Source organism: Callorhinus ursinus, unplaced genomic scaffold (assembly GCF_003265705.2).
Source record: "Callorhinus ursinus isolate GAN/ISIS: 27379988/994484 unplaced genomic scaffold, GSC_fseal_2.0 scaffold46, whole genome shotgun sequence".
Classification (NCBI taxonomy): Eukaryota; Metazoa; Chordata; class Mammalia; order Carnivora; family Otariidae; genus Callorhinus; species Callorhinus ursinus.
Window position 1 is genome coordinate 4,978,147 of NW_027397108.1, and position 142,399 is coordinate 5,120,545.

Here is a 142,399-nt window from a genome sequence, read left to right on the forward strand (position 1 = left end):
GCATATGTATGTTTAATTTGGAGTCACAAGCTCTGGTGGGATTTTCTAGTATTTTCTTTCTTTGAGTACATCCACTGTGTTCCAGGAAGGCTGTGGGTGGCTGGTCTTCCTAGAGATCCTAGCCCACCCCAGGAGGAAGGAGAGCTGGTGGGTGGCTTTGGGGCTAGTGAAAAGCATGAGTTCCCTGATTTTGTCTTCAGTCTGCCATTTGGGTTAAATAAGCTAGAGACTTTAGCCTAGTTCAGGGTTTTTTATTTTTTTATTTTTTTAATGTTATTATGTTATGTTAGTCACCATACAATACATCATTAGTATCTGATGTGGTGATCCACGATCCATTGTTTTCATATAACACCCAGTGCTCCATGCAGTACATGCACTTCTTAATGCCCATCAGCAGGCTAACCAATCCCCCCTCCCTCCTCCCCTCTAAAACCCTGTTTGTTTCTCAGAGTCCATAGTCTCTCATGGTTCATCTCCTCCTCCAATCCCCCTCACTTCATTTTTCCCTTCCTCCTCCAAATGTCCTCCATACTATTCCTTATGTTCCACAAATAAGTGAAACCATATGATAATTGACTTTCTCTGCTTGACTTATTTCACTTAGCATAATCTCCTCTAGTCCCATCCATGTTCATCCTTTCTGATGGTTGAGTAATATTCCATTGTATATATGGACCACATCTTCTTTATCCATTCACATGTTGAAGGGCATCTTGGCTCTTTCCACAGTTTGGCTATTGCGGACATTGCTGCTATGAACATTGGGGTGCATATGGCCCTTCTTTTCACTACATCTGTGTCTTTGGGATAAATACCCAGGAGTGCAATTGCTGCGTCATAGGGTAGCTCTATTTTTAAATTTTTGAGGAACCTCCACACTGTTTTCCAAAGTGGCTGTACCAACTTGCATTCCCACTAACAGTGTAAGAGGGTTCCCCTTTCTCCACAACCTCTCCAACATTTGTTGTTTCTTTCCCTGTCCATTTTTGCCATTCTAACTGATATAAGGTGGTATCTCAATGTGGTTTTGATTTGAATTTCTCTGATGGCTAATGATGATGAACATTTTTTCTTGTGTCTGTTAACCATTTGTATGTCTTCTTCAGAGAAGTGTCTTTTCATATCTTCTGCCCATTTTTTGACTTGATTATCTGTTTTTTGGGTGTTGAGTTTGAGAAGTTCTTTATAGATCTTGGATACCAGCCCTTTATCTGTAGTGTCATTTGCAAATATCTTCTCCCATTCTGTGGGTTGCCTCTTTGTTCAGGGTTGTTTAAATTACCATGGGAATGAACATGGGAGGAACAGTGATGTCTTCATCATTTGTGGATCTTCTCTGTTAAGGGCAGGAACTGAGCCTTCTTATTCTGACAACAGTATAACAAGAGCAAATATGTATTGACAACTCATGCTCCGCCAAGCGCTGTGCTTAAGGACTTCATGTGCTGGTTCTTAGATAATCCTCAGAATGCCCTGAGGTAGATCCTGGGACCATTCCCATTTTATCGATGAGAAAACTGAGTCTCAGAACAGTTAACTGACTTGACCAAGCTCACATAGATGGTTCCTGAGACTCCAAAGTCCAACTTCTTAATCACTACTTTTATTGCCTGAATCTTACTTGTCCACCTTTGGTGCTTAGTACAGTGCCTGGGGCAAAGCGGATCATTTATTTAACTTCTCTGTGCCTCTGTTTCCTCATCTGTAGAATGAGGGTAGTAACAGAATGTACCTCACAGGGCTACAGTGAGGATTAAATGAATCAGTGTTCTTAAAGTCTCAGTCCTAATCTGAGTTAGCTGAGGTTATGTGGGCAATTCAGGCAGAGGATGCTACTTGTAAACCCTTGAGTGAAGGCTGGTCTTCCTCTCTCTGAGCAAGGCCTTCTTCCTGCTGCGGTGAAAGGGGAAAGGTCAGCCTCCCAGGCACCCAGAGTGGTCCAGTCCATCCCAATGGCCGAGTGGCATCAGAAATGACAAGCAGATTGTTGGCACACCCCAAATAGCCACTGCACAACAAATAGTCTAATCAGGTATGGGCAGAACATGGTTGCAAGGGTTAGAGAGCAGGGCCTCTGGGTTACTAGGTTTCAGTTCAAATAGCAGCCATCTCCTGGGGTTGATATGACAACTAAAGAGGATACTATGTTACCAAAGGCACAGGCCAATGCCCAGCACAGGACGAGTGGTCAAGAATGGGAAGTTCACAGGGCAGGGATTTTCATCAGTTTGGTTCATCACCATATCCTTGTCTGAAATAGCACTCTTTTCTATGGCTGCTGGAACAAATCACCACAGACATGGTGGTGTAAGCAACCCAGATTTATTCTTACGGTTCTGGAGGTCAGAAGTCCAAAATGAGTCTTGTAGGAATAAAATCAAGGTGCAGAAGGGCAGCTTCCCTCTGGAGGCTGCAGGGGAGAGTCTGTTTCCTTGCCTCTTCCACCTTCCTCATCCCATGGCTCCAGGTCTCACACCACCTCCCCCATTGTCTCCCTGCTCAGCATCCCAACACTTTCCTCCTTCTGCAGTCAAAATCTCCTACCTCTCTCTTAATAGGACCCTTGTGATTATATTTAGGGCATACCAGATAACCCAGATTACCCTTCCTATCTAAAATTCTTAACTTTATGCCATCTGCAAAGTCCCTTTGCCATCTAGGTGACATTCAGAGGTTCCAGGAATTAGGACTTTGGTATCTTTGGGGACCATTATCCAGCCTACCCCAAGCACCTAGATCTTAATGCACTCAGTAAATACCTGCTGCGTGAATGCGCAAATGCCAGACATTGAGCAGTGCCACTGGCACCACCTTGGCTTGGCCCTCACAAGAGTGACCACAGCAGCACACATGGCGTCTTTGCCTTCAGGTCCTGCTCAAAGTTCACCTTCAGTGTGGATTTCCTGACCCCAATTTAACACTGCAACTTAACTCTGCCATCACACACACTCCTGATCCCCTACCTCCCTTTCAAGATCATTTTCCCTGAAGCACTTTTGGCCTTCTAGCACACTGTAAAATTTACGTGTTTATTATGGCTATTGGTATTTATCCATCTTCCTCACTGGAAACTCAAGGATTACTTTCGGGGCAAGGACTTTTCTGTTTTAGTCTCACATGTCTCCTAGGGGTCTAGAGCAGTGTTGGGCACATAGTCAGGGTTCAATACATGAGTGTCAAATAAACATAGGACCTGCATGGCCTCACCAAGTTTCTCTCAGCTGTGAGTCTGGTTCTTTATCTTTTGTGCTTGATCATGGCTTTCATAACCATGAAGGCATTGCCTGTGGTGAGGCCAATCGATTCTAGGCAATCTATGTATTATCCTGTTCAAGGTCTCCACCCCTTTCCATTAACACACTGGCAATTTTGATCTCTAAAATACACATAACCTCAATTCTTATCTCCACCAAGACTTGCGAAAGTCTGGGAGGGCAATGGATGATTTGGTTTTGGATATTTACTGAAGGATAAACTTTTGAGAATTGAGATGATACAGAGATGGGAGGGTAAGTGATCCCTGGCTGAAGTTGCTGGGGTTTGTTACATTGAGTTATACTGTTTCTAACTAGTCTGCCTGGAGGTAATGAGTTTGTGGTTTCTGTAGTTGGTCAGGCTTAAGAGGTTGGCTGTAGAGGGGTCTTGAGCACCGGAGGGGGCATGGTGGAGGAGCTTCAGGGTGCCTGTGAGCTTCCTGAAACGGCATATGAACTCGTGTATATATGTATGTATGTATATGTATACATATAAGGAGAGTGCAGTCCATTGCTTGAATCAGCTTCTCAACAGGAGAAGTGGAGAACTTCTGCACTGCCCCAGCTGTGAGGATTCTATGAGTCTGTGACTCATGACATATAGCTCAAATGAACAGGCTGCACACAGCTCAGGGAGGGAAGGCATGGCCCCTTCTCACCACTCACCCCCCCTAACAAGTCCCCAAGCTATTGAGTTAAAGAGGCTGAACCAGGCACTGGTTCAAATCTCAAGTTGACCAATCTCAGTTTTCACAAGACTCTGGGCATTTCTTGAGGTCCCAGTTGTTCTCATAGGTAGAATTGGGATTGCTCTACTTCATTTGATTTTTGTGAGAACATGACAATTCTTCAAGGGTACAAAATGCTGTAGAATCGCAAAGTATTAATGATAAAGAAAATTGCTTTTTTTTTTTTTGCTATGTGTCAACAGACTGCCATCCATCCATCTACCCATCCATCCCATAAATATTTGCTTCCTCACAACATGCATAAAAGCTACTGTGTATGTGACAAAAGCTTTATATAAAACACTAACCCTCATTTTAAAAAATCATGAAAAAACTGAGGTTCAGAGAACTCAGGTTACTCACTCAAAACCTAGAAAGTGATAGAGCAGAGCCTGATTGAAAACCTAATTCTGACTGCTGCAATGGCAATGTTCATCGTCATCACCCACCAAAACACTCCTGAAGGCAGAAGGGAGGGGAGCTACCTCCCAAAAGGAAGGCGGGAGGACAGGTCTACCAAAGAGAGTACCTTGAAATCTGTGTTTTACCTTACAATGCATGCTCATGTTATAGTGCACTCCATATTATGCCCGTGCTCGTTTGAATATCAAAGAGTTTCCCAGCAATCTTTAAGTCCAAGTAATGCTCTGGGAAGGGGGTCTCCCCCGGTGTAGCTCTGCTACAATCCACACCCCAAACACCATTTTCCATGTCAGATGTTGGTTGTTCGTGTTTGAGACTTATCTCCTGCATTGGGCTAGAAGTTCCTGGGGGGCAAGAGCTGAATCTGATTCCTCCTTTCTCCCTCTTGAGACCGAGTCTAGCATCCAGCCTGAAGCAAGCACACAGATCATGAATTTGGCAAATACTTATTGCATGCTTGCCTAACCAAGTTCAGGTCCCACCGGAGAGTCAGATGGGTTGCTGCTCTCAAAACATTTACAACTGAGCTGGAGAGGCCAGGCTTCCAGAACCTGCCTGGAAAGGATCTTTCCAAGACTCTTGGCACTACATTTTAAAAGCTTGGGACTGTAATGCAGCATAGAAGAAATGGTAATTAGGTAATTAGACACCAAACAAAATGTGTCATTAAATAGGACAAATTTTGTGAAAAGTGACAACCTGTTCCTCTGGAAAGGCAGCATTGTGTCAGAGAGCACACCTTGCAGTCACAAAGTACAAATTATTGATGATGAAATGAGTCTTTCCCAAGAGCGAAAAGTTGAAAGCACAGTCACCTGCTCTTGATGCTATCTATTTTGCCAGAAGGGTCTCAGTCTCTGATTGCTTGGCCTTTGAGGGCCACATTCCGAACTTCAGCGGCACAGAGAAACCCGTGTCCCTTTCTAACAAACATGGGTAGGTTCTGGGCTTATTAGATTGAACTTGATTCATTATATATTTCCTGAGCTCACTGTGTCTGTGCAGGCCATGCAGCGAGAGGCAGGTATACATGATGAAGGGCTTGGCAATGAAACAAACTTGGCAATGAAACAGGGAGTCAAAATCCTGGCTTCTCCGTGAATCAGCTGAGAACAGGGTTCTCAGAACAGGGTTTTTAGCTCTCTGAGCCTTGGTGTTTTAAACCACAGCATGGAGATCCTAATTCTTATCTTGTAGGTTGTTGTAAAGGTTCATTGGGGTGATAGACAAAAAGCTCTCCGCACAGGGAATTGCACACAGATGGACACAAGAAGGGGCAATTGTGGAAAAATTAAGGAAGTGATCTCTAATTTCAAGAAACCTCAGGTCTAGTGAAAAGACCAGGATGTTAACAGGTAAATGTCATTAGTATGATGGGTGCGACTATTTTTTAAAGTGAACATTTATTGAGCGCTTACTGTGGGCCAGATACTGTGCTAAACGATTGTAGCTGGATAAGCTCATTTATTTCGCACCAAACTGTGTATAGCAGGAACCACAACTGTTTCCAGTGGGGCACATGAGGCTTAGAGGCAGTTTAAGTAACATGCCCAGGGGCACAGAGCTGGAAAGTGATAAGAAGCAGGGTTTGAACCCAGCAATCAGACTCCAGAGGAAGATTTCAAGGCACAACAAAAGAGAAAGAAGTCAGGAGAGGCTTCACAGAGCTGATACTAGAACGGTGAGCAGTTTTTCAGGCACCAGCCATGAGAGAAGGAGCCCAGTCAGGAGGAAAAAGCAGCTGCAAACAGCTGGTGGGATGAATAGCTTGTTCTGTTTGGGAATTCAGGTGGGTGTGTGCAGAGGGTTTGGGATGAGGGTGGTGAGGATCTAGAAGATGAATTGGGGGACACCTCAGATGCCAGGCATAGGGACTTGGACTTTAACCTGAAAGAAATGCAGGACCAATAATGGATGAGAAAGACGGGGTCACTGGCATGTAGGGAATGCGCCTGTCTGCTAGGTTCAAAGATGAAATGACTCTGGGTACTCTATTGGGATAATCAGGCCATATCAAATTTTCCAACTAAATTACGACTTTCTAGATATTGTGTATGTGCAAGTCCCCCCTTTCCCCTACTGGCCAATAAGTTCCTTAAATGGGTGCTTGAAGAATCAGGTGAATGAGTGATGGCAAGCATGAACGAGTAAATGAGAACTAAAGCTGTGAACTGAGTTGTGAGCTGGATTTAAGAAAATGCATGTAGCTGGGGTGGGTCATGAACTTAAATGTGAAAGGGAAACAGAAAAACTTCTAGAAGAGAGCATAGGAAAATAGAATTGTGGTTGCAAAGATTTTCAAACAGAATATGAACAGCACTAGCCATAAAAGGAAAGAGTAATAAACTCAACTTCAATAAAATTAAGAATGTCTGTTCATCAAAGACGCTATTTAGAGAGTGAAAGGCAAGCCCCAAATAGAAGAAATGTGTGTTCCCATATATATGATAAAGAACTCCTAGGGCGCCTGGGTGGCTCAGTCGTTAAGTGTCTGCCTTCGGCTCAGGTCATGATCCTAGGATCCTGGGATCGACCCCCACATCGGGCTCCCTGCTTAGCGGGAAGCCTGGTTCTCCCTCTCCCACTCCCCCTGCTTGTGTTCCCTCTCTTGCTGTGTCTCTCTCTCTGTCAAATAAATACATAAAATCTTAAAAAAAATAAAAAAGAACTATCACTTTGAAGAACCAATTTTTAAAAATGAGGGACAACTCAAACAAGCACTTAAATACATGTATTTAATATATATACACACACACTTCATAAATATATACACACACACACATATACATATTAAAATACATACATATGTACATATACCACCACACACCCACCAGAATGGGTGTAATTAAAAGAGCAACACCACCAATTACAGAAGGATGCGGAGCAAATGGAACTCCCGTGCATGACTCCTGGTGGGAGTATAATTTGGTACAACCACTTTGGAAAACTGTCTGGCAATGTTTGCTGAAGCTGAACATATGCCCACACTATGACCAAGCAATTCAACTCTTGGGCACATCGACGCAAGAAAAAAGTGCCAATAGCCCACCCAAAGACTTGTTCATAACAGCTCCATTATAATAGCCCCGAACGGGAAACAATCCAAACATCTTATCAGCAGGAAAATGGATAAACATAGAGTGGCACAGTCACACAATGGTATAGTCACACTTACAAAAAAACTGACTATGGCCACAAGCAACCAAATGGAAGAATTTCAAAGACATTATAGAGTGAAAAATGCTGAATGCAAAGGTTCAAGAACAGGAGAAACCAATCAATAGTGACAGAAGTCAAACAGTGGGTTCCTCTGGGAGGTACTGCCTGGACATGTGTCTGCGGGAGCCTCTGGATTCCTGGAAATGGTCTTTATCTTCATCCGGCTGGTGATTCCACAGGCATGCTCATACGGAACAATTCACTGAGCCATACACTTAAGATTAGTGCACTCTACTGTACATTATACCTCAATAAAGACGTTTTGATAGATAATATTTTATAGTGTTAGTTTTGAAACTTGCTGAAGAAGAGGTCTGACATATTTTAGAAAACATTAAGAATGAATTTAAATGTTAAAACAATAAAATTAAAGGCATGGAGCATGAAATAAAAGGACTAGAATGGGGTGTTTCAAGAGCTGGAGCAGGAAAAGGGAGTATTAGGGGAGTCAGAACACAGACTACGGCCACCTAGAGCCCAGCACCAGGGAGAAAGCCTCAGAGAGGTCGTCAACCCAGACCTGCAGGGGACCTGGCCGGAGGGGAAGGGACTAGATTTTGCCGTGGAAGTCAACTAGAAGCGAATCATTCCTGGGGCTCCTTGGTGGCTCAGTCCGTTGAACATCTGACTCTTGATTTCGGCTCAGGTCATGATCTCGGGGTCATGAGACTGAGCCCTGTGTTGGACTCAGTGCTGAATGTGGAGCCTGCTAGGGATTCTCTCTCTCCCTCTGCCTTCCTCCCACTCATGCTCTAAGTAATTAAATCAAATCTTAAAAGAAGAAAAAGAAAAAAGAGAAGGAGAAGCAGCAGCAGCTAATCATTCCTGAGCTGGGCAAGGATGACAGTGAGAACCAAGATGAGGACTGGTGGTAACAGCAACAACCAACAGAACACTTAGCATTTACTGAGCACCTACTACATGCCAGGCCCTGTTGTCAGCACTTCACTGGAGTCATCTCCTTTAATCCTCCCAACCACTCTGTGAAGTTACTCTGGTTACCCCAAGTTTACAGAGTGCAGTAACTTCCCCGGGGGTCTCGTCTCCAAGGGCCAGAGAAAGAGACCCAGGGCAGGCAGGTAGGAAATCCAGTGAATTAAAGGATTTCAAATGACTTCAGACATTTGAACAGGTCTTAGGAGCAGACGGATTACTTACATGGTACAAATTCTGCAGGATAGACCTGCTCATTGTACACCCAGCAGTGTAGTGACCAGAATCCTAGGAAAAGAGCAGAAATGGGGTATTTTTTTTATGCTTTCAGGTATATAAACATATAATACCCAAACTAAATTTAAAGGGTACAGTGTGCAAAAGGGTGTGGCTTGAAAGGGGTAAAGTAAATGTTCTTGCACTGAACTTGGTTTGAAAGTAGATATTGGGGGGGGCACCTGGGTGGCTTAGTCATTAAGCGTCTGCCTTTGGCTCGGGTCATGATCCGGGGTCCTGGGATCGAGCCCTGCATCGGGCTCCCTGCTTCATGGGAAGCCTACTTCCCCCTCTCCCACTCCCCCTGCTTGCGTTCCCTCTCTCGCTGTGTCTCTGTATGTCAAATAAATAAATAAAATCTTTAAAATAAAATAAAAAATAGATATTGGGGCAACCTACGCCAAGAGCTGTTATATTGTGACCCCCTATGATCTGGGAGTTTCATTTTGTGTCCTTCGAGTCACTCTTGATGATTCGTCTTCCTCCACGTTGGCAATGTCAGGTTAGGCAGCAAGGGATGAAAAAATCCAGGAAGCTTCCTCCCCTCCCCCTACCTTCCTTCCTTCTGTTTCTTTCTTTTGATAAGTATATATTTATTACACACATATTATATTCCATGCATTGTTTTAGAGGCTGAGGATACAGTGATGAATAAAATAGGAAGTTCCTGCCAGGCCTCATGAAACCTGTATTAAAGTTAGAGGAAACACACAATTCACAAACAAACATAGAATTTCAGGTAGTGATTGAATGCACTGAGGAAAAATGAAGTTAGTTAAGTGGGGGCCTTTCTGAGGAGTTATGGTTAAGCTCTGACCTAGGTAAAATGAAAGAGCAAGCTATGACAACATGAGGAAAGAGACTTCCAGGATCCGAAATCAGCCAGTGCAAAGGCCCTGAGGTGGGCATATATGAGGCCTGGTTGGAGAAGAGCAAAAAGGCCAGTTTGGTTAGTGCACACTGAGGGAGAGGACAGTAGTAGGAAATGAGGTCACAGAGAAAGTAAAAGCTCACATAGGGCTTTGTAAGCCACAGGGAAGCCATTGGAAGATTTTGCATTGGGAAGCAATCTGATCTGATTAGCTTATGGGGAGAAAGAACTCACAAGGGGGCAAGAGAAAAAGCAAGGAGGGCAACTAGGAGGCCATTGCTGGAGTCTAGGGGGGAGTTGACTGGTGGCTCTATCGGGTGGTACTGGCAGAGGCTGTGGGATGAGGCTGGATTCAGGAGACTGTCTACAGGAAGAGCTGCAAGGTTTGCTGGTGAGAACAGTATGAGAGACAGAGGTCAAGGATGTCCCTAAGTTTCTGTCCTTCAGTCCTTAAATGAATGATGCTGCCACAGATTTGAGGAATGATTAGGTTTAAGGGGTAAACCAAGAGTTTAATTTCTGACATGTTGAGTTGCAGATGCCCATTAGATATTAACTTGGAGTTGTTAGCAGGCTGTTGCTTGGTGTTCGGTGGGGGAATCGTAGAAATCATCTGAAGTAATCCCTTACGGACAGAAAAATCTCAGTTCTCCCTAGTTGTTAACATTTATTCATTCAAGTAAATATTTCTTGAGTACCTACTGTGTGTCCTGCACTGTACCGTGTGCTAGGGAGTACAGCACGGATTTGGTCAGAAACAGTCACTATCTTCGTTACAACTTAATTAGTTCACTCGCTTCTGAGACACTTTTCTGAATATTGTGTAAATACATGGAATCAACTCTCAAGAGTTATAAATACTGAGATGCTCTCTGACTCAGCAGTTTGGAAGAGCTTAGATTTTCCGAAAGAAAGGAGCTATAAATAGATTTGGACAAATGACAGATTTACCCATAAAATATGCAAAGACCGCCTTAAAATGAATCAGAAGAGACTGTCTCAACCAAATTAATGTTTACGAAGAGTCAACTTGGTGTAATGGAAAAGCTTACAGGGCTAGAAGGCAGAGGCTCTGGGCCTGTGTGTTCCCCTTCGACCAGGTCACATGTATGACCTTGACTGAGTCCTTGACTCATCTTGCGTCAGTTTTCTCTTCAATAAATTGAATCTGAAAGTCAGTGTTTTCTAAAGAGCCTCCAAACTATTAAGTTCTTTCTTTGCATTATTTCTTTTACTGGATTCTCATTCCTCTTTCCAACATTTATTAAAAAAAACCCCAAACTCCAAGGTGATTCTTCTCTTCTATGAGGGCTCATTTTTCAAAGCAAAATAAAGCTGTTTTTTTTTTCCTTTTTGCAACTGGAAAATTCTGATTGTAAAAATGATTCATGATCAGAAAAGCACAGAGTAAAAAGTCTCTACAATGATACCAGTGAGGTAACTATGTTTGTTTTCACCATGGTTGTATCTGCTACATATCATATGGCAGGTGCTGAATAAATATTTGTTGAGTGAATGACCACTGCTAACATCTTGTGAATTTTAGTCAAAAAATAAAAAAAAAAAAGGGAGAAAAAGAAAATCCTTTCTCTGGGGGTTGTTTAGCCACTAAAGCAGAAGGGGTCAGTTACAGTCACCAGGGACTAAAATGGCTGGGAGCCTACCGGATCTCAAATTACTGGTTTCACAACAGCTGAGGTCTGAAATCTATGGAATGTGGGGAAACAATAACACCAAATATACCATTCTGATGGCTGTAAACAGTATCAAGGGTGGCTCAGTTTGAGCAATAACAAGACAGGCTACAAAACCGTCCAAGGGCTGACCAGGAGTGGCTCTTGCAGCTGATGGGAGGGCAGGCTCTGCCCCACAGATCCTTCCTCCCACGCTTGGGCCCTCTTCCTTCCCTACAGCACCAGGATGTTTTCTTGGGGCACCTGAGCTGACCTCAACACTTTATTGAAAACCTAGCATCTTTTTGATTGTTAACTCTCCTCTCTATAAACCAAGGTGATTTTCTGATTACCTCTGGAAGTGAATTAAAGCCAGAACCTGTCTGTAGACACATGCTCCATCTTTTTCTCCCAAATGAAAGGAAGAGCTAATGTTGAAAAACTGGGACATCTGACATGTGGATCTGAATTTTCAGATCTCTTGAAAATTCACTGGTTTTCGCCCCACTGGGCCCTAATCCCATGGAGCAATCATCTAGAGCTGAGGGGCAGCCTCCTGCTCTGGACGGGGTGTTGCTCAGCTCCCTGCCATCCCCCTGACCCCACTGTGTTAGTTACATCCTGCCTCCTGTGCTCATTTTCCCCACTTGCTACCTCTAATTATGCAAAAGCACTCGAGCGGCATCTATTAAGTACCAGGCACTATGCAAGTCCTTTGGAACAGGAGTGAATACAACACAGCTCCTATCTTGAAGGAGCTCACAAACCAACTTAGAAACTGGTTAATTACAGTGCAGTTAAGTCCACAGAAAGCAGGAACATGGCATAGCACAGGGACTCTGACCTGAGAGGCTGCTTGGAGACCTCCCTTGAAGGTCATGTTTGAGCTTGGTTTTGAAAGATGAATGAGTTACTCAGGCAGGTGGGCTGTTGGGAAATACTGCCAACAGCGGGGCTGTTTCTGAAAGCACATATAAGGTCTTCTGTTGATCAGCTGCCTGTTGCACAGGTTACGCTCTCAAGCCAGCAACTACCTTTTCCCTGGTTAATGCAGGTCTGTCTACAGTCTGTCTACAGCCCTCTGCCCGGATGTCCCCTGGTAATCAGAAAATCACCTTGGGTTTACTGAGATGGGAGTTAACAATCAAAAGGATCCTAGGTTTTCAATAAAGCGTTGAGGTCAGCTCAGGTGCCCCAAGAAAACTCATCCTGGTGCTGTAGGAAGGAAGAGGGCCCAAGGGTGGGAGGAAGGCTTTGTGGGGCAGAGCCTACCCCTTCCTTCTCTTTTGTCAAAATGCCAGAGAAGGTTCACCAGAAGAGCCTACCTGACTAATCCCCAGTCACCTCCAGTTATTTCAACTAAGGCAATACTCCCATTCCAGGGAAACTGGTTACCTGAGGGTAATTCTGTTATTTGAACCTTGTTTTGTTTTGGAACCTCCTGATAGTTGAAGAGTAGACCAGCATTCCATGCAATTAATAAGTATTTATCAAATATCTATATTGTACAGAGAACTGTCATATACATCATCTTTGACCCCAACAACCCAGTTGAGAATGAAGACAAAGACAAATCAACTAAAAACAGAAGATAAAATTCAGAAAACATTTATTAAGGGCTTGGTATTCACAATTTTGTTAATCCCTCCATCCACCCAACATTCAGTGAGCATTACTAGGGCCCGGCACTGTGCTTAGCACCTGGAAATCGAGCCACTTAAATATACAAGCTAGCTGGTGACATGGATAAATAAGCCCATTTATAATAAGTTACCTGCCAGAGCAATGTACAAAGTACAGCGACAATTTGGAGAAAGGAGTTTTGACTGCTTCCAGGAATACTGGGCAGGTACCATGGAGAAGATGAGTTTGAGCTGCTTATCTCGTTTTTTTTTTTTTTTTTACTTTTATTGTGACATTTTACAACATACACAAAATACAGAGACTAGTACAATGAAACTCCGCGTACCCACAACCCGCTTTAACCATTACTGACTCATAGACACTTTTGATTCATCTACATCCTCACCCGTTTCCCTCCATCCCTTCATTTTGTTTTGAAGCCAATCTGAGACATCCTTACCATTTCATCCATAAATGCTGAGCTGAGTTTGAAGAAGGAACTTAGAAATGTCTAGACCTTCCACTATTAACTTCCTTTTCCCCATCCATTCTGCCAGTGACTCTGCCAGTTATATACTCTGATTCCTGCGGTGACTCCACGGCCTGAGCTGGTTCAGGGTAAAGACTCAAGGCTGTATTGGACCCTTCCAGTTGGTTGAAGAAAAAGATTGAACTGATCCAGTGAAAACCCCCTCCTGCCTTATCTGAAATGCTGACCATTCTTCAGGTCCTTGGTCCTAATTGCTAATTCTTCAGAAAAATGGCTAATTCTTTAGTATATGTGCTGCCGAAGCGAGCACGGAAAAATTGCTAGTTCTTTAGAAGCTTCTTGAGGGTTGTACAAACGAACTAATGTTCGCACAATCAGGTTGTACAAACAACCTAGTGTTTGAACAAAATGGTGGCTACATTCCACGCTCCCATGAGCCCTTTACCTCCAGGGAAACCTCGACCCAAGGGGCTTGCCCTGACTGAGACCACCCAAAGTTGCTTCCTGTCACAACTCTGATCTTCACCGGGTTGGGAATCTAGTCACATCTTAACATCAGGTTCTCTACACACACCCTCAACCCCTCTGGCACTTCCTATCTGTCTGAAAAGTCCCAACATCCACGCAGTTACTCAACCAGAACACTGTCCTGGACGCCCTCTCCCTCGGAATTCTGTCTGTTCCTTTAATGCCGCCCCTTATTATCCACGTCCATCACATCCTTCGATTTAGGTCCCCGAGCCCTTCCTTCAAGTACTGCAACATTTAAGCATCTTTCCGCCTTTAGCACCCCCTCCTCATTCTCCCCGCAGCTGGGTGATCTTTATAAAACACCCTGTTCAAAACCCTCTCAGAGCTCCTAACCCCTGCAGGATCAAGACCAGCCTCTTTACCACAGACAAGGCGGTTCTGCAAAATATAAGGCCTGTCAGTTACTTCTCCAGCTTCATCTGCTACGTCTCCTCCGTAGCCGGCAACCAGATGCTCTTTCTGAGGGCCCGCTTCCTCGGGGCTCTGTGCTCTTACCCGGGAAGCGCCTCTTCTCTCATCAGTAAGAAAAGCTACACCCACCGCGCCCTTGCTTACACGCGTGAGCTCACAAGAGTCCACAACAATACGAAGAAGTCATCACCTTCATTTTCCACATGGAGAAATTGAGGATGGGCACCTTACCCATGGCCACACAGCTACTGAGTGGAAGAGCCAAGGCTCGGATTCAGACTCGCGGCGCCAGAGGCCCCGGGCTGAACCACTGAGTCCCAGGTACCTGCACATCTTCCACCACCGCAGCAACGGTTCCTGGCGGCGGACAGACGCTGGCTGCGCCGGGACCACGACCAGCTGATCCCGCAGAGGAACGAGGCTTCTGATTGGCTGCCTCCGGCGACCACTGGCGAGGGGGAGGGCCCGAGGGCGCGGGGGCGTCGCGGAGAAATGACGCAATGCCGCGGCTCCTTAAAGGCGCAAGCCCCTTGCGCCGCCGATGGCGCAGGCGCGTTCCGGGCACTCTCGCTTCTCCTCCGAGCGCCGAGAGCCGGGCCGGACAGGCGCGCGCGCGCGCTGTGCAGACAGGGCGCGCGCCGGACGCGGGCAGCTCGAGGGGTCTGGCGGGGCGGCTGGGGCAGCTGGGGCAGCTGGACCAGAGGGCTGACGAGCCGGCGCCGAGATGGCCGAAGGTAGCGCTGTGTCCGACCCACAGCATGCCGCGCGTCTGCTGCGAGCGCTCAGCTCTTTCCGCGAGGAGTCCCGCTTTTGCGACGCGCACCTGGTCCTCGACGGGGAGGAGATCCCCGTGCAGAAGAACATCCTGGCGGCGGCCAGCCCATACATCAGGTGAGGAGGGGGCCGCGGCGGGTCGGGCGGGGCCGCGCTGCCGGGAGCCCGGGGGCGGGCCGGGCCGGGCGTGTCCCGGGAGCTCCTGATCTCCCCTCCCCCAGCCGCCCCACTCCTCCCCGGTCACTGCTCGGCGCGGGGTCCCTCCGGGCGGACCCCCTGCCGGGCCCCGGGACAGCCCCTTAGCTTCGGTTACCCTCGGGCCAGACCCGTGCCCCCTGGGGACCCCCGGCCCTCTCGGAGCCCGAGCCGCAGCCCTCCCGTCCTCCCAGCTCCGGTGCTCACCGCCTGGCGTTCGCCCGGGCCTCCGAGCCGCCGAGGCCCCCCGGACGCCGTCCTGAGGCGGCCCGGGACCCGCACCCGCGAGCAGGGCGGGGCCTCGCCCGGGCCCGGCCCGCGGAGCCCGGCTGAAGTTTGCCGGCCGCTCGCCTCCAAATCGCGCAGTGGGCCGGGCCCGCGCGGCGAACTGAGCCGGGCGCGCCCCTCCCGCGGAGAAGCCAAACAAACACTTCCTCGCCGGCTGTGGGCAGAAGGAAAAGCTCGTGGGATCTTCTCCCTGGGATCGGCGATCCGACCCCCAAGGCCGAAGTTCCTGTCAGGCGTGTCTTTTTCCACTGCCGGTGGGAGCTCTCTTTAAAAGCAGGGCTGTGCCTTATAGACACGTTAAAGTAAGCTGTAGCTAATTTTAGAGCACTTACTGTAATTCTCAGTATGCGGTTACAAGCGAGGATCATGAGATTTTAGAGACTCGGAGGGCATTTTAAAATAACTAAAACAAAGCTTAACCTGATATGCTAAGTCAACTAACCAGGTTAATTAAGGTTGATTAGATGGTGCTTAACCGAGTGTATCAGATCTTGCAAGGGGCTGTATTTTCTTATAGCAACTTTCTGCAAACTGGGTTCCTCTTTTAATAAAAGAAAAAAATACTAAAAGGTGGAGAAACTGTTCAGTAAGCGGGTTAAATATAGACTAATAGTAGAGAATGCCACTAGAATTGACAGGTCAGAAAAAGCAAAATGATGTGCATGGTATTCTTAGTGCTTTGTCCTAGCACAACCCAGCACCCAAACTCCATTTTAACCTTTGCATTAGGAGATATCTATGCCAACTCAGAAGCAGTTCAGGTGCCCTTGTAACTTCTCCTGGCTGCGCTCTGTAAAGCTACTTGGACTCTTTGTAGATCTAAAGGTGGGGTGCAGGGAGTCTTTGTTAATATGGAATTTGGATTGCCGGTATGACAGACAGATCCTAGCTGGCAGTTCCGAGGTTTGAGCAATAAATATCAAATTGGAATCGGTGGATCAGAGTCTTTCCTGTATCCAAAGTATTCCCTGTTTGGGGAAATACTTAGGATAACTACTTTAGATGCATTATTGTTGCAGTTCTGTAAGTGGCATCCAGCAGACTTAAAAGAAAATTACAAATCGCTGAACACATGCTCTCTATCCCCTTTCCATGCTTCAATTTTCTCCATACCACTTACCGCTATAATATACTCTGTATTTCACACATTTACTTGGCCCATCTTCCTCAACCACAGTGTAAGCTCTGTGAGGTCAGGGATTTTTCTTTTGTCCATTACTCTATCCCTGGCAGCCAGAAAGGACAGTGCCTAGTGGTTCAGCATATGTGTTGAATGAGTGACTGCCTGCCATTCTTCCCCAGCAGGTTGGACAGTAGATGATTGGCTCTGTTATATTTCATTTCAGATGCTCAGTTATCCCTGATTGAGAAGAGCACTGGGCCTGCTTTCTCCTTCCAGCTTTTACTCTTATAGCTGTGAGCTGTTGGCAGGTGACTTACTCTTGACTTAAGCTCGCTAGTCTGATAAACGAGAGAGAAAAATGTGTCTTTGTCTCATTTAATCTTTGACCTGTGCAGAAATGTGAAATAGTGCTTTGAACTCTTCCAGGTCGGCACACAAGTCTACAAAGGTGGTGGTATTCACTGCTATATCTGCTGCATGAGGAGAGGTGTGGTATCCACTTGTGACGTGGTGGCAAATAATGATAATATTTAGTAGTGTCAAATGTTACTTATTTATAATAGCAGTAATTTAGGTGTTATTAATCAAGGTGTTATTAATCAAGGTGGCCAAGCTGAAAGGAACTTCACATCTTTTCTGGTCTAACTCTGTTACTCTTCAAATAAGGAAATGGGACTCAGTGGGCCTCAATGATTTTATTATGAGGAAGTTACTAGTACTTAGTGGTTGAACTAAGATTAGACTCCAAGTTAATGACAGTTCATCTCCTACTCTAACCATACCAAGTTACAACATTAACTCATACTTAACTATTCTTTGTGTAAGCTCTACTACTTATCGATTCACAATATGTTATAGTTTAAATGCTTATCAAGTACTTTTACATACCGTCTCATTTTGATTTTCACTTCCATCTTGTTTAGTAGGTAGGACAGATGTTTTTGACATTTTATAGATAAACATGAATCAGACTATGTGTTTTTGTCAGTGACTGATTATTTTATTTGTTGAAGTGCTAGAATGTTTTTGGTTGTCTTTTAAAATGGTCAATCTCAAGACTACTTCAAAGTAATTTGACTAATCTGTATTACTACTTCGAAATAAACTAGTTACTTTTGACACCTATGATTTTGGGCTTTTATAATGTGTCTTTTTTGTTTGAAAGGAACTTTAAAGAATTATGTTGAAACAAAATGAATTTGCATGTTCTAGCACTTGATGTTTCTTACTTTCCCTTTTGAAGCTAAGCATTTAGGTCTGTGATGTCATTAATATGTGAATTGGGTGTTCAAAAGTCTGGTAGTCTCTGACATTTTATAAGAATTTGAGTTTTGTTTATTATCTTTGGTTAGCCTAGTTTAAGTAACTATCCTAAGCAATGTATAGTTGTGTGGTTTAGAAACAATGTTATATATTGCTTCTGAGTGCCCAACAGAGGGAAACAATTCAGCTTTGTCAGAGTAGGAATTTGGCATACTTTCTACTTAATATAGAAAAGTCTTTTAACCTAACTTATTGATTTAATCATTTCCTGTGCTTTATCTCTGGTTTAGCATTTATTTTTCCTCCTGCTACTCTTAGCTGTCATACACTAGGAAGACTTTCAGTATAAAAGGAAAAAAAAAAGAAAGCTCGGCTTTAGCAGTATAACCCTAATGATAACCTGAGAAAAGGTTGTGTAGAGTATGTGTCAAGCAGCGTTAGGATACAGATGCTACTGGAAGGCAGGCAGGACCTTCCACAGTCCATCATTAAGCCCAGTAAGTGGGATTCTGCTTTCCCAGTAGGCCCTCTTTGCAGCTTTTCCCCATCCTGATCCCTGAGGGACGTTTTTTCCTTCAGTTTGTTGGGAAAACTAAATCTGAATGTGGCTGACAGGGACGCCTGGGTGGCTCAGTTGGTTAAGCGGCTGCCTTCGGCCTGGGTCATGATCCCGGCCGGGGTCCTGGGATCAAGTCCCACATCAAGCTCCTTGCTCAGCAGGGAGCCTGCTTCTCCCTCTCTCTCCCTCTGCTTGTGCTCTCTCTGTCAAATAAATAAAATCTTAAAAAAAAAAAAATGTGGCTGACGACCTTTAAGGATGGCAAAATTGAATTCGTTGGTGTAACGACCCACAGAATCTTTCCTTTCTCAGCAGCCCTGAGACCTTCTGGGAAAGGTTCCCTGAGGCTTATAGGAAATTTCCCTTTCTCTTGAATATTGCAAAGTTTGCTTTGCTTCATGTCTGAGGCTCTTCTGATTCTGGCACAATCCCATTGATCTGATAGAGAGTTCAGACTCTTTTCTCTTATGAGCTGTGTTTCTTTGGGAGTAATGTAGGTGAAAAGGATTTGAAAATGAACCACTGTATGATTCTGCAGGGACAGGTGTAGGTTCCTATCTTCTATTTACTTTTTTTTGGTGGGGAGGGTGCTATTTATTTATGACAGATATTCCACATCCATGATCCTCTCCAGTCAGAAGTTCTTTAAAATGATGCCATTGGCCTTGGCCAGTCAGAGGATAAAGTCCTCTGACTCACCCAACCTGCAAATGGCCCCACAGATAGCATTGGTTTTAAACTGGCTGTTGAGCCTGCCATTCACTTTGTCAGCCTCAGCTACAGTCACCTGAACGGGTGCATGGTCCTTGGTGCCGATGATGCAGAGGAGTATTTCCACAGCACGTACAGGTGCACAAGCTTGCCCGTGTCCTTCTGCATGTCGAGGGCACGTCTGCTGCCACCTCCATGATCATGGGCCCAGAAAAGCCTCTGTTCACTTTTGAGAATTTCGTTTTTTGGGGGGTATCTGTTGGAACGTTAATTTGTTTAGCTTTTCGTCCTGGAGAGTAAAGGGAAGAAAGATCCTCAAGATTTTTAGATCCCTTGAGTCAGCCAACAGTACGAATGGCAGTTTCTCCCCCTTGTTTTTCAGGGAAAGCTGGTCCTGTGAGGGTGGAGTGGAGACATTGGGCCCAGAAGCCAGTCTAGAGCATCTTGTACTGCTTTTCTGGGACTTGGTTTCCTCATCTGCGAAGTGAGGTTGGCCTGGCCACATGAACGGCAAATCTCCTTTAAGTGTGAATTGTGTGGCTCCGTGCTATTTTTGTTTTGCTTTGTGTGTATATGTTGTGGAGAAGGGGTCTGTTTCTGTTCTTACAGCTTTATTGTATCCTTTAAAGTTTTGTTGCGCATTGACAATAAAGCATTTCCTTTGCCCTGTCATACAGGATTTGGTTGGGTATTCTGCTATATAAACCCAGCCCCATAGAGCTGTTTTGTAACAAGCATTTATTTTATGCTGTTACTCTGGATATATTCCAAGGCCTAATTATCGATGAGCCTGTTTTGCCATTTAAATCTAAACTTTGACTCATAGATGATGCTGATGAACTACTTAAGGAGACTAATATGATCTTTGTAGGAAGTCCAAGTTTCAGAGCAGCATAGAAATTGTCGTCATCCTTTCTTTGGGCCCCTGAAACCTGTCCTGTTAGTATTTGATAGGCACTAATGTCCGTTAGTTTTGTCTCCTGTGCGCACAGCATGCTGTTGGTACCCAAGTCCCTTTTCTTTCACTTGTGCTTTGAGTTTATGGTCCCCTGCATGCGTCTGCTCCTGTCACGGGATTTTGAATGACAACTGTAGCCTGGTAAGTTCCTTAGTGCCCAAGGGTTCAGCTAGAAGCTCCCGGTTCTGAGACTCTTGCTGAGTCTTGAACATTCTTAAAATTCAAATGATGAGACCTGCCCCTTGCTGTTCCTTCATGGTGCTGGGAAATAAGTTGGGCCTGAATATCTTTCAGTGGATCTGGGCCTTGTTTTTGTCCAGCCACTGTAAGGCATCCCGAACAACTGCTTCACGAGATGAAATCTGTCCTGAAGGGCTTACAGTCATATAATGCAAAATGGTTTTTTTTCTTCTTCTCCTCTCCCTCTTCCTCCCCTTTCACCTCCCCCTCCTTTTTAGTGTTTGCAATCATTTGATTAAGCCCTTTTCTTATGTGAGGTTTTCAAAACTGATATTAAAGTATGTTCTGTTTCAGAAGACCGAAGCAGTATTTTCTCTGGCTTCTAAGGAAACTAAGCACTTGCAAATTGGAGCTCTAAGTTTAGCATAGATTACTCAATTCAGCTTAAAGGTATTTGTTTATTTATCCGAGACAGTGGTTGCCTGCTAGTAGCAGTGAATGCTCGAGTTCTGGAGAGGTTTTTGGAAGATTTCAAGTGATGAAACAAATGAGTAAAATTCTTGTTAGACTAGAGAATCTGACATAAAGTGAAATGTTAAGTGTTTAGATTTGCTGTAGAACTTTCCTGAGGACTGGCATTTTGAGTAATAGTATATGTGATAGAAGTAAAACATCTCTCATGAGCACTGATGGATAAGTTGTCATTTTTTAATCTATGCCCTTTGACTTCTGCCTCTTCTTACAGTTTGTATTTTCCCCTGTAAGTCCTCTTCAGTGTTTTTAAAGTAATTTCTCTTATGTAATTCAGAGAATCAAGCAAAGTGCTTTTCCATAAACTCTGGTTCTGGCAATGTAGATTTGGACAATATAGCCTAAGCGTCCAGATTACAAAGCCACTCTATCCATTGTTTAAACTGTTAATCAGTTTGTCTCATGATATCAAAGTGAGGCTTAAAATCTATTTATAATCCATAAAGAAAACATAATTAGGACAAATAAGGAGTCATTTGGCTTATGAGTACTGTGAGGTTAGTCCTTCAGGGAGCCGCATGATCCTTCAGCAGGAGACAAGTCTATCATTTTGTGTACTGAAGCTATAATATAAATGAATAATTTGTAAGTTAGAATTCTAGGTTAAGGGTGGAGACGCAGAGGTGTGGGGTGTGACAAGTGGCAGACTGGTTGCAACCTGGAATTCAAGTGTTTCCCGTGGGTTCTCCATCCCCTAAGACACGCTGAGTCCAAAGAAGGAAGGAAATCAAGGGCTGAGGTAAAGGTGGCATCTGTAGTTCTTCAGAGGGTAAAGGTCATGTCTAAATGCCCTCTAGTGCTCAGCTGGAGCTCTTGACCCCTGTGCTCAGAAGAGCAGAGAGTGAAGTCTTCTTTCTTGGTGTTTAGTGCCAAAAAGTGACTTAGCTATAAGATGATGGTCTAATGTTTGCTGATTCCGTTCCTCTGTGGGAATAAATTATAATATTTTCCCCTCTATTCAGAGATCTTAGGAAAATAGAATACTTAAAGAAAATAAGATCTTGTTAAAATTTTGTTAGATGAAATAACCTTTAAGCAATAAAGCTTTGAGAGGTAGATGTATGAAAAATGGAAGATGGAAGGACTGGTTTTAAAAAAAGAGACTGTTGAGTAATGGGATGTAGACAAATGTCTTTCGTTTTCCTTTGTAGAGTTAATGTGCTGATGGGTAGAGAACCTTAAATGTATATTTTTTCCCACAGGTATTTTGTGATTCTTTTCAACTACTGAATGTTTCCCTATCTTTTTAGGAATAAAAGACATTTGATGCTTGTGATTTTCATATTAGCATGGTTAGATGAGTAGAAATATTGTGGTTTTGTAGTCACATGAGCATCATTGGCCTGTTGCCTGTGCCTCTGAATAATTGTAAATTGTTTAGTATTCTTGAGCTCAAAATATTTTTATACTTTTGTCACTTAAATTGTACCTCTCAGTCCTTGAATTGGAGGAAACCTCCCATTTAGGAATGTGGGGTTGGTACGAGTCTCTTCTGACACGTGGAGCACGTTCACTGGGAGTAGCGGGAAGTTTGAGCAGAGTGGCACTTTGAGAGCTGAGGGGATCCTTGGTTTCCCTTTTCTCCTTGCCCACTTCTTCAGGATGGAGTTGGAGGCCAGTAGGCCCCAGGTCTTCCTGTATAGTCTTCCATTTGGTTAGCAAGAGGAAGCGTTTCCCAGCAATGCCCAGTTTTCTTCCTACACCAAAGCTGGCATGCAAAGTTTAGACCTACTCCAGCAGGTGCGGGACATTTTGGGTGTGGTCGGTTGGTCGGTTTGCTTGTTTTCCTGCCTGGCTCCTTTCAGGTACTAGTGCTGCCTTGTGTGACCGGAACTACTACGTCTATCCCCTGCCTGAAAATGATAATCCCTGTGGTTGGCAGGAAGGGAATAAAATTTATTTTTTTTACCTCCTGCAGTTGGGGGCATAGGGACAGGAACGAAGTAGTCGTTTTACTTCCTTTCCCTACCGTCTCCTTTGCTGTTGATAGGAAAGTGAATTATGAAAATATGCACCACTGTCACAGCTGTTGGTACATTCTTTAGAAATGACATCACTGCCTTAGCCCGCGTGCTTGTGGGATTGTGCTCACGAATAATACACTACAGTTCAAGAATTAACTTTGCCCTTTTTTCCAAAGAAGACACAGATGGCCAACAGACACATCAAAAGATGCTCAGCATCACTCATCATCAGGGAAATGCAAATCAAAGCCACAATGAGATATCGCTGTATACCTGTTAGAAGGGCTAAAATCAAAAAGACAAGAAATCACAGGTGTTGGCAAGGATGTAGAGAAGGAACCCTCGTCCACCGTTGCTGGGAACGTATACTGGTGTAGTCACTGCAGAAAACAGTATAGAGTTTCCTCAAAAAATGAAAACTAGAAATACCGTATGATCCAATAATTCCACTATTGAGTGTTTATCTAAAGAAAATGAAAACACTCTTCAAAAGATACAGGTACCCCTACCTACATTTATTGCAGCATTATTTACACTCACCAAGATATGTAAGCAACCCAAGTGTCCGTCAGTAGATGAATGGATAAGGAAGATGTGGTATATGTACACAGGGGACTATTACACAGCCATAAAAAAGGATGAGCCCATGCCATTCAAGACAGCATGGATGGACAGAGAGGGTTTTATGCTAAGTGAAATAAGTTAGACTGAGACAAATACCGTATGATTTCACGCATAAGTAAAACCTAAAAAAATAAAAGCAACAAATGAACAAACAACGAAAAGCAAAAAATCAGACCTAGAATTACAGAGAACAAACTTATGGTTGCCAGAGGGGAGGGGGAAGGGGTTGGGCATAATGGGTTAAAAGGAGAGGGAGATACGGGTTTCCAGTGATGGAATGAGTAAGTCATGGGAATGCAAGGCACAGCATAAGGAATATGGTCGATAATATTGTAATCCCGTGTATGGAGACAGATGGCGGCCACACTTGTGGTGAGCGCAGCATAACGTATGAACTGGTTGAGTTACTGTGTTGTCCACCTGAAACTGAGGTAACATTGGATGTCAGCTATACTCAAATAAAAAAGAAAAGAAAATCCATTGTAAAAAAGTTGGCATTGTCTTGAAGTATGACGTGTACTGTGTTAACCCATCAACAGCTAGAGGTGGCAGTAAAGGGACCTTACGTCATTAGTGTTAACTGTCTAGGGGCTTGATTATAGGTTTAGCCGTTTGTCCATCAGGTACACAAGAAGCCACTTGGTGACAGCTGGGTGCCGCAGAGACCATGGTGACAGGTGACAGGTGAGGAGTTCACACCGCACTAGTCACGGGGTCTTGCACGTTGCGAGGCTTGGTGGTGTTTGTGCACTGACTGCTGTCTGACTGCATCTCCCACAGACAGTGTCGGGCCTGAGCCTGCGTACGTGGGGGCCTAAATCACTTAGTTATCTTTTCTACCTCGTTGGGGCTAGAAAAGGAAATAAACATAGGACCAAAGACTTTTCAACATACTTTTGATGATTCACTTAGTTTTTCAGTACTGTATATCCTGATGTTGTGTGGTGCTGTCTATTTCAAGAATGGGGAAGGAATAGGTTGACTTTATTTTTGGAGTAGATCATTCTGAAAGTCTGCTCTAAAAGTCTATTTAAATGACTCATCTGATCATGGACTACTTCATTAGTGACTCCAGTTAATCACCTTTACAGAAATAACGGTCTTTGAGAACATGGATCTTTGGTCAAGTTTCCCTAATATGCTCGTTCATTCACTAAACTTTTCTTGAGCACTTTTGTGCAGCACAGCCGTGCCCTGGGCACCCAGGGCTCCGGCATCCATAGAGTCCATCTCAGGAGGCAGACAGTGAAGATGTCTGCCACAGAGAGATGTAAGGGATGGACGTGGCTGCTGCTGCGGTCCGGGTGGAAGGAGCACCACTCTGAGGGTCTGAAGGTGGAGGAGGATTGACGAGAGCAGGTGGGGGGGGCCTGGTAGGGGGGTAGCGCAGGGGGGCACAGGAAACCAAAGTGCGCTGGTCCAGAGACCAGAACAGACAGGCACACCAGATGGAGCGGGGGGGGGGGGGGGGGGCAGAAGAACACCAGCATCAGATGGTGAGCAGTGGGTAGGATGGCATGAAACAAAATTAGAGGGGTGGGCAGGACCCTGTTGTCCTGGGTTGGTACTCACACTGCTCTCCAGTAAGATTCAACTTTTCACTGTAGCGTTTCCCGGAGCTGCTGGATGTGTATTGGGAACCGACTGGGGATGTGGTGGGGTATGGGAAAGGGACCCAATATAATCTTCCAACATAGTTTAGTCTGTGCACGAGTTTAGGTTTTATTTTAAGGGTTATGGATAGACATTGAGGGGTTATAAGAAGAAGATGTAGTCTTATTTGGGAGGGTGCTGCAGTTGTTGGGACAGGAAATAAGGAGGCCCTGGACTGGGGTTTGTCAATGAGTTGGAATAAACTGTCTCAATTAGAGGTAGTGGCGATAGGACTTGTTGGTGAGAAGACCAAAAAGAATCTAGGTTCACGTCCTCATGATCACCAGTAAACAGTGCTTGTCGCTTTGAGTATTCAATTAGGGACAGCTTTAAAAGATTCTGTAAAGCACAGAATCTGTTTTCAAAGTTTACAGCTTAGTTGTGCAAAGACACGGTATAGGACAGTATTTTAATTGTATAGATGCTTGTGGTTCTAGGAGTTGTGCAGAGGAAGAAGTACTTGGATGACGACATAAGGTTCCATGCAGGAAACAGAATTTGGGCAAAGCCTTGAAGAGGAGGACTAGCGGGTGGATTGAGGGGGGAGCGTAAAGAGAGGCAAGGATCATTCAGGTAGGAGAGAGGTGTAAGCACAGGATCAGAAGGTGTGCACTCAGGTAGTCAGTAGACCGATGGCACTGGACTGGAGGCTGGAATAGGAATGGGGGCAAGTGTAGATGGACAGGTAGGTAAGAACGGATTCTAGGGTGCCAGCTAATTCGTTTAGATTTTTGTTCACTCATTAAATACTAGTACTATGAATGGAGGTCCACTTTAGGAAGGTGACTTGGTGGTTGTATGGCCATAGGCCTGGGAGGGCCTTGGAGTTGCTGGCTGATGTGGACAGCCCGCCATGGCAGTGTTCCGCACGCCAGGTAGAGGCCAGTATCCAGGATTAGGGAAGAAAGCAGCCTGCTGTTTGCTCAATGTGGGGACTAAGGATGAGGAAGAAGGAGGGGGTAGCAGGTTTTGAGCCTGCCTAAGGAAAGTGGGAAACTGAACATTCTGGTTTTGTGTTGAATTTGGGATAACATTGCTGAATGAACATCTTCATTATACTCTTCTGGTTCTTGAAAATGCTGCGACTGCTTCACAGGTCTGTGAATACATATGTTTATTTTTGCACGTGTTTCTTGTCTCTGCCTTTCTTGACCTCTTTTCTGACAGATACATGTGTACTCCTCCTTCAGGCCCTGATTCCGATACCCCTTCCTAACATTTTCCCAGTTCCGCCAAATAATCACTCCCTCCTACAGGCTCCTTTGGCATATCGCGTGTGCCTTCAGCGCTGCCTGTCTGTCTTTCATGCCGTGGGGAGAACTAGAACAGACAGGTGCACTGGGTGCTTTCAGAGCCCTTGTCTTTATCTCTAGGGCCAGAGGCACTAAGCCCATTACTGGAAACCCCGTCCATGAGAGAATTGAGTTGACTGCTGTCTGTATGTACTGACAGAGACGTGGAAGATCAGAGTCCAGGATGCTGGACACGCTGCTGCCAGACAAGGTGACACTTTTTCCTGTAACCTCTGCTGAGTAGCTGACCATGTGCTGGGGATGGGAGAGAGAAACAGAACAAACCGTCCTACGACAGAAGTTACTACAAGGGAGTCTTTAATTTGCCCTGTTTTAGATGCACAGTCAACCCAACAGGCTGTTTCTGGTGCCAAGAAACCTGGAGAGGAAGGGACCAAATTCTTTATTCAGAAGGAGCAGCTCCAGTGAGAGAGCTTTTGTGACGATATGACTAAAGAATTGAGAAGCATTCATTCCCTTGACAACATTTTGGAAGGTGCTTTGAGCTTCAAGTTGTTTGGAGAAGTTTGTAACAGTAGATTGCATATTGCAGAGGCGCCAGAAGCAAGGAGGCGGCTTGAAGCTGCTGGAGAGGTGCTCAGCCCACCCTTTCTGAAAGGGGATGCTCGGGGCCGTGTTCGAGGCTGTGTTTTTGCTTCTGTTTTCCTCTACCCCACTCACTGTCTCCTTCCTCAAAAAGGGAAAAACAACAACAACCCTGTTTCATAACCTTCACTTCATGCTTTGGTTTGAACTGCTTTGAAAGGATGCATACAAACACAATAATAAAGTCATAGAAATTCTTACTCTTCCTGTGAGCTGATTCAGGAGCACGAATCCTCCTTCTCACTCTTTACGTTGGCAAAGAGGGAATGGGAGGTGAGTAGGAATGCAGAAGTTCTGTAACACTTCATTTCCTGCCGTGAAACAGAATGAGAGGAGCCAGTTTTCCACTAGAGAACCCTTGTGAGAAGTGCCCCCAAATCAAAGGACCAGCGCTTGAGAGGACCGTGTGCATGGGGTCTTCAAAGGGTACAGAAGGAGCCTCTTTTAAATAGCATCTGAAAATGCATCCTGAGTAGAAAATCTGGAACTGTCTTGACAGGTTGTGGCATGAATGTCTTTCTTTTATGTGCTTTTCCAGAAGGTCAGGGTGTGACTGAAGCGAGGGGTCAGGCTTGTTTCATTCTAGAGGAGTTTTTTGCTTCACAAGTTTGCTGCATCATGATTCTGCCTTTGAACTCATCTTAAAATTTTAACGTGCATTTTCAAACCTTGTCTTCTAAGAGGTAAATTTTATGGACTGCTTTACTCGCAAAATTACAAGAACCAGATTTAAATTTTAAGAATTTTTTTTTTTTACACAAAAAAAAATCACGGAAGATCACACAAGAGTTATTTATGTCACCCTTTTTTCTGGTTCTGAACACTGTACTTAATTGTTGTCATCACCCAAATAGACCTGTCACTTACGGTTCATCTTTCCCTCTCCTTACAGCTTAATATCACGTCCTGATCATCCTTTTTAATAGCCAGTTCTTACTACATCATGTTACTGTATGATGCAACTTGCTGCATCGTTCCCCTTTGACATTTTAATTTCCAGTTCTTTTTTCTTCTGAATAGCGACTCTATAAGCAAATTAGGAAAAACAAAAACAAAAAACAAAAAAACAGGAGGTTCTTTTTTCTTTGTATTTTTTGTTGGTACAGGTAAACGCACTTTGGGGGCTATGTGCCCGGTATATCTATTTCTGAAGATAGAAACAGATCCGTTCTTGGAGAATAAAACCAGATTACTGTCCAGGAAGACTGGATTATCATGTAGAAACCCTGGTAGTGTATCTGATGTTTTTCCCACAGGCCTGTCACTATGGCCTTGTCGCTTTTCCAAGTGTTTTCTCAAAGTTATTGCTGTTTTGCCTATCTTTTAGACCGGATCTTTAAATTTATGCTTGCTACTGTAAAAATATTTAGAGGAGGGTTTGGCAGAGTTTTTCTGTAAAGAGTCCAGTGTTTTAGGCTTTTGAGGCCACAGGTGGCCTCTTTCACCTAGTCTTCTTTGTTGTTTTAACAACCTTTTAAAAATATAAAAACCATTTTTAGCTCAGAGGCCCTACAGAAACAGGCTGTAGGTTGTAGTTTGTTGACCGTTGACCCTAGATTATTAAATTTTTTAAAAATTTGGACATAGAAACTGTAACTCTGTAAGATCATCTTTAAAGCTGTTTAAATCATGTAATGATGACTTGCAGGCCAGCCTTGGGTGGAGCACAGGTCCACAGTCAAGGCTGATTCCCTCTGGCCCACCCTCCCATCTTCTCTTTCTTCTAGGTGGTTGTTCTGTTGCATATCTTCTTCTTTCTACATTTTTTCTTTTTTTCCCCTCCCTTCTAGCTCTTTCCCCCGGCACAGAAGCATGCTTGGGCCCCTTTTATGGCCTGATATGTGGGAGACATACAAATGTCCAGCAGATGCATCTCTGCGACCTCTGCTAGGGAGTGCATGATTTTTTAAAATTTATTTGTTTGTTTATTTATTTATTTTAAGTAGGCTTCATGCCCAGCATGGAGCCCAACATGGGGCTTGAACTCAAAACCCTGAGATCCAAACCTGAGCTGAGATCAAGAGTCAGACACTTAACCAGCTGAGCCACCCAGGCGCCCCACAAGCACATAATTCTTCAAACAAGAGTCTCTAAATTTTGTCTTGTCCACGGTCTCACCACCTTTTTTTTCTTCCCTCTGCTCCTATCCTATTATTCCATTAAACCTGCTTTTAAAAATTGCTAAATATAATTGCCAAATCTAGTGAAAACTTGGAAGTGTTTATCCGACTTGACCCATCTGCTGTATTTATCACTCTTGGTCGTTTTCTTGACACTTGGTCTCTCCAGGCTTCTGTGACCCTTCTTGTCCCATTTCCCCTACTGCCGGCTTTTCTGGCTCTCCTCCCTGTCTGTCCCTATGCGTGATGTGGCCCAAGTTCCTGTCCTCCCCCCCACTCTCTCAACGACTTCATCTACTCCCCTGATGCCACTGCCTCGGCCTCTCTGCTGAGCACCAGGCCTGATATACCTGACAGCCTGCTGCAGGGCTGCCCTGCCCCCCCAGGCCAGCTCCCCTCCCCTGGCTGGGTGGCCCGCCCTTCACCATGCTGGTCAGTGTGCTGCCAGACTCCCTGGGAGAAATTCGGAGACCTTGGGGATGCACCTCTCTCTCCCTCTGCACCTTCGTGACGCCACAGCCCATCATTTCGGCCTCTCCAGTCTCTGCCACCTGTCTCCTCTTCAGCATCACTGCTGCTCACATTCCAGTTCCTGGTTCTGAAAGGTGCCGGAACTGGTCCGTCTGCCCCCGGGCTCTGTCCCCATCAGTCCACACTGCTGCTACCCCAGTGCTTCTTCTGGAATGTCATTAGATAATGCCTAGAACTGATGCCTTCCGAGACAAGGTTGGTGCCGGTACTGGAGAAGGAAAAATACACCATGAGCCCAGAGTACTTGTGCCAGAAAGTCAGGAGATGCCCAAAAGATGGGAGAGCCGACGTGAAAGAACTCTCAGTGGCCATAGCTGTGGCAGTTTGAGCAAGGAAATGAGTATCAGTAACATTGGATTATAAACCCTAGAATAGAATACGTAGCCACATGTGTAGGCGTGAGTAAATGAATGAGTGGGTGAATAAAGGGAGAAGAGACAGCTTTTATTTTTCAGTTTTACAAAAAACAAACAACTGTTTTTGAGAGAGAACCTGCATGCACGAGCCGGGGCAGGAAGGGGCAGAGGAGAGGGAGAGAGAGAATGGTAAGCAGACTCCATGCCCAGCGCAGAGCCCTACGCGGGACTTGATCTCAAGACCCCGAGATCATGACCTGAGCTGAAACCAAGAGTCAGATGCTTAACCGACCGAGCCACTGAGGCGCCCCAGATAGCTCCTCCTTATAGAAGAATTTCCATTAATAAATGTAGATGGAATAAAATAATCGAAAACCATCATTTGAGCACCATAATAATAATAATTGTTACAGGCAAGATATGCCAGTGGATACTGAAATTAGTGGGCAAGAGTTTGAAGAGAAAAAGGATATTTGGGGGCGTCTGGGTGGCTCAGTCGGTTGAGCATCTGCCTTTGGCTCAGGTCATTATCTCAGGGTCCTAGGATCGAGTCCCGCATCGGGCTCCCTGCTCAGTGGGGAGCCTGCTTCTCCCTCTTCCTCTCCCTCTGTGATCGCTCTTGTTCTCTCTTGAATAAATAAAATCTTTCTTAAAAAAGGATATTTGTATATTCTAAATTATCTTCTCCAATAGACTTAATAATAACAAAGGGATAAATAGTGACTTTTAACTTCTTAGTGGAGAAACCAGCAGATGCCATCATAGCCAAATGACCAAGGTTAACCTCCTACACATCAGCATCCTGATACGCTGCACAGAAGGACATGACATCACTTCTGTAGGGTTCCTGCCAAAAGTACATAACCTCAGTCTGATTATAAGAAATAAAACCCAACTTGAGGAACATTGTACAAAATCATTGACCACTACTCACCAAAGAGTCAAGGCTTTGAAAGGTGAAGATCTGAAGGACTGTCACAAGTTAGAGACACAATCATGAACTGAAGTTTAGAACCCTAGATTGGACCCCAGAACAGAGAGAAGACATTAGGGGGGAAACTGGTGAAATCTGAATAAAGTCCATAATTTACTTAATAGTATTATACCAGTCTTTAGTTCTTAGTGTTGATAGTTGTACTAAGATTATTTAAGATATTAACATTAGTGGAAGCCACGTGAGGGGGGTATAGGAACTCTCCAATTAAAAACTTCTGTAAGTCTAAAATTATTTCAAATTAAAAAGATTTTTAGGGGCGCCTAGGTGGCTCAGTCATTAAGCGTCTGGCTTCAGCTCAGGTCATGCGTGGGATCGAGCCCCACATCGGGCTCCCTGCTCAGTGGGAAGCCTGCTTCTCCCTCTCCCGCTCCCCCTGCTTGTGTTCCCTCTCTCGCTGTGTCTCTCTCTGTCAAATAAATAAATAAAATCTGTAAAAAAAGAAAAAAAAGATTTTAAAAAAATTCCTCATGTACAACTCCATTTCCCTTGAGGTGAAGTCCAAATGTGCTCACCCCTGTTGTTGCTTGGACGTACAATACTTACTTCACTGCCTTTGCTGTCCCTCCTCGGTGTAAAACCCTCAGCTGAGGCCCGATTCAGGTGCCACCTCCATGAAGCCTTTTCTGACCTCTCTCCCTAGAGAGCTGACTTTTTGCCTCCCTTGTACTTAGCACAGCACCTGCTCCACAGTATTTAGAGTGATTCACTTGTCTTACCCCTTGGTCTCCTCTGTCACTCCTGTGACAGTTCCAAAGTCTTCCCTTATCTTTCTTGGCCTTGGCCCGTATGGGTGGGTACTGATCAGTTATTCAGTAGACTGTTGAGGAATTTGGGTTTGATTTCTTACAGTTAGACTGAGGTTCTGCATTTGTGGCAAGAATAGCTCTGGAGTGACATCGCATCGTCCTCCGTGTACCTGTCCGGGCCCCATGATATTTTGTCCCAACGTTAGATAACATTGATCACGTGGTTAAAGATGGCGTCCACCGGTTTAATCCACTGTATTTCTCTTTGTGATTAATAATTATGGGGCAATACTTTGAGATTATGAAAGTATTCCATGCCTCATCAACTTTCACTCACTAGTGTTAGTGTCCACTTGGCTCTGTAACTCAGTCACTCCTTCTGTTTTTAGACTCCTGTCAGGCTTACGCAGCTGGGTAGAGAATAGCACCTCGTCCTAAGATGGGGACAACCTGGGGAGGAACAGGCTTCCAGCAGGCTGGGGTAGAGATTTATTGTGGGGACATAATGCTCGAGGCATCAGAGTCCTGGAAATAACTCGTAACATTTCATTTTACTGACCTGAAGCCCAGGGTTAGAGGTGATGGTTTGTCAGTTCCTCGAGATTGGGGCCCACCACCTAGTTGAGATCTGATTTCTGAAACCATACCTAGTGCTTGGTGCTGTGCCTGGAACAGCAGAGGGACTCATAGCAAGGTTAGCAGCCTGGCCCTGCAGGCTTTATGGGTTTGATCCCATTGCCTCTCTCTCCCTTCAGGGGTCGCTGTGCTTGGGCAGGTGTAAGTGAGGTCACCTGTAGCTGTTGCATATCCACAGTCCCTGCAGTGTGCTGTGGGTACCGCCTCTCCTTCCCACCCCCGTCCCCCCAGCGCACACCCTGCGGAAGTTTTCTCAAGCTCTCCTCCTGCTGAAGGTAATTCACACTTGGCATGCATGTTCTCTTATCTGAAAACATTCTCTCCCTCCAGATAAATTTTTCCTTTGTTCAGATCACATGACTCAAAGGCATACGCTTTGTGTTCTCGTATTTCTTCCAGATATTGATGTAATTGGACATGGTTGCTCAGAGCAGGTCTAAATAGGAACACTGTATTTTATCTTCAGAGTGGATGGTGTGCTGTCAGAGGAAAATGGAAGACATTTCTGTGACTCCGTGTGTGCTGCCTGGTCGGCGGTGGGCAGTGAGGAGGTTGTCAGGGATGGATGGCACTGTGGCCGTGGTCTCTTGGGACTTGAGGTGGTTCTGCTTCAGCTTCATTACTATGGGGCTGCTTGGTGGGATGACACCTGAACAGTAAACTCTTGGTTTTCTAGAAACCTTTCCTGATCTTTACATTTTTCCAAGCAGTGCGCTAGTGACAGTGAGCTGAGGGCAAGGAAGTGGAGATGGAACACCGGCCAGTTAGGGAACTTCATTCACAGACTGCAGACCTCCCCTAAGCCAGCCTTACACTCCAGTTTACGTTTGCCCTCAGCGCAAACTCAGGTGATGGCACCCTGGACATTCAGGTAGCTTTGCAGCAGGGGGACAGTCAGTTCTCGAATTGCAGACTACAGCACACACGGATTGGATGCTGGGGGAAGCACCGCCCCCCCCTCAGTGTGGGAGAACAAGTGGGACACAGCACAGGAAAGCTCACGACGGTCGGGCCGGTCAGTGGTGCCGTTTCCGCACAGGTATGCTCGTTTTGGTTCAGTAACTGGCATTGCAGCGGTGCAATGCATCGGGCCCCCAGCCTAGCTGTATCGTGCTGTCAATTCAAGTCCGTACACATTTGCCAAGTGCCGTTTGGTACCAGGCACTTTGTGAGGGAAGGGGATAGGGTGGTAAACAAGACAAAGTCCCTGTCGTCATGGGTATGGGCGATAAACCACATCTCTTTGTGTGGTTTATGAGATGGTGATAAATTCTATGAAGAAAAATGAAGCAGGGAAGGGAGTAGAGGTATTATTTTAGATAGCGTGGTACCCGGGCTGCTCTTTGGAGCAGAGACCTGAAGTGAGTGAAGTATTAAACCATGTGATTAGGGGGAGTAGAGGGTGAAGGGAACATTCCAGGGGTGAGGGAATGTGTTACAATAAGCTGGGGAACTTTTTAAATGTACACAGTCTTGGAACCTGACTCAGTTGGTCTGGGATGGGACCCAGGGATCTGCTTTTCTAGAAGAGCTTGCCAGAAGATTCTGGGAAGCCAGGTTCAGGAGCTACTCTTAAAACCCGTTCAAATTATGAGTCATTGCAGGATCTTTGTGAGGAGGGAAGTTTTGATGGTGAGGAAGTGAAAACTAAGCCATCTAGGTAAGAATAGCTGAAGGCTGGAGGTGAAGAGAAAGGGATAGAAGGAGATGAAAGGAAGTAATGAAGGAGAAGCTCCATTAACATGGTACGCCGGTAGTGAGGCTCTGCTCCTAGAATCCTAATAGGAGGAATGCGGCCACGTCCCAGCTCTGCTGGTTCTTTCCCACCTTCCACTTCGAAATCCCTGCTCTCCGTGTGCCGTGTTAGGCTGGTGGCCGTTCCGGGCCAGGTCGGTGGCATTATGCCCGAGCTTTCCTGCGGTTTCCTCTCCTCACTGCTCCCTGACTTTGGTCCTGTAGGAAGAGTGCCTTTTGAGCCTTTGTGGGTCACAGTGCTGGGGCAGGGGGGCTCACCTAGAGGTCTGTGGCACCTGGTTCATAGCCCACCGGGCCTGGAGGCTTCCCCCTCTGGGACCCCTGCTTCTATCTCATGTAAATCGCGTAGATGATGTTCTTGGGTGACAGGAACCATTAGAAAGCGAGGTTCCTCTTTTCCCATCCATAAAAAGGAGGCCATAAAAGGGAGGGTGCCTTCTGTTGATGGAAATATTACCTGCAAATTTATATTTATTAAGTTGAATGGGGACTAAAACAATACATTTTTAAAACAGACATTATTTTTTAGAGCAGTTAAAGTTTGTGGCAGAATTGACATTTCAAAAGTTTTTTTTTTAAGATTTTATTTATTTATTCATGAGAGACAGAGAGAGAGAGAGAGAGGCAGAGGGAGAAGCAGGCTCCCAAGGAGCAGGGAGCCCGATGCGGGACTCGATCCCAGGACCCTGGGATCATGACCTGAGCCGAAGGCAGACGCTTAACCATCTGAGCCACCCAGGCATCCCAGAATTGACATTTCAGTTCAGGTACAGAGATGTCCCATCTACCCCGTGCCCCCACACATGCATAACCTCCCCCATTATCAGTGGCCCCACCAGAGTGGACATTTGTTACAGTTGATGGACCCACACTGACACATCACTGTCACCCAGAGCCCGTGGCTTACATTAGTGTTCAGTCTTGGTGCTGTACATTCTGTGGGTTTAGGCAAATATATGATGACAGGTATCCATCATACTTTCACTGCCCTGGACATCCATTTCTGATGTGGTTTTTAGGAGCTCATGAAGATGAGAAAGGTGGGGAGGAGCATCTGTAAAACAGATTCCCCTCCCCGCCCAGGAACATGAATTAGGAGTTTGGCTTAAGCAGGCAAATGCAGTGGTGAGCTTAAGCCCCTCTGCACAGATCTCAGAGAGCCTGCTGTCAGTAGCTACACAGTTTGAGGCGACATGAATCATTTAAAACCGTATGAGTAATGCCCATGAATCATCCCAGAAATTTCTGTAAATCTTGACTTAAACATTACATTCTCTTGCATTCTATTTGAGTACGTTTCCTTGCTTTTATTGGAGACAAGCTTTTGCATCAGAGAGGAAGAAAAGTCACTTAGATTGATTCTGTCACCGTTGCATCAAATCCCATTCAGTGATATCTAAAGTGGTTCTTGGAAGAGTAGAATCAGGCCTGGTTACCTGGGCATTTCGACACATGGAACTTGCTCAGCAATTGGAAGCCAGTGAGGAGAGAACTATTTGTGACCAACAGTTTACTTTGGCTCTGTTATGCTCACTTAAAGGTTGTAAGCCTCTTTCATGGATGCAAAATTTTGAGTAATACCAGCTTCTTTATTAACTAGTAGCCAACAACGCTTTTTTTTCTTTTTTTTTTCTTTTTTTTAAAGATTTTGTTTATTTGACAGAGAGAGACACAGTGAGACCAGGAACACAAGCAGGGGGAGTGGGAGAGGGAGAAGCAGGCTCTCCGCTGAGCAGGGAGCCCGATGCAGGGCTCGATCCCAGGACCCTGCGATCATGACCTGAGCTGAAGGCAGACGCTTAACGACTGAGCCACCCAGGCGCCCCTGCTTTTTTTTTTCTTTACAAAATCTCTTTTCAGTGTTTCCAAGGCAAAGAAAAATTGATTTTGTTTCACGTCTGTTCAAATTTAATAGGACAGAAAATAAATGCTTGCCTGCCCAGAGGATAGGTGATTGGAGGAAAAATAAAACTTGTACAGCATATTCCACAGCAGGCGTGTTACAAACCCTCAATCCCTGATCAAGTTGGCACGACTTCACCCTCTAGGACTCCACAGGACGCTTCCAGAGCCAAGTCTCCGCACGAACTCAATGACCTATTTCAGCCGTTTTGTCCAGAAATGTTTGGGGGTGGGAGAGCTCTCAAATCACCTTATCTAACCGCTTCTTTTTACAAATGAGAAAACAGGGGTAGAGAGGGGAAATGTCTTGCCCTAGAAACAAAACTGGGAACGAATGTGACAGGCATAGATATTTATATCCGAACACCCGAGGCCCCATTTTATGATACTCTCAATTACTTCTAGTGTTTTCCGCATGTGATAAAATTCTCCAAGTGACATTTTAAGACTGCTGCATTCTCCAGGAGAGAGTTTGTAAATTGACATTATATCATAATAAAAGTGAGGATATTGCTACTTCCAGTAAATTTAGGTATGACCCTAGAGCTTCCTAGGGGAGAGATGAAGAACACAGAAAAGAACAGTTGATTTACCTCCTGTTTTTTTACAGACTAACTTTCAAAACAGAACTGTCAGTTATTAACGCTCTGGGTGAGCTTTCTTTTCTTTTCTTTTAAAATTTGTTAACTCAGTGCAGTTCACCGCATTCTGTGTAGCAAAGGAGAGAGAGATGATGTGCAAGATGAGAAAATTCTAGATAAAAAGGGGAAGTTATGGAGAAAATGTACTGGGCTGGAGGATGAGGACAGTTAATTGGTGGATCTTGGGCAAATTAAGGTCTTTCCTGAAGGAAAGAAATGTAAACCAGAGTGACAAAAACTAAAGAGATCAAGAGACTTAGCTGGGGAATCAGGAAAAAGGGAAGACAAAAGGAGGGAGAAAAAGACACATTTGAGGTTACTGAGTTGGAAAGGCATGGCATCTCTCCAAGAATTGAGAGAAGGAGGTAACAGAGTGATGGTAAGCTCTGAAGCAAGACTCTTTCAAAATAGATTTGAGTGACTCTTACCAGCTAGGATTGGAAGAGACTTGAGATCAGCTTTCACCGTATTCTTGACAGATGGGTGGTCGTGCAGCCCACGAGGACATCACCTGCACACTGGTGATGTTCAGATAACAAGCCGCCATAATACAAGTACATGCATGGAGGTTAAGAGTTTATTTTTTTTTTAAGATTTTATTTATTTGGGAGAGAAAGCACGAGCTGGGGAGAGGGGCAGAGAGAGAGGGAGAAGCAGACTCCCTGCTGAGCAGGGAGCCCAATGCTGGGCCCAATCCCAGGACCCTGGGATCATGACCTGAAGATGCTTAACTGACTGAGCCACCCAGGTGCCCCACTGAGGTTAAGAGTTTAGACACTTGTAGCAATTTGCCAGAGTAATTTTATGTCTGTTGAATCTGATAAAATAATTGGGGCCTGCATTTTATGTGTCTTTTTATTTCATTTTTCTAATAATTCCTTCATTTTTTAATTGCAAATATAATTGACATAACATTGTATTAGCTTCAGGTATACAACACAATGATTCGATATTTGTATACATTGCAGAATGATCTCCACGGTAAGTCTAGTTAACCTGTCACCTTACATAGTTACAAAACTTTTTTTCTTGTGATGAGAACTTGTAAGATCTACTCTCTTGGCAGCTTTCAAATATGCAGTACAATATTATTAACTGTAGTTGCCACGTGGTACATTATATTCCCATTATACTTTTATTATATTTTACAAAATACTCATCTGGGATGGATTACAAGTACCAAATAACCCGTGGGTAATTTGGGAAGCATTGATTAACCCCTTGCTACTCAGAGGGGTCTGGAGACCAGCAGCATCTGTGCTGCCTGAGACCTTGTTACAAATGCAGAAACTCAAGCCCCACCAAGACCTTCTGGATCAAGACCCCTGGATGACCCAGTTGAACATTAAAGTTTGAGAAACGCTGTGCTTCTGTCCTTTCAGCGTTGGACAGGTGCAATTATTAAAAGCTCTTCCTCATACCGCTTCTGGTTCCATGTCACTGTACCTGAGGTCATGCAGGAAGGAAACCTCATGTGACAGTACTTTGAATATTCAAAGACCACTATCACTTCCAACACTTACTTTACAAATAACTGTTGAATATCTATTCTTTGTGAACCACCGGGCTCCATTGTCCGGAGCCATTGATAAACAGGACTCTGGCTTTAAGGAACTTGAAGTTAAATAAAGGAGATATGAAATGGGATATGTACTTAAATACCACGATGGCAACAGAACTTGATGGACTCATGAAGTGCTTGGGAAATCTATAGCAGGAGAAATTATTTGTACTTGCATGGAGGTGAGGGTGCAGGTGCAGCCTGTGGAGGGTGGAGTGACGAGGAATAACTTTTTGTGGAACTGACATTTCAGGCAGTCTTTACAAGACAGGTAGGAATGGAGTGTGCAGGGATAGTATCAGGAGAGATCAGACATTTCAGATGTTTAGAGACTTGATAGTACAATGATTCATTTTTCATGGCTTGAAAAAGGATCTGCTTTTAGAGAAGTCTGAAATGGTCAGTGCTCATATCTACAGGAATCTTATTTTCTGTCCTCTTTGCCATCTCTCACTGAGACAGAAAACTGTATTCTTCATTGTGAAAATATATGATGGTGTAGTCAACTTCAAAAACACAGCCACTGTGCAGTCATGTGGTTGACCACTGAAAGGAAAGGTCTGTTTGTAGCCCCTTCATCTCCAGTCCGGTCCCCCTCCTCCTTCCACTGTCCACACCAGGAGCAGGTAGGCACAGCTAGCTCTTGGGTGAACATGTATTATTTTAAAATAAGAACAGCTCCAGTTCTAGGTTGAGGTTCCTCCACCTGAACATGTTCCGGAGTTACAGCCTTTAAATAGCGACCTTCTCAGTCTGGGTCTGGTCAGGAGACAGAGTCCACACAGTAACTTCAACAAAGAAAGCTTGATATAAAGAATTATAAACTACAGTGGGAGATAGGAGTCATGAGGGATTAGCTCGTAAGAAGTAAGGAAAAGTCTAAAAAATACAGGAATAGCCCATAGAAGGAGCAGCCTCCACTTGAGGCTGAGTTCCAGACATTTTGAACAGCGCACAGCCACAACTCTCTGCATGGCACGGAAGCCATGCAGCTGGAACTTGCCAGAAGTTTGTCCTCGCAGGTGCCTGGGAAAGCTGTTCACGAGAGGTGTCAAAACTGCCCTCGGGAGCCGCAGGGAAGACTCCCGCATGCTGCCGGCAGCTGTGCCCCCAGGAGCTCCGTGCTGGGGAGGCTGGCTGTGTTATAGGAGCCTCCCAGGCTGCTGACCAGAACGAGGAAGCACAGTCTTTCCAGCGCTCTCTGCCGAAAAGCTTAACGTCATGCCAGTTGACAAAGGAAAATTATTTAAGAGGCTCAGATTCATTTTCACAGGGCATGCAAAAAGGGAGAATTTGGAGCTGAGAGGCAATGCGTCGATAACCAGCACAGTGATTGAGAAATACAGTCATGACATCCTCAGTGAAAAATTCCGTGTGTGCTGCCAAAAAGACTCTACGGTGCATTTCAGATTTAGGTCTTAGTCTTACCACTAATACGATTTTTCTCTCTTGGTTGGGAATTGACAAGATTTTTTCCTTCACTTATTAAAAGTGTCAGGCATGCAGATAAACCCAGGCTGCAGTGAGCACCTGTAGAGGCAGGAATAGCAGACATGAAATACAGGAAGGAAACAAGGTTGTCTGATGATCTTCATACTCCAGATACATTATCCCATCAATTTCATCTTCTTCAGGGTCTCCAAGGCCTCAGGATGGACTGGCTTCCTTCTACTTGTACATAGCTGCTGGCCCAGGACCATTCTGCACCATTGCCTACATTGACTTCCCTTCTTTCCTGTGTTGGAGCATGTCTTTTAGTTACTGAAATCCTCCTGTTTCTTGATTCACTCCCTTGTTTATTGGGGCACATTTTCTAGCAGCACACTGAGAAAGGTCGCAAGGGAGATAATTTGTTTTGAGACCATGTGTAGCTGAAAATATCCATTCTATCCTGACATTTGATTGGTAGTTTGGCTGGTAATCAAAATCTGTGTTGGAAATAATTTTTCTTCAGAAGTTTGAGGTCATGTGCTCTTCAGGCAGACCTATGTCCATAGCTTTAGGTCTTTCCTTTCAGCGCTGGTCAGGTCCTCCAAAGAGTCCTCCAGTTTCTTGTCTGGCTTTCAATACTTAAGAGCAGAATTGGGGAAAAAAGATTGATGGTCTCAGCATTCAGTATGTAAACACTCCATTTGCTCTCTCTTTTTGGTGCAGTACAGTTACCCTCAAATGTGCCTGATATCGCCCCTGTCCAGAGACCCACCCTCTGTTTTATACCCTTCACGATGTAAATCACTTATCTTACACTGGAGCTGGGTGGGGAGGGCCTTACGGGGAGTTGTGTATATATGTGGAGGCAGGACCTGGAAATTCAGCTCCTTACTACCACTGTCAACCTGTGTCTATTTTTGGCTCATCTCTCACCCTCCTTCCACAGCTGCCTCATTTGACCAATTCCCAGCCTCAGGGGGTGGGAGGTTCTTAAGTGCAATTTAGATTGTGTCTTACCTTTTCTCACTGCTAAATTATGAACATCATTTAGACCTTGGGTAAGGGACCAGTTCTTAAACAAGACACAAAAAACATTCACCATGAAAAATTATTCTTCAAGTTGTTCATTGCCTTAAACAAAGGTGTCAAGTCTGCCAAAGGTTTAATATCAAGACTCTAACAACTCCTACACCTCCACATGAAGACAGTTAACTCAATGTAAAAAATGAACAGGAGACTTGAACTTAACATGTGTTTCACAGAAGAGAAAACACATGTGGCCATAGACACAAAGAGATGTTCCACACCTGTGTGACAGGGCGGTGCAGATCACAACCCCAAGGAGAGTGGTTTCGTGGGTACAGTAATAACAAAGAAGCAAGGGAAAAATCAGGCATGGGATTTAGGACGATAGTTACTTCTGATGGGGAGAGCAGAGGGATGGATGGTGAGAAGGAATGTTTGGGTAGAAGCAGGTTCTTGTCAAGGTCCTAGCTTGTGTTTTGGGTGGGATGTTTGTGGGGTCCTTGTTACATTATTGAAAATAATTAGATAATTAAATACATGAAAAAAAAAATAAAAGCCTAACAGGGCTGGGGCTCCCAAGGTGAAGTAGAGATCCTTACTCAGGTGGCTCTTAGTTCTTTGGTTGTCTGTTTTTTAAGAAGTAGCATTCTGAATCCTGGAACAAGTGTTTTGTAGTCAGAAGTTATAAAATATATATATGTGTGTATATATATATATATTAATCTAAAGTTAACAAATAACATTTCCTAGGTGGGGTTCATATGCTGATAAATACCTACTTTATAGAGTTTTAGTGCATAAATATTTATAGCTATTTCTGTTCTTTCATAGAAATTTTACATTTTTTTCCCTTTCTTAGGACAAAGTTAAACTATAATCCTCCAAAAGATGATGGATCAACCTATAAGATTGAACTTGAAGGGATATCGGTAATGGTTATGAGAGAGATCCTGGATTACATCTTCAGTGGGCAGGTATGATGAGACACACAGGGAGGAAGACTAAGTAGATGCCTCTCAAGCTCAGGGTGAGGGTCTCCTTCATCCATTCTATGACCCAGCAACATTGTCCTCTTCATCCATCATTGTCTGTGTGACACGTATCTCCTGCTGGGAATGGCACCCAGCTGTTCTTCCAGGGCTCTGCTCTTAAAAGAAAAGCAGACTGAGTAAAATCTTAACCCAGTCCCCGTTTTTGTATTTATCATTCTGAGCTCCACCTTCCATCATGAGTTGGGAAGGACCTGGGATGCTCCTTTCATGGCTGTCTTTATGTTTTTAAACCTTAATTCCCATCTTGCTTTGTACCCCATAACCTGGAAATGGGAGCTTCCTTGGGCGGTGGGAGTTATTTTATAGAAATAAAGAGTCTGAGATTCACACAAATGACAGGCACCCACGTTGTGTTCATGATGCCTGGGTTCTGTTGCCTCAGTAGGACCAATATCCCTGTTGCACCCCATTCTTTACTTTCTGCCCACTTAAATTTCTGGGGATTTAATGAAACCCAGGGGAAAAGGTGATAAGTGATTAGACTTCTTTTTCTTTGCCATCCTCAAGCTCTCAACCCCTGATTTTGTGATTTAAAATGTAGCACGAGGGCTCTTATGAATAATCTTAGGTTGAACCAGGGCTAATTTTTTAACAGGAAGAAATTAGTGTATCTTACATTTGGTTATGTGAGAATGCATTTTATCTTGACTCTTTTTGAGAGCTTCTTTCCTTCTCTCTCCCATATTCCTTCCTCATCTTATTTTACCTTTCCTGTTTGTAAGAGCTGCCTCCTACGTGTTTTCTAACACACTGCTTGCCTTCTCTGGATATATTCATTCAGTCAACCTCGGTGATTGTCATTCTTTTTGAAGTTTTTGGGTTAATTTCATGATGTTACCCCTTCTCTTTTCTCTGAACACTAGGTGGGGGTGTGTGTGCATGTAAGATTATGTGTGTGATTGTTAAAAATAAATGAATTTAGATTGGTTTGGGACAGTCCTTAAAATACTGAAGATACTCGGAAGCATCACAAAACCAGGCTGAGGACCAACGTCTCATCTAACTTCTAAAATATTTCAGCAGCAACTATAACAGGTTATAAGCCAGGAGGAACGAATTCCTCTTCCGGCGTGGATTTGAATCTTGAAACCTTATTTACAGATTGACTTCAGTGTTTTGTTCCCAGTTAAAATTAATTATGGTTTAAGAAAAGAAAAATAGAGAAAAAATTAAGTATGGTTTATAACCATAGTTGCAACATAAGTTATAACCAACTCCTGATCTAGCACTTTGGTTTTATCAGGATGGAATGTGGTGGTTTTCTTGCATGCCTGTATCTGAGGGTGTACAGCCATCCACTGTTGTGTGGCCGAATTTATTATTTTTTAAAAAGATTTTATTTATTTATTTGATAGAAAGAAACACAGCGAGAGAGGGAACACAAGCAGGGGGAGTGGGAGAGGGAGAAGTAGGCTTCCCGCTGATCAGGGAGCCCGATGCGGGGCTCAATCCCAGGACCCTGGGATCGTGACCTGAGCCGAAGGCAGACGCTTAACGACTGAGCTACCCAGGCACCCCTGTGTGGCTGAATTTAATACATCAAGTAAACGGGAAATTTTTCCTTACTTGTGACTTGCTCGACACACTTCTTTCCACAGTTCTGTTGCTCAGTTTATATAAGGTGATTGGCAGTCATACATTCTTTTTCTGCATCTGCGGTACACAGTGTGTGAAATATGACACAATGTTTCTTGATGTACTCTACTCTGGAGCCTCTCCCTCTCATTTCCGAGTGTAGGACAAGCGCCCATTCTTTGGGAGAGGAGAATCTGGATCGTTGTGATTGTGGCGATATTTTAGAGGCTTGTTTCTTTACATTGTCTTAGTGTTGCATGCAAGAACTGTGAAATGGGAGGAGGAAGTGGCATCAGAAGATTAAGGAAAAGTGAAGTTCTTAATGATAAACAAGAAATCTTACCTTAGGGATTTCTTCCAGAAAATAGCTTTGAGACCAGAGTGTACGTGTTGCACCGAATGCGATGTTTGGCATTCAGAATGAGGTCCTCGGGCCACGTGGCCCTCCCCTCTCCAAAGGGCCGGTGTGGCGTGTCTGGCATGCCATCTGGCAAAAGACAGAACGTGGTGTATCTGGAGGCAGGATTTGCCACAGTTCCAGTGCTGGTGTTTAAAGGAAACCCCTTCAGTTTACCACAGAAGGCAGCACTGTCCACCTCACAAGCATTTCGGCCACTTAGTTCTAGAAGTGAGCAACGAGGACAGTGCACCTGCAAAGGGTTCGTGATAGTTAGTTGGTAAAGCCAGGGAAGTGCTGGGAAAAGTCAGCCAGCCATGTTCTGTTCACATCGTTTGAAGGTTCGCTGGTGCCCTCAAACTCCTCTTGAAAAAGAAGCACTGGGCTGGACTGTGTGAAATTGCCAATACTTGATCATCTCTGACCTACAGAAGTGGAGCTTTCATGCGGTTCAGCCTAATAGGTTAGTGGTTTGGGCTTTAAATACATACATTGAAGCGTAAAATATTTATGATACTCTTGTAGATCCGGCTGAACGAAGATACAATCCAAGATGTTGTACAGGCAGCGGACCTGCTCCTTCTTACAGATCTTAAAACTCTGTGCTGTGAGTTTTTGGAAGGCTGCATCGCAGCCGAGAACTGCATTGGCATTCGCGACTTTGCCCTCCACTACTGCCTGCACCACGTCCATTACCTAGCCACGGAGTACCTGGAGACTCATTTCCGAGACGTCAGCAGCACAGAAGAATTCTTAGAACTCAGTCCTCAGAAGCTTAAAGAAGTGATTTCTCTCGAGAAGTTAAATGTCGGCAACGAAAGATATGTGTTTGAAGCAGTAATTCGCTGGATAGCACATGATACAGAACTAAGAAAGGTACCTGTGGTTTATAACATGGTCTGACCCTGCCTTTTTACTTCCTTATTCCATTCGTTCACTCATTTATTTATTTACTCCAAAGTATGGGTGTTTTCTCCTTCCCCATAAACTGGAAAGGCTTACGAAGTTGTGATCTAAAAGATGTCTGGGGGCGCCTGGGTGGCTCAGTCATTAGGGCCTCCAACTCTTGATTTTGGCCCAGGTCGTGATCTCGGGGTCATGAGATTGAGCCCCACATCGGGCTCCATGCTTAGAGAAGAGTCTGCTTGGGATTCTCTCTCCTCCTTCTGCTCCCCCCATGCTCTCTCTCTTTCTCAAATAAATAAAATTTTTAAAGAAAATAAAAGATGTCTGTGGTACATCTTTGCATAGGATCATTGAAGTTGTTTTTTTCAGACCAGACTACAAAAGCGCATGTAACTCCTAATATGGCAATGAAAATATTAATACTTGTAAGGAACATAATATCCTTTCTGCATTGCTTTTAGCGGGAAAATGCATTTCAAGCTTAAGCTGGGGATTTTAGAGATTCAATGTCCCTAACTCTCTTGTTCAGCATCCATCTCTGCACCATTACTGGGCGGACCCAGGCAGGGACTCTGACACGGGCAGCAGAGAAGGGTGAGGGGAGTGAGCGTCTGGAACCTCTCTGGTGTGGGCTCTCCCTGGAGTGATCGACACCACTCAGCAGAGAGCAGGAGAGCGCTCTGCAGTGCGGCAGTGTGGTTCCAGAGGGGAAGGTTCTGGGAGCAACAGCTGGGAAGGAAGGGTCTCAGAGAATATCAGCCTTTAGATCCAAACTGGCACTGCAGTGGGGGAGGGAGCAAAATCACAGAGCTTTAAAAAGTCCAGTGTTTATAGACTCCAGCTCCAATTGCTATATTCGAAATAAGAACTACGTTACGTTTTAGGGAAGTTTTCAAAATGTATAATCGCATTGTTAATGGTTCTCAGCAACTGTTGACATGGGTTTTCGTGAGTATCTTGTAATTTTTAAAATTCTGTAGGCTTATTTAGAGACTGCGGACTACTGTAACACAGATGGAAACTGTTGCACAGTGATGATAAAGAAACGCATACCCTCTTACGGCCGTAGTCTTGGCATAATCAGTATAGCCGGCGTTTGGCTTTGCACGTTAGTTGGGTAGATGAGGAAAGGGGGTAGGAGGGTTCCCAGTTCGCCGCCGCTCCCAGAGACCACAGTCGCCCCAGAGACCACAGTCGCCCCAGAGACCACAGTCGCTAGCTGTCCCTTCCTTTCTTCTTCAAGGGGCAAGGTTGACTATTCCAAAACCAAGAAAAACTAGTCACTAAGGAGTTTCACCTCTTGTATGTAGAATGCTGTAGTCCATTAGTTCAAATTTAGTGAGTCATCATGAAAAGTACATAATTCATATTATATGTTAGATTATTTTTAACAATTAATAATGAAGAAATACATAGTACTCAGAATTTTTCTGAACTGTACCTTTTCTATATTTTTCTTGTAATGTTAATGTTGCTCTCTTTTAATTATCTGTTTAACTGTACTGAATCAAGCTACTACTGTGTATAATGTTCCCATGAATGTGATTTAACTCCCAGCACATCCAGCTACGTGAAATAAGGCCGCTGCGGCCAAGTGACCCTTTAGGGTGTAAAGAAGGCTGCTTGCAACTTTTCCGTGATACCTCAAATATAAACCTGAACTGATGCTTCTTTAAGTTAAACTTGTCTTTATCAAGGCTATTGGGAAGTAGAAAGGAAAGGGGCCAGTAAAGCATATTCCAGCACTTGTGACTTGCCCGCTGATAATCCTTTAACAATTTCAGCTTTTCCATGAGTCAGAAAACGTATTTTCTACTAACTGTGTGTTGCGTCCTACATTTTTTTTCTCCCCATCCTTCCTACCCTCCTGTGCAGGTCCACATGAAGGACGTGATGTCAGCACTGTGGGTTTCAGGGTTAGACTCCAGCTACTTACGGGAACAGATGCTCAATGAACCGTTAGTACGAGAAATTGTCAGAGAGTGCAACAACATACCGCTGAGCCAGCCACAGCAAGGGGAGGCCATGCTCGCGAACTTCAAGCCCCGGGGCTACTCGGAGTGCATTGTGACTGTTGGCGGAGAAGAAAGAGTGTAAGTATGGATGTGCATCGTTTCAAGAGTCATATAAGGGAAGAGCTATTTCCATGTAAACAGGAATTCATGGTATTTTTTTTTTTTTGGTATCTAAGCATAATAGCAGAATTTTTTTAAATGTTTTAAACATTCTTTAGAGCAATAAAACTAGTCATAGTTATTATAAGCAGAACTATATAAAACACATTAACTGCTAATCAATTATTTATTTCCTTAGTTCACGGAAACCAACAGCAGCGATGCGATGTATGTGCCCTCTTTATGACCCTAATAGGCAGCTTTGGATTGAACTGGCCCCTTTAAGCATGCCAAGAATTAACCACGGAGTTCTCTCAGCAGGTACCATTCTGTGGTCAATTTTACTTAAACACAAGATCGAGTGATATGTAATTTTAGGGTTGTACAGAATGACTCGAAACCTTTTAGAGATTTAATTTTAAGAGATAATTTTATTATCTCCATGATGACGTCTTCTGTGTAGCTCTCGCTTTCAAGACTTTGTAAGGAGAAGAGTGTCTTCTGTCAGTCTTTATTGTTCCTGAATCTTTAATACGTAGCTATTTTTAAGACTTTAGTAGAGGAGCATTTTACTTGATGTCTTACCGATAGAGGAGCCACATTCAATGACTCTTCCCGCCCGTTAGCTCTGTGGCTGCACCCAGAACACGGAATTCGAATCCTTGAGCCGTAAATAGTCCCGTTTTTCTGAATTCATGCAGTTTAGAATTACAGTAACTACGTGAAAAATAAAGGTGTTATGTCAAAGCAGGCATTTCGTGTGAGACTTTAGAAAACATTATTTATATTAGCATGGCTTCAAGTTATTTTACTACAGAACGCATGTGTCACTTGACCTTCGCAAGTTTGAAAATGGCCCCACGTTAGTCAAAGCTCTCACTCACAGAGGTGATAGGAAAGGCTGTACTTGCTGCCTTCTGACTGTTCGCTGCCTTTCTCTTCACCTTGCTCTGCTCTTTGGGGTTCACCCACAAGTGCCATTTCACTAAATTCCAATTAAAATCAACAGTCTTCCTGGAATCCTTCATATTTTATAGTCTCTGCTTGCCCACTAACATTACTTTAAAGATTTTGAAAGCTATACCATACCATTCCACATTATAGATATGGCCGAAGCTATACTATAGTACAGAAATGGAATCATTTTTGGGGTTCCAAAGTGATTGAAGTTATTGTCAGTAGTAAGCAGCAGGATGCAGTGGGATAGCCAACAGGATGTGAGTCTGATTTCCTTGTTCTCTCTTCTCGGAATTAGCACCTTACATTTCCTTCCCACAATGTGTATACCTATTCATAATTTTCACACACACCTGCCACAGTGTTTCCTGCATCACAGATTTTCCAAGATTTCCTCGAGGGGTTGGTATTTCAGAAACATTGAGCAGTGAGGATGGGGTCGTGTCCAGTTGTAGTGAGCAAAGCTGTGACATGACCAAGTGTTTCTTGTACTGTGTTTCTTCTTTTCTTACCTTTTTTTTTTTTTAATTGATGGACTTTTTTTGTCATTCACTTTGTTTCCGCTCTTCCAGGTTAGAAGTTATATTCTTTGTCTGTATTCCTTTGAAACATCATAGATACCATAGCCTGTATTCTTAAGTTATAAAAGCCCAAGTCCGTTTCTCCTGTTCTTGTTTCACAGTCTTGCAGTGTTAAAATTTATGACTATTTATGAATAAGTATCTACATATAAATGTTTGATTCATCTGTTTTGAATATATGCATATATATATGTAGAGAGAGAGAGTGTTTAGATTTACCCACATATTCACTACTTTCTTTGTTTTTCCTTCTTACTCCTGAGACCTTCCATCTAGGATTATTTGCCTTCTCTCTAAGGTCTGTCCTTTTGAATTTCCTTTATTGTGGTCTACTGGTAGCAAATCCTTCGATTTCTTTGTCTAACATGCTTTGCCTTCATGCTTAAAGGATACTTGTGCTGGGTGTAGAATTTTAGGGCATCTTGACTCTGGCTTGGCCTTTCCTCAAATCTGGAAAATTCTTATTTTTACATCTTCATGTATTGCCTCTGCCCCATTGTCTTCTTTCCTCCTGCTTTTGGTTTTCCATGTTTTTGCTTCTCCATGTGCTGCCCTCTTTATGGTTTCTTTTGACTTACCCTCCACTAAATGAGTTCTCTCTTTAATTGTGACAGATCTGCCATTAAACCCATCTACTAATTTTTTAAAATTTTATCTGGTGTTTTTCCTTTTTTATTCCTAGAGATTCTCTTTAAATCTTTTTCAGATATGCTGTGTCACTTCTACAGTCCCCTTTTTCTAAGAGTTCTCTTAAAATTTGTCTTTCAGGGCATTTGCATTGGGCTCCCTGCTCAGTGGGAAGTCTGCTTCTCCCTCTGCCCCTCCCCCATGCTCATGCTCTCTCTCACTATCTCTCTCTCTCTCTCTCAGATAAATTAATAAAACCTTTTTGAAATTTGTTATTCAGTTTTTAAACATAGTAAACATTCTCATATTATCATCTTTCTGGGTAGTCCAGTATTTGAAATTTGAAGTCTCTGCAAGACTACTTCCTGTTGTCTGTTGTTGCTGGTTCTTCTTTATAGAGTCTAGTTTCTGTGTCCGAGTATCTTTGGTTGGGTGCTGATTATTTTATTAAAAATTATTTATAGGAATAATTTGATGCTTTAAAATCTTAGAATATTAGAATCTAAAGATTAGGTAAGGATACTTCCTTCCACACAAGTTTTACATTTGTTTCTTCTGGTTGCCTATAAGAACTGCAAATTTGGATTGAATTACTGTAAATCATATTCAAACCTTGAGATCTCCTAGACAAGGGAGGATATTTAAATCTGGGTTCTAATTCCTGTTGAACTTTGGAGAGGCTCTTGTGCCAGAAGTCACACTTCCTGTGGGCCTGGGGTTTTGATTTTTGTCCCTTTCACGCCCTCAAAGCCATTATAAGAAAGGTTGGAAATTTCCCACTTTGGTAAATGCCCTTAAAGCAAAATGGTTTCCATGGGTGGTGACCTCTCCAGCTCCCACTTTTCCTTTCAGCTTTGCCATATTGTCCGGTTGGCTTCTTCTCTTTTAAGATTATTTTATTTCAAAAGTTCTTGTCAAAAAAAAACAAAACAGAAATGTTTTGTCCGGCAATTTAGCTGTTTTGCACAGAAGTTGGTATGAATAACCTAATCCACCATTACCTGAAATAGGAAGTTCAACAGTGATTCTTAGATGCTGTCTTGAATATGAAGTGCACAGGTGCCCCAGATCTGAGTGCTCCTGGGTCTTGAACGAGCAGATGTGGGGTGTGGATCAGAAGTTGTTTGAGAATCACAGAGTGGAGATAGGATAGATGGAGCTGCTTGGTGTCCCTGTGGGTGGTGCCAGTCTGGGTTGCACGCTGTAGGGTAGTGGGAATCCACTCAGCTGCTAAGTGAGGTGAACTTGCCAAAGTGACCCACAGATGTGAATTAGCCTCTCTCAGCAAGGATCAAATGAATTGTGATGAAGACCTCAAATCCACTGTTGTCATTAGAGAAGTTCCCTCCACATACTGTCTCTACAGCTGTGCCATTTGTATTCAGCAGGAGATGGAAGTTGAAGAGTGAAGTTTCAACTTTCTCGTGTGTCTTGTTTGATTTTTACAGAGGGATTCTTGTTCGTGTTTGGGGGCCAAGATGAAAATAAGCAGACCCTGAGCTCAGGAGAAAAATACGACCCAGATGCAAACACATGGACGGCATTGCCACCAATGAATGAGGTAAAATGTTCTTTTTCATTTGTTTGGAAGCATGTCTGTCTTCCCTTCAGCACTTCCCTTTGTTTTGCATCTGTGTACATGTAAGGAGAGAAATGGCGACCCGCCACAGCCCCTGCTGGCTACGCCAGTGCCCACCATCCCAGCTCTCTCCTCTCGTCCATCAGACCTCCTCGTGGCTCCGCAGACCTGCACACACTCGTGCTTTGGGACCTCTGCCAGCTGCCCATGGGGCTCGCTCCTTGCTTCCACCGGTGTTTGTCCACGTGGGGCTTCCCAGAGATGCCTTCCCTCCCGCCTCTCAGCTCTCCCATCTCTGCCCGTTTTCTTTCTCTTCATGTCACGCAGCACCTTCTCACATATTGGATAGTTTTTAATTGTTCACACAAATTCCTTGATGGCTGGGGATTTTGTCTGTCTGCTCAGGGCTCCATCTTTAGTGCTAGAACAGCGCTGGGCACAGAAGGGATGGCAGGGACACTTAAGTATTTGTTGTCAAATGACCCCTCAGGCTTCTGTCATTCCAGTTGGCCGTAGCAGGAGCCTGGCCTCCCCGTGCCTCTCCCAGCCTTGCTCTTGCTGTGGTTCTTCCTTGTCTTTCACACGCCACCTTGGAAACACTTAGCTACAGCCCATTGCTAAACACAGATAGTTTTAGTGAACCAGAAGGTAATAGTTCTTGTTGTTGTGAGCTGTGGTGCATAAAAAATGGTGATTCTGCCAGTGAATTTATCATGCAGGTAATTCCCTTGTCCCGAATAACTCCTGGATTGGGTTCTGTCTCTTGTGACAGAAGGGTGAGCTGCTTAGGGGAATTACAGATGTCTGAGAGAGATGGTTTTGAGCATGGAACCTCTTTGCTGAAACTCTGGAATGTGATGATATCTGTGATTTTTATTAAAGGTGTGGATATCTGCTTTCAGTCTGGTAGTTGTATAGAGAGATCTTTGATGTCTTTTCAGCCACGACATAATTTTGGAATTGTGGAGATAGATGGAATGCTGTACATTTTAGGAGGAGAGGATGGTGAAAAAGAGCTAATTTCCATGGAGTGTTATGACATTTATTCTAAAACCTGGACGAAGCAACCTGACTTGACCATGGTTAGAAAGGTGAGAACTGTATCTTGTGATTACAAATTGGGTTTTAAAATTAGCGTTTCTTTTCCCACATATGCCTTTTTTAGTGCAATCGATAGTGTTGAAAGAGTGAATGTTGTAGGCTTCTGTCGCTATTGGTGGCCCGCCTTCTTGGTCATCTGCCCCGCGCCAGGATAGGAGATGGAGTGTGTGCGAGAGCTCGCCCTGACGGTGGGCTCTGCGCTGGGCTGCTGTGTCCACACCTGTGCTTGACAAGCGCCTCGGGAGCACACTCACCTAGGAGGTGGCCAGGTCTTCCAGCCCTATTTTCTTAATCATCATATGGGCCTAACGAGAAACAGCCTGCAGGTAAGCACAGCCATTGTGTCCTGAGTAGAGTGAAAATGTGGCTCCCATTAGCTGTTTCGAGCACGGTCTCTTGTAGTGCCATTCCCATGTGGGAGGGAGGGGCTCTTCTTCCCCCTGAAGCTTTGTCCGTTCCTGTGGATATTTACACCTCACGTGCTGTGCTCCCAGTCTCAGTGCTCCACTCACTTGGAGCAGGAATTGAGTGAGATGTTGCTCAACAGAATCTAAATCTCAGAATCTTCAGATAGTGGGGGAAGAATGGAGAGACTGGAAAGCTCTTTAAAAATTAGGGTCATTTACATACCTCCCTGAGCACAGTCGTGTCAGACAGAGGTAACAAACAGTATGTGTACTACCTCTTCTTGCTTTTCAAGTCCTGTCTTTGTAGTATTGGAAGATACCATAGTTTTACTATTAGAAATCGAAACCTTTCCCTACGGTGCTCTCTAAGGTTAGCATTTGTCGAATGTGGATTGTAAGTGTTGCCTCCCCAACTCTCGCTTTCTCCTTCCAGATCGGCTGCTATGCAGCCATGAAAAAGAAAATCTATGCCATGGGGGGAGGATCGTACGGGAAACTCTTCGAATCTGTGGAGTGTTACGACCCAAGGACCCAGCAGTGGACCGCTATCTGTCCGCTAAAGGAGAGAAGGTGCGAGAATGCAGTTGTGGACTCTGTAGGCACCCCCTTTCTTTCAAATGAATCTTTCACTTGACTTAGCATTTGGTTTCTATAAAAATAAAAGAATAATCCATTTCATAAAAAGAAAGACTCACATAGTCATGAAACCCAGAACATTGCAGAGTTAAAACAAGCAGAAAAGGAGTTCGGGAATCGGCCACGAGTTGTAAATCCATATGCTCTGTGTGACCTTTCAGATTTGGAGCTGTGGCCTGTGGCGTGGCCATGGAGCTGTACGTGTTTGGGGGAGTCCGAAGTCGTGAGGACATCCAGGGGAGTGAGATGGTCACTTGCAAGTCTGAATTCTACCACGATGAGTTTAAAAGGTAAGTTTGAACGGTTTCACGTAACTTGTACAACTTTTCCTTTCTGCTTTCAAAGTCATGTCTTAGATTTGTTCAGTTTTGTTTTCAAGTTACTTGACTGAGTTATCTTGTCTATTTAGGACATATGCCTAATGCCAACTAGAGATCTCGTCAGAGACGTCAGAAGTATTTGTAGCTTAAAACCGTAGAAAAGTGTTTCTGAAAAGAATCTATATCAGACCTTGACGCTTGGTTGTTTAAAATCAGTCATTGGCTTCCCATGGCTTTTAGGAGAAAGTTTAAACTCCTTAGCCTAGCATATTTGGCCTTCTGTGATATGGCCTTTATTCTTTCTGCTACTATTCAACACATATGCTTTACTGGAGTTGTTACACTGAGCAATATTTCCCCCCCAAAACATGTTATGATTATCTTGGCTCTGTGCTTTTGTACTACTCCTTTTGCCTAAAATTTCCCTTCCAATATTTATCCAGTTAATATAGCCTCTTCCAAAACTGTGCTTAATTATCACTGCCTAGAGAAAGCCTTCTCACACCTCCCAGTCTCGTTTAGGCTCCTCCATCTGTAATCCCAAACATTCAGTTCATGTCTTTTGCATTGTAATTGTTAACCATAAGATTTTCTTTTTTTTTTTTTTTAAGATTTTATTTATTTGAGAGACAGGCTGAGAGAGAGAGATCACAAGCAAGGGGGAGGGGTAGAGGGAGAAGCAGACTCCCCACTGAGCAGGGAGCCCGATGTGGGACGGGATCATGACCTGAGCCAGAGGCAGACACTTAACCAGCTGAGCCACCTAGGCAGCCTAACCATAAGATTCTTGAGGGCAGGGTTCGGCTCCGCTGTCCATGGATCCTAGTTTCAGCATCATACCTGGCCTGTGTTAAACACTCAATGAAAGGTTGATTCAGTGGATGAAGTCTGGTGTCACAGAGTCTTAAAACGTCTGACAGGTTGCCGTACTGGTCTTGTAGAGTAGACACCCTCCTACCAACCTTCTTCCCTTCTCTCCTTCCACACGTTTTATTGTGGTAACCACTAAACTGGACTGTTCAAATCCTTAGAGGGAAATGGTCATGTGAAAATTCATCTTGTTACAGTATTTCAATCCTGTTACCAGAAGGGGGTGCCATAAGGCAATGTTTAATTTCATACTATTTTAGATTAGGGCAAACAATGAGCAGCGACCAAGACTTTAGAAAAAAATGTAAATGTTACCTAACTTTTAATGGATTTTAAATTGAGGCTATTTGCATAGCCTTTCTTCCCCCCATCAATTACATGGGTAGACCTTCTTTGGAAAATTCATTAGGCAAAGTATGAGAGCAGTTTAGAGAATGTCTGCTATGGTGGGGGTGGGGCAGAATTTCAGACTTTTCTACACTTCCCTTGATACATTCCTGTGAGGGCTGACTGTCGAAGGTATAAAATAGCATGTTAATTCCTGCCCAAATGAATCTCAAGACTGTCTGCTCACCTTCATTTATAAGCAGTGGTCAGTGTGTTTGGTCTCCGATAGAATATTGACCTGTGCCATCCTCATAATGACCGAATTACTGTTTGGGCAGTGTGAGCTAGAGGCTGCCACGGGTTTTGCTGGAGGAATCAAGGCCACTTGTGCCTCACCCTTCCCTGTCCGTGTTTGTTTCTAGGACTTAAATCTGGTGCAGAGTTTCTTGGTCTGCCCTTAGTATGCTATCAATTGCTAGAACTTTTATATTTCTGTCAGGTTGTTTCATATTAATAGTTGATAAGCTTTAAATGTAAGTGTATTACTTGCTTTCAGTTCATAAGTATTAGGCATAAGAATATGGCTCCTTCCTTGCTCTTAAAAAGCACTTCCAAATAAATTCATGGATCATTAGTCTCTTTGTTTCTGAGCTGTCCAAAGTTAGTTTTTAAAGTAAGCTCTGGGCCCAACGTGGAGCTCGAACTCACAAACCTGAGATCAAGAGTCTCATGTTCTACCAACTGAGCCAGCCAGGGGCCCACCAGGGTTAGTTTTTAAATAATAGAATGAGGAAAGCTTCATTTCTTTTGTCAGTGTAATGTATAGGATTCTTGCTTGGGTGACACTAGACGCGTACATAACACTGAGTGCCATGTCTTAACTCCTTTGTAACTCAGTCTTCAAAACAACCTTCTGAGTCCATGTGCTCTTTTTATTCCTCTTTTAAACCAAAACACGGAGAGGTGAAGTAATGTGCTCAGAGACACACAGGTAGCAAGTGGCAGAGCTGGCACTCTGGCCCCAGAGGTCACCTTTTCAGACACCACACTACATTGCGTTAAAGTTACAGGCTTTCCTGCAAGTATCTATAGGAAGAAAATAACATATAGCTGAAGTGTATTTCTCAGAAGAGCAGATGTTTCCAAGTATGTTATATTTGCGTATTGTGGAAACTGTTGCCAGATGAGCAATCTGTATTAGATTGGAGACCGTTTATTGTTTTTAAGTAATCTCTTGTCTTTCCTGTCTTTGTTCCCTATTTTTAGGTTAAAACTTTCCTGGAAAAATGCCATATCTTATTTTCTGTGTTTCTAATGAAAAACAAAACTGTTTGAAGAAAAGCAAAGAAATTGCCATAAGTTCTGTCACGTCATAGTGACAACTTGATGATCCACACAGAGTGACAGGCAGCTCTGTTTCTGTTCTGGTGCCCCGCTCTTCTCACACCACCATCCTCCCAGTTATCCGTACTCAGAAAAGCTCATCTTTGATTCTCTCTCAGGCTTCACATCTCATCAGTTGCCAAGTCTCGTCTGCTTTTTTAGATTCTGGAATATTTCCCACGTCACCCACCTTCGTTTCTCTGCTTCTGCCCTCCAGTGTTCGCTTTCTCATGTGTACAGTGGCATCAGCCTTCTAACCAGTTTTCCTGGGCATTTGGCCTGTTCGTGGTTTTGAAAGATTAACCTGACTTTGGTCATTCCATTCTCCTCCTGGAAATTCTTGGTCTTTCCCCTTTGCTTACCAAACAGAGATAATAGTATGTAGCCTCCTGCTGGGGTTCTCCATTGTCTGATGTTAAGAGAAATGTTCAGTCTTTTCTAGTTTCTTCCTTCCCATGTCTTGCACTTCAGCTCCCTTCTTAACCCATCCTATGTTTGACTGCCTCCATGCACGTGCTCAGCCCAGATGCCACCCTTTTGTTTCTCTAGAACAGTCATGGTGACTATTGAAGTCAGGATCTGCCAATTTCATCTTTTGATCTATAATTGAGCAGACACACTTGACAACAGGGAATCCCCATGTTTGTTCTCTGATCCGCAGGGTGGGGGCCATTATGGTAGGAAAGGCTGCATGGAAGTCTCTGTAACTTTCCTACCAAGACAGAAAACCGGAAGCAGTTCTACATCCTTGAGGAATTTAGGGAAATTAGTGCCACCATCAAAAACTTGAAAATGCAAGAGTGGAGCTGCCTTTCATATCCCCACTTAATTCACTTAGAAAAAGTAGAAAAGTCAGATGGATTTTGGAAAATAACTGTATGCTTTCATAAACGTAATTCGGTGGTTACCCTGATGATCACACATTTAGTCCCAGATGTGGTGTCTTTCTGCAAATGTTGTATCTTCATGCAACACGGACTCTGGCCTTGGTGTGCGGCTATTAACCCAGCTGATGCTTTTTCTTCGTACCAATTTGCAGGGCACCAGAAGCAGTTTGCTTTTGCCCAGCAGGGCCAACAGGACCCTGCACTGTCTGGCCTCAGCACTGTGTCAGTTCTGCTGTCTCCATATGTCACTCCAGGGAGATCTTGATCACCTTGGTGTTCCATGAAAACATCCTACCGGTCCACCCCATTGACATTATGTGTGTTTGGATCATTGGTTAGGAGGTAACAGGTACTACAGATGCCTTTGTAAGACATGGAGCGCTGAACCGCATTCCTGACCAAATCTGTTTCGTCACAGTCCAGTCAAGAGACAGAAACCACACCAGTAATCTGAACAGGGAAAATGTAATTCACATAGTTATTTGACTGGTGAAAGAGAGCTCTGATGGGTGCAGAAATAGCTACTGTAGGAAGCGTGGTTACTACTACCTTTAGGGCTGAGGGAAGTATCCTAAGGAGGAGCAAACTGGGGAGAGAACTCCCCACCCTGCAAGGTATGGTGTGGCCACTGCATGCAGGACGCTGCCTGTTGGGTGGCAGACCTTGCTGAGGGCAGGCGCCTCTCGGTCTCCTGCTCACTGCAGGCCGCAGCCCATGGGAGGAGGGAGAAAGGCACACCAACCCCAGGAAGGAAGCCCTTTGCACTATCCAGCCTTGAGGTCCCTCCTGCGCCCTCTACTGGCCAAGCCTACCACTGCATTTATTTTTTTCAAGGCTGGTTCATTTTCTCCACTGTTTTGTGTTTCATTGGTTTCTGCTCTTGTCTATATTATTTCCTTCTTTTTACCTTCTTTGGGTTTATTCTGCTCTTCCTTTCCCAGCTTCTTCAGGTAGAATTTTAGATTTTTTTCATTTCTTTACTGAAATCTCCATCTTTTCATCATAAGCATGTTCTCTTTTAAACATAGTTCTAGTAGCCACGTTCGGGTCCCCACCTGATAGATAATCCCAGCATTCGGTCGGTCATTTTGGAGTTGGCATCTGTGCATGGTTTGTTCCCCTGAGAACAGGTTCTCATTTTTCTGGCTTTTTTTTGTTGTTGAGTAATTCTCGGTTGCATCCCAAACATCGTGACTGTCACGTTGTCAGGGCCCTGAAGTCTCTTCCCGTGCTTCAGAGTGTTGCACTGAGAGTTCTGGCAGGCTGTGTACCTGGTTCGACTCCTGGCAGGCTGTCAATGCCTGCAGTGCACGGCAGCTCAAACCTCCCTCTGGTTCTGTAAGCCAGCCTCAGTTACGAGCACTCGTGGTTTCCGGGTCAGTCGAAGACTTGAGACAAGTGCATGCACATAAAATTAGGCCTCCTTCTCTACCTCCCGTCTTTCTGAGACTTCCATACACCCTGGAGATTCTGGTTGGCTCAAGACACTCTGCCCTGATTCCAGTGGCCGCAAAGACGGCAGGTCTTCTCTAGGGGTCTCAGCCACCTGGAGCTGGGGTGTCACGCTGCCTTCGGCCAAAGCTATCAAAGATCCAGAAACTCCCTCCATGTGGGTAGCTTGTTCAGCTTTCCCTTTCTCAAATCTGCCTGCTTTTGCTCAGTCTCCAGAGCCCTCAGGCAATTATCTCTTGTATCTCGTCCAGAGTTTGTAGCTGTTGGTCACAGGAGGATTGGGTTGTTAAGGGCTTTTTTCTCCCCCCTGGAAGCAGAAACCTCACTAAAGCTCCCTCTGTCTTTCCTTCTCCTCTCCAGTTGATTGTCCCCCCACCCCCCCAGTCTCTCCTTGCCTATCCTTCCCTCCTACTCTGCTCTTGCTGAAGCTCACTGCTACAAGCCAGGCTATATTCTAAAGTCTCCTTTGCAAGGGACATTGCTAATTCTAAGTTACCAGAAGACACATCCCTGTATCCTCAAGTCCTAATAAGCCCATGTTTGAAAACACTGTAACTAAAGGCATACTATTGCTTCTTCTGTTACAAACAGGATTGCTCCTTAGTGATGCCCGCCAGGTACAGGGCGCTATGTGAAGTATTTTACACTGGCCACTTCATTTCATCCCTGCAAGTCATTGGATGTTAGTGGTGGTGTTTGGTCTCCCCACTTTACAGATGACAGCTAAATTGTCCAAGGTCAACGAGGTGATAGGTGGCAGAGAAAGAAGGCAAAACCATATGCCTTTTATACCTGTTTTAAAAGCAGCAGCTAAATACATGCTGCAGTTCAGTTTTTATGTTTAATTTCATTTGAAGCCTCAGCGTTATATGAAATAGATTACCTAGGATTATTTTTCTGAAACCCAGGAACTCTGAGTCATTGATCTGCTTGGGACCAAATTTGGTAGATCATCTACATAGCCCGATTTCTTGAGCTTTGTTTAATTATTCCAGGGAGGAATAATGTGAGATTCTCAACTCTACAAAATTATGCCAAAATATTGTTGTATTCTGATAGGCTTTTCAGTAAACAGTCTAGTCATAGATGCTCATTTAGAAGTGGCAGTTACCCTCGTGAGCATACACATGGCCCCATTATGGATTTGTCCAGAAGAGTTGTGTGCCTCTCCACTGGGGTTGGGCCTAGGTGTGGGGTTCAGCAGCAAATGAGACCTGGGGATGCTCATCGGCTTCGTTTGATTCAGAACCTGGGAAGAATTTAAATGTCAAGGTTTACATATTTAGGTTTAGCCCTGAAGACATAAAATGTGAATAAACCAGTTATTATAGTTTGACGTTTTCAAACATTTTCTTTCAAAGGCCCGTTCAGGTCCCTCTTTTTACTTTTCAGTGAGAGCTCTTGGATGTTTTCTTCCCCTATTTCTTAGAGACATTTTGACACCAAGGGCCAAACTATTCCCCACTTGCAGCAAACTGCTGGATACCGGTCAACATTCAGATGGAAGAGGAATCAAATGTTGAGTACAGGTATTCGACTATGGCAGCCGTCCATTAGCCGTGCCTGTGAGTCGTTATGTGATCTTGGACAGATCATTTTGCTTAGAATTCAAAATATGGAAGCTGCTACTTTGTAACAATCTGGGAAGAGTTCTTTGAAATAAAAGTGCTGTTCTTAGTCAAAGAGTTCCACATTTGTATTTAACATTCGGATGCACTAGATCTAAGCCACTGGCTTCTTGGGCACTTCATGGCAGAGTCAGAGACACAGGAATAACATCCACACGCCGTCTGTTCCAGTAAGGAGTGTAGGCCTGGACGTTGGTAGTTCTGACGGGTTTAGATCCATTCCCAAAGTCTGACTGAGGGCTGCTGTACCCCAGCTATGTTGTTCGCTACCCAAAGGAAATTGTTTGGTCCAGTTACCTTAAGTAAACGTTCTTATATAGCAGAATCTACAGTTGTTGTGGTTGTTGTTTTTTAAACAAAAACAAAAACCACTTTAATTTTGAAATAATTTTACACTTAAAACTTGCAAAAATAAAGTCCCCATTAAGCCATTCACCCAGCTTTTCTTCATGTCAACATCTTAACGTAACCATTGTACAGCTATCAAAACCAAGGTATTTATGTTGGTACAATATTATTAAGTAAACTATAGTCTTTATTCGAATTTCACCAGCTCGTCTAATAATCTCTCCTTTCCCTTTGCTCTGGGATGCCATGCAGGATCCGACCACACACCGAGTTGTGTTTCTTTAGTCTTTTTTGACCTGTGATGGTTCGTTGGTCTTCCGCTGCCTTTCATGACCATGTTATTCTTGAAGATGATTGGTCCGTGTTTTTATAGGGTGTCTCTTCATTTGGCTTTGTCTGATGATTTGTCATGATTAGGCTGAGGTTAGGCATTTTTGGCAGGAACACCACGGCGGTGATGCCCCCCCCCCACTTCGAGGAGGACATGCTGTCTCCATGTCTTATTATTGGTGATGCTAACCTTGATTACCTCGTTAAGGTGGGATCTGTTGGGTTTCTCCACTGTAAAGTTGCTATTCTTTCCTTTTAATTAACAAATATTTTGGAAGAGATAATTGAGAATATGCAAATACACCATTTCTTCTCAAACTTTCACCACTGATTAAGCTTCCGTCGGTGGACCCGCCTGCAGTCACTAGAACTGTGGTGGTCTCCTAATGCTCATCTTTCTCTTTCTCTCGTTCCGTCTACATTTGTTAACTGGAACTCTCTAAAGAGGAGACCTGTCCCTTCTCCCTATTTTTTTTTTTTAACATATTCTGTTACTTACTTGTATCAGTATGGACTCACGGATATTTATTTTATTCTCTTGAGTTAGAAATCCAGTACTATCATTATTTATTTTGCTGCTCACTTCTTCCAGCTTTGGCCATCAGGAACACCTTCCTATTAGCACTGGGTCCTGTGGACACGCCCCACCCTTCTTTAAGTACTTCCTGTCTGGCAGCGCAAGATGCTCCAGACTCATCTGATATTTTCTCTCTCGGCTGGGGAATCGGCCACCTCTTCGTGGAGCCCTGGATCCTTTTTGTGGTTATTAAATTGATTTTCAACAGAAGTGCCAAGGCAATTTAGTGAGGAAAGAAACATCTTTTCAGTAAATGATGCTGGAGCAACTAGATATCTGTATGGAAGAAAAGTGAACTTCTACCTCATACCATACCCAAAATTCAACTTGAAATATATTGTAAGACCTGAGTGTAAAAGCCAAAACTATGAAATCTCCAGAAAAAAGCATAGGGAGGAAAACCTTTGCAGCCTTGGAATAGGCAGGGATTTCCTAGAAGGACACAGAAAGCATGAACTATTTAAAAAACAAAACAAAAAAAACTGGAATTCGTCAAAATTAAGAACTGTTCTTCAGAAGGCTCCATTAAGAAAATGAAAAGATAATCGACAAGCTGGGGAAAATATTCATGATATACGTATCTAACAAAGGACTTGTATCCCCAGAATACAAAGAATCTTACAATTCAGTAGGAAGACAAAAAACCCAATTTAAAAAATGAGCGACTCTTTGAGTAGACGTTTCACAAAAGAAGATGGGTAAAATGGCCAGTGAGTGCACACGGAGATAGCCAGCATGCTTCTTCTCAGGGAAGCCCCCACCACTAACATGGCTACAGTCAGAAAGACCGACAGAAGTGAGGGCAGGTGGTAATGCTGAGCGGTTGGAATTCCCGGATGTTGCTAATTGCAGTGCAGAATGGCACAGCACTTTGGAAAACAGTGCGGCATTTTCTTACTGAGTGGAATATATCTTAAACCATACAGCCAGTCAATTCCGGGACATAATATTCACAAAGAAGATTTGCACTCCAGTGTCCACAACAGTTTTATTCACCATAGCCACACACTGGCAATTACCCAGATGAACGTGAGCAGGTGAATGGATAAACCAATTCTGGTCTCTCCATACAATGGAATACCACTTAAAAAGAAACGAATTATCGATGCAAGCAACAGTGTAATGAATCTCAGGAACATTGTGCTGAGCAAAAGAAGCAGATTGAAAAGTGCATGCTCTTTACGTTTCAATGTAGGTGACATTCTAGAACAGGCAAAACTAGTATCCGTAGTGACAGGAAGGAATTCAGCGGTTACCCAGCAATGGGGATGTGGGTTGAGCTGAACTGGCGCAGTGCCTGGTACAGTTGGCTCACCGAATTGTGCTGTCTCCCTAGACCTTGTCGTCCTCTTGACTTCCTTGGTTTTGCCCATGTGTTCACTTTCAGGTGGATCTATCTTAACGACCAGAACTTATGCATCCCCGCCAGTTCCTCTTTTGTTTATGGAGCTGTACCCATAGGAGCCAGTATTTATGTTATCGGAGATCTTGATACAGGTAAGAACGTTGTGGTGATTCAGCTGGATCTGTTTCCTGGTGACTCCAAGGCATGTTGTATCACCTGTGCTGCTTCTCGTGGTCTAGGTACCAATTACGACTACGTGCGTGAGTTTAAAAGAAGCACAGGAACCTGGCACCACACGAAACCATTACTTCCGTCTGACCTTCGCCGCACCGGGTGTGCAGCCTTACGCATTGCAAACTGCAAGCTTTTCCGCCTGCAGCTCCAGCAGGGCTTATTCCGTATCCGTGTTCATTCACCTTGAAGAGGAGGCAGAGCAGAAGCAGAGCTCCTGACCAAGCACACCATAACACGGCTTTCTGTGAGGGGAACAGAGGTGGCAGCCGAAACTTGCTCTGTGTGCCCGGCTTTGTATGGTAACTCTGGTGGTCTTACTGTAATGCTTAAAAGCCTGAGCTCCAGCTCTCGTTTGGGAGAACCTGTAACTGTTGAAAGGGAGGAATCCGTTCCTCCAGGGAGATGTGTCTGCAGACAGACGGAGGCTAGTCCATGTCAAAGGGGGAAGGGAGGTGGGAATCGGTATCATGTAAAATATTGAAGTTAAAATCTTAAGGTGCATCTTCCCTGAAGGGAATGCATATCTGAGTGACTGCTGTGTTCAAGTACCTGGCTTTGGTCAACAAACAAAAATCCGTATATGCAAATCCACATATCCAGACATACCAAGATTGCTTTTCTGCTACACTTGGAAGGAAATATCATGCCCAACCCTGCCCGACAAATAAGGTTTGTACCGAACATGTTAGATTGGACTGTATGCCAGTTAGTGTCCATTTGCTACTAGTACTGTGTCTGAAGAATCTTTTTTAAACTATATTATCATGAATTGAAACTAAGATAAAATTTCTCTTTTATGACATTCTATCTTAGTCATCTAAAGGTTCAGTAAATCCCTGAGTCGGGTTGCAGCCCTCGTGTGAGTTGAAGGGAAGTTGCTAACTTCTGTGTTGATTCAGATACATCATGCCATGGTTTCTGGGCTTGTGAAGGCTCTCATGCGGTGCCATTCCCCCTTGCAAATAATCAGAACCACTTTATAAACACGAGGTTATGAAGCAGAGTAGATTTTCTAGAAGACCTACGTCAGACAAATCATAAAGGTCTGCCATGACTACAAAAACTGTCCAGACAAAATATTATATAGGGATCAAAAATTTCCTTCTGTCCGAAAGCACACAAAGTCTTGTTTACTACCATTAAGGATTGAAAACTTGTCTTAGAACGCGCACCTGCGTTAAGAATCTAGTCTTTGTAGCAGAATTTTCTCAATGCCGTTCACTAGCAAGAGTTTTAGACAAATTAAGTTATAAGTAAAGTTTGGCTGGTAGAATAAACTACCTCAACTTAATTTCATTCTGTTCATAGTAGAGCAAATTCATTTCTTCCTCCACCTTCCACCCCTCTCCCACACTCCCATGTCACCCCACGCTACCCCACTTCCTGTTGGGGGTAAAAGTTTGTCATTAGTAGCACTTATCGTGTAAGATACTTTGTTTTCCATTCAAATTATGCCACCTTAGTGTGCAATCAGGGACTTCACAGTGCTTGATGATGTCATAATTTGAATTTTATGCAATATCAGATTTCTAATCAATTTAATACAGAGCTCTTCATTTCTAATTGTTTTCTACAGCTTTTTTTTTTTTTTCCCCTCTTGGTAAATGGCTGTAAGAAGCAGTATTTTGTCTTAATGATTAATAAATGTATAAATGTATCCTTTGGTTATAAATTTGAGAATAGGAGTTTCTTGTGGAAACTTCCTAGATGGAATGCTTTATGCTGTTAACAATATGCCTATGAAACATCGCTTATGTTTCCCCACCCATGAACAGAAGAAAGGGTAACCCCCTATCTACAGTTTTTATTCCTATACCTATTAGGAGTCAGTGCAATGCTATAAAAGCTGCTGGAAGAAGCCTTGCCTGTGGGGGTTCTAAAGAACATTGTGTGTGGCAGAAGATCCTGGTAAAAGAAGGCGGGTGGTGTTTATCTTCTGTATCAGAGGCACTGGGCCAGATTTGCCACACATTCACGTATACAGCAAAGCTGACCTTTTTTCCTGTGTATTGTGTGTACCAGTCAGCTATAGTCTGCACACCTTCCCAGTGATGCCTGGGCTACCTTTTTATCAAAGCAAGCCACGTGGCCACTGCAGAAAAAGCAAACTTCTTTTTCCAATTAGATACTCATTTTTTAGGGGAAACAAATAGCTGAAAAAGTGAATTTTCTTTGGTAACATGCCCTGTACCGAACAGAACCTTGGCCTTCAGAAGTTGCAGCTGAGGTACATTAAAGTAGTGACTGATGCCCTATGAAAGCCATGGCAGTCAGCAACTCTCTCTCTTTAATTTCTGAAGTTTAAAATTCTTCCCAGTCTACACCAGGCCTCTCCAAGGAGACAATTCATTGTTTAGGAGTGAATGGTTCCCTATTGCAATATTTTCAGTGCCTGCATGACTTGGTAAATTCATTTTATAAAAACAGTTATTTTTTTAGTTTTTTATTCAGTTCATTGACACGGTAGCTACAGAAATTAGGTAATATTTTTTAAAATAAATTTGCCACATAATATGGGATGCTATAACCAACAGAAGCTGCTAAGTGCCAAGCTGTTATTTTCCTATATATAATATATATATATTAAAATATTATGTCAAAGTGTAGGCATATATTTAATTTTATTATGTTCCAAAATTAATTTTTTTTTGTAAATGACACTTCAGTATTGTGAAATAAATTTTAACTCATGCAGGTTTGTTTTAACATTCCGCTTATGCTTGAAACATCTTTTCTTGATAAATTTTTAATACTTCTTTTTCATAAGGCACTTTTACCAGGCGTAGGTTGGAATTCGCAGTTGAGGGTAGATCTTAAAATTTTAAATAAAATACCTTTGGGGGAAGTGCAATGTATTTTCATTATCCCACCAACAGAAGGAAAGTTGTCTCAGGTTAGTCAGTGAATATTTAAAGGATCTCTCCTAGGCTACAGTCTAAAGTAGGCTTGTTTGTTTGTTTGTTTGTTTAACGCATCCAAATAGAGAGTTTTCGAAGAGGTAAGTGTTTAATTTAAAATGAAGTGTTTTTTGTGAGTGTGTGAGGGTGCTTGTATCCTGCCGGAGGGAAAAGCGTGAGAGGGGGAGAGAATGTGTGTGATGTAACTTGGTAAGTGTGTTTATATATGTTTACTTTTTCAATTGTAGTTCGAGACTACATATATTACTGTTTCCTGGTGCTTCAGATAAATTCCTGAGCCCGTGGCCCTTCAGTTTATACTACTGTGTTAAACTCATGTTGGGTGTAACTATTCACAGAGTTGTAGTTGGTGGTAAGTTTTACTTGGTGTTTGCATTTCTTTAGTGGGATTAAGAACAGTGTTTGCCAACTAATATAGTCGCTGGGCTATAAAGATGTGGCCTAAGAAATTTTTAAATTCATTGTTTATTTCATCAGTTCTTTATTTTCATTGCTGTGAGGAACTGATAGCTAACGGTAGGCGTTCCTCAGACTGCGACAGCCAAAGACAAGTGTCTGGACGATGATGGATGGTATACTCTTTGTTCTGAAGTGTCTGGTTATGTCGCCGCTTCAATGAGGCTTTGACAGTGCCGTTTACAGGAAGCACATCCTTACATGGACCTGGTAGCGATAGGGCTGTGTTTGCCGTGACGCCTCATTCCTCATGGTAGTAAGTTAGGTTTTCAGACAAATTCTTTAGCTGCCTTGATCCATTGGGGTTCCATCTGGTGCATTCCTACTTCAGTGTACCAAACCAAAAAGATTTCCAAGGAGTGCTAAAAACACTGCAGTATTACCTTCTTGCTGGCCTGCTTGATTCCAGAGGGGCCTCCTGTGGTCAGATGAGGACAATTGATTATCTGGGGAAAGAATGAGGTGGCACTTGGCATGGATTTAAAAGGCTCTGGAACCCCCTTAAAAAGCACCTGGTTTGTTGGGGGGAGGGTAAGACTGCCTTGTTCTGCGGCTGCCCGTCATGTCCGTGAGCCTTTGTGGAGCCAGGGAGAGAGGAGACTCCGATTAGTGCAGAAAAGCTGCCCTGGGTTTAATCAGCAAATGCTTCTAGAGCACCCACCAAGAATTCTGTTTGGATTTCTGGGGAGCTGTCATGCTGCCCTCCCTCTAGATCATAAACTTCTTGTGGGCAGGCAGCGACCCTGTCTTTGCCCATCTGCTAATCCCAGTGCTTGGCATATAGCAGGTAGTCAGTAAATGGTTGGCCACTGCATACAGTACCCTTGTAGTCAAAGCGATGTTCGTCACAGGATTGAGAAGTCCTCTCCATGAGCAACTTATTTTGCTGTATTTTAAATGAGAAACTTTAGGCACAGATGGGCTGGCCTTATAGAGTGAGAAACTAGTACAGAATAAAAAATGCAGAGTGCCTGACATATGGACGCAGACCTCTGTGGTGTCCATATGTTCTATAGGATTTCAGGCACCCTATCTTCAGCACACCTAATGCCGTTTATCACGTTTAATGTTGGGCTTTATTTATTGTTTTTTATGTGTGGCTCCCAGCCTTTTCCAGAACATACTGCTTTGATCCTCACGTCTCTGTGATGGGTGCAGTGCCCCGCCCCCGCCGCCGCCCTTGGACAGAGAGCAGTCTCTGAGGCGCAGTAGATGGGGCCTTGTTCCCCACCTCATATGTGAGTAGAAACCAGAAGCAGAATCCGGGTCTTTGTATTATCATTTCACTGTTCAGCCTTTGAGACTCCCACTTAATTTTCTAGGCACATAAGTATTTTTAGTCATAAAATAATTATTTGTGGTACAACTTAAGCCCCCACACATGTCCTTCACAAGTTACAAAGATATAAGCTGAAAGATCTTTGGTTTCCTTTGTCAGTTAGCTAGAGGAAATTTAAGGATTTGTTAATGTCGTAAGAACAGAAGTACTGTTTGTGTTGACAGAAAAGCACTTTTTCCTTTTAAAGATCTGAAGCGTCATTTTTACTGTTTTTCTTACCCCGTCTAGTCAGTAAGGCAGAAGAAATTGTGCCTTAGAATGCTGGAGTAAGTCTTTTGCTAACTTTCTAATAACCCCTGAAGTACTGTTTCTAGCCGGTTCAGAAATTATAGAAATGTATCAAGGTGAGGGATGGCCGACTTGCCTTTGTGGGAGAAGCACATGCGATCAGGTTGAGGCTTCGCTGCCTGCTGGCGGTGAGGTCCGTGGTATGGAAATAGAGACTTCTGCTATTTTTTTGGCAAGCCAACTGGTAAAACTTTTAAAATTTTTGTGTTTTTCAGAAGGGATTCTATTTTTAATGTTAAATATATCTCAGCTTTGTCTCACGGCAGTCCTTGTGTTTATGTGAAATCTGAGGAGCTCACTCATGCCTCTGTGTTCTTTGGTCTGCGTGCTCACGGTTGGGGAAGGTTTGTTCCCTTTCCGTTCTGTCCCTGACATTCTCTGAGTGATTGGGTCTTTAAACTTCTCCCCTTCCTCATCACGTATCTGATAAATAAAACAGCCTTCCGTAATTACCTAGGGGGAAATACCTGTCGCCTTCTCTCCCTCTCTTTCTTTCTTTCCTTTTTTTTGAGATAAAAACTAATACTTTAAAATTGCTGCTCAGCCGGAATGTAGGCTAATTATAGTTTTGGGTATTGATGTCCTCGTGGCCCAGCAAAGCTGCTGTCAATTCTTCAGTCACTGTGATGTGCGTTAGAGAAGTTACAAGCCGGAGGAGGAAGGCAGCCCACACAGCCTGGGTACTTTCAGATCAGGCCATTCACGTGACCCGTATTAATACGTGGCCACTTCCGATGGTTCGGACCCCAAGCAGATGCAGGTTCAACTGTCTTTCTGGTTGGCAAATTATATTTATTAGACCTTTATTTTTAGCATTTCCATAAAAATCCTAGGTTTTAAATTACCTTATTTTTATGGATCCTACTCATCAATTACAAATAAGGCATACGTTAGAACCTTGGGTTACATTTTTTCCAGTTAAACCTGTGAACTTGGAATAAATATGACTATATGTAGCTCTGTTTATCATGTTTCCTGTTTAATTGGATGAGAATTACATGCACTTATTCCCTTGTTCTTTGTGTTTATAGGAAAAACTCGGTTCTCGGCTACCTCATTATGTAGGGTTGCGCTTGATCCCCTGCCAATTTAGGAGAATTCAACACATTCTGTCCTTTAACAAAAGCCTGGAAGCAAGCAGCGGGCGGCCTTGAGGAATACAATTCTCTTAAGGCATATTTTCCATTTTACTACCTTTTTTTTCTTGAATAGGCACTTTTAATCAGGAGGAACAATCATTCTCCTAGAGCTGCTGCAAAGTGATTACTTGAAACTCAACTTGAACTTTAAAGAGTCTTTAAAAGACTGTGTTTTCATAACGTAGAAAAGTAGTATATTTAAACAGCACTGCTGTGTAAAACCGAGGGCTTACTCCCCATCCTGTTAGGATCAGACAGGAGAAGGTGTCTATGTGGACTCTGACCCGGCATGTGGAGTTTAGATGCTTGGGGCTACTGTGTTTCGTTGTCTACAAGGTGCTACTGTGAGCAGTTTAGGGAGCTATTAAGTGTGTTTTCGTGAATTTGTTTCCCAAGAATCTTTACTTTTGATAAAAATAGAGGTTCATTAGTAGATTCCTCTTCTCTTTTGGTTCTGACAGTCTAGGGTTTTAAAATGAAATCTGAAAGTATTTCCTAAGTACAGGGTTCAGGTTGACCAAACAACATAGAAGTGCATCATACTTAAAATGAGTGATTGGATTTGTTCTGAGCATCAGCGGAACGTGCCTTCTCCACGTGGCTTGGTCCTCGCCAGCATCTGTCAGCTTCCCTAGTCGCTAAGGTAGGGGGAGCCGTGAGGCCCACCAATTCCTCCAGTCAGACCTTCCCTTCCCAGAGTGGTTTCTCACGGGAATTACCCAGCATTCCCAGTGTGCAAAAGAGTTATGCCCATTCCTAAACACCTAGTGTACTGGGAATAATCTACGGACCAGGTAAAACCTAACAACGGAACTGTCACTGTGCGCTGCCGTGATCTAGTTTTCCAACCTGTACTTTTTAGAGCGAAAGGCAGAGTTACTGTCACATTACAGTACCACGTGGGGCCGGCAGCAGGCATGAGACATTTCCCTAAGTGGTTTCCAAGAGAACCAAGACGTACCGCCTTAGAGCCCCAACCTTGTTATTTATTTTGAGGAAAGCATGTGTAAACACTTTGTGTACTTTACCAAGCAAACCTAGTCGCTACGAGCATGCGCAGGCCATGGTGCCGGGTGCAGGTGGCTTCAAAGACTAGCTCCGCAGGCTGTGACCTTCAGGAGCCCTTCAACCCTAAAGCCCAGATCCTTACCTGCAGACGTAGGATAAACGGGGGTGTTTACCTCTTTGGGCTGCTGTGAAGATCAGGGATGTAATGAAGGTGAGAACCCAGCACCCCCGTGCTTGAGCCGTAACTGCGGCCGCGGTGTTGGCTCACCTCAGCTTCGGGTCACTGATTGTGAGCCCCGGGGGTGGGGGGATGACAGTGTCCTCGCTGCGTGTCCTGGCCTTCGTGCTTCCCCATTGGAATGTCGGCTGCAACAGGGTCTATAAGTAAATGGATGTTTGTGTTGATAAAATGATTTACTTTCTGGACCCATGCCACTGCTTTTCTGCTGCTCTAATATTTGAATTCAGGATGATTCTGTAGAGCTGAACCATCTCCTAATACGTGCTTGGAATATTTAGAGTTGTTTTAAATAACCCTCATTCAAAATTTGCCTAATGAAGCCCTCTAATAATACTTAAAACTCTTTACCAAAGTTGAATCTTTCTTTTTCCCCTAAGATGTCACAAGTAGCAACCTATACTGGTCGAATAAACTGGAAGATATTTTAGATCTCTGTTTGAGATCGGTATACCTGTTCTCTTTTAACTTGGATGCTATGTGAAACTTAAGCAAACAAAATTTGTGTTACAAGTATGTGTGTATGTGTAGAACTTTTGCACCTTCAAATAAAGTAGGGTTATTTAAGAAAATGTTACCGAAAGTGAGCTCCTGAACCCTTCCATACGGTCACTTCCTCTCCAGTTCCCGCCCTGGGACCAGCAGATGGGGCAGCATGAGAGGCATTCTATAAAGTCATGCTCGCTATCTCTGTGAATGAGAAAAGAAAGGAGAAATGGGGTTGACGGGGCTGAGAAGTGGACGGAACAGCCGTGCCAGATAGCGCTGCCCAGGACGGCCGCAGGTGCCGTGGCTGTGGCCATTTGTAAGGCTTTTCTTAGTGGCGTGTATAAAAATTTAGAAGGCCGAGAAGAGTGCTGGGAGGGATTAAGTGGTGGTTGTGAGGGTCCACAGCACTATGACAATATGATCAATGGCTAAATAGAGAGTCTTGTATCCAGGTTCAGAAAAGATAGTTCCTAAATGAAAAAGAAAGAAAAAAGGGGTGGGGCGGGGAATCACTGATAATTTGAACATAAGCCGACTGTTTAAAAACAAGAATACGGGCGCCTGGCTGGCTCGGTTGGCAGAGCATGTGGCTCTTGATGTCAGGGTTGTGAGTGCAAGCCGCATGTTGGGCGTAGAACATACTTTTAAAAATAAATTAAAAGAAAAAAAAAAAAAAAGAATAGTGTTTGGGTGTGGGACTGGTAGCCAGAAAAGAAAGTCTCTTCTGCCATTTCGTCCTCCAACTGCACTGATGGGCTACAGACCCACAGCATTTAGCTGCCAGTTCCAGGTGCCACCATTGGAGAGTCCTAAGGCTCTGGCCTGTGGGGATGTCTTTAGAACCAGTGGGTGTGTGTGGCTTAGGCCAACAGCAGACATTGAGACAGAGTGGCCTCATGGTAAGATGGGGACCCTCTGTGGCCCTGAGCACTTGTCTCTGAACACGTTCCGTAGGAGAGTCCTTGCAGCACGACTGCATCAGTGAGAGAGTTCTTGCCTTGTGGCAGGATACTGGTCACCGTCTCCAAAGCTCCTTGCAGGCGAACAGTTTAGTTAAAAGGGGGGGGGGGGGTTGTACTTCTACACTGACTTTGAGGAGAGCAGTCTTTGTTCCTTTCAACCTGTGCTCCCTCCTCCTTTCCTCCCTGTCCACCTCCTGTCCGTGGCCTCCTCACTGTGGCCTCCGGCCAACAGCCACGGCCTTCTTCAGCAGAACTTTCAGAAATAGGCACAGTTCTAGAGATTTCCGTAAAACCGTATTGTCAACTAGAACAGCGATTCTTGCTTTTTATCTACTTTTTGCTTGAAATCTGTCAGTACCTCTGCAGATGTAAGAAAGCTGATAAGTAAAAATTGCATTCTTTCAAGCAGGACCTAGATGACTGAGGCCAGGGATGCTCTTGAGGGGGCTCGTGTGCTGGGCGGGTTGGGCTAGTCGGCCTCCTCGGGCCCCTTCCAGCTCGATGGAGTCTTGTCCTTTGAGAAGAGTTTCCAAGGGATCTGATTCCTCTCATGGTTTTGCTTTCTCTCTTCTGTGAAGGCACAAGGCAGTCTTAGTCCTGGAGGGGAGGGAGGCCACCCCCGACTCATGTCTCTTCTGGCCCCACTGGCCTTGGCAAGGATCTGCCCCAAAACAGAGGAACCAGACATCAGCCAGGGCATGCACCCAAGTCCTCGGGAGGGAGTGGTCTGTGCTCTCCCATTTCTTGGGTGCATTTTCTCCCGATTTTTCGAATCGTCTTGGCTTATAATAAGCTCTCTTTGAACCAGTGTTGGCTTTCCTCCCCATGTCCCGCCACGGCTGCCCAAAGACCCTGCTGGTGGAGTCTCCAGGAAACGGGGTCCCCCTCAGTTGGCATGTCCCTCTGCACCAGTTGAGGGACTTCAGTCAGGGTGAAAGAGGTTATTTTGGTCTCGTTTCCAAGGGTCCTCTTACTTACACCCTCTGCTTGGCCTTCCTGCCCTACCCTCTGCTCCTCATCCCACCCCTGTCCTAGCTGGGCTTTTAACGGCTTGTAAGGGATGTATCCCAAAAAGGGGGATCAAAAGAAAAACAAAAAAACCTCTTCTTGTCCCCAGACCATTAGCCTAAAATTATTTATTGAAAAGGCATTCTTCTGGGAGCTCCTGGCCCAGCTTTTGTGACTCGCACTTCCCACAGCCAGCTGGCCCTGGCTGAAGAGAGCCAGACCTGTGCCCCGGGCCCCAGGGGGGTTCCAGAATCCATGCTGCCCGGCTCCTCCTGAGACACGGCCCGCTGCAGAGCGGAGGCTCCCGAGGCTGCTGTAGACTAGAGCAGTGTCCCTGGCGCCCGGCGCGGCCGCCTGCCCCACAGGCTCCCCTCTGAGCCACACGTACTACCTCAGCACCCAGCTGTGAGGCACTGTGCGGGCCCCACATGGCATGGTGAGGCGGGCTGGGGGGCTTGCCTGCACCCCGGCCGCCCGCACACCCGCCGCACGGCTCGTCCCCTGGGCTCATCAGAGCACAGCAAGACCACAGCGGGCTCCTTTTCTCTTCATTAGCTCGGACTTAAAAACACGCCGCTCAAATTGTGAGTAGAATCGGAAATTAGACTTGCTCGTTTACAATCAGAGAGAGACCATCTTTTCATATTTTTTTTTCAAAAGGGATTTTTTTGCTTCAGAAGAAACTCCAGAAAATACGTGTATTACTATTAATCTAGCATGTGGTTCCTGAATTTGACTCTTAATGCTTTGTAAAAAATTATGCAGGATCTGGTACATGGAGCAAAAGTGTGTCATGAGCTTAAAAGCAAACCAATGTACGTGGGTTCACAGCATCTTTTCCCCTCCGTGGGACCTCAGAATTCAGGTTCTCCATGAAAACAGCCAAATTCCACGGGGCAGATAATTTTATGGTGGGAGATGTATCAAGTGGCCTTTAGTGGAGAAAAGCACAGACTATTTAGCAACACTTGCTTAATGAAACCATCAGTGGCTTTTTCTGCTGATGGGATTCTTTTCCTTTTGACTCATTTGTCACATAGCTTTTGTTTGGTTCCTCACTCCTGCACCCCTCCCTGTTGCCAGGGACACAGCGATACCTGTTTTGCTTTGAATCTTACCATTTGTGAATTCTGACAACCGAACAGCAGGAATCATGGCCTCGGCAGAAATGTCGAGAGCTCACGGCAGCCTGCCGTGTGTGAGTGTGCCTCTGCAGAACTGGGGTGGTCCACGCCTTTAACAGAAGCTGCTCCCCGCTCCTACCCCCTCCGCTCCCATCCTCCTTAGAAACCATAGTAAAGAAGCACGTTAGGCAGGCTCGGGCAGACTTCATGTTATCACTGTATGTCCCCGGTAATGGAGATGCTTGTATCTCTGTGAATGAGACCCATCCATAACTCGTGATGCACCTGTGGATTCATTTGGTTTGTATCACTAATGCAGATCTCCTGCTAGAAGAAAACGATCAAAGGAATTCCTTAAAATTCCTTAAAACGGCCAGCGATGCCCCTGTTGGCCCGTGACCTCTGTGGTACCAGGTGTAAATGCATGACATTGTCAAGAACTGGTTTTTAGCACGCTCTTGATTTGCCATTTTGATGATTTTCGTGCCATAAGGAAAATTGCACAAATACCAAGTTCAGAAGACACCGTATCAGAATTCATCTGGTTAAACAGCAGTCTTTGTTTAATTAACATATTTATGTTTTCTGACATGGCACATACAGAATCGTTTTAGTTTAAACCCTGCAGCTTTTATTATCTGATAAGATTCCAAGCGGAGCAGTCTGCTCAGATGTGTGTACAGTTGAGGTTGTATTGTGTGTGATAGGTATCCTGATCTTTCAGGAAGCACCTCCTGCTTTAAAAAAAAAAGAAAAAAAAAAAGAAAACCAGAGATTTGCAGTGAAATACACAGAAGCTAAAGGAAAGACGTTGTACGGACAGTTGGAAATACTTGTGTTCCCAGGAAACTGCAGCTTGTAGAATTGTACTCTTCAAACTCAATAGGACAGTAGAGAAATTGTGCTGACTTGATTTTGCTGAAATGTCATGTCTCAAACATCCTGTGGTCCAAATGTATTCATTCGTTTGTTCTTTGGAGTAACTTTCTCTTCCTTTGCTGGTATGAAATTTAGCAAAGTGGAAGTAACTTTGAATTAGTAACGTTTCTTACAGAGTTGCTTGATGGTTTACAAGATGCAAAAAGGGTATGTTCCCTTTGTCCAATCCAGTAGCACGCACTTTGTTCACCTGCTTCAGTGTGTTGTGGGGTAACTGTGGGTCGATCCCTCGCTGCGAGCGCGGGACTTGTGCTTGGGGAACACCTGCAGTCGTGCTGTTCTCTTGTACCGAGGATCAGTGAAAGTGTTTTATCTTTTTTATGTAGTTTGTATTGACTGGATTTTATAACTGTAAGAAAACAGAAACAGAGTGTTGTATTTTGATCTGAAATTTGTCTATGGTAAAGTAATTTTGTTTTATGTATTGGAAGTTCATTTAAAACTTGAAATATTTTCTAGAAGGGTACCGAACAAAATGAATTGTCTTTAAGCTGTTTAATTAACCTAATAAAACAATTTGATGGGGAAGGCATTCTGATTGCTTCTAATTTTTACAGCGGCTCCTAGTAAATTTGCATCATCGATAAAGCTTGACTTGATTTCCAAACGGATTATTGTCTTTTTCACACCACAGCTGAAACAGTTTGGGTCTCAGCTGCCTGGATCGTAACTCTTGATGTAAGATCAACTCCTTGATGGCCACTCTCCACGGTCATTGCCTTGGTGGCTTCCAGCCCTACCAGAGTAAGTCTCTACTCTGTCCTTCCCCAAAAAGTCGGTTTCAAATTTCCATTTTTTGGAAGAGAGAAAGAAATTACACTTAAGAGTAATAGAGGAGCTTGATATCAGCAATGTAGTTAAATGTTTGAGAATTCCTTCTGTGGCAGATAGAAGTCTCTCTAATTTCCTTTTGCTGCCTTGCCCAGAGACAGCAAGCCTGCAGTGACCAGTGCTGCTGAAGATGTGCCAAAGGGAGACCTCTACCGAAGGTCAGGAGCAAAGAGCTTAGAGAATCTACTAGTGATGTTGAAGTTGTAAGTCTGCCAGAATCACTCCTGAAATCACAGCAGGAGAAGAGGAAATGGAACATATATAATGGAATGAGTATATATTACACACACACACACACACACACACACACACACACACACACACTCTCTCTCTCTCTCTCTCTCTCTCTCTCTCTCTCTCTCTCTCTCTCTTTCTCTCCTGGAGGAACAGACCCGAGATTGCCTGTTATAAATGGGGGAGGGGTACTTTGCTGGTTTTGACACAGGTGGAGATAAGCACCTCACGTTAACTTACTTCGTCCTCCCAACAATCCATTTTATAGCAGAGAAACTGAGGCCCAGAGAAGTTGTCACTCTGCCAAACCCATGGGCCCAGTGTTCCCGGGGTGGGGGGCAGAGCTGGGATCCAAGCCCAGGCCGTCCAGCGTCCCACCTCTGTGTGAAAGCCACTCATTTGTTTCCTTAATGGCCAAGGGTAGAAAATCGAGTTTTGCGGCTGAAAGGGTCAGCTAGGGGGAGACTCCCAGATGGGAGTCTGTTAGGAGGGTCCATGCTGCCACCGCCACCATTTTTAGCTGAAACAAGCCAGTGAGAGTCAAGGTCTATCTTTAAAAAAACTAAGACTAAGTTTGAGTGGGTTTGTGTGAGTTTTATTTTAAAAGAAACCTGTACTGGTTCATTCTTGTGTTTTGATTCCAAAAAAAAGAAAAAAGAAACTTGTAGCTTTCCGGACAACCTGAGGGAGTTCATTCCTATGGCCTGCCTGTGGTTCACAGTAGCTTCTGAAATTTGGGTGTGAGAGGGGCGTGCTCCGAGTTATCTGCCCTGGATTTTTTCCGAGGGCGGGGTCAGCTGCTTCGGCAGGCCCCAGTCCGTTTGTACCCAAGGATCTTCTCTGCATTCCACACATTCCCTGTTAATAAAGTCACCCCGGGGACTGCAGGGGCCATGGGCCATGAGGGCAGAGGGTTTGAGTTCTAGGCTGACCTTGGGAATCCATTTCCTGGACTGGATCAGTGAGGTGGGCCGGGTGGTGTCTCTGCTCTGCTTTCAAAAGAGGAGGATCAACACTTCATACACGCTAGGATGGTTATCATAAAAAACAGCAGAGTGTATCCAGGGCTGCTGAGGGTGTAGAGACATCGGAACCCTCACGCGCTGCTGGTGGGGACGTGAAATGGTACAGCAGCTGTGGAAAACCGATCGGGACTCCGATACCCGAATGTTCCCAGCAGCGTTGTTCACAATAGTCACAAGGTGGAGACAACCCGAATGGCCATCAGGGATGGATGGGTACACAAGCTGGGCCCCATCCACACAGTGGAATATTATCCAGCCAGAAAAAGGAATGAGGCGCAGGAGAACCTTGAAAACACGATGTCACGTGAAAGAAGCCGGACACAAAAGGCCACGTAGGATTCCCTTTATATGGAATGTCCAGAAAAAGCAAATCCCTAGAGACAGAAAGTAGATCTGAAGTTGCCGTGGCCTGGGGGGGGGGGGGGGGGGCTGGGGCATGAGTGCTCATGGGCATGGGGTGATGAAAATGTTCTGGAACTGGGTAGAAATGCTTGCACGCCATGGGGACTGTACTAAATACCACCGGACTGTGCACTTTTCAGTGGTTTGTGTTATGTAAAGTTAACCTCAATAAAAAACAATGAAGGATGGACTAGAACAATGAAGGAAACAGATCCACTTGGAGGCTGCCACGCTGGGAAGCCTGAGGAATTCGGGAGTCCGGTGTCAAACGCAAAGTGCTGTGTGCTGCAGACAGACGGCCCTGAGCGAGCAAGATCAGGATAAAGAGGGCCAGCTTGGCAGTGTGGGGAGGCCACTTGGGGGTGGCACCCCTGTGGGTCTGCCAGTGTCTGGGTGACCTGCTGATGTCTTCCACGCCATCAGGGAGTTGAACTACGTTTCTAAATTAGATTCAAGAGGAGCCAGTTAGTTAAACGAGACTGCTGGGTTCAAATCCAGGCTCTGCCACCAACTCATTCTTTGCCGAGAGCCCTTCCCCTGTGCCTCGGGTCTCCCGGGGACAATGACAGGACGTGTGGCCACGGGGTCGTGGGGGAGAACTCAGTGAGCTAGTATTCGGCCGTGGCTGAGGGCCGTGGCCCACACTCGGCAAGACCCTGTGCTGGTTATTAAGCTTTTGTCTCAGCACTGCTACTTATAAACAGGTTGGAAAAGGAGCCGTGTTTTGCCCCCTGTCGCCACCGCCCAACCCGGCCCGCCTCTTCCCCGTGGCAGTAAGCGACCTGTCTCAGTCCCAGAGCATGGCAGGGCGGCGAGGTCGCGCCCCCTCACCACTGCGGGGGAACCCGAGCCGCCGCGAGATTGTCTGTGGAAAAGGCAATGCCCGCTCCCTCAGCCCGGAGGCGGGATGCTCAGAGAATTCCCAGCCTGGGAATCTTACCGTAAGGGTGGATATATTTTTATCCAGCAGGATATACTTATCAACGAGGGCCAGGAAGGGGAAACTGACTAACAATTCCAGCTGGGCCAGATTCTCCAGATTCTAGAGCTGCCGCAAGCGCGGTGTTTCCCCGATGCAGCCGTGAGGCAGGGAGGGAGGGAGAACAGGAGACATCACCTGCCTGGGGTGTCGGCTCCTTAGCTGTCTCCCCCCCGCACCCTTTAAACTGCCCAGAGACTTGGTGGCCAGCATCCACTGGACACCCGCCATCCCATGCCGGGTCCTTTGCAGCCGGTTATCTTCACAACATGCTTAAAGATCATGACCCTCACTTAACAGATGAGAAGAGCACAAGCTGTTTGAGTCCCTTAGTCCAAGTCCTGTGGCTGGTCTCAGGCAGAGCTGGGATTTGAACCCAGGTCTCTTGATACCTAGGCCTGTGTTCTTTCTGCAACTGTGCTTTTGCCTTCTCGCCGTCTCTTTTTGTCGTTAGACACAGTACAGTGGGATTGGCGCTGACGAAGTGTCCCCTCCAGGGGTCCCCACAGCACCCCAAGACGAGGCCAGAAGAGCCAGCCGTGCTCGGGGACCTCCCTGTGGCTCTACTCACTATGCAGAAGAGCCTTGAGGCACCTTAGCCCCGTGGCAGGTGGGAAGGGACCCGCTGCGTCCCAAGTACGTCCATGTCCTAACCCCCAAACCGGTGAACCTGTGAGCTGACGTGGCCAAAGGGACATCGCAGATGTGATTCACCGAAGGGTTTTGAGACGAGGAGATGATTCTCTGGTATCCAGGTGGGCCGCATGTCCTCACCAGGGTTCTTGTAACAGGGAGGCCAGAGGGCCAAACGGAAGACGTTACAACAGAAGCAGCAGAAGTTGGAGGGACATGGCCACAGGCCAAGGACCACAAGCAGCCTCCAGACGCTGGAAGAGGCCAAGGGATGGTTCTCCCCAGCAGGCTCCTGAAGGAAGACCGCCCTGCCTCAGCTTGACTGCAGCCCCGTGAGACCCTTGTTGGACCTCCGGCCTGCAGAACTTCAAGAGGGTAAAGGCCCTCAGCCTGCAGCTATGTGTCACAGCAGCTGTGGGAAACTCACACTGCCCCACCCTCTAGAAGTTAGAATTTTTTTTTTTTAAGATTTTATTTATTTATTGGACAGAGAGAGAGGGAGAGCACAAGTAGGCAGAGCGGCAGGCAGAGGGAGAGGGAGAAGCGGGCTCCCTGCTTAGCGGGGCTCGATCCCAGGAGCCCGGGATCATGACCTGAGCCGAAGGCAGACGCTTAACCGACTGAGCCACCCAAGCGCCCCTAGAAGTTGGAATTTGCTTAGCCCGGAGGCGCCCAGGGAGGGCACCCTAATGTGCAGCCAGAGCTGCGAACCATCCATCTTCACACGTCTTGGAAATAAGACACCTGCTTCCATCGTTGGCCCGATGTGGCCAAGACTTTCAGGGGCCAGAGCTCACTGGCCCTACCTCTCCCCAGATCTGTGCCCCGCAGACTTCCTACTCTACAGAGGCTACGGTAGAAGTCCCTGGGCCCGCCTGAGTTGCTGGAGGCCCCTCCTTACTTAGGCTTCCTTCAGACAGTGTCGAGGACCAGGAATCTCGACAGACAGCCCCTCCTGTCTTCATCACTGATCTCTGCCAATCCCACCCAACTCAACTGGAAAACCCATCCCCCAAATCCTAGCCCCCTCCCTTTGCAATCTGCTTTCGCAGTCTTTGGAAGTCCCACCGTGTTACTCCCCTGCTTAAAAACCCTTTGCTGCTGTCTCACAGCTTGGGAAGGACACCTAATCCTCACGCTGTAGGCTCCGAACCACAGCGACGTGTCTCTTACCCACTGCTCCAGCCTCATTTTATGCCACTTGACACCTCCCCTTACCACAGGATCCCTCTGTGACCACAGGGCATTGGCACATGCTGTGCCTCTTCACCCATCACTCATCCTGGCTCCTCATCTTTCAGGGTGTGGCATCGATGGCACCGCTTTATGGAGAGCTTCTCTGCCCCTCTCCCCCCAGCTCTGTATCAGAAGGCCTGAAAATGCCAAAAGGCCTAAAAGGTTCCAAAGTGAAGCAGAGGCATAGAGAATCAACTGCTGATTCTCTACAAATACAGATAATAACCAAACATGGGCTTCTCAGCTCATCTCTCAGGTAGGGGCAATGTTTCTTGCTTTCCCCCTCAGCCCCACTGTCATAGCAACAAAGCCGAAGAGTCATAAATGGGAACAGACACTCAGTCCCAGGGTTAGACATCACTGGGGAGGCAAGAGCAGCGGCAAAAGGAGAGGCCCCCCCCCAACCTGGTGGAGGCAGCCGCCTCTCAGCTAGTGCTCTGCAGCCTGCCGTGCAGAAATGGGGGCCCAGCGTGGCCAGACCTCCTGACCTTTCCAAAGAAGCTAGAAAACCTGGAGTTTTACGTGAAAGGCTCTGGTCTCTGCATTTAAAGTCGATTCAATTTTTCCAAAAATGGTAACACTGTTCAGACCAAGCAACTATGTCTGTGGGCCTGATTTCTGACTTCTGCCCTCTTTCATCACCTGATGTATGTCTTTCTAGCTGGGGATAAATGGACAAACGTGGCCATGCTCTTTTGCAGCTGCTGCCACCAAAAACTGGGAGTTCATGGTGCCATCTCCTGAATCTGGGCTGGTCTCGTGACTCACTGGCCAATAGAGAGTGGCCGAAGTGACCCTGAGCTGGTTCCAGAGCCCGGTCCGGGATGGCCATGTAGCTTAGCCTTTGCTCTCTTGGAACACTCCAGCCACCCTGTCAGGAAGCCCTCCGGCTAGACTCTCAGATAATGAGGCCATGTGGAGAGAGGGGAGGCGTGGTGAGGCCCGCTGAAGCCCTCCCACCTCAGTCCAGGTGCCAGATGCCAGGGGAGGTGACAAGGGGCCTCAGGCAAGACCGGCGAAAGACCCTCCCGCCAAGCCCAGCCCAAGCTGCAGCACTGTGAGGAAATGAACGGTGGTTCTGTGGAGTCATGTGTTTGGGGGTGTTTGTTATGCAGCAACAGATAACTGACACCTAGTCCTTATCACAGGCTTTCATTCCCTTTGCTTACTTCCCGTCCCTTTTCCCCGTGCATCTTACTCCCCCCACACACTCCCTGGACGTGGGCTCTATTAACCCACCGACCTTGTCTGTCTTGCTCCCTGTTGGGTTCCCAGGACCTCATATAATACCCAGTGGGTGTTCAGTAAATATTTGTTGAAAGAATGAATAAGTCAATGTTTAGTTCAACAAACATTTGTCATGCCAGCTCCTTGTCGCAAGACACCACGCTGGAGATGAGAGGTGACCCAGTCCCTCCAGAGGGAACTCAGAGCTTCCTAGGCTTGTGGCTCATCTTCCATTGTATTCTTTTCTTTTCTGTTTCTATTTATTTTTTTTAAGTAAGCTCTATGCCCAACGTGGGGCTTGAATTCACAGCCCTGAGATGAAGAGTCATGTGCTCTATCGCCTGAGCCACCCAGATGCCCCCACTAAATTATCTATTTAAAATAATACGAGGGGGGGTGTCTTGCTGGCTTAAGTCGGTTAAAGGTCCGATTCTTGATTTTGGCTCAGGTCGTGATCTCAGGGTCATGAGACCGAACCCCACATCGGGCTCTGTGCCAGGTATGGAGACTACTTTAGAGTCCCTCCCTCTCCCTCTGCCCTTCCCCACCCCCCCTTCCTCACTCATGCTCTCTCTAAAAATAAAAAATAATAATAATAATTTAGAGAGGTCCCTTAGACCCCCGGCTGATGTTTCACCAACATCCCATTCCCGTGTGCGAACAAAGTAGAAGACAGTTAAGACTTCACACTCGGGCAGATTTGGGCATGGATTTGGGAGCACTCACCCCTCGTCATGTTGTCTTTAAATGGAAACAGAGGCTAATATCCCTTGAAAGGCTGCCAGGGGGCTTACCCGACGTGTGCGCGGCACCCGTCTACACATCTTGGCCTGTGCCTGGCCCGCAGTGGGCCGGGGAGGGGGAGTGGGTACGGGAAATGCTGGTCCCTTCATGTTTTTGGAGGAAATGCTGGCATCTTAGCAGGGGATGGGTCTGGCTCTTGCGCCAACTGCGTTTTCTCTCTCTCTTGTCAGCCTCCAGGCCCTGTCCTCGGGGCCCCAGGCCTTGAGCCTCTGTCAGCTGCCCTTCCTGGGTAACCGGGCCACAGCCCACCTCCAGAGGGTGCTTCTGGTCGCCTCCTGGACCACCCCCGCCCCCCGCAACCAGCGTGACTGCTGAATCGTAGCCACCACTTAATGCGGACTCTCTTCCGTTGTTTATAACCTGTGAGGTATTTTCAGATGAGAAAACAAAGACCCAGAGACTTGAAGTCATCCGTAAAAGGGAATAAGGAGCCAGTATGTGTCATCCTTTGTGGGAGAGGGATTTGAGTGCCGTGGAAGGGGTGGGCCCAGACCAGAGCCACAGGCCGGAGCTCAGAGGCCTCCGCCTGCCCCCACATCCTCGCCGGACCTGAATTTCTCCTCCCTGGCACACCCCAGGGAAACCAGGGGCCAGCAGCATGGGGCTTAGAAGGAAACAGGGTGCGTCCCTTCTCGGGAATTCTCAGGAACTTGGCTCAGTCCCGGGCGGATCTCCCACAGCCCTTGGCAGAGGCAGGGCTGGGATGACTTCATGTTTGCATTAGACACTTTCAGGATGGGACAAAGCTTGTCTTCATATTTCAGGCCGATGACCTCGATGTGAGTGGGTGACCTCCCTCCTACCTGATGGGAGGTGAGATCCAAACTCACTGGGATCTTGATGCTGAATTAAGAGTGACATAGACCCAAAGGGCGTCTGAGCAGCCCTCCAGCATTTCCCGACACCTGCTGGGTGCCGCCCACTGTCCCTGGTGCCCAGGACACCACCCCTGCCGTGGAAACTCTGGCTGGGTGCATCTTGCTTTTGCCTGAGCACTGGAATCACCTGGAGAGCTCTGCCACCTACACTCGGGCTCCACCTGAGACCAATTAAATCAGAACCTCTGGCGTGGGACCCACACATTGGCATTTTTCTAAAGCCCTCGGGTTGATTTGCAACCCAGGCTGAGAGCTACGGCACCAATGAATAAAAGTCCACGTGTTGAGCACTTATCTTTTACCAGGTTCTAAGAATTTCATATTTATAAATATTAATTAATTTACTCTTCACATGATCCCTTGTAAGGAGGTATTATTACCATTATCCCTATTTTACAGATGGGAAAACCAAGGCATGGAGTGGTGACATCATTTACCCAGTGTTGGTGAGTGGCAGGCCCAGGATTAAATCCCAGACAAGCTGATCACCGGGCCTGTGCACTTAAACACCACACACTGCTGCCAGATGGGATAGGAAGGCCCCTGCAAACATGGACAAGAAGAAGATCTGGAAGTCAAAGTGGGCCACAGGCCAAATACAAATGTCCCTTTAATGGGACGAGCATGGATGTTTCCGGAAAGGGGTAAGGTCTGAGTTTGGACCCTTCACCTGTCACTCCCCAGCTGCGTGACTCTGGGCGAGGAGATTAGCATTTCCATGCCTCAGTCTCCCCGTGGGTGAACGAGTGCCGACTTCATACAGAGCTGGTGAGATGGCAAATGGAAAACGGTCAACACAGAGCCTGGCAAGTGGGGTGGAAGGTGTTCAGTAAGGAATAATTGTCCATCTTCCCCACCGCCCCACAACCTCCCCATGTCCGCCTTGGTGCGTCCCCAGAGGGAAAACCCAGGGCTCCTCTGGACCTCCTTGATCTTCATGAAGCGCTGCCTGCCTGGGACTCACCCCACAGAGCTTTGAAAGGATGTTGTTAGAAGAGCCTGTCCCTCCCCAGCCAAGGAAGGACTTTTCTTTACTCAACATTCCCGGTCATGGAGACAGATGGGCCCCGTGACTTTTTCACTTCCACGCAGTCAAGTCATGCTCAGGAGGGACGGGTTTCAGGTTGCTTGGGGAGCCCTGACCTTCCACTCGGCAGTGCTGAGGGCCCTGCAGGAACTCGGGGTGCACAGGTACCAGGCCCTATGTCTTTTGCACCAACCCTGCCTCGGTTGCTACCAGACAGAACTGCTCCAGGGGATGGCAGAAGGTAAGCAGCTTTTGCAAGCACGGGAGTCCCCCACCTCCGGGGTGAATGAGGGGTCCTCCGTGTCCTGGGGGGGCCGGTGCTATGGCCACAGCTGACGGGGCCATCCAGGCAAAGGAGAGAGTACTGACGCGGGGTCCAGCCCGGGGTTTGATGAGGGTCTGCACCTGCGGAGCTGTGTGGCTTTGGGTGTGGCAGTGGGTCGTTGGGAACTTCAGCTTTCTTATCTGGAAAATGGGCTTGATGATAGAAATGGGGCTTGAGCTAGGTAATGAAGCATGGGGCACATCACGGCTACTCAATCAATCAGTGATAGCTATTAGCCCTAGTAGTTGTATTCATTCAAAAATTATCAAATATCCAAAAACTAGGAGGAGTAGTTCTAGTCATTAAAATAACCTTTTTATAATGATTATCATGGGCTCCTATGAATCCAACAGCCAATAAATATATTTATCCAATATCTAACAAATAATATTGAATAAAATATCCATAATAAGTAGGAGTAGTAATTCTACCCATCCAAGTAATATCCAATAAATAAGTTGGAGTAATAGTTATATCCATTAAAATAATTTTAATACTATTATTATCATGGGCTACCGTGACTCCAGTATCTAGGAAATAATATCCAATAAAATAGGTAGTAGTAGCAGTTATATCCATTAAAATAATTGCAATACTGTAATCACCGTGGGCTACTGTGAATCCTGAGAGAGGCCTTAAAAGCCAGCGTGTGGGAGGGACAGAGTGAGGGTCCCGGCAGGGCGGGTCCTTATTGACGGGGGCACAGGCACCGACATGGAAACCGTAGCCTCATCTGCCCCGTGCCTTCTTTCTCATCGCTGGGGGACCGGCCACCTTCTTCCTGGGACTGTCTCCCCCTCCCTATTCGAAGAGAAAGGAGACCCTCTTCCCTGCCCGCCCCCCGCCCTCCCTGCCACAAACACCTAAAGATCCAATTCCGGAGGCGGCACCCGGCAAACAGTAGAAGCGCCCAGCAGAGGGCGCCCAAAACCCACGCGGCCGAGGGCTGCTGCCGCGGAGATTCCGCGTCCCGACTGGGGCTGGTGTCCGGGGGAGGAGCCAGGTCGCTGGTTCCATCCTCTCCCCTCCCAGCCAGGGCTCTACAGGGGGACCTCCGGACTCTGGACAGCGCTGCATGATTCCTGCGCCTGATGCTGGAGGCACGAAGGGAGGGGTGTCCTGCATGCTCAGGAGCCCTGATTAGGGCGACCCCTGACCTTGGGAGGTTGCCGGCGGCTCTGGCCCACCCCCTGCTTGGGGCAGCTGTGTCCACTCAGGAGGTTGGTGGCTGTACCCAGTCCCTTCAGCTGCTTCTCTGAGAACAGTCTTCTCGGGGAGGCAACTCTGCAGGGCCGCCTTCCTGCCTTTGCAGCTGGAGCACGTTTGAGTTTGGGGCTCCAGGCCCAACAGGAGAAACTCAGTTCTTTGTTCCTGTGCATGGCCAGGCAGATCCTGGGCAGTCCATACAGACAAGCGTTCTTCCTTAGCGCAAATCCAATCATGGGACCCGTTCAAAGAGCTCTAGAGTCTCTGAGAGGCAGGTGCATTGTGACCACGGTGGTCACCCCTGTGCCTACAGGAAGGGTTTAAGTTCTCTGAGTCTCCACTTCCTTGTCTGTATACATGGTGACCCAGTGGACCTGCCTTTACTGGAGGATCGTGTGGGCGGTGCCTGCACGGGGCATGGGCTGCAGAAGGCTTGCACATGACCACTCTCCTCGATGCCCATTTGTTAATCCAGACCACTGTCCTCTGCCCACCCCTCCCCCCCCCGACAACACAGGCCACCTCTGCCCCCCCCCCCCCCCCTCCAGACAAGTCAGGCCACCTTTGTCTGCCCCCCCCCCGCATGGTCCCTACTGTCATTTCTTGCTCCTGCACAATCTGGGCCACCATCCTCTCCCCGTGCCCGAACCCCCAGGCTCCCAAATGACCTCCCTGCCTCTAGTCTCAGCCACTGTCCACCCTGTAGCCAGAATGACTTCCACTGTCCACCCTGTGGCCAGAATGACTTCTCTAAAATACAAATTTGATCATGTAGCTTCCTGCTCAACATCCGCCAATGGCTTCCCATTAAATTTGGGATTAAGTTGCAGCTCCTTGACGTGACTTACAAGCCCTTTGGTCGTTTGGTCAATGGCTGGCTTTCCAGCCTCATCCCTCTAAGGGACAGGGCACAACCATCGGGGTCCCAAGGCAGGTTGGAAATATGACACTCCTCTTGATAGTTTTTAAATACGTGCACTTTTCTCCTGGAGGAAACGACACTCTTTGTTAATATAAAGGACATCTCTCCGCCTCTCTTTTGGTGAGTACAAGAACATGCACTCAATCCGAGTAACCTGACAATTGATCTGGAAGTGTCTTTCATTTGGCACTTCCTGCCCTCATTCAGTGGCTAACGTTAGTCAGTCACACTCCTGACAGACTGTGTGTTAGGTGTATTCCGTCTCAAAGTCTTATCCACCATAAAGAGCCTCTACCTTTCTGAGCTGAATCGGGGCAGCTGTGTGCACCCAGGTGGTCTCAGGGCTGTGTCCTCACACGAGATTCACACATGAGAACACAGATGGGTCCACATCGGGCCAAAGTGCCTTTTCTGTTTCCACCTGAGGGCACTGTTTCGGGGGGGTGGGTAGTACGACGTTCAGACCCCCCTCTCCTAGTCACCCACATCACTGAATCCTTCCTGAGGTCTGCGTGCTTCTTGGTGGGGGCCCTGAGGGCTGGCTGCCCCATCCTTTCAGCGCTGACTCACGGGCACGAAACCACTTCCCCAACTCCTGTCTCAGGGGCTGGAACGTATTCAGACCTGCTGCTGCTTTTATAAAACGAGTATTCTGTAATGTGACTTTCTATCCTGAACTTGAATTCATAGGTATAGCATTCACCTGTATGTGTGACTTCCAAACCAGCAATATAATGCCCTAATTATAATATAAAGGAGAAGGATTAAAAGGGAGAGAATTTGCCATAAAATCATATGGGAGGATGCTGGACCCCCTCAAAGATAGAAGGAATCAGAAGCTCGCCCTGATCCAGGAGCCCCAGGTCACAGGTGTGCCTGTGGGTGAAGCCACTGGTGACGTGATTTTTAGAAATGGTGGCCAGCTCTTGGTTAATGTCCAAAAGGAACAAAGAACAGCCTTCCCTTCCATTGACATGGTGGTTGCGCTCCTAGAAAATTCAGTGACTATGACAACTGGGCAGGGAAGGGAAATTTGCATTTATATGTAAAATGAACTTAGATTCTGGATGCAGATAACGTCAGGTAGGGTTTCGCCTCCATGAACTCGGGTGAGCCGTCCTGGCTCCCACACACCTGTTATCAGGACGATTTTCCAGCCCTGGTAAGGGCAATCCTGCCCCCAGGAAAGCAACAGTTGGTGGGTCAGGCCGCGCCCCCCACCCCCCCAGCCCCCTGCAGGTCTGGTCATGCTGTCCCTCCCTCGCCTTCCCATGGAGGGACTGCGCTTTCTGCAGCTCTTCTCATATGTGTCATTCCTCCAGGGAGCCCGCCCTGCCAGGCTGGGGGGAACACCCCTCTCGGCCCCCACAGCCCCACACACTACACTTTGCCCATCAGCCCCCAAGAGGCCCAGAGCCGTTGACCGTCCCCTTTGAACCCCAGGTCAGCCTCAGTGCCTGGCATACAAGAGACACTCAGTAAATTCTTGTCCAAGACATGATCCTAGTAGTGGCTTCTGCCTCTGTGCTGTGCTCACTGGGTCCTCCCAACAGCCCAGGAAGCGTTCTGATTCCTGTTTCAGGGGAGACTGAGGTTCAGAGAGGTCAGGTGACAGACCCAGGGTGACACGGGGAACTGGGATGCGAATCTGGAATTTCAAATCCCCTAGAGAGGCACCTTCCCTTCATTCTCCCTTGCTGCCCTGCCCGACACACCCAGCGGCTCTCCAGCGGCTCTCCGGACACAAGGACGGAGCCCCGCCCGCCCCCTGATGACCCTGCCCTTCTGGGGTATACGGTGGCACCTGCCCACCCCCCACACACGCTCCCTGCTCCGGAACACAGCCATGCTCCTTCCTGCCAGGCTTCCCTCTCTGTCCAGCCCTCTCTAGCTCGGCCGCCCTGCACGGCCCACCTGCCGAGCGGCTGCACCCGCACCCCTGCTCCCGGCCGATCCTCCCCGACAGCGGCGCCTGGAGGGTGGGGCCCATGCCTTCCTCACTCCCGAGCCCTTCCCCTGGGCCCCTACACAGGCCCAGGCCTGTGGCCCGTCGCTGACCACGTGTGGACGCTCACTGTTAGCCAAGACACTGTGAACGCATGCCGGGGAGCCAAGGAGCAGACCGGAGCATCTTCAATGGCCACCAGAGTTGCTGAGAAGGCTGCTGTCGCCAGCTGGACTGGGAGGCAGGCAAGGCTCACTGTCTCCTGCCAGCACCAGGCCAGCCCTGCGTCCCCCTCACCCAGAGCAGAGTCGGCTGCACAGGCTTCGGTGAGCTTCCAGCCACGAGTGGAGGAGGGCTTGCCCTGTATCGGTTGTGGTGGATGAGGAGCAGGGAATGCCGGGGGGGAGCCCCAGGGTCACACAGCAGACGAGCATCTTCCTTGCTGGGTCACTCCGCGGCTGTGGTGACAAGTGGCTGACGATTTAGCCTCTCTCTGTGCCTCACCCACAAACTGAGAGTTTGGGAGCAGATGACCAGTCAAGGTCTCTTGTGCCTTTTTTATTTTAGGATTCATCCAACAAACACAACAAAATTTTTTTGAGCACCTATGATGTATCTGGGGAGTGAGATGCATTCCAGAACAAAATTAAAGGGCCCATCCTGCCTAAAATCAAGCCATCCCCACTCCCTTTCCTTCATCCCACTTTATTTTTCTCCTTAGCTTTTAACAGCACCTAAAATACTTTAGATTTCATGTATGTGTCTCCTTCGCCACGTGTCTCTGCCCACAGCACCTAGGGCAGGGCCTGGCACACAGGAGGTACTCAATAAATACATATGGAATGAGTAGATGAGCATATGAACTGTTTTCTGGATCAAATGATCGGAATGAGATCTAGAGTAGGAGTTCCCAAGGACAGCAACAGTGAAAACCATCTTTTATTTTAATTTTTTTAAAGCTTTTTTCAAGATAGATTTTGTGAGGTGTTTTTTTTTAAAGATTTTATTTATTTATTTGACAGAGAGAGACACAACGAGAGAGGGAACACAAGCAGGGGGAGTGGGAGAGGGAGAAGCAGGCTTCCCGCCGAGCAGGGAGCCTGATGTGGGGCTCGACCCCAGGACCCCGGGATCCTGACCTGAGCCGAAGGCAGACGCTTAACGACTGAGCCACCCAGGCGCCCTTTTATTTTATTTTTTTTTAATTCTTTATTTAAATTCAATTTAGTTAACATATACTGTATTATTAGTTTCAGAGGTCGAATTTAGTGATCATTAGTTGCATACAGCACCCAGTGCTCATTCCATCACGTGCCCTCCTTAAAGCCCACCACCCAGTTACCCCATCCCCCCCCACTTCCCAAAAACCATCTTTTAGGAGTGGGCTGTGAGCCACATGATATTCCTGTTAACCTCTTTGTGCCTCCTCAAACCTACAAGAGGTCGTGGCTGGCCAGCGCTGCCTTCCAGAGGAGGAGAGCTGCCCCTAGACATCAGTGACCAGCCCCAGCACCCCTGGGTCTCCAGGATTATGGGCATGTTCCTCAGCTGCCACCAGCCCACCATCCCAGCCACAGGGAGCAGCTCCCTGGATGTTCTGTATCTTTTTGTCCACGCTCTGTGCCTTTGCACACGCAGGTCCCTTTGCCTGAGAAAATCCTTCCCCAGGCCCTCCCTCCCTGCCGGGCACAGTGCTTCCACATCCTATAGAATGAGCACCTTAACTCTGACCTCCCTGCAGCAGCCCGGACGTCCACCTGTTCCAGCCCAGCGTCCGTGTAAATGACCAAGTAGGCACCCGCTCTCTGCCCACCAGGCTGGGGGCTCCTGGAGGGCAGGGCTGTGCCCCGTGTCTAACTGGCTCAGCCCTCAGAGGTTCTGCCTCCCAGGGGGATGGGAGGCTGAAAGCAAATCAAGGTCAAGGCCGGGGGCCAGGTGCCCATGGCAGACATGGACCACACAGGTCCCTGGCAGACAGGCAGGTGGGCTGGCCAGCCACCAGCGCTTGGTGAATGACCTGCTGGGGGAAGGCATGCATATCATTGCCAAAATCCCATCTGCCGCTGGAAGGTTCCTGGGAATCCCGGTATACCAACTTCTTGTGCTGAATACAAAACTTTTTTTTTTTTTTTTTTTTGGTCACTCCACAGGAAAGCCCTTTAGAATGAAGTGTCTGACTCTTTGTAGGGGATCTCCTGACCCATCATTACATTTTAACCTTTATGTTTTAATTTTTTTAAAAAATTAGGGTGTGTCTTCTATTCCATAAAATGAACAAATCTTTTTTTTTTTTAAGATTTTGTTTATTTATTTGAGAGAGAGAGAGCATGAGAGAGAGCATGAGAGGGAAGAGGGTCAGAGGGAGAAGCAGACTCCCCGCCGAGCAGGGAGCCCGATGCGGGACTCGATCCCGGGACTCCGGGATCATGACCTGAGCCGAAGGCAGTCGCTTAACCAACTGAGCCACCCAGGCGCCCCAGCTGCCTTATTTTTTTTAACAGCTATGTGGTCCTCCTTGTATGGATGTACTGTTTTATTGAAGCATTCCCCTCTTGATGGATATTCAGGTTGCTTGCAATCATCTACCATTTCCACCAGTGCGGCAAAAACCATCTTGGCAAGTGATGTCTTTGACAACGTGCATGAGCCTATCTGTGCAGAAAATTCCTAGCTTCCCCTCCTTGATTTGTAAAAGACAATATAAGGAGATTAAAAACAATAATTAAAAAGAAAATCTTCCCTGAGATGCCTGCGTGGCATGGTCGGTTAAGCGTCTGACTCTTGATTTTGGCTCAGGTCGTGATCTTAGGGTCGTGAGATTGAGTCCCGCGTCGGGCTCCGAGCTCAGCAGGGAGATCTGCTGGAAATTCTCTCCCTCTGCCTCTCCCCCCACTCGTGCTCTCTCTCTCAAATAAATCAATCTTAAAAAAAAAAAAAACAACTCTTCCTTTATCCCCACTGTACCCACCACTTTGCACATTCCTTTCCAACCTGGTCCTCTATCGGAAGCATTTTGCAAGGTTGCAGGTACAAGACACTCATGATTTTTATTCTGTCCCATAAGCTACTACCTCACATCCTAAGAGCTTTCCGTGTGGCTACATAGTCATCAGTTACATTTTTGTGGCTCTGTGACAATGTCCCTGGCCAGATGGGTCATGATGTACGAAGCCATTGCCCTGTGTGGACTCCAGGTTTATTTTCTCTTCCAGATAATTCTGCAGAGAACATTTTCTTTCCAATAGCTTTTTAATTTTTTTAAAAAAAGGATAATTTCCTTAGAATAGTTTTCCAAGCATAATATTATTCAGTCAAAGGGTATGAACAATTTTGTAGTGTTAACTGCAAGCTGCCAAATTGCTTTCCCAAGGAGACTGTCGGCCTGGTCCTGACGCAGGTGGTAGCTGGGCCTGCCTAACTCACCAGCCCTGTCTCAGCCCCGAGGACTACCTACTCTTACCTAGAAGAACACAGGTGTTGGCTTCCTCAAAGTTGCTCTGATCTGGGCGCTTTTGACTTCTCCGTCCTCCCCATCCCTCTGCCATGGACGCCCACGGGCCCAGCTTCCAACCCTGGCTCAGCCACTTGGCCTTGGTCTGGTCACTTCCCCCCTCTGATCCTGTTTCCTCATCTGGAAGAGGTAGGGTGACCTGTGATCCCTGTTTCCCTGGGATGCGGGATGCATGTCCCAGGCAGACCGGGCCACATCGGGAGCCTAGTAAAAGTCAGAGGAGCCCCGTGCCCACCGAGACTCGCTGTGGGTAGGAAACCAGCTGACGGGATTCGAGGCTGGACTCTGGGCCCCTCCTGGTCCACGAGGCTAGAGGACCCTCACCCTCCCTCACAGCACAGCCGGCGACCTCCACCGCGGGCGCCCTGGAGCCCAGGGCAGGCTGGCGCCCAGGAGGCGCTCACTAAGCAAGCACACAGTGAATTCGTGGGTGATTCAGAGCCTGCTCTCAGACCCCTCAAGGGCTCCCTGACAGGAGCAGGCGGGGGTGGGGTGGGGAGGGGGTGGGATATGGGATTCTGGCCACTCCTGAGATTCAACATTTTCCATAAATTTGTTTACTCTTTGCATCTCCTCTGTGCCTTCATAGGTTTACAGGCTCTGGGATTTGCATGCCTTTGTTGCTGGAAACTGGGTTCGTTTTGTCTTGCTGGCAGCTTCTTTCTTGGCATATATTTGTTCTTTTCTTTCCTGTTGCCGTGATGTGAAAGGTGTATCTGAATTTTTCTGTTTCTTTATGAAAAAAAAATGGGAGAGAAAATTGCTATGTCGTGTTGCTCTTTCTGGAGTCTGTGTGCATGTGTGCGTGTGTGTGTATGTGTGTGTGTGTGTGTGTGCACGCTCAGAAATGCTGCTTTCTGAAACTTACCTTGTATACAGAGAAAACTTGGACGTCTGCTGGGAGAAGGTGTGACATGTGCCCAGAGAAGGGCCATGAATTAAGGAGCAGGTACCCAGACCCTTGTATACAGCTTTGCATGGGGCCCACCCCTGCCCCTCACCTAGTGGGCTGTGTTTGTTGAATGCATGAATTTTACCTTATTTCCTTCAATCCTTTTTAAGAAGCATCGCATTCTAGGTTGGAGCTGAAGGCCCTGAGTTCAGGGGCTATTTTGCATCCAGGTTTTCTCTTCTCTCTCCAGGGATGTATCACCACGCTCTTGTATGTCTACTCCCATGCGTGTTTTGAGACTACTGCTCTTCATTTATGCTTGCAAAAACTAGACCTAGCGTCTTCGTGTGCCCACATGTACGGAAATGGTATCATGCTGTCTGCGTCACTCTGCAGCTTGTTTTTCTTGACTGCTTACCCTCTCAGCGAGCACTCCACTGGATGGATGAACCACAGTTAAGGAGCCACTCTTTGGTTGACGGCTGTATTGGTTTTCTGGGGCTACCATGATAAAGTGTTACAGGCTGAGTGGCTTAAACAACAGAAATTTATTCTCCCACGGTGCTGGAGGCAAAGTAAAGATGTTGTCAGCGTGGGTTCCTGCTGAAGGTCAGGAGAGGAGAACCTGTTCCGGGCCTTGCTTCCAGGCCCTGGTGGCCCCGGGTGGCCCCGGGTGGCCCCGGGCTTGCAAATGCCCTTCTCCCCCGAGTCTTCCCATTGCTCTCTCCCTGTGCTTTTCTGTCTCTGTGGCCAAATGTTCCCCTTTTCAGAAGGACACCAGCCATGTTGGAGTAAAGCCCACTCATATGACCTCGTTTTAACTTAATTACCTTTTTAGAGAACTATCTCCAAAGAAGAGTCACATTCAGAGGCACTGGGGATTAGGGCTTCAGCATACGAATTTGGGTAGGAGGGGGGCACAGTTCACCCCATGAAACCAAGTGAGGCCTTTGCTCTCCACACTGGCTGCATCGATGCCCATTGGCTGATAGGCCTTCCTGCTTCTCCGCCATCCTCATGGCTGCTGGATGTTGTCGGGCCGTGTCATCCTCGGCCGATCTGGTGAAAGAGCAGTGGCACATGACTGCCATTTAATCTGTACTCCCCCCTCCAATTTTTAATGAAATTAAACATCTTTGCATAGGTTATTGCTTGTGCTTTGGTGAATCCCCTATTCATACCTTTGCCTGTTTCACAGTTGGACTTAAGAGTTATCTCTCGTGTCGATCTGTAAGAGTTCTTTGTAAATCCTAGGTCCCAGCCTGCTCTGCAAGACTTTTCTGCTGGTCTTCAGCTTGTCTTTACACTTGTTTATCCTTTGACTTACAGAGGGTTTTAATTTTAATGTAGTAAAACACTTCAAGCACCAAGGTTTATCTTGTTTAGGAAATCCTTCCCCACACCAAGGTCAAGGTTATATTTTCTACTAATTCATTCAGAGTTTTGTTTCTCAAGTCCTAGCCTCCGTCCACATGGAACTTATGTATGTGTGTGATGTTTGAAAAGAGCGTCATTTTGTTTTCCCAGATGGATTGCCGGTCGATGTGCTTACCCCATTTCACACTCTGGTATCCCCGGTGGGCTGAGCCCCGCAGCCAGTTCCCCGACATCAACACTCACTGCATACCGGGGGATTTCCCTCTGACAGGGCGAGCACCCAGACACCTGAGCCTGCCCCAAGGATGAGCCCAGCTGCAGGCTGAACGGTGGCTGCGTCCTTCTCGAAGGGACTGCAGAGATGGGCGCTTGTATTAGTCTCCCGTGTCTGCCATAACATATTACCCCAAACACGGGGCCTTGAAATAACAGACATGTATTCTCTCGCAGTTCAGGTGGCCAGAAGTGTGCAGTTGAGGTGTTGGTTCCTGCTGGGGCTCCAAGAGAGAACTTATCCAGTGCCTCTCTCTTAGCTTCTGTGGCTGTCAGCAATTCATGGCGTTCCTTGGCCTGGAGATGCATCCCTCCAATCTCTGCCTCTGTCTTTACCTTCTGCTCTGTCTGTGTCTGTTTCCCCTCCTCTTCTCTTCTAAGGACTGTCATTAGATTTAGGGCCCACTCTAATCCAGGATGATCTCATCTTGAGATCTGGAAGTTAATTATATTTACCAAAACCTTTCTCCCAAGTAAGGTCACATTTACGGATTCTGGGTAGACACATCTTCTGGACCCATTCAACCCACTACAGGGACAATCTAACGTGGGGAGAAGTTTCTCCTCACGGGGTGGGAAAGGAGCAAGCCAACACCGGTCTCCCTCACCAACGTGCACTTCCTTCGGGCTCCCTTGCTCAGTGACTGGCACCCAGTCTGCCATTTTCTTTCATTTCCTCCCGATCCCAAATCTGGTGATGTGTTATCCGCTCCGCCCCCTCTGGAAATATATCTTAAGGAACTGGTTCAACAGCATTAAAAAAAAAAACCCTCTCTTTGTCATTGCTTTGTTAATAATATTAAAAAGTTGGAAACAGCCCTCAAGAGAGGAGGTAATTACTTAATTACCTCAATAATAGTTGATCATGCAGACTTACTGATAGAGAGCAGAGAATGAGGCCGCAGCCTTTACCCGCTTCTGAGTGAGGAGTGAGCAGGGAACTTTCCCAGGTGGTGACCCAAAGGATCACCTAATGTAAATTAGGAGGGAGGCGCAAAGGGAAATCCCAGTTGCTGTTGGGCGCCCTAAGCTAGTCTGAGTCCCTGAAGGTGAGTCGCGAGAGCTAGGTTGACTTGGGCGGACCAGGCAGAGACAGGAAGTAGAATACAGGAGGAGGTCCACCTCACTGGGACCCATGACTGGCCACCAAAGTCACAAAAGCATGGCAACACAGAAAGGCTTGTGATTAGGTGAGAAATACAGCATTAAAATGGATTCAGAGGGGTGCCTCGAGAAAAAGAAGTGCCATATGATCCAGCAATCCTACCCCTGGACATCTACCCATGCCAAAAAAATAAAGAAAGAAACAGGCTTCAAAGAGATGTGTGCACACCTTTGTCCATAGCAGCACTAGACGCAATGGTCAAATGGTGGAAACAACCCAAATGTCCATTGATGGATACATGGATAAATCAAATGTGGTATATACATATGAGGGAATATTCTTCATTCACCTCAAAAAGAGAGGGAATTCTGACCTATGTTACAACGGGATGAATCTTGAAGACGTTCTGTGAAGTGAAATAAGCTAGTCACTAAAGGACAAATACCATATGAGTCCACTTATGTGAGGCCCCAGAGCAGTCAGATGGTGGCTGTAGGGGCTGGGGGCGGGGTGCAGGGTTCATGTTCCATGGGGACAGAGTTTTGGTTTGAGAAGATGAGAAAGTTCTGGAGATGGATGATGGTGGTGGTTGTACAACTTTGTGAATGTACTTAACGTTAACAGAGCTGTACACTTAAAAGTGGGTAAGATGCAAAATTTAGGTTATGTGTATTTTACCACAGTTTTCCTTAAAAAAGGGTGTCCAGCTCATTGGCGGAGAGCCGCCTGCCTCTGTGAGTTCCTTTATCCATTTGGCGAATCTTTTTTCGCCTGTCAGGTGAGGTGGCGAGGGAAGCAGACAGGATAGCTGCCCTCCTGGGGTTCCAGGTGAGAGGGGCAGGCAGACCTTACTCAAGTCACACCATCAAATACGTGCCTGAATTTCTTATTAGTTATTAGCTTTGTGACCTTGGATGGTCCACTTCTCCTCGCTGAGTTTCTTTCCTTCTCTGTGAAAATGGGGACAGTACTCTGCCCTGATAATGATGCTGGAGGGCCAGTGAGTGTCCTCTGCATGGCCCAGGGGAAAGTGCTCAGCTCAGGAGGTGCTCTATATGGCTTAGCCCCCCTTTTTCCATAGTTCTATATCAGAAATACCTGCTTAAGGACACACGAACGTGATTTGTGTTATGCAAGGATGGACTCATGCAGCATATATATATTTTAAGGTATGCAAAATCCTTTTATATGCAGAGAAGTTTTAGATGGATACTCACCAGGGTGTGGAGAATGGGAGATGGTGTGTCAGGTAGGAAATACTCTTTAATCCCTATTAAGGGATTTACTAGCGGGGTGATCTCAGGCAAGTAACCTGACATCTCTAAACCTCAGTTCAGTTTCCTTCACTGCAAAATAACAGTACCCCCCTGTAGAGTGGCTCCTTTTTTTTAAAATTCTTTCTTATGCGTATTTTCAAACCCTCACAAAAGAAGAAGGAATCATCCCATGGACCTCCACTAACCAGCTTCAATATAATTGCCAATCGTGTTTCATCTGTACTTCTTCCTGGTGGCTATTTTAAAGCGAGTCCCAGGCTCTTCTAAAAAAGAATCACCAGGGGGGCGCCTGGGTGGCTCAGTCGTTAAGCGTCTGCCTTCGGCTCAGGTCATGGTCCCAACGTCCTGGGATCGAGCCCCACATCGGGCTCCCTGCTCTGCGGGAAGCCTGCTTCGCTTCTCCCTCTCCCACTCCCCCTGCTTGTGTTCCCTCTCTCACTGTGTCTCTCTCTGTCAAATAAATAAATAAAATCTTAAAAAAAAAAAAAAAAGAATCACCAGGGCGCCTGGGTGGCTCAGTTGGTTAAGCGACTGCCTTCGGCTCAGGTCATGATCCAGGAGTCCCTGGATCGAGTCCCGCATCGGGCTCCCTCCTCGGCGGAGAGTCTGCCTCTCCCTCTGACCCTCCCCCCTCTCATGTGCTCTCTCTCTCTCATTCTCTCTCTCAAATAAATAAAAAAAAATCTTTAAAAAAAAGAATCACCACAATACCATGATCATGCATAAAATTTTTTTTAAAACAATTTCTTGAGATCATCTAATACCTAATCAGTGATTAATCATCTTTGGTTGTCCCATAAATGCCTTTTTCATTTGATTTGCTCGAATCAGGATCTGCAAGATCCACACATTACATTTGGCTGATATAACCTTTTTGCCGGGATTTTATTAAGACAATGGTCCAACAATCCAGCAAAGGTGGTAAGTTTTACTGTGGGCTCCTCAGCGTAATCCTCCAGACTCAGCGGCTGACCTGTTACTGTGCTTTGTCACGTGTCTCCCTATAGTTGAGAACACTTTTAAGGCTTTTTAAATCTAAATACTATCCCCTCTCTCATGTTTTTTCTTTGCCGTTTATTTGCTAAAGAAACCGTGTCATTTGTCCTGTGGAATTTCTCACTTGAGGATTAAATGAACTAACATGCGTACTGTGTTTAGAATATAGTAGATATTTAATTAACATTCATTATGACTTGCTTTATTTATTTATTTTTAAAGATTTTATTTATTTATGTGAGAGAGAGAAGGAGTGTGAGCGCAGTGGAGGGGCAGAGGGAGGGGAAGAAGCCGATCCCACCCTGAGCTCACGACCCTGAGATCATGACCTGAGCTGAAATCAAGAGTTGGATGCTCAACCGACTGAGCCACCCAGGAGCCCTGATTTGCCTTTTTTAAACTTCTGTGTATCTAATTATTTTTCCAAATGAAAATACATTATTTTTGTAAAAAAAAATAACAAGGTTTAAAAAGTCCCTGGACTGTTAGGACTTTTCACAGCTGCACTGGTCTGTGGCCACACAGAAGGGTGTGCTCACCTTGTTTGCTGGGCCTGCCCCATTCATTAGGCCCCTAGGAAGTACCCGGTGGGCAGTGGGAGGTGGCAGAACAAGGGGGCTGTGGGAGTGGGAACCAGAAGCAGGGGGGCTCAGTGGAAATGGGCGTCAGGAACCAGGATTGGCTCCTTCCTGGGGCTGAGAGATGTGATACCAGGAGGGGGGCCCAGAGGAAAGGCAGGGAGGTGGGAAGAAGCTGTGGAAATCCCAGGAGAGGGTGAAGGCAAAGGCATACATCATTAGGGATGGAGAGGAACCTCACAGCCTGCTTTCAAGGGGCTGGGCAGATGGAACGAAGAGGAAGGTAAGCCTCCCCAGGGACCTGACACCATAACCTCAGACAACAAGCAGCAGGATGAGAAGTACTGAGTCCTCCATCAGCCGCTGGAGAAGAAAAGCAGATTGGTGGGAGGGAGCTCTGGGGTGAGGGCTCAGGAGCTCTGAGCCTGGTTTTGCCACCTGTGTGGTCTTGGGTAAGGCTCCTTACTTTCTCTGAACCCCAGCTTCGCCCACTTGCACAATAGGAGGGGCGGACAGAAGACCTCAGGTGGTTTCTTTCAGCTCTAGCAAGGCAAATGTTCCATCTCACTGACTGCTCCCTGGCAATGGAGGGAATCGTAACCGCTAGGATTTGGATGCATTGATGACCCCCTTAGCATCTTCCCTTACAAGGGGGTAAACACCCAAGTACAGGCTTGAAACTGTGCGTCACCAAATCAAAGTACAAAATGAGCACAGACTCCAGGTTACACGGTCCTGGATTCCAGTCCCCACCCTGCCACTTCCTGGCCTGTGATCTCACATAGGGTTCCATGGTGGTCACGGCCGGAGTAATGCGCGGGGCCAGGTTTCCACCCTGAACCCAGATCCAGGACTTCTGAAATGCAACTAATCCTCAGGATAGATTTGGCCAGCTTACCTCTAGGTAAAATCTGCTCAAGATTTTCAGCCAAACAAAATAGAAAGTGAATAAATACAGAAATAACCCACTTCCCTGAATGACTGGCCCAGGACCCAGGCACCTGTCAACCACCAGCACTGAGAAGCCACGTGGTCCGAGTTCTCGCTGGGTGGCTTTGATTCACCGGTCATTGTTGTCCACGCTGAAAGAGGCTCGTGAGCCCATTGTGTGCTGTTCAGGTTTAACGCCACCAAAACTGCCTCATGGAGCCAGAGCTGATGCTGAAGCACAGACAATGGGCTGTGTCCATCTGAAGAAACCTCCTGAAGTACCTTACCAGGGGTAGGGGTGAGTCATGCCCCCCCAGGGCACCCAGAGTGGCTCCTCTTGAATCACCACTGCTCCCTCTGAATGCTCTGGTGTGAGCTTGAGGACAGTAGGGCAGACTTGTGTCCGTGCCTGTTCCAGAGAAAACAGGAAGAACGACGCCCTCCGGGGCTGACTGGAGCCTGGGGAGTGAGGCGTGTTGTGGGGTGAACTGGCTGGGGGGCAGCACGGAGTGGCCCTTCTGTGGCGGGCTCTGGGCTCTGCTCGGGGCTGACTGGTGTCCCTGAGAAAGATGTCAAAGTCCTAACCCCCCTGACCTCAGACTGTGACCTTATTTGGAAGTAGGGTTGTCGCAGATGTACTAAGTGAAGATGAGGTCATCCTGGAGTAGGGTGGGCCCCGAATCCAATATGACTGTGTCCTTATAAAAAGAGGAATTTTGGACACAGGCACGCACAGGGAGAGCGCCTTGACCGTGAAGGCAGAGATGGGGGTGATGCATCTCCATGCCAAGGAACATCCAATACTGTCAGCAAGCCGCTGGAAGCTGGACGAGAGCAGATCCTTTCCCTAGCCCTCAGAAGGCACCGATCCTGCTGACAACCTTGATTTGGGGCTTCGAGCCTCCAGAGCAGGAGCGAATAGGTTTCTGTTGTCCCAGCCACCCAGCTGTGGTACTTCGTTACAGCAGCCCACGAAACGGGTGCAGGTGCCAACAGACCGGAATCCTGACTTGGCACCTTCTCTCTGGCAGACGCCAGGCAAGTCGCTCTCCTTTTTGAGCCTGGGGCCTGCAACCTGAGACTTGGGGGCCTGGCCGGATCAAGTCTAGCCAGCTCATGAGATTCTTTACCTGGACATTTGGGAGTGGGAGACAGTGGCCATTTAGCCCTGGGGGCCGGGGTTGAGGTGGCCGTGGCGGGGCCGGTGCCAGGCACACAGGCAGAGGCAATGCTCCGTGAGGCACTGAGCAGAGTCCCCAGAGAGCAGAGGGAAGGGGAGAGAGGAGGCTCTGTGCAGACCCCGCCATGATGCCTGTTCCTCCCAAGGCCTGGCTGCTCATCGTTGGCTGGGTTCTCGTGTGTACCTTCTTTCCACGAACTCCCTTTTCTTGAGGTCTCACAGGGACAATATTTGAACTGATCTCTTTGCCTGTTTTTAGAAGCGTTTTGAAGACCATGAGGTGGGGTACACGTTTCTCCACAACAACAAACCTTGCTGTGTGCAGGGACAGGGTGGGAGGTAAAGAAGCTGCACGTCCTGCCCCGGGTGGTCCTAGGCCAGCGAAGGGTCACAGGGCTGTGCGGAGAGGCAGCGGCAACGCGACCACGCCTGCTCTCCCCCCAACTCCAGCTCAGAAAGGAACAGGGAGATGGCCACCAGCGGGTTCCAGTGTTTCCCATTGTCCACTATTAAATGCTTTTGTAAAATGTTACATATTACATTCTTCTCCTTCCTCACCCTTTTTTTTTTTTCCTTCTCTTATTTTGAGAGACTTGGGCTAACAGAGGAATTAGAAAAAGCACAATTGGGGCTAAAATAGATAACACACATGGTAAGAGAGCAGGTCTGGTACCAGACTGGCCAAGTGCAGGTGTGATCTTGGGCAAGGTGCTTAGCCTCTCTACCTCAGTGTCCTCATCTGTATAATGGACAAAATAAACCTCACTGCATTTTTGTGAGGATTAATTTAAAGAGTCATCGTATGCAAAGCGCTTATACCAGTGACTGGCACACAGTAAGCCCTATTGTGGTTATTTGTTATGATTGTTAATAAGATAAAGAAATGCATATAGTTGGGGAACACAGTAAAACAGGTGGTTGTTACTTGTAATAAGACATTTCTTGGGTGGGGGTTGCTCTCTGGCTCACGGTGACCTGCATGACCATCGTTCTCACCTTTAGGGAGTGGTTTTTAGCAACCATATTGGTAGAACTTGCCTCAGCCACTGGCTGGAGGGGTGGGGAGCATCTCGCCCAAGCTGAGCTGACCAAGTACTTCCCTTGGAACTGGGCCAAAGAGATCCTAGTTTGATCCCAGCTGGTCTCTCAAATGGCTACCTTATGTCATGCTGAGGTGACAGAGCAGAGACGACTAGGGTGGGAGCCGGGGAGAGTGTGGCACAGAGAAAAGCAGACACACAAAGCAGAAAGAAGGCCCTGGGCCCTGGTTTCTGGTCTTTTCTGAGACTGGCTACCTTTATGCCATTGGGGTTCAGTGAGACACCCTTGGTCTGTACTCTTTATGAAGCTACTCTGGTTTCTGTGGCAGCCGAGATCTTAGCTACATCTGGACACTGGCTTCTCACTTCTCTGCTGGGGCTACACAAAATGTCCACTCCTTTCCCTTTGGCCCAGGCAGGCTGGAATCAGCTCTAGTTTGGTGCTGTGATTGAAGAAAGAGGAGTAAGAAGCCATGCTCCCCCACCAGTGATTGAGCACACTGACTTCTTCCTAAGCCTTGTCTGGAGCACTTTATGCACCTTCTCTCGTTAGCTCAATGGTGAGCATCCACAGTGGGGTCTCTGTTTCACAGAGGAAGAGTGAGGGTCAGAGAGTTGAAAGACTGGGTTAGCATCACTCAGCTAAGTAAGGTGGACATTTGGGATCCATATCCAAAGTTTGTGCTACCAACCTCCCTGCCATCCTACCGGGTGCCCTGGGATGGCATCTTCCCACTCTCCTGCTGTGGGGTCTGAGACAGACCCCGGGTCCTGACTCAGCCTCCTCATCTGCACATGGGGTGATACCATCATCGTCGCCCATCTGAACATTGTCTGGAGGGCCCAGTGTGAAGGGGGATGTGGGCAAGTTTTGGGGGGGGTGGCAGGTACTTCACACATGTAACACATTCCCCCCGATACTTCCTTTCTTGCTTCTTAGCAACTGACTCAGAGCGGATAGAGGGCAAAGAAGTGAGGTCACATTTAAATTGGTCAATTTGAGCAGCTCACCGCAAAGGCTGGTGTGGGAGAGAGATGCAATTAATCTGAAAAACACAGTGGTTTTTATTTTTAAAAACATGATCCATGGCCTTCAATCCTCCATGTAGCTGTGCCAGGCAACCATTTCTGCACGTCAACAGCGGCCTGGCATTTGGGCTTTTAGTAAAGTCCCCGTGAATTAAAAAAGAAAAAAAAATGGCGCTCATCTTCTTTTTAAAAATGAAAACAAATCAACACATGCTTGTTGTAGAAATGTTGGGGGGGAGCATAAAGAAGAAAACATGTACCCATGTTATAGCCACGTGATGGCTACGGTAAGTGGACTCCGAAAGAGACCAGGATGCACATACCAACATGGATGAATCTCGGAACCTGTCATGCTGAGTCAAAGAGGTCAGACCAAAAGGAGCACATATCTTTCGAGTCTATGTATTTATTGAAAAAAATATTTATTTTCAAGAGAGACAGCGAGCACGAGGGGAGGGTAGAGGGAAAGAATCCCAAGCAGACTCCCCATTGTGCGAGGAGCCTAACACGGGGCTCGATCCCGGGACCCTGAGATCATGACCTGAGCCAGAACCAAGAGTTAGATGCTGAACCGACTGAGCCACCCAGGTGCCCCTCTTTTAATTCTATTTATATGAAGTTCCAGAAGGGGTAAAACTGTCTATAATGAGAGAAGGCAGAATGGGGCATGCCTGGGACCAGAAGTGGGCGGCTGGGGTTGGCTTAAAGGAGCAACAAAAAACTTTTCTGGGCTTGTGGGAATGTTCTGTGTTGCTATCTTGATGGAGATGGTGGTTACATGGGTGTATACATTCTTCAACACTTATCAACCTGTTCTCTTAAAGTGGGTGTGTTTTATTTCGTGTTAATTATTCTTCAATAACATGGATTTAAGAAGTGGAAAAAATGACCTGTAATCCGTCAATCCAGAGATAACCACTATTAAGGTTCTGTTGTGTGTAGGTAACTCAATCAGTCAACTGTGTGTTAGAAATATTAGTTCCAGATAAACACTCGATCCTCTGTAATACTTTTTACTAACCTCAGACATAATCATTTGGTGAAAGCAAGGAAAGGAAGGGGGAGAGAGGGTGGTACTTCGTGTTCTTTTGATGTCCAGCTTTGCCCTCTGAAACCAGAGAAGTTTGGGGGGGGGTGTGTGTGCAGTGATCATTCAGCTACCCGGTATCACAGGCTGCTGAAGAGGAAACCTGCTCCTACCCCCTCCCCCACCTCCCCATGCGGGAGCCTAGAAAGTGAGCTGACTTTATCTCAGCTCAGGAGAGGGGGGAGGCTATTCACCGACTTCAGGATGAAAACACGACTCCTCTCCTCATAGGAGGAAAATAGCACATTTTATTTGACCAGTACATTAAATGCCATCGGGATGGAGTGTGTGTTCCATTATGTTGGCGTCTCATGCCTGTTAAAAATGAGGTTTGGGAGTGCTCTCCTGGCCGGTGCCATTCTGAGACAGAGTTTCCAGACGGAGCTTCCCGAGAGATCCCCCAAAGAAATAGCGCCATGGGTAGGTACAAAATTGGGACCACTTAAGAACAATTTTGTTGCCTGCTTTTGGTGCTTGGCATCTTACTACAGGCATGCCTCATGCCACGAAATTGGCTCCAGAAACACGACTTGAAACAGGTTGCAACTTATTCCCTCCTGTGGGTCTGCGTGTTCCCTGACAGTCTGATAAAGCCGGCTGTGTTTGCTCCAGCCCCCGGGAAGCGGCATCTGAGGAGGAACATGCCATGGCATGAGGGTGGACAACATAATCGCCCCCAGAGGATGCCTGGGGAGCAGCGTGGACCGGCTAAGAGGGCGGGAAAACATCTTCCTTTAAACCAGGGGTTCTCAACCAGGGGTGATTTAGCCTTCCAGGTGACACATGGCAATGCCTGGAGTCATCGCGGTTGTCACGGATTACGGCTGCTACTGGTGTCTATGGGCTGAGGCCAGGGATGCTGCTAAATACCGTACAGCGCGCACCACAGCTGCCCGCCGTGAAGAACGATCCAGCCCCAAATGTTCATAGCGCCGAGCCTGAAAAACCCCGCAGACAGGCTGTGTTGAGAGTGTCTGAGTGCCACTTGTTGGGCAGATGGGGGAGGTCTGGACAAGTGGACTAGACGGAAAGCCAGTGACCAGGGCTGGGGAAACGTGGCCTCTCAACTGACAGTAGCCACATCAGATAGCCGCTGTTTATTCAAGGTGCCTACTTTGTGCCAGACTGTGAGCCCAATGCTGATGATCTCATTTAATGTCTATGACCTGGGAAGAGGTTCTTTTACCACCCCGCTTCATGGTAAATCAACAAAATACATAGAGCTGAGAAAGGGAAGGGCAAGGAGTTTGTTTCCTTCCTGGCATACTCTTTTTTTGGCGGGGGGAGATGATTGGAAGGGAGGGGTGTCTGGTTCCCCCCACGCAACTATGAGCTCTGTGAGGGCAGAATCTTGCGTGAGCTGGATCTGCAGTACACAAGTCCCCCCCTTCCCCGTGCTTTCAGGTACCCGCAATCAATCCGGGTCCAGAAGCAGATGATCCTCCTTCTGACATACGGTCAGAAGGTCAATAGTAGGGGCGCCTGGGTGGCTCAGTTGGTTAAGCCTCTGCCCAAGTGGCTCAGGTCATGATCCCGGGGTCCCGGGATCGAGTCCTGCATCAGGCTCCCTGCTCGGCGGGGGGCCTGCTTCTCCCTCTGCCTCTGCCACTTTCTCACTCTCCCAGATAAATAAAATCTTAAAAAAAAAAAAAAGGTCAGTAGTAACCTGATGCTACGTCACAGTGCTTACATCATTCCCCTCACTTCACCTCATCCTGTAGGTATTTAATCATCTCACATCCTCACAAGAAGGGAGAGTGCAGTACAATAAAGTATTTTGAGAGAGAAAGACCACATTCACATAACTTTTATCACAGTATATTGTTAAAACTGTTCTATTATTAGTCTCTGTTGTTAATCTCTTACTGTGCCTAATTTATGAATTAAACTTTATCATAGGTATCTATGTATAGGAAAACACCGTCTGTAGAGGGTTTGGTACTATCTGTGGCTTCAGGCATCCACTGGGGGGGGGGCGTCTTGGAACGTATCCCCTGCAGATAAAGGAGAACTAACTGTACCTAGCAAAGTCCTTGGCACTCTGGAGGCATGAATAGCTGGGTGTTTAATGGAATCGAATGAAAGAATGAAGGAAAGTGGCAGGGCAGTGTGGCCTAGTAGTTTGAATACAGGCACTGATTTCCAGCCATCAACAGATAACCACAGCGCATCTCCTCTGGGCCAGGCCCTAGAGACCCAGGCATCCTGGAGCTGACCCTACACTGGCTCATGAGAGCTGGTTGCTGGTTTTTCAGAAATTTTTCAAGTTGGTTGTCAAACAGCCACTAAACAAGCTTAAATTATATAAAGTTACAATTGTATTTTTAAAAGGTAATAGAACTCATCACTTCCTATTCTATTACATTTTATTAGTATCTCTGGTCTGAAGGTTATGTCTATTGCAGAGGTCTCCAAATGTGTAAAAGGGCCAGAAGGTAAGTATTTTGTTTTGCCAGCCACAAGCTGAATCTGGGCCCTCAGCCATTGTTTGCTGATGTGACCCCGGGTACATTGTATCTGTAGGTAGAAATATCCTATGATGGGATGCATCTCTTCCCAACTCCTTGTTCAGTGATGCACTTTGGTAGCTTGAAAACTGCCATGGTGGGAATATTTTCCACCAGGCAAATCAAATGCTCTAAATCAGGTTCTCTTCTTTCAGTCAGCTGACGGTTAAACATTTACCAGTAAACCACTGGGCACAGTGATGGGCAAAACTGGAATGAACCCTGCCCTCTTGGAGGGTACAGGGTGTTGGGTTTGTGCACCATTTCATGGTGGGGGTGGGGCAAGATGGGGGCTGGGCAGAGGCTGGTGGGGATCTCCACTGGGGACCACACCAAGGAGGAGTCCACCCAGCTCCAGGCATGTCCCCTGGAAGGGGCAGGAGTGCTGGGAGAGGGTGCTGAGGGAAACCTCTCCCAGGGCTGGCCATCAGCCCCATGTTCTCCTCCCCCACTAGGGACTTTGCCACTTCATCACATTCCTTTGAGGGCAGCCAGCTCTGTCTTTCCCCTCTTAGCTCAGGGGGAGACTTAGGCACCTGAGAGCCGAGATGTGAGCCCATGAGGGCAGTTTATTGCCTTTCACTGCAACCCTAGCTCCTAGCACAGAGCTTTGCCACAGTGAGTGGGCTCTCTACCCATGTGGCCCAGGAGGGGCCTGGCTTCTTCTTTGGAGGGTCTGGATCCGGTGACATCAAGGACAACTCGGGTGTGTGATCCATCCATGGAAACTCGACCTGCTTGCATCTCCTACAGAGGTTGGGGGCTTGCAGGGACGGGGCTTCTGATGGAATCTGGCACCTAGACTCATTGATTTTTAGGTTAGGAACCTGGAACAGTGAGAGGCAAGGGACTCTGCATTGGCCCACCGAGTATCAACGCTGCCCAATGTATAGACCCGGTCCTATTGCTTGCACATTCCTAAGCACCAGGGAATAGGTGAGTGTGACTATCACTTGGTCAATCACTGCCTATTTGTTGAGTTGACCCTACACTGCATGTAGGCACTGAGCTAGTTCTGCTGTCGGCCAGGAGCCGCTGCATTCTGCCTTCATGGATCTCTTCTTGCAGCATCCTGGGGGCTCCGTGTCACTGACTTCAAATGAACACCAAGAAATAGCATTTAAAGACGACATCAGTTGAATTCGACACTTCTCCCCTGAGCACCTGCGCAGGAAAACATTACAAAGAAGGAGTGGGGACAGTGTGGAATTTCAGGTCAAATGGAATTACGGGTTCACATCTTGGCTGGATTCCCACGGTTTTCTGACCATCTCTGAGCCTTAACTTCCTCACCTTTAGGATGGGGATGATAATGATTCTTGCCTTCCGGGCTCCTTGGGAGGAAGGAAGAGGAACGAACATGAAAGCCCTGCATAGTACCTGGCACTTGGCATGCTGCTCATTTTTATCATAATATTCCTACGTAATGTTCACAAATCAACCACTGTACCAAGCAGCCGCTGAGGATGTCTGGAATGGTCCTGGAAGAAATCGGGGATTCTCTGCACCCTGGTAAATCTCATTCTCCTGGAGTCTGCCCCCTGAATGGGGAGAGGGGGGGTCCACGGATGTCCCTAAGGTGGACAGCAGCTGCTCCGGCTGCCCTCCTCCATGACTCCTTGCCGGCCCCCACCATCGCCCTCCCGGGTGCTCTCAACAGCCTCCCCACTGCCTTCCCTGTCTCCGGGCTGCTTCTCCGCAAACCTTGTCCATGTCATGCTGTGGCCAGTGACCTTATGAAGGTGACATCTACAAGCCACTCCCGTGCGTGGTCCACGTGGTGGCTTTCGGTGGCTCTCAGAGGAAGTCCGTTTCCTGGACCTGCATTTCAGGGCACTACCTGTGCAGCCCCCGCTCACCTCTTAGGCCTCTGTCCTGCAACCCTGGGGCACTTTGCATGCCTTGGCAAATGCATGCAGCTTCCTGGACAGGCTGAGTGTCTCCCACGTCTTTACCTTTGCATGTGCCATTCCCCCTTCCAGGGGCACCTTTGCCCTTCTTTTACCTGATTCCTGAAGACCTCCTGGGGTTGGGACGTGTACCCCAGCGCCACAGTATGGCTCAGGTGTCCTCTCTCCGCTCCTCTAGCCCAGGCACAGCATGGTCATTGCCTTTATACTGTCCTAGCCTCTAAGCTCTGAGCCTGATGAGCTAAGTGAGCCTGGCGAGTCCCTCAGCCTCTCTGTACCCTTGTCTGCCCGAGGGGACGATGATGAAACCCATATTACAGGTGCTGTGAGAAGGAACAGTTGTATGCACGCACAGCACTTAGCATACAGGAAGAGCTCCATAAAAGGTTGGAAGAGCAGGCCTAACCCCACCCCTTGGCGGCCTGGGGGTTTTAGTCACGACCATACCCTGAATCCACATCTGTATCATGAGGGGGGGGCATGCGCTTGACCCTCTCTTGCTTGATGATTTTCTCAGGGCTGTAAACTTTTAGAATTCGAAGGACAGAATTTGCCAGCAAATTGTGGAGAGTTGATCAATTCCCCATTTTCTCACCTAACTGCCTCCCCCAGGACCCAGGAGGAGAGAATGGCCCATCTCCTGACACATGGCACATGCTCTGCCCTATGGCCTCCCACCCCCCCATTCCTGCCAGGCTCAGGGATAGGATCTTTCCAGGAGTCCCTCCACCTTGTCTGTTGTTGGGAGAGAGTGGGGAGGGGATAATCCCCACCACAGGGATGCTGTGGGCAAGCTGCCAGTCAATTCAACACACACACACACACACACACACACACTCATATAATCACTACAGAGGCACCTTCACTTAACAAAAAAGGCAAAAATCTGGGGCTTTAAATGGTATTAACTGCAGAAGCGTGCGGCTGTGGGAAGACCTGGCGGAGGAGCTGAGCATTTGCTGGGTGGCTTCAGGTGCCGCTCCTGATGCCAGAAAGAGGACGTTTTTGTTTCAGGGTTGGAGTTCCTAGGTGACACTGTGGTTCATTCCAATATGATTCTCTCCCAGCCTTCTGCTGGGCCTGCCCATGCAGGGATGAATGGGCTGGTCTGAGGGGAGAGGCAAAGAAGCTGGCAAGGCTGGGGCTCAGGAAGAAGGGGAGTGGCCCAGTAACTTTGGGGAGGGACTTTGTTGTCTAGGTTCCTAGAAGGGGTCAGACTCGAGGGGCACAGGAGGGGGGCTGGGGAATCTGTCCCCTCCCCCAGGCGGCTTGAGGACCACAAGGGCCGAGTCCCGACAGACATCTGTAAAAGGCCAGGGGGCTCTCGGACGGAGTCCGACAGGCTGAGACAGGGCAGTGTGGGCTCATTATCCGGATAACTGAGAGGACATTTTAAAATCGAAGAACCACCCCTGCCTATAGCCCCATCTAGCCAGTCAGGTGGACAGCCTGAGCTGTGGAGGGGGTGTCACAGGTCAGGCGGTCCAGCCCCCCCCCCCCCCCCGCCTCCCCCCCCGCCCGTCCCGCCCTGCCGCCCACCCCCAAACGCCCCCCCCCTCACCCGGGCCCTGGGTTTGCACCTGGCCGCACGTCGGCCGCCCGCATCCGCACGTCCCGGGGCGTTGACCGTTCCGATCCGGGCCGGCCGGGGCGGCTGGGGGGCCGGGCGGGGGCGGGCGGGCCGCACCGCTTCGCACCGGCCCCGGCACCGGCCTGGGCACCGGCGGGGGCGCGGCTGGGCGTGACGTCACGCGCCCCGCCCCCGCGGCCCCCGCCCACCCCTACGTTCCGGGCGGGGCTGGGCCGGGGCCTGCCGGGGCTCGCCCGCCGCGGCCCCCTCCCCAGGGGCCGCCCCCTCCGGTCGGGCCGCGCCTCGGCCCCTCGCGTCCCCGCCCGGCGGCCGACTCCGCCTGCGAGAGGCCGAAGCCGCGGCGGCCGCCGCCGTTGCCGCCATTGACGTCAGAGGGGCGGGCACATGACCCCGCGGGGACCAATCGCGCGGGCGCCGAGCGGCTTCTGCAATCTCTCAACTGAGCCGGCCCCCGCGGCCCCCGCCGCACACTCGCCCGCGGACGGCCGCCCAGACACACGTACTGTACACACGAGCGGGCGGCGGGGCCGAGACACGCCCGCCCGCCCGCGCGGCCCCGGCCCCCGCCGCTGCCCCGCGTCCCCGCCCGCCGCCCGCCGCCCGCCGCCGCGCCGCTCCGGCCACCGCGAGCATGCACCCGACGAGCTAGGAGGAAGCGGAGCCGCGAGGAAGCGCCGAGCGCCGGCCGGCCACCCGCCCGCCGCCAGCCCGCCGGCCCCTCCCCTGCCGGGCGCCCCCCCCAGCCCCACGCCCCCCCACCTTCCTGGGCGGTGGGGGGGGTGCGGGCCGCCGCTCGGGGGCCCCGCCGCCCCGGCAGCCCGGGACAGCCCCCTTTCCCCGCCCCCGGCCCCCGCCCCGGCCCGGCCGGCCATGGATCTGACCAGCAGCTCGGGCGGCGGCGGCGACCCCCGGCAGATCGAGGAGACCAAGCCGCTGCTGGGGGGCGACGTGCCGGCCCCCGAGGGCACGAAGATGGGCGCCGTGCCCTGCCGCCGGGCCCTTCTGCTGTGCAACGGGATGAGGTACAAACTGCTGCAGGAGGGCGACATCCAGGTCTGTGTCATCCGGCACCCGCGGACCTTTCTCAGCAAGATCCTCACCTCGAAATTCCTGAGGCGCTGGGAGCCGCACCACCTAACGCTGGCCGACAACAGCCTGGCGTCCGCCACGGTGAGTCGCTCTGCGCGGCGGCGGCGCGCCGGCACCCCCGCGCCTCGCCTCGGGGCCGGGAGGCGCCCCCTCTCGCCGCCGCCCCCTGCCCGCCGCTGCACCTGGAGCCCGGGGCCTGCGGGGTGCCGGGTCGGCCCGGGGCCGGGGCAGGGGGCGGCGGGGGGACCCCGGTGCCCCCCTCCCGGCCTGCGCCCCGGGCTGCCTTGTGCCCAGCGGGCGGGCTCGGGGAGACCCCTAGGAATTCTGCATAGGATCCGGGCCACCCCAGCCTGGGCATCTGGGGACCTCCCGGGCCCAGCGCTAGCTAGTGTTTCTTATGGATGGGACCGTGGGATAGACCTGGGCTGGGCCCCGAGGGTGGTGGGGGTTCCCTTTCTGAAAGCCCGCGGCCCTTCTGGATCTGCGCTGGAGGGGAAACCAAAACAACCAAAAAAGAAAGAAAGAAAGAAAACCTAACAACCTCGAAACCCCAAAACCCAAAGAATTTCCAGAAGCCAGTTCCTTTCTGTGCTCTACTGTCTTTTTCCTGCCCAGGCTGATAGGCAAAACTGGGTGCTTCCCTTTCTGAAAAATCTCATTCGCACGTTGGGAGGTTGGAAGGGGAAGGGGACGGGGGAGGGGGCAGGGGTCCTGGACTATCTCCTCCCCACCGAGGGGCGGTCAAGTTCTGGAGTGGAAGCTGGCCCGTGGGGCCCTGGTCTTGCATTGTCTGTTAAGTGTGTGTATACGTGTGTTCTGTGGCTGGTTTTATTTTGTTACTGTTATTGTTTCTAATATATGGCTGGGACTGGGTCCGCTGGATGAGAGGGAGAGAAGTCACTGATCTGTTTCTGAAATCAAATCTGCAAGGTGGGGAAAGAGCTGTGGTGGGGTCGCAGGGTGTGGGGGTGGCGGGCAGGAGCCTGAGCAGGATGCTTTGTGTTTTTGAAACAAGGACAGTTTCAAGCACCAGCTCTGCTTGGGCCTGAGCCTTGCTGAGGGGATCCCGTCCTCTGTGGAGAGGTGGCAGGTCTTCTCCAGAATGCACACTCCCCCTGGGGTGGCTGGGATCCTGTTTACTAAGCACGGTTGTTGGGGGGGTGGGGGCGGGTGGTGGTGGTGGTGGTGGTGGTGGCAGAATCCAATGCCTGCCCACACCTGTGCCAAGAAAACCCAGCCAGGAAACAGGGTGTCGCTTACATGGCATGTCACAAACGTGTAGCGTGTGTAGACATTTCCCCGGCATCCATGTTCCCTTGGCAGTGTGTCACAGGCTGTGACACATGCTCCAAGGAATGGGGAGGGGGGAAAAGTTAGCAGAAGAAGCCCTACTCCTCGAAACCACTCCCCCCTCCCGAAAGCATTGAAGCACATGAGGACTCTTATTCTGAATTTTGGGTCCGACGTGCTTAGAACACCTATTTTTTTTCTTTCCTGTGGGCAGGTTGGTGCAGTATCTGCAAAGACTTCTTCCTCAGGGAGGATCGCTGGTTGCCGTGAGGCGGTCCGGTCCCAGGTTCAGGCTCATGCATGTTCTTAAGCCCATCCGAAGCCACAGGCCTCAGCATTTGGCTTTTCATTTGATGGAGGGAGAGCCTCAGAAAATTCACCAGCACGCAGTGCTTCAGGTTCAGGGAGGAATCAGTGCCCTTAATAGTTTCCTGCCTGGGATCAGGAGCCCCCCAATCTGGCTTCAGAATTTCCCCCTGCTTCAGGGGGGCATTGTTGTTTTTCTACCGCCCCTCAAAATGAAGGGGAGTTGGGAGGGGGGAGGAAAGGGTTGAGAGGCACAGTGACCCTCCTTGGGAGAAGCCTCGAGCGTGTGCTCTGCTGCTGCTGGCCATGGTCTGGTGGGGAAAGCCAGCTTTGGAGGCTCCGAGGTCCCCCTCCCCCAGCTTGCTCCGATTGCTCAAGGGGTCTGTAGGAGAGAGAGGAGAGGAACAAAGACAGGCTGGGCACTGGTTCCTCCAGCAGCCAGAGGCCCCGGCACCACCCTCACCAGCCGAGGTGGGTGGTACCTTGGTAGCTTAGGCTTCTCCGGAGAGGAGCTGTGATTTTCAGGACTGGGGATGAGGGCCATCCCTGGAACAAGATTTGTCTCGGCAGAACCCTGCTCTGGTAGGGTTGGAAATGGGGAAGTAGGAGCTATGAGCAAGTGTCCGAGGGGCTGGCAAATCCCCCTTCCTCCGCCTGTGGCCACTAAGCCCTGTGGGCAGGGGATGTCCTTGCATTTTGCCCTGGTGGGCTCCAGTGGGGTGCAGGGCTCTCTGTGCCAGGGCCTGTGAGTGTGGAGGGGGCTGCTGAGGGCAGTCCTGGCTGTGGCAGTGGCCTCCAGGGCAGAAGTGGGGTTGGAAGTGTACCAGGGACCTCGTCCCATCATGAAACACCTGGTTGGTGTCCAGGCCCTGGGGAAGCAAAGCAGGCCCTGAGGGGTTTCTCTGAGGCCTGGGCATTATGTAATCTGTCTGCATTTTATAGTGTGGCCCAAGCATGCTATTGAGAAATATTAGCCCAAATGAAACAGAGGTGAATTTGAGTGTAGTTCACTGCAACAAAAGCCCTCTGCAGCCCTGTGGCTTTGCAGAGTCCCCTGGCCCAGCCGCAAGCTGCCGACAGATCAGGTATGTTCCGGATCGGGTCATATCCTTCCATGAAATGTACATCATCCATATATTAAGCTGCCTGCACAGCCCAACTCAGAACCATCTGGTAATTATGTGGTTAATTGTGTAGGCTTCAGGAACAGGACTCAGTGATTGATCTGGATTCAAACCGATAAACAAACCAAATACACTCCTGCCCAAACCGTCTTTGGAGTCTGTCTACACTGATCCGATTAACTGGATCGTTGTCAGAGATAAAGGCTTCCAGGACCACAGCTGCATCAGGCTAGGGTGGAGGAAGCACATGGGGGCTCCCAGCCCGCCTGGTAGACTGCTCCAGCTGGGTACACCCCTCAGGTGGACCTCAGTTGATTCCCCGCTGGGGAGATGGGCCCAGCCCAGGGCCCTGGGGGCTGGCAGCCTATCCCCCTGGCCTGGCCGTAAACTTTGCCGTCTGTGGGGTCAGGTTGGAGCTTACCCCTGTGCCAGTCTCCTGGGCCAGTTACTGATTAAATCCTTGCAGAGCCAGCAGTGTGCCTGACTCTGCCTGTGACAGTTTGGGGCCTGATGCACTCTGTGCTCGAGACTTTGGATCCCCAGTGCTCATAAACAAAGAAGGAAACACAAAGGCAGCAGTGACCTGGCTGACGTGTGAGGGGTGATTGGGACGCGTCTGCCCCCTCCCCTGAGTACACACGACCACACCTGTGGGCCTGCCCAGACTGTGGCCTAGACGTGGTGCCTCATTCCCCTTTTGCATCCAGACTTCTCATTCCCCCGGCTTCCTTGGGCTTTTCGTGGCTGCCGACTGTAGTGTGGGTTGCAGCCAAGGGCCAGGGGTTCTGCAGAAGCAGCCGGGTCCACACGACCAGAATCCATTTTGCGGTTCTCTTGTGTGGGTTGAATTTGATCACCTGCTAGACATGTTTGTCCGCTGGAAAGAGGGCTTTTGTCTGCGTGCTTTGTTTCTCTGCACTGAAGAAGCACAAATAAGCTGCCTACCTTTTCTTTCACCTTATTTTATTACATGCGGCACGTGGCATCTCCGAATGGTGGGTCGGATCCGAAAACCCGTTTCTTCCCTGACCAAACAGGATAGGGGTTGGTGCACAGGTGACCGCAGCCTTCTCTATTTTCAAGCCTTAATTCCTCAGTGCCTTGTTTTTAAGTTTTCTCCCCTCTGCTCCTCCAGTTGCAGTGTTTCTGGGCTTTTTATCATGGCAGGGAAAAGAGAAGTCACCTTAATCCTTGTCAGTCTCTTTAATTTGGTGTTCTCTTGGGGGGCAGCAACCTTCTGAACTTGGATTTTATTAACTAAGCACCTGCTGGGTGTCCAGTGCCCAGTGGAGAGCTCAGCCCCATGGTGTGCTTTCTGCCTGAGAATTAAAGTCTGTGTCGTCCAGGATAGTGGCGGGTCCCACGGGGACGGGTCTGCGTGTGCGTGCGCATGCGTGTTTTTTCCACTTTGTCACTGCCCGGCTCTTGTCAGTCCATCCTTCCCGCCTTTGGTTTATTGGATGTTTTCTGCGTCAGTGAGTGAACACAAATAATTTTTTTTCTTTCAGTACCGTTTGTCCTAAGATTTTGGCGTCTGTCAAGTTTGTTTCCTGGGTAACATGTCTGATTGGAGGGGTGGAGGGCCGGGGGGGGGGGCAGAGACAGAAGAGGAGAAAAGAATCTAAATTCTTCATAAACAGCAAACATGTTTTGCCTCTCCCAGGTTGTAATAAATAAATAAATGCATTTTAAGGAGGGAGTAAGTTTGATGCTGCCATTTGCCTCGCATAGTCCGAGGTGCTCTTTCTGGCCGTGGGCAGAATCGTGCCAGTCCAGGTGGATGGTGTTTCATGGCATGTGGCTGGGCTTTGCTGCCAAACTGGCGGTGGAGACAGGCGTGTGTTCCTGGCTTGGGCTCCATGGCCTACAAGTGACTTCTGCTTGGCACTTCCCGCTTGTGCACCCGCCGACTCGGCTGGCAGTGGGAGAGGGCATTTCTGGGGTACTGTGTCCGGTGAGGCGTAGGGGTAGCCTGGCAGCTGTGTTGTCCTGAGAACCGAAGCTGTCTCAGGGTTCCTCCCCTGCCAGCCTTGGGGAATCAGGGTGGCCTCTTTTTCCTCCGAGCCAGCCGGGCTGGGCCCACGTGAAGGGCACCCTCTTGGTGTTTTGGTGGAATAGACATTTGAGGTGGTTGAATTATGCCTTCGATTAAAGGATTAAATGAGATTAAGTGAGGCAGTGTGATACGGTTTAGGGTGTCCTCACCATGGGGCAGACCTGGCCTGGGCTTTGCTGTCACATGGCGCCGGGTCTGAATTCGGAGGTTATGATTTCCTGGCTGTGTGTCTTAGCTCATTGCTTTCCCTTGGTGGGCCTTGCTTTTTTTTTCCATCTGGAGAGTGGTATAATCCTACCTACCTCATTTATAGGGTTGCCGTAAGGTTTGGAGATAATTCTGAGTCCTACCTGGTAGGACGGCCAGCACAGGGTGGGAATACGAGCAGGGGCCAGTGTTCCAATTCGCGTTTTCTTAATTGCCCCGAGAGAGCTTCTTGAAATTCTGCGCAAGTAGAAAGGACTGTTGCTATTTAAAAGTGGGCAGTCTCCAGAGAAAAGTCTCCTGCGATGAGCAGTGCACTTGGGAAGGTTAGGGGTAGTGAGTAGATCTGCTGTGTTTGCAGGCAGTGAGACTGTTGAAAGCAGTTTAAGAAAGACTCCTCAGGAGCACAGTCTAGTTTCTTTAAAGAAAACATCCCACAAAGCTCTTTTTTTTTTTTTAATTGCAACAATAGTACGCACATCAAATAAACTCAGATAGTACAACAAGGCGTATCGGGAAAAATACACTTTTCATGCCCCCGTGGCGCTTCGTTGTCCTGCTTGCGGGCAAGCCCTCTTACCCATTTCTTCCGTATCCTTGCTGCCCATTCTGGGCCGTGACTGGTCATTGGACAGGGTATTCTATAGACGATTCCAGATCTGTGCACACGTGGCGGCATGGTGCTCTGTGGTGGAAGTGCAGCGTGATGCTGCTAGACCATCTCCTACTGCTGGACCTTTAGGTTAGACCCAGTCTTTTGCTGTTTGAAACAAGACACTTTCCATCTTTATTCAGTGGAGTTGTTCCTGTTTTGATAATTTGAATGTTTTTTGTTTCTTTGGTGGGTGTTCAAATACTTAGTCCCAGAATGCTTGCAAGGAAGAGCTGACCTTCCCCCGGAGGGGGCTGGGCAGTGTTGCCTGGGGTCCTGGCCGCCTGCAGGCATGCTTCCATCTGGCTTCATGTCATCAGCTGTGGAGCCCCCTCGGAGAGTCCGCCCACCTGGCCCCCCAGGAACCGAACACAGGTGAGCAGGGGGCTCTGGGCAGTCACGCTGACCTGTGCCCCGAGGACAAGAGTCTGCGTGGCCCAGGCTGGCTGTTTCCTGCTCCACCTGAGAGCATCGTTTTTGTCCCCAGACTTCCTGCTTCCCCAGGATGGGAGCCAGGCCGCCCAGCCCCGTGGTAGAGAAAGGGAGGAAGTGAGAGTGTCTCTTCCCCACTCCTGGCTCTGGCGACAAAGCACCCAGTGAGTTCATCGGGGCGCCGAGGGAGGCGGTGCACGTTTGAAAGGAAGCTTTGCTGACATCAGCAGCGCCACAACCAAAGGGTGGTGAGGTGTGTGTGTGTGTGTGTGTGTGTGTGTGTGTGCGCGCGCGCGTGCGTGTGTGCTGTCCCTGAGTTCTGAGGCAAAGGAGATCTCAGAGGAAGCGTTTCTGATGCAGGAATTGGTACCCATGTTCAGGAACCATTTCATTATACCTGCCACATGCATGTGTATCAGCGTTGGGCTGTGCAGTGAGGTGGCTGGAGAACAGCCAGACCCAGTGGAGTGGTCAGATAGGTGAGCTTGAATCCCTGCCCTGCAACTTCCTAGCTGGTGCGTGACCTTGCGCAGGTCACCTAACAGTCTGTATTTACCTGTAAAATTCAGATTGTGGGGATTTCCTTTTGGCACTGATGTCCATGAGGTTAAGTGAGGTAAGGCCTGGCAGTTCATTCTCGCATTTATTCAACAGATAAATATCACTGCTCTAGGCACTTTGAAGAAAACAAGACCCTGCTCTCCCCTCCTCCCCCAGCCTGCCTGTTGATGGGGTGGGTGAAGATGATAAACCACTAAGCAGGGAGATATAAAATCTGCCTGGTGGTGACAGGGGTCCTAGAGAAAACAAAGCAGGCACGTAGGTGGGGCATTCAGAGCTTGGGGACTGGCAACCTTGCTGCTTTGCACATGGCAGTCAGGGAAGGGGGTGAGAGCGTTCCTGGCAGGGAGACTGGCAAGTGCAAAGGCCCTGAGGCTGGATTGTGCTTAGAAATCAACTAGTAAAGTGGCTGGCATTTAGTAATTGCTGTACAATTATTATTACTCCTGCCTTCTAGGAGCTGTTATCATCTATTGAAAAATATTTATGAACACCAGAATGTGCTCGTTCTTGGGCATACAGGGAGCTCCCTGCTCCATGGAGCTTTCATTCTTGTGCTTCTGTGTGTGTGTGTGTGTGTGTGTGTGTGTGTGTGTGTGTGTGTGTTTTATTTAGCCAAGCTTCCTCTCAATAGATAGTGAATAGCTTTGGAGCAGTGCTGTAAGAGACTCTTAAATTACAAAGCCCGGCAAAACTTAAAAACCAGCTGCCTGGGTCCATCCTGAGTTACAAGGGTCTTAGGACTGAGAACACACTAATTGTTGAATTCGCCTCTGGCATTTTGCTGGCGAGGGTGGGGAGTGGGGGGGGAAGTGGTGAGGGGAAGTTTGTTGCTCAGAGACCCTTACAAATGATTCATCAGCAGGGCTGGGATTCACACCCAGAACTCCTGCCTCCCAGCACCTTCCAGTGCCTTCTAGAACCTTCCAGTGCCTTCTGTCTTCCTTTTTCATTGGCCCTCCTGCTTTTAAGCTGCTACCAGAAATGATGCTTCGAGAAAGTATATAAGCAGACTAGGCTGAGTAAACTTACTTTGGACGGAAGCAGAAGAGCTGGATTCTCCAGTCTCTGGGTAGGTGGATGTATAGGACTCAGGCGGGGTGGTGGATGCTTTCCTGGGGCTGGGCTGTTTGGGTCCAGCTCAGGTGGGATCGTCAGGAGAGGGGAGAGAACACTGGAACTTGTAGTCCTTTCCTGTGTGTCTTGAGCCAGTCCCAAGCTCTTAAAGGCCTGGAAAATCTGCAGAGGGGAGTGCACGATCTGGAGAAACCAGGCTGGCCTCCCCGCCACCCCCCCCCCCCCAGTTTGGCTTACTGTCCAGGCCAGGTGAATGTGATCACCGGCACATGCTAGTGTGAGGCTCAGAGGGGCAATGGAGCCATCCCTGTGGATGGGGCTGGGCGTCGGGGTAGGGTAACTAACCGCCGTCACAACTAGCCCCCAAATCTGCGTGACTTAACGTAATATGGTTTACTTCTTGCTCTCCTCAGTCTGGTGGGGGATTCTGCCCTACTGGAGCTGAATCCTGTGGGCACCTGGCTCCTTCACATTGTATCACTGGCTGCCCCTCTCCTCCCTCCAGGGCCTCACTGAGTGGGAGATGGGAGAGGGAGAGAGCTCCAGGTTGAGCCAGTGGTAGGCCTGGCCACTCACATCTCTGGGATATGACAACTCCTGAGCACAGGGAAGGTGGGCACTGGAGGAAGGAGGCCTTGGAATCATGAGGACTCCCACCAGGATTTCTGGGACACCGCAGAGGTCTGGAAGTCTTCAAGGTACTGGCTGCAGAGTTGCCGCTCTGGAATGGAAGTTCGAACACCAGGAACTCTTTTAGCTCCTGGGTTTGAGCTTAGTGGCAGTCTTCTCTCTGGTGGAGAATAAAATAGGCTAAGCAAATGTATTGTAAGGAATGGAGCAATGCATTCATGATTACAGGGACATTTATTGTCTACCTACTGCGTGTGAAGAGGTTGAGTGGAGAGGCAACGGCAGGCCTGCCCCCCACGTGTGGTGTGGGTGTGCGTGTCCATGAGTATGTGCACATCCAACAGTTAAACATAAAATTATTTCAGCCTCTTGCAGGAACATCTTAGCTAAGAATCAGTGGGCTTATCAGTTTAGTGTTTGCCGGTGTTTGGCAGACATTCCTTTGTGAATTTGTCAAGTGAGTTCAGGGAACTGGTGTTGGGAAGTGAATGCCAAGTATTTGTAGAGTAAGTACCAGGCACTAAGTTTGTGAGTCGAGTACTAGATACTGTGTGTGCAGAGGCAGTTTCCCGGGTACTGCGTTTGCCAGGGAGTGCTCCCTGGTACTGTGCTTACAGAGTGAGTGCTCCCGGGGACTGCGCTCACAGTCAGATAGCCTGTCCACTCCCCAAGGCTCACTTACATGGGGGTGTACCACAAACTGGGATGCACTAGAGGGCAAAGCACATTTCCTCAGAGAGGTTTATGCCTCGTCCTGCTGTTTGGAGGGAGGAAGAAGTGGCTGCCAAGGGGCAGCTGGTTTCAGGAAGGACTTTGTAGGAGAGACACATCTAGACAGACAGACCTAGGAGGGAGACCGGTAGAGATGGGGCTGGGGGCCAGGGCTGGGAATGAAGTAAGGAGGGAGAGGCCACAGCCGCTGGGCCACGTTCCGGGTGGTCTGTGCCATTGTCCCTGAGCGGCGGGCACCACAGGAAGGTATAGGGGATAAAGGTGGAGGTGGGATCACTTCCCAGAGTGGGGGCCCCCAGTGGGGGTGACCTGCGTGCCGGATTCACCAGGGCACGGTCAAGCCAAGAGGGCCCTGGTCACAGGGCAGAGAGACGGGAGACCAGCCGCCAGCCCGGAGCCTGGGATCCCCCCAAGTGGAAGCTTCAGGAGTGCAGGGATCTGAGTCACCAGGGCCAGGCGTCTGTCGCAGTAGTAACCATGGTGGCAACCACTTGTGAGCGTTCCTTTTGCCAGGCACTGTGCCAGGTGGTTACATTGGTGGTTCCCCTCTGTTTCTCTGTCCACTTTACAGATGGGGACACTGAGGCCTGGTGTCTCAGCAGACATTTCTGGCTAGATGAACGGGTGGATGAGCAAGTGAAGGAGGGAGCGAATGAGGTTGCTGCAAGTGCCTAGTTGGCGGGTGCCTCCTTGTTGGAAGGGGAGATGGAGGAGCTGTGCTCAGACCTCCACTCTCCACCCCTGTGACCCTGTGTGTCCCCGGCCCTCCATGACAGGCACAGCACACCTACACCGCTCTCTGCTCCAGGGCTACTGAGGCAAACGGACCGTGCGTGCCGCCGACCCATGTGGCACATGGCGTGCGCGCCCAGCCTCAGGGGTGGACACAGGCCCGAGGGTTCCTGGCCTGCTGGTTTGTGTGTGAGGCTGCCTCCAGGCTCAGCTGGCCAGCCTGGAGCTCCTGATGGGCTCCCATCAGAGCCATTTGGTATTTTCTAAGCCCTGGACCTGAAACCTCCCTTGTCAGCTTTAGCTCTCATGGCTCCCCTTCTGGAACCTTCTTTCCTGGAGGCCTGGTGAGAAGGTTCAGCCTGGCCCTGGGGCTCTTGGGAAGGTAGCACCATCAGGCTGAGGCCCAGGACAGGGGTGGCAGTTTGCTTCGGGTCTGCGGTGGCGTCTCTGGGCTGGCGGGCTCTGAGGTGGTAGGGCAGGGCTGCCCTGCTGGAAAGGGGAACAGTGACTTGGCTGAGATCCTTCAGTTGCTCTGGTTGGTTCGCGTATCACGGCCCTGTGACCGAGGCTTGCTTTGGGAATGGGGAAAATGAAAGCACTTGAACTGTGCCAGTGTTCTGGTGGCTACTCGGCCTGGGGATGCCAGCAGGGTCAGCCTGTGATGTCTGATGGATCAGGACAGCAGTGATCGTTTCCTCCAAGGGACGTATTTATGCATTTATGCTCACACCAGCCCCTGGGGTTCCAGTTTATAGATGGAAACTGAGGCCCTGTGCGTTTCACGTTATACATCTGGAACCCATACCACCTGCATCCAGAGCTGAAGACTTTCCCAACGTGCCACGATGCCTCCTTGCTGGGCAGTGGGGACTCAGCACGAGGAAGGCCTCGATAACAACAGCCAGTACTTACTCGGTGCTTATGCTCCGAGCCCTTTGTGTATGTGAGCTCATTTAAACTTTGTGATGCCCCTGTGATGCTGTTAATTCCCCCATTTGACAGATGAGCAAACTGAGCCCCAGAGAGATGAGATCACTGCTTACCCATCCAGTAATGGTTGGAGCTGGGATTTGAACCCAGGCCATCTGGCTCCAGAGGGTAACCACATGTGTTCTGTGAGCAGGGCTGAAGAGCAGAGAGGGTCAGAAAGACCCACAGGGGCCAGGCTGGCTCAATGCTGAGAGGGGGGCCTTGCAGAAGTGGGGTGGAGGTGTGTGTGGACAGAGCAGAGTGTTTCGCCCTGGGGGGGGGGTGCAGCCATCTCCTGCAGGCCTGTCTTTGGGAGAGCCGTGGTGGACCCTGGCTTCTCACCTGCCCCGGATCAATCTTGGGATAGTGGACCCAGCCCCGTGGAGCCTCACTTCCCTTGCCTGAGATGGCCTGGCCTTGAGGAGCTGCCCGTCAGGCTGTGATGACCTGACTACGGCGAGCCTGCAGTTCAGGGTCCACTGGGGGCGCACGCCCGGCCCTGCCCACCGTCCGGTTCGACTACCCCACACCTCGGAGCTCTGGCACAGCCCCTCTTCCCTCTGCCTCGGTGGAGGCCACCAGCCCCTGAGTCTTCCCTGACCCCCCAGTTGCTGTGGGGGCTCCCTTTCCCTCAGGGTGCATTGCGCCCCTTCCCCAGCTGGATGCCAGTTGCCTCTTTGCTTTTTAGTCCTCTCTACTGGCTGTTCACTTCTGCACTTGCAGAATAAACAAAAATCATCACACAGGGATGATGAGCTTATCAAATAAAGAAGCAGAAATTTCTCCCACAATCCCAGCCTCCCAAAAGTCATGCATATGGACATTTGGGGGTGAAGCCCTCTGTGCTCTTCCTAGATGAGTACGTAGGACACCCATGGGATCCTTTGCACAGCAAGCAGGGATTAGGTCTTATTTCTAAACGCTAAACCATTAGTACATTATCTCAAAGTGCTTCAGTTTTGTCCCTACTGACATTGGGGCCCGAATTATTCTTTATGGTGGGGGTCGTCCTGGGCATGGTAGGATGTAGAACATCTCTGGCCTCAGCCCACTAGAAGCTCCCCACAGTTGTAGTGGGCCCCAAATGCCTGAAGACATTGGCCCATGTGCCCTGGGGGCACCATTCCTGGTTGAGCCCCCAGGGAGCTCATCTAATATCCCACCTACCCTGCGTGGCCCCATTTGTCCGAGGGGGCCCTGGCTGTGGGCTGGCCTCTGGCGGAGCCGGAGCTCATGCCCCTACCCCAGTCACCTTGCTTCTTCAGAACCTGGCATGGAGGTGGTAAGGAAGAACTTTGTGGGGGCTGCCGGAGCCCAGATGCCCGTGTCTGGCCTGGCATGGGGCCAAGTGGCGGGGCTCTCCGGCAAGGCCCCTGGAAGGAAATCCTGCTGGCCAGGGCATTCGCAGGCTCCCCACACCTTTGATCCCTGGACCAGCATCCCTGCCGTGTCTGCCTTGATGACTCAGGACTTCAGAGATCTGGGGTGTTGAAAGGAGAATTGCATCATGCCAATGAAATAAAGAAAAATTAGCATTACAAAGTTTTGGTGTGAGGAAAATGAAGCAACCTTTGTGAAATAAAGTGTTTTCTGGGGGGGAAGGGTTGTGGAGAGGAGAGGGAGTGGGCAGGTAGGTCGGCTACCTGGCGAGGAGGCTCTTCTAAGAAGGCCTTCATCTGCTTGACTGAAGCTCCCCGCCCCGCCCTCCAAGGCCATGTGTTGGGTCCCTCTGCCTTTTGGAGTTCGTTGAACCACACCACCAGAAAAGATATAAAAAAGGATGCTTCTGGAGTATGTGTGGGTCCTGCCGGCTGGTGCGCTGCAGGAGTGAGGGGCTTAGGTCAGAGAGTGTTACAAAGAGCAGAGGTCTGGGGGTTCTTCTGATGCCCCAGTGGTAAGCAGGGCCCCCTCTGGGCCAGGAGAGCTGAGCCCTGGCTGGATCTTGGCCCCTACCCAGCCCCAGCACGCCCTTGCCAGCGTTCAGGGCAGCCTTGCTTGAAGGGGTCTGTGTTGAGGATTGGGGGACACACACCCTGCCCCCACTGTGAAACCCGTGGTGGAGATGGAGATGCTAAAGACCCCGCCTCCCCAGGTCAGTCCTTCCGGAAGAGGGGCCCTCACTGTCATCGGGTGACGTGGTTACGAGTGCTGGCCAGTGTTGCTGGATTCACACACTTGACGCTGGGCCACGTGACCAGGGGTGTGATGCGGTTCTGTTTCCACATCTGTAAGTTGGGGATGATAGTGGCCAAGCTCCCAAGCTGTCCTAAGGGTGAAGGAGATAGTACCTGGGGGGGGCTTAGAAGGGTGCCAGCGAGTAAGGGCTCAGTAAATGCGCCCGTTTTATCCTGGCTGCTCCTTCCCCCTGCCTGCATTCCTGCTTCCTCCTCAACTGTCAACTTCTCGAAGGCAGCGTCCTTTTAATCCAGGGACACCTGATGTCAGTGCAGGCCTTTGGCTGAATGTAGTTGCTCTCGAGGGCATCTGGGGGCCCCAGCATCACAGGCTGTGAAGGGACAGACAAGCATCTCAAGTTTTCTTGGAAACCCTGTCCCTGGCTGGTGTCCTTGGAACTGTCCAGGGGAACCTCGGGGTTGCCCCTGACCCTCTCCTGTGACCTCAGGCACCACAACCTGGAATGCACCCTCAGCCCTGGCCCCAGTACCGGCCACCATGTCCCTGACTCAAGTGAGATAGAAACCCGAAGCTGGGAGGATTCAGATATTATTGGTGGTTTTCACCTTAGCTTTCAGCAGCAGTGCTTGGGAAATAAGATTTTGATCTTGGAAAATATGATTTAAAAACAGAATTGAAAGTTGCTTTTGTTTTCTCAACGATATTGCCCCTGACACATGCACAGGGCCCGCAGAGTGGCGTCTGGTGCGAGCGTGCCGGTGGGAGCCACTCACGGCCTTTCCGGGAGGCGCACCTCTATGTCCGACACCCCCCCTCGCCCGCCTTCACAGCACCCCCTTTCTTTTGTGGTACCCCGCTGTGCCATCTTGGCCTTACTCACACTGTCAGTGATGACCCTGCTGCCGGGGGAAGGGCTGCTTCCTCAGAGCCCTGCTGCGTCCACCTTTGAATGAGGAGCATTAACTGTGTACACGCTGGCCTCGTGGAGCTTGAGTCTGGTTGTTCTACCCCAACGCTCCCATCCCAGAGGGGGAGGAGGTTCCTGTCCTTGCTTTTGGTTGAGGACTGGGAACTCTGGGTCCCCATGGGCCTTCCCGAGGAGCCTTCTAAGAGGTGGCTCCTGGTACCCGGGTGATCCCAGGATAACACTCTATTCCAATTTGTTTTTCTCTGTGCCCAAGACCTGGTTTGTCCACTGGGGACCCTGGAGGAGATGGAGGCCATTGGCTCCTTAATTTAAGGTTGCTGTGGGTGGGCAGGGTCCCTCAATCACAGCTCTTACCCTGTCACCACCCCCCCCCGACTCAGGCCTAGGGGTGGGAACACCTGTGGTAGAAATGGGGTGGCCACCTGTCCTGGCTTGCCTGGGACTGCCCCGGGAAACTTGTGCCTGCACTCAAGTCCTGTGTCCCGAGAGACCCTGCAGGCCGGGCGGAACCGGACAGTTGGTCACCCTGGGGAGAACAGCCATCTCTCGTGCCTTCCCTGTGCTCTGCCACACCTTGGTATGTTGTCCTTTTGTTACAGTTTCTCCAAATTACACCATTTTGTGTCTGCCATCTGTTTCTTCCCAGGGCCCCGGCCGATGCACCAGGAGCTTCAGGAGGATGTAGTTTTCAGAGCTTTTCCCTTTTAGAACTCGCAGTAACCAAATGGGCCATACTCTAAACATGGGAAAATGAAATTTATCTCTTGGACAGAGACTCTCTTCTGAAAATAAGGCCGCCTTCACAGAATGGTGATGATGATCCCAGTGACCCTTTATCTGCCCAGTTAACTACGGGCCTGTTGTTGTGTTAACTTTGATGCGCCCTTGTGTTGAGGCATTATGACAACCCTGTGAGGACTCTCCAGGGTCAGGAAACTGAGGCTGAGTGAGGTGAAGGCGTTTGCCCAAGGCTCAGGCCGGGTGAGAGGTCAGGCCAGGGCGTGAAGCCCAGTGGAGCAGTCTGCGAGTTTGGTCTGCCTACTGACTGGTGAGGTGTTTTACACCCCAGGCCAAACCAGACAAAAGCCACACTTGGGCTGCTTCTGGCTTGGATGGGGTGTCTTACTGGGTGTGCAGGCAGCAGATCTGATGTTTTCCACTTCCTCCCATGTGGCAGGGCTGTGTGCACAAAGCACACAGAACTGGCTGGTCGGCCGTTTTGGCTTTGCTGAATTCAGCCATGGACAGTGTTGGAAAATGTTAGTCTGTTCTTTCCTTTTCCATCCCCCCCCCTTTAAATTTTTATAATTAGAATCAGAGGCAGAGAGAACCTGCAGGCCATCTAGTTCTGGGATGGCGAATATATGACACACGTGCTGGAACTCCTAATTCCCTCACCCCTGGTAGACATTGCTAATCAATCCTGGCATAATCCACCCTTGCTAGGGAGCCCCGAGACAGCCACTACTAATCAACTGCAGTTGGCCTGCAGCCACTGTGCCGATTAGGAACCTGAGACCCAGGGACATTGAATGACCCTCCCGGGAGCCACCAGGATTACAGTGATGACTCTCTGTTGAGAGATGACTTTGGGTCAAAAGTCTGACATCTAAACGAGGTATGGTGTAGAGGGAAGGACCTGGGTTTTGCACAGCATTGCATGGATCTGGGTCTAAATCCCAGTTCTGCCTTTTTCTGGTTGTAACTTCAAGTAAGTCACATGACTTCTTGGAGCCTGGTCTGTGAAACTGGAAATTATAATCCCTGCATCCCAATGTTGTGAGAAATAAATGGCTTGGAGTGTTTCTTCAGCATCCCGCAGATACCCCGATTGAAGACCTAGTGTGTTCCGGGCACTGCTGTAGGCCTGTCGTGTGGTCATGCACTGTGTGGACAACGCTCCACCCTGGGGAGCTCAGCTGCCTCATAAAGATGAGGCCTGACTCAAGTAATGCTGGTTTTCTTCCTCTTTCCTTTCTGGAGGCCTATAAAATCGTATTGTTATTATTAATTTTTAATGATTCCTCTGTCACGTCCACTTAAATTTTGGTCTGTTTGTGCTCTGCATGACTCGCTTTGGGAAGTGATTTATTTTTTCTTTCATTCTTGGTCTCGTTTCCATTCTCACATTGGAGTGGACGGTCAGTAGGTCTGTTTGTCAGTTACGGGCAATCAAAATGACAGAATCTTCCCGACTGAATGAATGTGCCAGGACACCGGGTCTCGGACGTTTTGAGCAACATACTCCTTTTGAACATTTGATGAAAGCCACGGACCCTTTTGCTGGCGAAATGATAAGATAACAGGCTCATGGGATTTAGCATCTGTAATACAGACATTCTTGGGGATTCCTTCTGGACCCCCCAGACTATAAACCAGTCCTGGGGGTCTGCGACACTTCCCTAGCAGGAAATGGAACTTTGCACAGAAATAAACATGTAAATGATTAAGAAAAAGTTTTATTAAGTATGAAAGATCAAGATTTTTATTCGGAGTTCTGCTCCTTTGGCTGGGGAAGTGGATTTGTCCACACAGCATTTTCTATGCTTGTAGAGCTGTGTTTAGTCTTCTTGGTTATGGTGAAATATTTTTTTTCTTTTATCCTAGTCTGGAGTTTCAAGGTTGGTACTTCTTGCCCCTAAAATGTTTATTTTCAGATTTAGAACAGTGCTTCGCTCTTTGATAAAGCAGAGCGCATCACCGAAGCCATGCTGTGGTCCGCATGGGGTGACTCTGCCGGCACTGCACATGTGGCCCAGTGCTCAGCCCCTCTCAGTACACAGAGTGACCTTGGGCCGCCTCACCTCTCTGACCTGTGAAGCTAGGGGACAGAGTGGTTGCCAACCCCCGGTGGTCAAGGATTAAAGAATAGTAAGCACAAAAAAAAAATAGGCCCGGAGAGTGTCCCAGTAGGCCATGGTGGATTTTGTGTTTGATTGCTTCGAACTTGACTCAGAAGTGTGGCTCCACTGTGCTGTGAATGGCTGGTGTTTTTATTGAGTGAGTTACGCAGGCTGCCTGGCAAACTGAGCGGAAGCCAGCTGCATCCCTTTGTGAGGTGCGGGATGCACGCAGCTCTAGGAGGACGGCACGGAGGCCACCGAGCAGCATTGGTCTTCCTTGGTGGGTAACCTCGGAAAAGATCCCAGTAAACGAGTTCCCTCATTGTCTTCGACTCTTCTAGCATGAGCCGGGCACCCATCTTGAGCCCATTCTGGAGTGAAACATGATTTGAGTGACTGGAGAGAGAGATGGTTCCATGGGGCCGTGTCAGATGTAGACATGGAATTCTGGGCTGATTTCTTTGCCACTGAATTTTGCATTTGCATGTTCTTAAGCCAAGAAAAGGAGTTGAACTTTCCCTTTTGTTTGCTTCATTACTCCCACCACCTTTGGCAGTTTGGCGGGATGCGGTTGTGTTTTTTTATGACTCTCAAATTCTTTTTTAAAAGTGTGCTGTGTGCATGGAGGCCTCTCCCTTCCCTGAACATTCTGCAGAGAGATCCGAGCCAACTCTCTGTCCAGCTGGGTACAGTTTGCCATGGGCTAGGCTGGGCGAAACAATGGAATCTACCATTTCTCGAGCACCTACTATGTGCCGGGCGCTTGTGCGTCTGTCTCATCCTTACAGCCATCGCCTCGGGTGGGTCGTGTCCATGTTCCAGGACTGGGGACAGCCCCTGGCCTCCAGGGTCACACAGCTGTCGGTCTCAGAGCATCGATTCACACCCAGGTCAGGCTGACCTGAGCCCTCGTGTTTTTCCCTAAGCCCCACGCTTCTCCTGTGACCTCAAGGGACTTCCTGGGTGTTCTTTATGTCCCCACCCTTGTAAGATTCCAACTAAGGAAAAATTAGTAGGCATTGGTTGGCCAAGAAGGGAAGGCCCAGAAAGATCTCTGCTTCTCCAGCTCAGCAACCTCCCTGCTGAGCTCAGGTGCAGCCAACATTGGCCCAGTCCTCCTGGTCGCTGGCCAAGGTGGCCTTCTGCAGGCTACCAGCTCTGGGGTGAAGTTCATGCTCCGTCTGCCTCCCCTGTGCGACATTCCAGGGCAGCCCTGACCATATGAACAGGGAGGGGGAGTGCAGAGACAGTAACTGTCTCAAGAGTCGCTCTTCTTCACAGGTAAGAAATCTGAGGCTCCAAGGGGTGGGTGGCCTGTGCATGGCCGCTCAGATATAACGGGAGAGGTGGCTGGGCTGAGCCTGCCGTGTTCTGAGCAGGTGCTCACTGCCTGTTTACCTGGAGGAGGTGCATCTCGGGAGTTGGCATCACGACCTGGAGGCCTTCACCTGCCAGCATCTAGAATCCGCTCTGTGTCAGGAAGTGAAAGAGCAGGTCACCGAGCCCACGTCTGGTCCCATGGGGCCTCTCAACATCATCTAGGCCAGTGTTCTTGTTTTTACGGTTGGGCAGACCGAGGCCTGGGCACAGACACTGCCTGGTCACGTCCCTCCCCGGGTACAGCTTCTGATTCTCTCACTTTGTCTACCGTGTGCTACCACAGCCTTGTTTATTTAGACATTTGAGGTTCTGGATTTTTTTTTTTAATTGGGGTGAAAGATACATAGCATTTACCACTTTAACCATGTGTAGGCGCGCGATTGAGTGGCATTAAATACATTCACAGTGTTGTGTTACCATCATCACTGCTTGTATCACAAACTTGTCATCCTCTTCAGCATAAACGCTGTATTAAATCCTAGCCCCTCTCCCCCTGCTGCCCTTGACAGCCTCTCTTCTACCTTCTGTCCCTGTGAACTTGCGTATTCTAGGTACCTCATGTAAGTGTAGTCCTGTGGGGGGCTGGTGCGTGTCACTTAGCAGAATGATGTCAGGGTCCACCCATGTTGTAGCAGTTCTCAAAATTCCTCTCCTTTTCCTGGCTGAGTAGTGTTCCAGCATGTGGGTGGACCACATTTTGTTTATCCTTTCATCTTGTGATGCACACTTGGCCCTGTGATGAATGCACAGCTGTTAGGTTTACTGCTTTCAGTTCTTTTGGATGTATAGCTAGGAGCGGACATTGCTCTTTTAAAGATGCTCATCTCCCTCTCTCCGATTACACAGAGAACTCGGGGTTCAGTGTAGAAAAATTAGACGATACAAATACACGTGGAAAATAAAATTTACCCAGCATGCTGACCTATAACGTTTTTGTAGGATGGTCACTTATGTTTGCTGTGTTTTCTGCCCACGCAGAACTATGCTGTACACTCACAGTCTTTGGTGGTGTGGGATGGATCTTCGTTTCACAATACGGAAGCCTTCGTATGAGGCCCTGGGACTGAGGGAGGAGGCGCCACTCAGTGTTTGCAGCCCAGCTGGAGGTCCGCCGCCTCCAGGAAGCATCCCTCACGGGTGCAGTCTGAGTCCTGGAGGGCCGCCCAGCACAGTGCCTGGTGGCAGGTTGGCCCTCAGGAGATACTTGTCAAATGAGGGAATAAAGAAGTGAGTGAAAGAGTGAATGTGTGAGATGAACGAAGGAGCCAACTTGCGGCTTGGGATGGATGAGTATCTGGGGGTCCTCTCAGGCTCGTCCCTCCCCCTGCAGCCCGCAGCGGGCCCGTTGGGCAGGGCCGTGTGAACACAAGTGAGCTGTCCCTCTTCTGAGCCCTCGCTCACATCTGCGGGAAAGGCAGAGGCTGTGTCCTGTGGTGGAGCCTGTCCCTGCAAAGCTGGGTCCACAGCCGAGTTTACTCCCAGCAGCAGGGCCAATGCGTGAATGTTTGCGTAAGGTCTCCTGTGTGCCAGGCAGTTGGCTAGGGACTGGGCTGGGGGTGACCAAAGCAGAGCCCCCCCCCCAAGGACTTTACATTCCAGAAGGGGGACACTTGGCACGAAAGCACACGCTAATTTCAGATGGTACTAAGCGTGACAAAGAAAGTACATCTTTTTCTTTCTTTTCCCCTTCCCTTCCCTTCATTTCTGTTTTTTTTTTTTTAAATTAATTCAGTTATCTGTTTCTTGGTTGATTGGCAGCCAGGGATGTTATGTGCAGTTACTGGGTTCGAATCCCAGCTCTGACACTTGCTAGTGATGACCTTGGCAACGACCTTAAGCATGGTGAACCTCAGTTTTCTTGTCTGTATAAAGAAAGCTAACGGGGGCACCTGGTTGGCTTAGCTGGTTGAGCGTCTGCCTTCGGCTCAGGTCATGATCCCAAGGTCCTGGGATTGAGCCCTGAGTCAGGCTCCTTGCTCAGTGGGGAGTCTGCTTCTCCCTCTGCCCCTCACCCCATTCGTGCTTTCTCTCTTGCTTGCTCTCTCTCTCAAAAAAAAGCAAGCAAGCAGTGTCTGCCTCTAGGGTTATGCTGACGCTTGATGGTGACACACTCCTGAGGGACTTAGCACAGTACCTGGCCGGTCTGAGTTTGCAAGGCTTGCTGCTCTTGTCATTGTGACCAGGCGGTCATTGGGTAGTGAGGCTGCTGGCTCTGTGGTTTTAAAACGACCAGACCACCACCATCCAGTTGACGGGTCAGCTGGAAAGGGGCTAGGAAGGTGTTGAGCGTCGTGGACTCGGTATAGCATCACTTCCCTGGATGCTTTGGCTGAACGGAACAAACCTTCAGTACCCCCCCCCCCCACCCCGCGTGAGGTTGTCTCCTCCCTGAGAACAGGAACAAAAGGGCCCAGCTCTGAAAGAGGCCCTTGTTCCTTCACCAAGTTCGGGAAAGGCAAAGGCAAGTTTCTGCAGTCGGTTCCAGGAGTTCTGTGGCAGAGCCAGACCCTTCCTTTCTCCTGTGCCTCATTTGGGCCCTGAGCCTTCTGGTTGGACGATTGTGATGACCAGAACATGCAGGAAAATGAACAAAGGGAAGCCCTCAGGCCACCCTTTGAAGCGCCCTTGTCCTTGCAGGGCAGGGTCAGGGATCTTCTTGCCCACAGAGAGGTTTTTTTAATTGAACAGATTTCCAGTTTGTCAGGCAAAGGGCTTGGTGACGCCGCCTGCCCCGTGTGGGCCCAGCGCGAGTGTGGGTGTGTGACTTGGGCCTGTGTTTGCCGCCTATCCCTACCACTCACTGTGGGTCCAGGTGAGTCCTTCAGTATCTTGGGGTGTCTGGCCTTAGGCCTCACTGGCAAATGAGGCTCACGTCATCTTGGCCATTGGTGGGGGGTGGGGGGCAGAGCGAGCACATGCACGTCTGGAGCTTATCACAGAGCAGCCCAAGAGCGCTACCCCCTCCACCTCTGCACAGGGGTGCCCCTCGTCCATCTTTCCTTCCCCCCCCCAAGGGTTTGAATGTTGTCCCCTCAGAAATGCTATTTCTACCCAGGTTCAGGTCTGGGAAGAACAGAGATTTAGTGTTTTACCTTTCTTAAGCCTCCCTCTTTTGTTCCTCTGGGCCTGGGTTCCAGGGAACAAGACCATAAAATGCACTGGGGGCACTCCATGGTCCTCTGGAGGCTGAGATGACCAGGAGACAGCCTGAGGGTGGCTGGCGGATTTGGGAGGGAGGGCTGGCTATAGTTCCCTTGCCCCCAGGAACCGGCTTGGCTCTGCCTCCAAATTCAGCTAGAGTGGGCTCATTCCCTCACCCCACCTCCCACTCACACACTCAGGCCCTGGGTGTGTCCTACAGGTGAGGAGTACAAAGTGTGAAGTGCCTGGCTTCCCGTCGCCAGCCTTCTGAGTTCCTTCTGTGGCAGAGCCTTCTGCGGAAGGTAGGGCAGGAACGAGAAAATGCACCCGGTGTCTGCATCCTCTGTGCACACTCAGTGTTTAGGCATCCATGCCTGAAACATGCACTTATAGAGCACCTGCTGGGTACCGGGTGTTGTGCCAAGGGCTGGGAATACAGAGATGCGGAGACCCTGACATACATAAGGGTGATGGGGGCACTGGTGAAAGCGCCAGGGTTCCTTGGGAGGCAGCCGCTGAGCAGAGAAGGGGTCGACTCAGGCTGGTGGGCAACGCGGGGAATAGCATTCCAGGCCGGGGGCAGATTGGCAGAGCCCAGAGGTGTGGCATGGGGGCATGTCTGTGGGAGGGAAGTGCTCCTTGGGCCAGGAGTGTGCTGAGTGGGGTGGGCCCAGGTGAGCTGTCCTCCATGCTGGGCTCAGGACTTTGGACTTGAACATGGAAGCCAATTCCCTGGAATGCCCCCGAACGCCTTGTTCCTTCCTGCTTAGCCTTGAAAAAGCCTCGTTCTTTGCCCTGACTTGGTCATCATCAGGTCTGAGAACCTGGGAAAGGCCGAACTGGTGACGAGGGTGGGGCTCAGTTCGTTGCCAGTGAGGAAATGGCCTCTCTCCCTCAACCTTTGGTGTTGGTAGAGAGGCTCAAAGGGGCGGGTCCTTGACGTCATTTCGGGCCGGAAGCATCTAAACCCAAGATAATGGAGAGAACGGTCTGGTATTGGAGATGCTGGGATCAGTCCACCACAGTGAAAGGAGCCCTAGGCCAGTGATCAGAGTGGTAAGCTAGAGTTCCACCCTAGGCTCTACCCTTCACCAGTTGTGTGACCTTGGGCAAGTGGCTTCACCTCTCTGAGCTTTTGTTTTTCGTCAGTACAGTGGGGTGGATAGTGGTACCAATCCCCTGGGCTTCTGAGAGGATTCAGTGGGAAAAATGCACATCCAGCATTAGCACTGTGCCCAGCACAGAGACGGCGCAGGAGAAAGAGAGAGCTCTTGTTATTATTACTATTACTACAAGTATTCCCAAGACTGCAGAGGAGGGGCCTGACTGAGCCCAGTGGATTGATAGCGGCCAGAAAGGGCCTCCCAGGGCAGGTGGCACGGAACTTTGGAGTCACACATTCCGAAGTTCAGGCTCTGCCAGTCTCTGGCTCTGTGTGACACTGGGCAAGTTGTTGAGGTTAAATTGAGTACATTATTTCCTTCTGTCTTAGTTGCCCTCTTGGAAGATGGGATAGCACCACTCAGCTCCCGGGCTGCAGTGGGGGCGTAAGAACTACCAGGTCAGGGCTCCCGCCTGCGGCACGTTTCCTGCAAGTCTTCGGGAGGTGGGGTGGGGAGGGCCCCTCCTTTTCCTGTGGAGCCCCCTCGGACAGGTGTGGGCAGTGAGCCCGGAGGGCCTGCAGCCATGACCTTGTTGGGAGGCTGGGGAGGCTGGTCGGGAGGCCGGCAGCCCTCTGCAGGTGAAGAGCGCTTCCCCGAGCCCTGTTGGGAGCCCTGCCTGGCCTGACGATTTAACCAGAGCCCTGTGTTATCTTTTGCAGAAGTCTTGAGCAGGAGGAAGGACAAACCACTTCCTCTACAGCCTTCAGATTTATCAGGCACCACTTTTGACAGTTTCAGTTTGAAGAGAATTAAAAAAAAAAGATGTTGAGAAGCATTAGATAAACAAAGTGGCTCCGCACCTTGGCCCTCCGCTGCTTCCCTGGCAGGGACCAGGCCCGTCCGGGGCCTCTGGGCTGCTTGGCGGGACCGGCGGTTGCAGCTTCCAGAGGCGGCCCACCACAGGAGCTTTCTTGGTGCGCCTAGGCTGCTGGCCGCGAGGCCGGGTTCCCAGGCCTCTGCCCGGTGTTTGCTGGCCTGTGCATTGTGGCAGGGGGCACCTGCACACAGGCCAGGTCGCAGAGCCAGACCTTTCTGAAGTTTGACCTCGGAGCTGCTTTCTTTCCCCCTCTGGAAAAGGATGTCTGGAAAAGGTGCTAAAGATAAGGCCAGGCCTGACCTGAGGCCGCCAGTGGTTCCCTAGGGAGTCGGGGCTGGGTGCCTGCCCTTCCACCAGCCTGCCCGTAAAGACGCCACACGAAGGTGGACTCCTGGGGCAGATTTGGGGGAAACCCAGGGAACTGTGACTTTGTAAGTCAGAAATGATTAAACGTTGGTTTTTTTCTACTTAGAACTACTAGTTTATAAATAAACACAATTCCTGACTTGATATCATCTCTTTGCTGTAGCCCTGAGACCCCTAAGATCAGTACAGAAGGAAACCTTTTCCTGAGGAGGAAAGTGAGCATAGAGATGAGCTTTGGTTTGCAGATCACACATACACGTGTACACGTGTGCAGAGGTGCACGCATATATGAACACACGCATCTAGGCACACGTGCACACGGACGCACATACGGTGTATACACGTGTGTGCGGTGACCCGCGCATACACACAACACTACGTGTGCGCACGTGTGCACGTACACACGTATATGCACGTCCTCAAAGATGTCAGTTCACTCGATGGCATTTTCCTCCTTGCATTCAAATTAACTAGGTTTGTGTGTGTTTGATTTTGGGCAAGTTATATAACTTGTCTAAGTTTCTTCATCTCTAAGATGAAATCAGTAGTAATATTTTTTTCATTTATTTTTTAAAGATTTTATTCATTTGAGAGAGAGAGAGAGAGAGAGGGCATGTGCACACACGTGAGCATGAGTTGGGGGAGGGGCAGAGGCAGAGGGAGAAGCAGGCTACCGGCGGAGCAGGGAGCCCGATGCGGGGCTCCATCCCAGGACCCCGGGACCATGACCTGAGCCGAAGGCAGACGCTTAGCGATCGAGCCACCCGGGCGCCCCAGTAGTAATATTTGTGACCTGGGATTGTGGTCAGGATGCAATGAAAGAATGCATGAAACAAGCCCAGGACAAGACCCAGGACCCCGAGGTGCCTCCTTAAGATGAGCTGTTCTTATTTTTGGTGTCCTTTATGGTGTCTTATCTCCACCATTCCCACAGCACTTGGTTGGCCCCAGGATTAGGGATTTGACCCATCTGGCCTGCGGTTCTCCTGGTTATGAGTACACAGCGAACCCCATGACCCATTCAACACTGCTGAACATCAGCTCTGTGTTATGCACTGTTCTAGCACATTGTCGCACGGCTTCTGCTCTCTGGAAGTTTAGAGTTCATGGGGGTGGGGAGGTGACAGCAAACAAGTAAACAGTCATAAGGCCCCCTTCAGAGGATGCAAGTGCTGGCGTGAAGATCAGACAGGGCAGAGTGGTGGAGACAGACGGGCTGAGGGCACATTTTATTTTATTTTATTTTTATTTTATTTTTAAAGATTTTATTTATTTATTCATGAGAGACAGAGAGAGAGAGAGAGAGAGGCAGAGGGAGAAGCAGGCTCCCAAGGAGCAGGGAGCCTGATGCGGGACTCGATCCCAGGACCCTGGGATCATGACCTGAGCCGAAGGCAGACGCTTAACCATCCGAGCCACCCAGGTGCCCCCTGAGGGCACATTTTAGATAGTGCACCCAAGGAGGGCCTCTCTGAGTAGCAACACTGATGGAGGGACCAGTCCTGTGGGGATCTGAGGAGGAACATTTCAGGAGTGGACATAGCAAATGCAAAGGCCCTGAGGTAGAAGGCTGGAGGGCAGGCAGGGGCCAATTGTGACTGCCATGGCAGCCTCCGCAAGGAGCTTGGATTTTATTCTGAGTGCCTTGGGAAACAGGGACATGATAAGATCTGATGACCTTTTGCAAAGGCTGGTGAGAGAGGGATCAAGGGCAGACTGTGTGTCCTGTTCTTCTCTTGTCCCTCTGAGCCTGTCTCGGGATCAGCCACATAGTGGCTGCCTCCCAGCGGGTGTCAGGTCTGCTTACGTCTCATCTCCTGCATGTGCCCTCAGTGACCTGATCTGTACAATGGGCCCTACTATAGGGCCCCTCATCCCTCCACTGCTCTGCCTGGTGGCCCTGCCTCCCTGTGTCCTTCTCCGAGGTCAGTTCCTTTTCAGCTCCCAGAGCACCAGCACCAGCGGCTGACGTTTCCGTCTTGTTTGTTGTGGGGGAGGGGTATTTAATTGCATTCCTCCTGAGTGAATGACACAGAAAGGGCAGGGGTATGTCAGCGACGCTGCTCTGTAATTTTCATGTCTGGGACGGGTTTCAGAGCTGAGCTGTTTTCCCCTGACCGACAGCGGCTGTTGCCCAAGTCAACAGCGAGGCACTCTCGACATTGCCTTTGTTGGTTTTTTCTTTCTTCTTCTTCTTCTTTTTCTTTTTTTTTTTCTTCTTCTTCTTTTTCTTCTTCTTCGTCTTCTTTTTTTAAATAAGTCCTTTTTTTTTCCCTTCCTATGAAATAAAACTGGCGACTTGGATGTGGTGGGTAAGAATTAGTAGTTCCTGTCCCTTTGGTGTGGGAGTCGGTGGGGGTTGATTTAAACATTTATTTCCCATTAAGAGATTCATGGGCTTGGAAGCCAGCATTAGAAGTGGGGTGATCTCAAGTCCCGACTGGTGATTTGTGATGCCTGTAGGACTCGGGCCTGCCTCAGAGGGAGGACGGGACGCGCTGAGCAGAGGTTGCAGGCAGGTGACCCAAGGGCCAAGTCCAGTCTGCCCATATATTTTCCTTGGCCCACACATTGTTTTGGGGGGGGGGGAAGCTTTAGTAAGTTGTCTGCATTTAAAAATCAGGAGTGTTTCCCTAAAAAAAAAAAAATCTGGATTTCCATTTTCTAATAATAACAACAAAAGCAGACACTTCTGTGTCACTTACTACGTGCCTGGTGCTGTTCTGAATGGTTCTGTCGGTCTGTTCCTCTGATCCTCAGAGCAGTCCTGGGATGCAGATGCCTCTACTGTTGTCCCCACTCTACAGCTGGGGACACCGAGGCAGACCAGGAGTCAGCGCACTCCTGACCGTGCCGGCATCCCTGTGTGGCTGGGCTCGTGCAGGCTGGGCACGTGCTCTCCACTCCACCTACGGTACTCAGGTTCAGGGCCTGCCTGGGGCTGGGGGCATCGGACTTTGTCCCCTCTTGAGCCTGGAGAGGTCAAGATGAGTGGTCGGAGGAAAGCTGCTGTTCTTTGACCGAGTCACCTATCATGGACTGATCCCTCCGTCTGTCCCTCCTGTGCGGTTCCATTCCCCCAGGCACACCTGGGCCGCGCCGATCCCAAGCCGCTTCTGCTCTGCGGGCGGATTTGTGCAGGCTCCCTGGTTTCCGTCCAGACCTGCAGTGGGAGGTGCTGCATGAGGATCCCAGGGGGGACCTGAGTCAGGCCCCAGGAGAGGTGGGACCCCAGCCTCCTTTCCCATATCAGCCACCCTCCTGTGGACAGGGAGCAGTGCTGGAGGCAGAGACCCCAGCACCCCCCCGCCCCGTACCTCCCCACCCCCGAGGGAGGAGCAGCAACACCTCCTTGTGGGGCTTCCCTCCCTCGGGTCCCACCCCTCCTGCCAGTGCCCGCTGTGCTCTGGGGAGCAAGCCCAGGATGGCATCCGTGCTGAGGCCCTGCCAGCCTGGCCGCCCCACATCCCGCCGCAGGGGGAGCACTGAGGGGCGGACAGCTACTGCTTGACTTTGCCAAAATGGCTGGTGGGTGGGACGTGGTTCTTGGGGTGGCCAGGCTGGAGGGTGACTCACTTTGGGAGCTTTGAGACATCATTTCACCTAAGGAGGCTTCAGCAACATGGAGGTGAAGTGGCCCTTTCCACAGAGGGCTGTGGCTTCGTGGATGGGGCTGCTGTGGTCAGCGTGGCTGGCCTTCCCTGTAGGAGAGAGGAGCGTGGGCCGGGAGGAGAAGCCACCCTGTTTGGAGGCTTAACCCTTCCCTCTCTCCTTCTGCTGTCCCTCTATCTCTGTGTCCCCCACCCCCATTTCTAGGTGCATTAAAAAAAACCCCAAAAACCCTCTTTGTTGAGTTTTCCGGACATACAATAAACTGCACAGTCCACCTTCTTTTTAAGATGCTGAATGATTTCAGCCATCCAAAGCAGTATATAAAATAATAAGCAAGTATAACCACCCCGTGTAAGAAATAAACCGTTCCAGCTGCAGTTCCTGACGTTTCCACGTGTGCTTCTCTCTGATTTCAACCCCTGCCTTTCTCTTGGCCCTGAATTCTTCACAAACGTCTTCCTTTGCTGGACACTGAGGTTTCTCCTGCCCCCTCCCTTCTTCCTTTTCCTCTTCTTACCCCCCCCAGCCCTCCCTTCCTCTTGTCCTCACTTCGCAGGGGCAGTGCTCTCATCCCCCGGGCCTCCTGAGAACCTTCAGGAGACAGCGAAGAATAGGGGGAGAACCCCAAGCTGGAGTCCTGAAGTTTTAGCGCCAGCGTGCTGGATGTCTTGGGACTTCCTCTGTAGTAGGGCCGTGTCTGTCTTGTGGGGCTGAGATAATTCTGCATGAATTCTCCCCTGCTGATCACCTGGGGCACAGAGTAGGTGCTTGACAAATGGTAGCTAGTTGTGGTACCATCCACTGGGAAAATACATCCACTGATTTTGCAGAAACCATCCACCTTGGAAATGTTGGCCCTGAATTCTTAAGGGACAGATATTAGGGCATGGTGTGGGCTGTTGAAATCACCAGGGCCTAGCCACTTGGGTTACGTTCATTCCTACTGAAGGTGTCAGGGTGCTCTGCTTTGTGTGAAGACAGCCAGGCTCTCATCATCGGCAATCAGACTTGATTTATCCTGCAGTTGGGTTCAGGGTGGATATAATATTAAAAAGAAAAGAAAAGAACAACAAAAAACAACCCAGCAGCTTAAACAAAACAAGTTTTTTCTCTCATCTATAAGAAGTCTCAGGAATAGGCTGTCATATGAGGACACATGGGTTTGTGTTCTTCAAAGACCCAAGCTGCTTCTGTCTTGCTGCTCCTCTATTCTTAGCACTTTGCCTCATGGTCCAAGTAGCTGCTCAGATTCCTACCATTGCATCTATATTCCAGTTAGTGGTAAGTGGGTTCTTGGCCATCACTTCTGTATTCCAGTTAGCAGGAAGTGGGAGTGGTTGATAAGAGTGGGGAAGGACTTCTACCCTTTTAAGGAGACTTCTGCTTTCATCTTATTGGCCAGACCCAAGTCACACGGCAGCTCCTAGCTGCAAGGGAGTCTGGGGAATGTAGTCGGGGAGACACATTGTGAACCTGGCACAGATAGACCTTCATGTTTCTAGAACAGGCCATCCTTTGGAAACCTGCTCACATGTGGAATGGTCGAAGGAACTAAGTCTTTTCACAGGAGCCTGGATAAGGAGTAAGTTTTCTTCAGCAAGAGTGTAAAGGAGAGCAGAGGACCATCTTACTCCTTATGCTACCAGAGACTGGAACCATGGTCCCAGGGAAAGTGTTGAGGGCAGAGATTTTGGCTTCCCATATGTGGAGGAATAGGAGAGGTAGTAAGCTCTCCGAAAGTGAAGTGTGCGAGCAGAGGTTTGAATGGACGTGTGTCAGTCAGGGAGGCCACTGAGTGTATTCCAGATCCGGAAGGAAGGTTCATGGAGCATCGTCAAGGAATGGCTCTCTAAGGAATCTCATCCAGGGGTGGCAAACGCACAGACCAAGAGTCGTCACCCCCCTCCCCATCCTGCTGATGGCAGACATCACTCGTCCATCCTGGGGCCCTGCTGCACCCAAGTGCCACCTGAGAAACCTCCCCAGAGCCTCCCTCTTGACAGAAGTTGGCTCATGAGATAAACCCATTTACCTTTCCTGCATAAATCCAGCTCTGTCATTCTGCTGCTGAGCAGGGCCAGACAGAGAAGTGATGTACCCTGAGGCGCACTGTGCGGGCTGGCTGGGGACCCAGGGCTCCGAGATTCATGGCTCTTTCAGCCATGCCCGTGCCTCTCCTGTGGGTCCTTCCCCTCCTGGAGTCAGCACCCAGAGCTTCAGGAGTTGCCCCCCGGAGCCAGCGGGGCCGGGTCCTCTTTCCTGGAGCTCGGTGCAGACAAGTCCTCCTCGGAGCAGGCTGACAGGGCAGCACCTGCTGCCCACCCTGGTCTGGGCCTTGCCAGACCCCCAGGAGTTGGGGGACTTGGACAGGAAGTGAAAGTGTACGCGGGCCCTTTTAGTTCTGCTATTGACCCGGCAGGGTTTTTCCTGGGGGGAGGGGCAGGGATCTGCTGTGTTTTCTTTACCTAATCTGGCCTTGCCCCATAGAGAAAACAAACACACAGCCTCCATCCTGTTTGTAAAGAGGGCGTTCAGTTACTCGAACTTGCTCGCCTGGAAAAACTGGGAAGCTGCCGTCTCCCGGCAGAAGTGGGGTGTGTGTCGGGGACAGCTCAGATGGGACTGGGCTCCTCCATTTATTAGGACAATGGTGTGTTTGGACCTTCAGCACGTGACTTTTTAAATTGTGAAATACACATAATATAATATTTTCTCATTTTAACCATTTTTTTAAAGATTTTACTTATTTATTTGAGAGAGAGAGAATGAGAGAGAGCAGGAGAGGGAAGAGGGTCGGAGGGAGAAGCAGGCTCCCCGCCGAGCAGGGAGCCCGACGCGGGACTCGATCCCGGGACTCCAGGATCATGACCTGAGCCGAAGGCAGTCGCTTAACCGACTGAGCCACCCAGGCGCCCACATTTTAACCATTTTTTAAGTGTGCCGTTCTAAGTACATTCATCACCATCGTCCATTTCCAGAACTTTCTCATCTTCCCAGGTCGAAACTGTGCACCCATTAACCACTAACTCCCCATTCTTGCCCCTCACACCCTACCCCGAGCAACCACCATTCTGCTTTCGTCTCTCTCAGTTTGACTGCTCCAGGCTTCTCCTAAAAGTGGGATCAAACAGTATTTGTCCTTTTATGTCTGGATTATGATATATTTTTTTGCCTTTTTTTGAGGTGAAATTCATTTAACATAAAATCAGTCATTTTAAAGTGAACAGTTCAGTGGGATTTAGTACATTCACGGTGTTGTGCAACTCCCACCTCTATCTAGTGCCAAAATATTTCCTCACCCCCAAGAGGAAGCCCCGTGCCCATTGACAGTTGCTTCCCATCCCCCGAACCCCTGGCCCTTGGCACATGGTTTGAGATCTGTGGGTTTATATATACCAGCCACTCTGCAAATGTATGTTGAATGAATGAGAGAAAATCATTGCTGGTTGCTGAAGTCATGATGAAAACTTGGATTTCCCGAGCACCTGCTGCCTGCCAGGTGTATGTAAGCATCTGTGTTTCTGCCCTTGTACCGTGGAATCACCCCAGGTGATCTTCATAACCCCTGACGCTGGACCCCAGCCTAGAGATGCTGATTGCATTGTTCTAGGGGAGACCTGGGTACTAGATTTTTCCACAGAGCTCCTGAAGTGATTCCAGTGCGAGAATGGATGATACGCATTATTTTTCTTGTGCCATAGCACTCCTGTGGGGGGCAGGTAATACTATCTCCATTTCATAGATAAGGAAACAGGTTCAGAGAGGTTAAGCAACTTGCCCAAGTTCACACAGCCTCCAAATCTTTGAGTCCAGAGCCCTGACCTGATCCTCTCTCCTGCTTCTCTAGTTGGTTCTCTTGTATGTGATTGCAAAAAGGGGACTTACAGCTACTCATATGTATACTATGGGATAAACTAATTACAGACTATCTCAGTAGCGTTTATGGAGTGCTAACTGTATGCCAGGCACTATACACTTCGTTTGCCTTTTCTTATTGGACTTCTAAGGAACCCCACGCAGGGGGACTCTTGTAGTGACATGTGTTTCTCCATGGGCTGACACCGAAGGGGGACGTGATGATTGGGGAGAGACATTACCGGGGAAACAGGTGGGGCTTCATCAGCCATCATGGCTGGGCGGGGGCAGGGCTCAACCAAAGCAGAGGGGAAAGGGAAGGTTAGCTAATGTGGTGTTGGTCTGAGGGCCAGACTTGGTGCTGGACACGGGAGAAGCTGTGCATCCTTTAAGGTTTTGGCTTGGCTGTCCGCCTTCCTTCAGGAACATTGTGTCCCATGGTTTGTCCCTTATCCCTCATGTCTGTGTTTGCGACCTTTTATGCCGTAGGACTCATTCATTCAACAGCTGTTACTCAGACCTGATTGCCTGGCTCTGTGTGGGGCTCGCGGACGTGCAGTGGACAAGACAGGCACAGTCTCCTTTCTCCACGGGCCTGACGTCTCGCCCAGGATACGGCTCGGGGGGGGGGGGCGTGGGCAGACCCTTACCTGAGTGTGCCAGGCTGTCTGGCTCTGTGGATGCTCTCATGCAAGCCTCATAGCAGTTGTGGAAGGTGGTAGTAGTAGGCCCTTCGGGAAGCTCTCTGGGAGAGATGAGAAGGTGACGCAGACAAGTTAGGAAACCTTTCCAAGGTTGCACAGCTCGTGAGAGGTGGAGGCTGAAGTTACACGGGGCTGTCTGGCTTCAGAGTGCAAGCTCACAGGCATTGATGTAATTACGAAAGAGGAAGTCCTGGGAGCATCTGCGTGGTGGCAGACCACACTGGGGCCAGGGTAGGCCCCATCT

General features: G+C 48.3%; 2 protein-coding genes, 2 long non-coding RNA genes and 1 pseudogene across 5 annotated transcripts in view; 2 read left to right on the forward strand and 3 right to left on the reverse strand.

Annotated features, from left to right (window-relative positions):
• Positions 1 to 14,724: 14,724 nt before the first annotated feature.
• GAN (gigaxonin) lies at positions 14,725 to 74,924 on the forward strand. Its single transcript, XM_025860533.2, has 11 exons — positions 14,725 to 15,326; positions 41,718 to 41,832; positions 44,408 to 44,758; positions 46,664 to 46,881; positions 47,102 to 47,223; positions 50,516 to 50,628; positions 51,588 to 51,737; positions 52,588 to 52,724; positions 52,952 to 53,080; positions 62,300 to 62,409; positions 62,497 to 74,924. Exons 1-11 carry the CDS (start codon positions 15,160 to 15,162, stop codon positions 62,676 to 62,678), a joined length of 1,794 nt encoding a protein of 597 aa, XP_025716318.1. The 5' UTR covers positions 14,725 to 15,159; the 3' UTR covers positions 62,679 to 74,924.
• Positions 19,272 to 19,516, reverse strand: LOC112814814 (small ribosomal subunit protein eS21 pseudogene; annotated as a pseudogene).
• A 28,660-nt stretch (positions 74,925 to 103,584) lies between the features above and the next one.
• Positions 103,585 to 109,742, reverse strand: LOC112814821 (uncharacterized). 2 transcript variants are annotated; one of them, XR_003205875.2, is made up of 4 exons: positions 109,346 to 109,742; positions 108,675 to 108,873; positions 107,149 to 107,189; positions 103,585 to 103,977 (listed from the first exon to the last, which is right to left on the reverse strand). It is a non-coding gene; the product is annotated as an uncharacterized lncRNA (long non-coding RNA). The 2 variants fall into 2 exon arrangements; XR_012375202.1 differs by having other exon boundaries at positions 103,585 to 104,286.
• Positions 109,743 to 110,005: 263 nt separating this feature from the next.
• The window catches only part of CMIP (c-Maf inducing protein), a 228,954-nt gene continuing 196,560 nt past the window's right edge, over positions 110,006 to 142,399 (forward strand). Inside the window, exon 1 of the mRNA XM_025860400.2 lies at positions 110,006 to 110,526. Coding sequence (XP_025716185.1) covers positions 110,227 to 110,526 — 300 coding nt within the window. The 5' untranslated portion in view covers positions 110,006 to 110,226. The remainder of the gene's footprint in view (positions 110,527 to 142,399) is intronic.
• LOC141370811 (uncharacterized) lies at positions 138,122 to 139,956 on the reverse strand. The gene is made up of 2 exons (XR_012375199.1): positions 139,629 to 139,956; positions 138,122 to 138,614 (listed from the first exon to the last, which is right to left on the reverse strand). It is a non-coding gene; the product is annotated as an uncharacterized lncRNA (long non-coding RNA).

Excerpts from the sequence above, each read along its gene's own strand:
- GAN (XM_025860533.2), top strand. The coding sequence starts at position 15,160 with ATGGCCGAAGGTAGCGCTGTGTCCGACCCACAGCATGCCGCGCGTCTG. Across the intron at positions 51,738-52,587 it reads ACTTGACCATGGTTAGAAAG|ATCGGCTGCTATGCAGCCAT; the intron begins GTGAGAACTGTA and ends TTCTCCTTCCAG. Across the intron at positions 62,410-62,496 it reads TATCGGAGATCTTGATACAG|GTACCAATTACGACTACGTG; the intron begins GTAAGAACGTTG and ends CTCGTGGTCTAG.